The 113619-nt window shown below is 38.7% G+C and overlaps 9 protein-coding genes across 34 annotated transcripts in view; 5 read left to right on the top strand and 4 right to left on the bottom strand.

The window, feature by feature from the left end:
* Positions 1–5773, bottom strand: part of LOC116842448 (putative fatty acyl-CoA reductase CG5065) — a 13986-nt gene extending 8213 nt beyond the window's left edge. Inside the window, exons 1-2 of the mRNA XM_032811695.1 lie at positions 5602–5773; positions 694–944 (exon numbers count right to left, since the gene is read on the bottom strand). Of these exons, the coding sequence (XP_032667586.1) occupies positions 694–912 (219 nt within the window). The 5' untranslated portion in view covers positions 913–944; positions 5602–5773. The remainder of the gene's footprint in view (positions 1–693; positions 945–5601) is intronic.
* A 2508-nt stretch (positions 5774–8281) lies between these two features.
* Positions 8282–14159, bottom strand: LOC116842429 (putative fatty acyl-CoA reductase CG5065). Its single transcript, XM_032811644.1, has 6 exons — positions 13471–14159; positions 11703–11942; positions 10501–10765; positions 10111–10413; positions 9556–9763; positions 8282–9480 (listed from the first exon to the last, which is right to left on the bottom strand). The coding sequence occupies exons 1-6, from the start codon at positions 13663–13665 to the stop codon at positions 9189–9191; spliced, it is 1503 nt and encodes a 500-aa protein (XP_032667535.1). The 5' UTR covers positions 13666–14159; the 3' UTR covers positions 8282–9188.
* A 196-nt stretch (positions 14160–14355) lies between these two features.
* On the bottom strand, positions 14356–26598 carry LOC116842428 (putative fatty acyl-CoA reductase CG8306). Of its 5 annotated transcripts, none has more exons than XM_032811641.1 (10): positions 26330–26593; positions 26081–26253; positions 25671–25981; positions 25208–25452; positions 24846–25097; positions 24175–24424; positions 23894–24086; positions 23000–23239; positions 22670–22927; positions 18403–22576 (listed from the first exon to the last, which is right to left on the bottom strand). In XM_032811641.1, the coding sequence occupies exons 4-10, from the start codon at positions 25397–25399 to the stop codon at positions 22438–22440; spliced, it is 1524 nt and encodes a 507-aa protein (XP_032667532.1). In that variant the 5' UTR covers positions 25400–25452; positions 25671–25981; positions 26081–26253; positions 26330–26593; the 3' UTR covers positions 18403–22437. The 5 variants fall into 5 exon arrangements, with proteins under 5 accessions (XP_032667534.1, XP_032667532.1, XP_032667531.1 ...); XM_032811640.1 differs by having other exon boundaries at positions 25208–25493; positions 26330–26591; XM_032811643.1 differs by lacking the exons at positions 25671–25981; positions 26081–26253 and adding an exon at positions 14356–14544 and having other exon boundaries at positions 22436–22576; positions 26330–26598.
* An 8174-nt stretch (positions 26599–34772) lies between these two features.
* Positions 34773–61067, top strand: LOC116842563 (putative fatty acyl-CoA reductase CG5065). Of its 16 annotated transcripts, none has more exons than XM_032811963.1 (10): positions 34773–34945; positions 35822–35947; positions 42029–42228; positions 54762–54991; positions 55090–55171; positions 55242–55463; positions 55538–55786; positions 56572–56921; positions 57028–57624; positions 58577–61067. In XM_032811963.1, the coding sequence occupies exons 6-10, from the start codon at positions 55251–55253 to the stop codon at positions 58716–58718; spliced, it is 1551 nt and encodes a 516-aa protein (XP_032667854.1). In that variant the 5' UTR covers positions 34773–34945; positions 35822–35947; positions 42029–42228; positions 54762–54991; positions 55090–55171; positions 55242–55250; the 3' UTR covers positions 58719–61067. The 16 variants fall into 16 exon arrangements, with proteins under 16 accessions (XP_032667854.1, XP_032667839.1, XP_032667840.1 ...); XM_032811948.1 differs by having other exon boundaries at positions 34774–34945; positions 55090–55158; XM_032811949.1 differs by having other exon boundaries at positions 34774–34945; positions 42023–42228; positions 55090–55158.
* A 2404-nt stretch (positions 61068–63471) lies between these two features.
* LOC116842560 (mediator of RNA polymerase II transcription subunit 15-like) lies at positions 63472–70496 on the top strand. Of its 5 annotated transcripts, none has more exons than XM_032811943.1 (5): positions 63472–63878; positions 65459–65937; positions 67038–67345; positions 67444–67791; positions 68320–70496. In XM_032811943.1, exons 2-5 carry the CDS (start codon positions 65550–65552, stop codon positions 68974–68976), a joined length of 1701 nt encoding a protein of 566 aa, XP_032667834.1. In that variant the 5' UTR covers positions 63472–63878; positions 65459–65549; the 3' UTR covers positions 68977–70496. The 5 variants fall into 5 exon arrangements, with proteins under 5 accessions (XP_032667834.1, XP_032667835.1, XP_032667832.1 ...); XM_032811944.1 differs by lacking the exon at positions 63472–63878 and adding an exon at positions 63906–64028; XM_032811941.1 differs by lacking the exon at positions 63472–63878 and adding an exon at positions 64076–64678.
* Positions 70497–71229: 733 nt separating this feature from the next.
* LOC116842565 (CUE domain-containing protein 2) lies at positions 71230–75130 on the top strand. 2 transcript variants are annotated; one of them, XM_032811966.1, is made up of 5 exons: positions 71230–71376; positions 72059–72148; positions 72310–72646; positions 72718–72891; positions 73379–75130. In XM_032811966.1, the coding sequence occupies exons 2-5, from the start codon at positions 72060–72062 to the stop codon at positions 73637–73639; spliced, it is 861 nt and encodes a 286-aa protein (XP_032667857.1). In that variant the 5' UTR covers positions 71230–71376; position 72059; the 3' UTR covers positions 73640–75130. The 2 variants fall into 2 exon arrangements, with proteins under 2 accessions (XP_032667857.1, XP_032667858.1); XM_032811967.1 differs by lacking the exon at positions 71230–71376 and adding an exon at positions 71383–71544.
* An 827-nt stretch (positions 75131–75957) lies between these two features.
* Positions 75958–95181, top strand: LOC116842562 (probable cytochrome P450 301a1, mitochondrial). 2 transcript variants are annotated; one of them, XM_032811947.1, is made up of 11 exons: positions 75958–77035; positions 77124–77406; positions 89047–89481; positions 90487–90603; positions 91931–92007; positions 92157–92358; positions 92848–93010; positions 93554–93723; positions 93988–94066; positions 94433–94636; positions 94774–95181. In XM_032811947.1, the coding sequence occupies exons 2-11, from the start codon at positions 77363–77365 to the stop codon at positions 94879–94881; spliced, it is 1599 nt and encodes a 532-aa protein (XP_032667838.1). In that variant the 5' UTR covers positions 75958–77035; positions 77124–77362; the 3' UTR covers positions 94882–95181. The 2 variants fall into 2 exon arrangements, with proteins under 2 accessions (XP_032667838.1, XP_032667837.1); XM_032811946.1 differs by lacking the exons at positions 75958–77035; positions 77124–77406 and adding an exon at positions 86983–87363.
* On the bottom strand, positions 78073–83123 carry LOC116842559 (chromatin-remodeling complex ATPase chain Iswi). The gene is given in 1 exon segment (XM_032811940.1): positions 78073–83123. A coding segment is annotated over 1 exon segment (3078 nt). The 5' UTR covers positions 82942–83123; the 3' UTR covers positions 78073–79863.
* A 372-nt stretch (positions 95182–95553) lies between the features above and the next one.
* Positions 95554–98392, top strand: LOC116842498 (nuclear RNA export factor 1-like). The gene has a single exon (XM_032811802.1). It carries the CDS (start codon positions 95956–95958, stop codon positions 97540–97542), a length of 1587 nt encoding a protein of 528 aa, XP_032667693.1. The 5' UTR covers positions 95554–95955; the 3' UTR covers positions 97543–98392.
* Positions 98393–113619: the final 15227 nt, after the last annotated feature.

Genomic DNA, 113619 nt, shown 5'->3' with positions numbered 1-113619 from the left:
ATATATATATATATATATATATATATATATATATATATATATATATACACATACATATATATACGTGATTCCACGAATTTTATGCAATGTAATTGCATAAAAATATATATATATATATATATATATATATATATATATATGTGTGTGTGTGTGTGTAATTTTATGCAATTACATTGTAAAATCATTTCTTCCCTGGTGATTTACCCGGAAAATTCAGACTGAATATAAAGTAATCTTATCGTTTTATACTTATAATTTTAAGCATTGTTACTACCCAGACAGTATCCAAAATCGGGTCATAAAACGTCTTTAAAACATCTTTAAGACATCTTTAAGACAAGTTTATAAGGTATTGTCTTAAAGATATTTTAAAGACGTCCTAAAGACGTTTTATGACTCGATTTTGGACATTTGTGCTGTCTAGGTAACCTGATAGAGACTTTACCGTTCCGTTATAAAAGAAACATTAACCAATCGCGTATCTCAGTAGACCAAGTCTTTTTTAGTTGTTTAGTTAGTAACACAAGAACTTTGTTCCTTTTTCTTTCAATGCTCGGCCACATACATATTTATACTTAAAGACAAAAAGTGCAACCTAGTTCAGCTTAAAAAAGCGGAACTATTAATACGTGTACGTAAACGCATGCTTACATTCTCGGTATTTTTTCGATAAACATTACCATGAAGTCTTACCGGAGAGTTGAATATTTCATCCAATCGCTGTTTAACGTCCTTGCCCTTCTTCGGTCTCATAAGGATGTAAATATGCGCAATATCGGGCAAACACCGCAGCAGTTTCTCGACCAGGACTTTCCCTAAAAATCCTGTGCCCCCCGTTAGCATAATCTTGCGTCCGGCGAAAGTCTCCATTATTCTATCCGTCACCTCGTTGGTTTTGCTCGTCTGTTCCATCGTGGCCGAGGTATTATTTCTCAAGACTCTACCTGTAACACGCAATTAAATGCAAATGTAAGTGATTGCCGACATGATGTGATCGTTGGTGACAGGAAATATACTACGGACGCAGAAATTCACTATCGAGATCATTGTTGGGCGAAGAAAATTATCATTGTTGTATTGCAATCGGCGATTCACGATCGCAACGCGTAATTACGCATACAATATGCTTGCACAAAAGCGTCGAAAACAATAGTATATCCATAACAATCTAGTTTTAATTCAACATTATGCGTCTAGAGCTACGTAAACGGAAATCATAAGGTAAGTTAAACGGGGTCATAAGGTAGGTTAAAACTATTATAAGGTATAAGAATTGATATTAAATTGTTGTTTGCACCCTATCAAGTTACGATTATAAGGTATAAAAATTGATATTAAATTGTTATTTGCACCCTATCAAGTTACTCTATCTCTTTTTAAATGTTGCGGATAGGTGTACATACGCGTTTGACGAATTTCTTCGACTTATATTCTCTGTACAGAGTTATCAAGTTTTGTGATAAGCATTTATATTCTCTCACGTACTTTGGCGTTACTAATCAACTAGATCTCATTTGTACCGGTCTATTATTTTCAAATTTTCAAGAATTACTTTTTAAGATGTTAATTTTTTCTACCGATTGACTCATCCAAAATATTCCATTCTCGGTGTTTAACAATAGTATATCCATAACAATAGTCTAGTTTTAATTCAACATTATGCGTCTAGAGCTACGTAAACTTTCAAGCGCTCTCCGCGATTAAAAAATTAAATAATTATTGTAATTCTCCCTTTATAAAAAATTAGTACACCTCCTTGTCTTAACTAATATTACATTATCCAGATATTTCTATATCGGTATTGAGAACAGGATACTTTGAATCATCAATATACAGCACAAAGGTCCAAAATACATTCTAGAGACGTCCCAGAGATATCACACATCTCTGGGACGTCTCTGGAATGTATTTCGGAGATTTATATGGGATCACAAGTTAACCGTCAAAGAAATTTATTTTATAAAAAAACGAAAGAAAAACCCCAGAAAAATGAAATCTTATTTATTATTGCCGCTAAGATACGCAAAAGAAATTTGAATGTAATTCAAGAAATTTGAATGTAAGTACTCATTATCATAATTAGCATTGATTGTTTGTGTAGATAGTATAATCACCTAGATAGAAATGCGTGATGATCACGTTTCATCATAATGTGATGTCATACTGTGATTTCACCTTAATACCTTTTTAAAGATCATTATGTGGTTAACATGAGATGAGCACAAGATGTACACAAATTACGAATATGTCTAGTTCATCAAGTTTTGTTATCATAATATTATTAGATGAGATATTTTTCTGATCATCATTACATGAACGACATATGAGCAGCATATGCGCACGCATTTGTATGCATTTTTGCAATCATCCACGTCAATATATGAGCGCGTGCTGAGCGCAACATGACATTATTTTTCTATTTGGACAGTTGTTTTCCTTTTTGATGGACTTATCGAACGCATATTTGTATCTATAGCGTACAATAGGAAATAAATAGAAAAAAATTAATGTTGATCAATAAAACATAAAAGGTAGGTAGAAAAAATGGAATTTTTTATCTTACATAATGTCTAATTACACATCACTTATATAAGTAGGCAATACTTTTGCAGAAACATTAGCATCATCGTGATAAAATTCCGCCAAGCAATATCCATTTTACAAATATTCCAGAAAAGATAGAATATAACTATTATATAATAGAGAAGTGACATGTAATATAACGACTGTTATACGTTATTAATGTTAAAATTACATAATTTTTTTTATAGCTGCAATATAACTTTGTTCTAAAATTGTTATATTGCATTGTTATTTATTGGTTATAACGGTATAATAGCAACATAACTTAAATATAACACGTTATATAGCAGATATATTGTTTATATTATATCTATATTATATAATATTTTTTTATTCTGATGTTGGATCACACTCGTTATGTAGTTTTCTGTTGCGTTTTTCATACATATGTACATGATACATTAGCATATATTTAAAACAATGACCACAAGACCGCAAAATTTATGTCGTGGAGTCCACTCTTATAGTGAAGTGACACGTTTTTATTAATGTGGTAATAATATTGTCATAATAATAATCCCTTAAAATGTTTATAGAAATGGGAATAAATAAATGATAATACGTTTAGACAGTATAAAATGTCCTAAGAGGCATCTTGGATGTGCTCAAGACATCTTAGAACACTTTCTAGGCAAGAATGACTCTAGAATATAATTCTGGGATTATATCTTGTATTATTTGGGAGCTAATCAATTTAGAATGGCAAGGTATTTTTATATTATTATCTTCATTAAAAGTATTACTTTTGATATAAAATAATTATATCACCTTTGTAGACATTACAAATTAAAAAAATAAACAACAAATTAATATTACAAAATACAAAAGTTAATTAATTTCTACGAATTAACTCATATTTTAGTGACAGTTTATATAAGTACTGTATATAGTTAAATACTTGTAATTACTGGGAAATAGATAATTTATATTTAACTACATAACATGTCAGCAATATATATATATATATATATATATATATATATATATATATATATAACATGTTATATAATATTTTGAATAAGAAATTATAACTAATATATATGTTATATATAACGTAATATAACGTAATGTTATATTATATTGCATGTGACATTTTGCTGCATTATGATAATGTAACATTATGGTAATGTAACAATCGTATAATCGTATGTTTACTGAACACATGCCAAGTTCAGTCAATTATATAAGTAGTCAGACTAAAGATTATTAATTCTTAGCTGTTAGATACATTTCACGAGTTGGTTGCGAGGAAAGCAACAGATCACTAAAAAATTATCGCATTAGATGTCGCGGCATTAATATTAAGCCGAAATTCTTTGTGATATTTGTAAATGTCGGGACATCCGAAAAAATCCCAGCAAATATGAATATATAACTGTCCTATTGACATATTGTAATATAACGAAATATAACACGAGTGCACTAAGTTATATACGCGTTAATGGTAATTTCCTACTCATATGAATTACAAAAAGTGTGCTGTATTATTATAAGAATCATAGTACAAGTTCTGCTTAATCACCATTCATATATGCGTTATATTTCTGACATCCGCGTTGAAAAATATGACACTGTAACATAACTGTATAACATAAACGTAAAAATATAACAATATATATAACATAAACGTAACGTGCCACACAGGAAAAAAGATTTGGTTGAATTAATCAAATATCTGGTCGAATATGAACGATCCAGAAATTCCGATTGAAGTAACCCGAATTCTGCTTAAGTCAACTAAAAATCTTGTTAACAGAATTCGGGTTACTTCAATCGGAATTTCTGGATCGTTCATATTCGACCAGATATTTGATTAATTCAACCAAATCTTTTTTTACGTGTGTAATTAATCAAACTTTTTTTTCCGTGCAGATAGCGCAGCGAATTCAAAAGGAATTTAGTTGTATGTCACCAACTCTGAGTTTATTTTTAGATATAAAAAGAATTCTTTCACCGAACTGAACTCTAAAGAATTCTTTTTGCATCTAAAAATGAATTTAGAATTGGTGATATACGACTGAATTCTTTGTTAATTCTTTTTGAATTCTCTGTGCTATCTGGGGTGAACATTATATTTATTATATTTAAGTTTTATTATATTTAAGTTATGCTATTGTTATAAAAGTAAAGTAACTTCAATATTAATAACGTATTATTAATAACGTATAACAGCAATTATATATATTACGTGTTATTTTTGTTATATACTTAGTTATATACTTTATGTGTTTCCTGGAATTGAACGTTCCATGTATCGGTTGTTGTTTGCATATCTCATATTTTTGCTTCTTATCCTTCACGAGTTTTTATGACATATCTGGTTAATTATTAGAAGACATTGCAACATGTGATGTACTATACTTAGATTATACTTAGATATCTATCACAAATAGCAGAAACTTGTAAAAGATTTTTAAGATATCTGATATACTAGACTTCTAAAAGACAACAATTATAATACTAATTATAATATACCTCGTTCGCGCGCCCGCCCGTACTTCTAATAACGTCTTGAAGAGATCTTGAAGACATCTAAAAGGTCTTTTAGGCGTTTTCAGACGTTTCTAAGATATCTTTTAGCAGTGTCCCCTCAGTTGGAAAAGATAACAAAAGGTACGACTAACAAAAGATACAAAAGGTACGAATTTTTCATAAGAAAAAGATACCCACGATTCATTGCACGACATCGTTATTATTAATATTCAACTAGCCGCGCGCAGCGTACGTCAAAGCGCGAACTCATCCTGAGCGCGAACCATCGCAGATTCCCCATCGAACGTGCTCATCACTCGCAAATATGACAGTCGCACATTTACGCGTGTCATCACATTTCGCGCCGTTCTACACACGTCGATAGTTCTGCACATATGCGCACGCCAGTTTCGCGCGAATTTGACATTCGCGTCGCTCGTAACTCGCGATCGGATCAGCAAACACTAGACAAAATGCGGCCAAACGGAGCGCATGGCGCAAGGAGTCCGCAGTATATGCCTGTCGCTCTATAGTGCAAACACTTACCGCGGTGTAAAATGAAACGGTCGCCGGACAGGAGCGTGGCACGAATGCGGCGTAGGTTCGCGCGTGAAACCGCTCGGGCCGTGCGCTGGACGGTCGTCCTCTCTCGGAAGGCGATCCGGTTGTAGTAGACCGAGAAAGTCCGCTAATACAACCTGATGCTTCTGCGTCCATTGGTTGATTCTCATAGCGAATCGCGTTTTAGCTGCGGGTCTAATCTTGCGTAATCGTGCGCGCGCGCCACATGCCCGCGACTCGTATTACTTACTGTTGCGCGCTAAACGGATTCCCGTTTGTATCGCAGCGGATTTCGCATCGTACGCCTCGTCGGACGAAATCGCGCTTGGCCGCGTTACTCGCAGGTAAAACCGCACTTGCCGACCACCGAGGATTCTCGAGTCGCCGCGGACAGCTGACGCGATTTCACGATTTCTTGCGGACCTGGCGTAAATGCCTGAAGCGCGTCTTCGTTAGGCCCGCATTAACAGTTGTCTCTGGAAACTCGTCTCGAGTGATATACTTTATTCAGAGTTAGATCCAAATTTTCCAAAAGTTCAATTATGATAAATGTGTCATTTGTATTTGTAGTTGCGATTCAATCAAAGAACTCTCGTCTAACTCTGATTTGAAATTCGTTTATCTCACTTAAGGCGAGTTTCAAGTAAGAACGGGTCTATAATAGGTGCAGTAAGCATTTGGTCTCATGCTCTCCCTTAGGAAAAATTACTTTAAGTTGTTCAAATTAACTTTAAGCAACTTTAAGTTAATTTGAACATTTTAAAGTAATTTTTCCTAAGGGCTGAGCTCAAAACTAGCATAATTTCCAGCTATAAATATTTTCTACTACTGGAAATCTCCAAACTTTGAGTCAGCCAGATTTCTATTTTAACATAGCGCGAAAAACGCTTTTTAGCAGAAATTATAAACCTTAAAGCATGAGACTAAAGACTACACCTACTCTGGACCTGAACTATTAATGTGGACTTCAGAGATGTACACCTGAGAGATATCTTACTCATTTGAGACGTCTCTTAGATGTTTCTGAGACGTACTTTAGACATTTGTGCTATCTAAAGAATCCAACGGCACGTTTTGTCTGGCTGAAGTTTTCGTCGAAATTTGCTTTTTCGGCGATATGGCGTCAGTTCGTCTGGCTAGGCAACCATATACGGGTTTTTATTCTTTCCTGAAAAGAAAAAAATGCATTGATATATGCGTATGCAAATGCAAATGCGACAAAAACTATTTCAGCCTCCGCGAACACCGGATACGATAATGCCATTTTATACGCATCATATGCGTGCATTTACGAATACCTCTTATCTAAATGTCGAGATCTCTCTTTTATATTCCAGCTTTGTCGTGCGCGATTCCTCCAGCAGAAAGTAAATCGTCGCTTTCGCATGCTTCTGGTATAATTATCTGTCACTGCTATCTTATCCACAGCAGACAATGCTTTCTAATAAATATGAATGATCCTGTCGAGATTTATCGGTTGACGTTTCCAAGGACATCTTAAAATGTATTACATCTTTCTGAATCACTCGCCGTCTCGCTCTCCGTGTATCTCTTATTAGTCTAAAAAGACTCAATGGAACAAATCCACATCCGAACGACGAGAATGTAAAACAGTATTTGTTTTCTTAATTTTACGTTTCTGCAAAGCAAAGAGAAACATTTGCCGCGAAATAAAGACTTCTTCGGATTGTGCGTCAGTAAAATTTTAGTGATTCCCCTTTTAGCTTTCTCCCTCTTTTTCTCTCTTTTTTCTTCTTTCCATTAATATAGTTAATTTTTTATATTTAGTGCAAACAACATTAATGGGGTTGTTTTAATGATGTCCAAACATATGACGCAGTTCCTTTCATAACTACATTTTTCTGTCTCCCCGTTAGCCCCCCTCTCTTTCTCCCCTCTGTCTCACTCTCACTAAACAACACTTTAATAACAGTGTATGAAAATCGTGACGAAAGTTCTTTTACGAGCGACAACGTCATATAAATACTATTTATTTATGTTACGACTCGCGTGTCTTTTTCTTCCAAGCAAACATGCGTGAAGAGAAACATACTCTTTGCAACCTGAGTATGCAAACTCGTTGAAAGATATTGCAAGCCATATGTTCGACAAATTATTATCACGTTATCAGTGATATCCATATTATATCCCGTAAAAAAAACTCGTCGTCCATAAATGCAATTGCAGGAAAATCCGTGGACGATTTTGGCCCGCGCGCGTACTTTAAACTTTCTTTTCGATAGATTTCACATCGATAGATTGCCTTAAATGACATGATAAATATACTTATATCGAAACTTTAAGTTAAAAATTATCAGTCTTTCCTTAAAGGGCATACTTTAAATAAAAATGCGTTTTCAAAGCCATATTTGTGCTACACTTAAGCATTATTTTTATTATTTTTTTATTTTTTATTTACTTGTTAACAGTTTTATCGATAAAAAAAAGTTCAGAATACAGTTCTATATTTCTTATTCGATTACAGGCAATCGTGTTTCTCGGTTTTATAGCGCTTTATAGGAAAAGAGGAAGATAAAGAGAGCTGAAGGGAACGCCAAGGAAAGAGACTACGAGAAAATATAGGAAGAGGGTTCCATCAACTATTTTACTTTTTAGAATTCTAATCTGTCTCTCTAAGACTCTTACTAGTAAAATGTACGCTTAGTTAACGAAGCATACAGCGTTCTTAATGCCATCATCAAGAATCCATTTTATTATACGAAAGATATAGCAAAAGTATAAAACCTGAAACGAAAGTTTTACAGCTAAAAGTTACAAAAGTGCGCATTACTGAAATAAGTTGCTCAACTCAAATCGAGCAATTTCGTACTTAGATCGGAGTTACTTAAAAAAAAAAAGAAAATCGCTATTCGCTCTAACGAAGCGCGTGTGTTCCTTTAATACTTGTCTCGACGCGGCGAAAGTACCTCGCTGAACCTTGCTGAACCGTGAGACTCGTTAAGTCTTCGTTGCATCCATTACATTCCTAATCGGCTTACATAATCTCACATGACTGAGTAACCTTAATCGCGATTTTTCATAAGAAAGTTAATATTCCCGAAAGTTCTAAAGGTTTCTATCGTGTTTATACGCAGACAGATCGAGAGAAGAGCGGACAGAAATTGGTGTAACACATTCTCTGTTCGAAGGAAACGCGAAAGTCGAACGAAATATCGAATACCAGGCACTTTACTGATCTTTACTGATCATTATATCACGAGACTGGTGCGGCGTATAGCTCTAGGATATTAAAAACAGAACGTATACTATAGTATGATTATAGTATAGTACAATATAATGCGTAACAAAGTATTGAAACATTGGCACATTTCTCCATTGGCAAATTGCGTCAGTGCGCGACCCTCATTATCCCGCTGTATAAATAAGCGTGGAATTAGCACAGGGTCACCGAGAGCGGGTACGAGAAAGTCAGAAAGGTTCAGGTTCGGCAAAAACACGTTTTCGGGCTCGATAATACGTACCGCCCCTCCTCCACTCTCTCCCTCTTTACCTTTGGACCTGATAATTGGTGAGGTAACGTAAGATACTCTCACTTTACGTTTTGTACTCTTTCATTCGATTATCTTCACCATGGTAGATTTAGCGGAGACCATCCAGATATACATCATCCAAACGATGAAACATCCAAATAGTATTTTGAGCAAACAGTCAGCGAAGTACATGTACATGAGGACCTGTCTCGCGCGTGGTAGCGTCGAAGGATCGTCCTTCAGACAGTACTGTCTCGTACCTAAGATGTACGTCAAGAAATACTCGTCCCAATGGATAATATTCGTGTCCATATAGAACGTTTCTTTATCCGCAGGACATAGTTGGTGTTGCAGCTCACGCAGATTGTCGTTACTACGAATACAATAGCCTCAGCAGAATTTAAAGAAGCGTACGCTTTTTCAAACTACTCATAAATTGATCACTTACCGGAATATCCACTGTTTTGTAGTGTAATATTGAAGCAACTTTAAACCGGACTTAACTCTGTTTTGTACTCGTACGAGAAATGGTTTGTTACCAGTGATGATGAGCAAAGTGTCCAACAGATAGGCGGGTATAAGATGCAACAGCAAAACGGTGAACCAATGCAAAATTTTCGAAGAGGTAAATCCTCCACCAGGATACCAAAGCAGTTCTAAAAAGAGGAACATTACGTGACATTAGATATCTCACGGATTTGCGTAATGTTAGGCACAAAAGATTTGTCATTGTTCTATTAAATTCTTGTAGGAAATTTTGGCATCAAAGGGAGAATAGAAAATCCTCGTTGGGAGTCTAAAAAATAGTCAATGCTGTTTATTTTATTCACAGAAATTATTAGTCCTTTGAAATTAGGTAATTTTATTTGACAAATCTTTCGTCCCAATCTGGTGTTTTTAGCAATTTTACACTAATTTTACATTAATTTTCGCATCAATATAACATTCATTATGAGCATCAATATAATTTTGATGATTAAAAGATTATAGGGATTATCCTTACGCGAGAACGGATTGGCGAGGGTATGCTTCTTGCCGGTTTCCAAGGCGTGGCCCCAAGAAATCTGATTCTCCTCGTTCACCGTGACATTAAGAAACAATGGTTCGGCGGGCTTTTTCAAGCCGACCTGCCAGGCCAATGCGATCGTCGCATTGATGGCTAAGTCGCAGGGAATAAGATTGACCGTGTAATCCGCATTGCAGAGCATAGACCGTATGACTCCTTTACCCGCGCCGATCATCAGCCCGGTCGGCCCGTGTAGATTGTCTACCCAGCCAGGCACCGGTTCCTTCAAAGACGCCACCACTGGCAACATTTCAGAGCAGTCGTATTGTTTCACCAAAGACGTTACGAGAATCGACAGCATCATTTCGCAAAGAGAAGTCTCCTTACCTATCGATGGCCGTACGACGCCTGCGGGTAGTCCACATCCCGACACAACGTCCTCACAGAGCGCCTTGCTGTAGGCGTACGTGTTTGGTTGAACACCCAACAACTTCGGCGTCATTAACTCCAGCACTTCATCCGTCATTGTATTGACCACCTGAATGATGCCCTCTGGGGCGACAGGTGTTCGATAAGCGCGTTCCTCCAACACCGATTCTCCACATTGGCAGTAAGATGTCGAAACATGTATGAATGATTCGAGAAGGGGCATCTGGAAAGGCACAGAGACTGCTATATTATGTTCCGTCTCGTTCTCCGATCATCGGTCCTCCGATGATCGAATGAAGTGAACACTTGCACTCTTGACATTTTGACTCCCAGTTGTTATTGTCACGAATTTGGTGCTCTTTCCCTCAAGGTAACATTGCAGCAAATTGACGACGATCATTCTTCGCCAATCGAGATCAACGATTTCCATATGCGTATTAACAAGTGCATGTTCATCGGATTTGTCAAATCAAACGGGAAACGAAATTGTTTAATTTCGAAGAATTATAATGATGTTTACGAATGAAATAAATAACATCGACTTTTCGAAAGTCTTCTTCAAATCTTTTTCAAACATCTAACAAAGAATCACGTATGAATGTTGTTCCTATATGGCCATGCATAATCCTATATGGCCATGCACATTGGCGGACGGCGCGTTTGCAAATAGTTCGCTTGAAATATGTAATGATATGTGCAACAACGCGCGGACATTGTCTATCTGATCACGAGTCGCGTTCGTCGAGCTCTTGAAATTTAGAGACCTTTTGAAATTTAGAGGGTGTAACGTAAATAAATATATATATATATATATATATATATTTTTTTTTTTTTTTTTTTGGGCAAAATAAATTTTTGGAAAAAATTTTAGGCAAAGGGTAAAAAATCGGAACTGTCCCGAAAAAATTGGGACGTTTGGTCAGCTTATTTTAATACCTAAACTTCTAAACTCTCAAGTTCTCCCAAACGAGAACTTGCAGAAAATGATTCATATTTTGTGCCAATCTAATATATCAATACTATATAGACAAATTTTCCGTTGGTTAATAACATGCGTAGCAACTCGGCCGAACGAGATTCAAAACTTTAATTTGCTTTCACGCCCATGAATGACTAAAGGATTGCGTTTACTTTCTTTTTTCTTTAGAGTGACTATTTACCTGTTTCGCTAATGCCACAACATTTACGGTGCCTACGAGGTTTGCCTTGATAGCAGTTTTCAATGATAGATCAAATCTGATGTCAGCGGCCATGTGAAAGACGACGGAGACCTGGCTCGTGAGGAGTTCCTTGTCGGTGTCAGACAGAGAGAGTCCCTGCACGGTCGTCTCGCCGGATATCACGGTGAGTTTTTTCAGCCGTTCTGGATATTCTTCCCTAAGCGTCCTGAACGGCTCTTGCTGCAAATAACACAGAAACACCGTAACCTTTCTCACGCGCGATAATTCGCGAAGTTGACTCGAAAGTGCGGATTGGCGCGATCAGGTCTGACGAGCAAACGATGCAGCATTCACGCAACGTTTGCGGGTTGCGCTTTCACTTCAGTTTCATTTAGAACCGTTTAGTATGTTTTTGTCTTATTAGCTCGATTAGCGGAACTGATCAATCATGTCGGCAAATACTGTCATTTTCTCTAATTTCGCCGCACGCGACGTGCGACCGATTTTCGAGTCGGCGAATACTCGAAATCTCGCGGAGTTCAAACGAATTGACAAAAATAGCCGTCGCAATCCCGTATGCATATATGAATCGAGAATGAGTGAGCTTCTTTCGAAATTTCCTCGGCAGAACGGAGAGTTCATGAACGAAATAATGATGTAATAAATCGAAAATTTCTGACGGCATAATCGGTGCCAAGGTGATTCGCTTGGCCGTCGTGGAGGAAAGTGTAATTTACATATATATAGCATATGTGTAATACGTCCCGTTCGCGCGATCGTAACTTCCATCAGAATCCGGTTCGCACAACGACGCTCTGTGCGCCCACATTCTACGCAAGCTCAACAATAAAGAAAACAGGAAAGAAAAGGTACGTGTGTAACTTGAGAAAGATTTATATGCGCTCCTCTTCTCCCGCGATGGTAAGGCTGGTGCACAAGATAATGTCCGTCGATTGCCACACGTACGGATTCGTCGTTTGCTAGAAGTCAGGAATCGCTAGTCCAATCGTCCTTTTTAAGAAATCTTCGACGAGCGGTTTCACCGAAGGTATCGTGTGTCGCAACAGCCCATATGGTGCGTTGCTTGAATGCAGTTTCTATAAACTTTAATGAACCGAACGATACCACACGAGAGGTACTAACGTTACTCGCGCGTGTCGCAATCAATGAATATTAACGTACGTACCAATTCTTTTTTTCCGCGTGTTACGAAAGTTACAATGCACGGAGAGAAAGACAAACAGAGAGAGAGAGAGAGAGAGAGAGAGAGAGAGAGAGAGAGAGAGAAAAGGGGGTTGGGAGGAGAAGAGGGAGAGCGAGAGAGATCAAATTATTAAAATAATGATAAATTTCAACTTTCGAGAAAATAATCACCATACGATGCAAGATGTCAAGGAAGGCATGTTGCATGCCACACGTTGCTTCATCGTCGGCTCAAGTTATTTTAACGATAGCGCATTCAAAGGAGATCGTAATGCCGTTCTATTATTTTTATTACTCGACGCATACCGATATAGGCGAATTGCGCGTTTGCGATTTTTTTACATTCCACAGCGATATATTGATATCCACAGCGGTATATTGATATCCACTTACATAAGCTAATTCGTGTGTTCATCAAACAAAAATTCCTTTCTGTCGGAACTCGTCATATCTGACAGAGCGATCGTTAGTTCGTGTGTTAATGCACGAAAAAAAAAAAAACAAGCAACTCTCGACACTCTCTTCTCCCCGGTGATATAATAAGGGAACTTAACTGAAACAGTACCTGCAGCATTAGATGCAGTCTCATTTGCGAATCAACGCCCTTCTTCTTCCGTATTATCAGAAATATATTGCCTATGTCGGGGCAGCTCAGTAGCAATTTCGAGATTAGAACTTTCCCCATGAATCCGGTGCCTCCGGTGACGAGGACGTTTTTCTTGGAGAACCAAGCGACTATCGATGGCAATTCGGAGGCCATTTTCGAGAAGATCGAAAAACCGTCGAGCGAAGCGCTTGGTTTTGTGGTTTCGGCGAGGAGCAGGCGCGCGCGCGCGAAAGTAGAGCTCTACACTTGTTCTCGCCCGCGGAGTCAATTATCGCGACGTGAGATTGTTGTCACACGAAGTGTCGAGTCACCAGATAGCGCGCACTGAACGTTGCTTTTTGTCTATACTGCTCGAAATGAAATTGTTACTTATGAGTGACGGCTTAATATCTGAAAACCCAGCGGAATCGCACAGCGGAAAATGCAGCGAAACAAATACGCGGACTACAATCCAAACGTTCCAATAGCGCGCTCGCACAACCACTATCCCGCCAGACTATCGGAGTTAGTGCTCTACTCGCGCCCGAATGATTGAAATTACTGGAGCAGCTCGACGTTACGTGTGGAGAAGTGACAATTTTCTTCTATGGTTCCATATCGTTTCAATCGATAGCACGGACTGAACGCAAATACGCCGACGACTCCGACTTTATCCCTTTTACACGGCTGACCGCCACACGGTCATTCCTCGTTGACTTCGTCTTTGTCCCACGCGGCGCAGTCTGCGGAGGCTTGTGTGCGATGGAGATTGCAGATTCTCAGGGTCTCACATTCCCTCTCTTTCCCCTGTTATACTTCTCCATCATGCTAGCGAGATCAAGTCGCAAAATCACTGGCGCAAAATTTCATCTCTGTGACGACAAAAATTTATTATTGTGTAAGAATAAATACAGTTGTATAAGTTTACATCGTTAGTTCGTTTCACGTTTGGCGAGTTTGGAGATATCAGATTAGGATTTTTTTGGTGGCCTGAAGACCGGTTCCATCGACGTCCTTAAAAATCGACTAAATCTCAACTCGAGTTTGAGTCTTCTGAAAATATTTTAAACTCAGGTTAAGGTTAAATCGACGTTAGTAAAGCTGCAAAAGTGAAAGACATAAGTTGATAAGAGCGTTAATTTAATTAATTCAGCTCGTTAGCTAAACTTAACTTGTTAGCTTCAATATTTCAAGTGTCGACGTAAATATTACATCTAAGATCTGTAACAGGCCGAGTGCTTCAATTCAATTGTCCAAAAATTGTTACATGTACGGAAAGGTTTTCGAGATTAGGTTTCCATAGATCAGATGTCAAAATATTAGCAGTTAAATATTCAAACGGTCTTTTCTTGACAATAATCAACTTAATAGATAGCAAGTTTAAAATACAATCACTTCATTACGTATGTCTTTTCTCCCTCTCACTTTAGCATTGTGTTTAAATATATATGTATGTATATATACAAGGTGTCTCACACTCTTCTCCGGCAATTTTGTGGGAACGTAGAATGGGTTGATGTGAACATAAAAGTCCTATACCGCTATATCGTTTTGCGAAATTCGTAATAATTATCGAGATATTAATTGTAGAAAACTTGTAAATAATCATACAGAATATGGTAAGTGAGTTATAATAGCGACGATTGCCGTCATGTACTTATACTTTAGATCAAATTGAACAAAAAAGTCCTCTACCATTTTGCAAATAACAATAAATTTTTAGATATTATAATTAAAGAATTATAATTAATTATAATTATAATTAAAGAATTATAATTAAAGAAAATTTGTGCATTATGGTACATAATCATGTAACAATTTTCTTTGATTAATATCTAAAAATGTTATTATTTGCAAAATGGTAGAGGTAGCGGCAGCGGAAAGATGTCTTCGGCCTTGCATTTAATGATCTTGCACGATAGAAAAACATCCATTCTTAACGTCCACTTGACGACAAATTATGATGCACGCCTTCTATTATACATAATTATATGTATATTATTTACCATAGAAGATCATGCATCATAATCTATTGTCAAGTAATTACGTCAAGAATGGATATTTTACATAATATGTGTTTTACGTAATACGTTGCTCTTAAAGAGCACTATAGAAAAACGATTTCATTTCTTGCGGATACATGCAAAGGATACGATAGAGAAACAATTTCGATAGAAAACAGATTCTCTGCAAATCCTTTCAGTTTCTATTGCTTTCTTTCTATTTTTTTTAAATCACAGGAACACATTACGGTTTTAATGTGAGCTGTCTTATAAAATAATCTTCTAAATGTAATCGCGCGCTGTCACTTTTCTACCACGAGAGTGGAGACTACGTCGAGAAAACGAAAGATAATTATCTTTAGGCACACGATTTTGTGTTACATGCCGCTCACCTTTACATGCATGTATGCAGCCGAAGCGGCGACACGCTTCGATTCGGCGTCGATTCGACACACGGATATGTTATGCATATGTGTCAGTGTATCACGTCTCGCTATGCTCGTAGCTACGAGGGGAGGGACGCGGCGAGATGCGATTCGCAAGTGTCACGGTCGCACGTTGGCCAAAGATATCTTTCTTTCCGCTGCCGCTTTCTGTACGCTGATTTGTTGAGACAAAATAATTAATTTCTCAAAAACTATTGCGAATATCGCAAAATGCACAGGACTTTCTTGCTCACCTCAATCCGTTCTATGTTCTCACCAAGGGTCATCATGGAGGTTCGAGACACCCTGTATATATAATATATATACACATACAAGATTGAATCCCTTTAAAAAACAAACGATATTACGTACATATAAAACGAACGTGAGCTGGATTTGAGTCGGAATCCGGATTCAGGACGTCGCTACTTGGTGTCTACGTAAAAAGAACAAAGTTTCACCAACTCGGGACTTCCCGGCGATTTTACGACCTTGCAGCTCCCACGTCATATTATAAAGTTAGATCCTGCAAGGTTCTTCCTGCAGGTTTATTCGAGAGGAATGTTTCAGTTCAGACGCAAATAACTTACAGAACTTGACTGAGATCCAAAGCTTTATTTACTATCGGAAGTCTTAATTGGACGAAGAAAACAATTATCGTTCTGTTTGGTACACATACAACACGGTTACCATCAAAAGCGCAAGCTTCAGGAAAAATTAATATTATGCAATGATACATCTAACTCGGAACAATAGCTGACAAGAATCTGCAATTGATGTTGGATCGCGTTGTTCTCGAAGTCGCATCAAGTTGTATTAATTCTTTGAATGCGCAGTATTTTAGAATTAAGTATTTGGCTGAGAATCATCGACGTATGAGTAGATGGAAGAGCATTCTACGAGAGGAAGGTCTAATTAGCGGTAAGGTAAATGTTTCCAAGTAGTTTCGACGAGTCCTCTACGAATACTTTCGACGAGTCCTCTACGAATACATTCGACGAGTACATTCGACTTTATATTAGTTCGTGTTGGGACTACGACGTTTACAACAAACTAGCACTTCTGATAAGATTTACTTCGTTAACATATTGTAAAGTATTCATGTATTATAAGATGTACACAAACGAAGGGAATACGTGTGAAGCTGAATTGAGCCCAAATACCGTAATTTTTCCCTTACGATTGATACACTCCTTTTGCCTTATATAATTAACATTACAGAACATTGCATTATATGTTTTGTCATTTTAGACATTCACATGTCGACACTGAGAATGTAATACTTTGCATCGTTGTAAGTTAGTCACTGAAAGAAATAACTTCTTGAAAAATTGAAAGCAACAAACCGAGATAAATAAAGCCTTGTTTATTATCGCCATTAGGATACGTAAAATATAAGTTTCTGTCGCAACTGTTGCTTGTATCGAGAGTATAAGATGAAGACATTTATCAGACGCATACATAGGTCTGTAGGCCACACCGATCACATTTGTCGAACATATATAGGGTGTCCCAGACTCTCTCCTCCACAATTTTTGTAGGAACGTAGAACAAATTGAGGTGAACATAAAAGTATTATACGTCTAAAATATAAAGTACAATACTTTATATATATCTGAAAAAACATATAATGAGAAGTTATCTATGTGGATGAACAAAACTATTTGCCAAAGATATACAAGAAAGTAGGAAAAAATAATTTGTTGTAAAACATAATGTTAAAATCTACAAAATGTTGTATTAAAAAGTTTGGACATTCATGCTAACTGTATTAAATATTATAAAACAAAATATGTAAGTAGCGCTTTTTATTATCTATTAAAATAATGGATAATAAATTTGAATTAAATTATCCAAATCAATAAATATAAATATAAAATATAATATAAAATATATAAAGTACTATATGTTTTTTTTAAGATATCGATAATAATAATCAAGATATTAATTAAAGAATATTAGTGAGTGATTACGCGCGATACGGTAGATGAGCTGCAGTGGCGCCGTTTGCTGTTGTATGTTTATAGTTAGGTCAAACTGAAGAAAGTCTACCATTTTGCAAATGATCACATAGATTTTTAGATATTTATTAAAGAAGATTTATATATTATTGCGTAACAATCATGTAACAATTTTCTTTCATTAATAACTAAAAATCTACGTGGTTAATTGATCAAATAAATGAAAAGGGCTTTTTTGTTCAATTTGACCTAACGAACAAGCACACAACAGCACACATCCCCAAACTTCTTCAATTAATGTCGCTCAAGATTTAATGTGAATATCGTAAAATGGTGTGGTATTTTTATGTTCACCTCAATCTGTTCTATGTTCCCATAAAAATTACGGAGGAAAGTTTAGGATACCCTGTATATATACACGTCCATAGCATTCGAAAGGATAAATGTTAATGGTTCATCAGTAGCACGATAAAAAATTTGTGAGATAAAAATTAGGTAAAAAAAAAATGTGACTCAATATTATAGCTTATTAAATTGTTGGATTTATGCAGACAGATAATTTCCTGTTTTTGCAGAAAAGTTGCGTTATTGTAATAAATGTTGCCAGTCTATACCAATCGTACATAAAAAACTACATCGTCATGTGTTCGCAAACTTTTGCTTAAACGATTCATTACAGCGCGGTTAATTACAGGTACAATTCGAGAGTAGATAGATTCAGCGAAAAATTACTCATCGATCGATATCGAAACGATGTCGATTTTACGAAGTTTCGGCATCGAATTGCGTGTGAACCGTCAAATCGATATCGATTCGACATCGTTTGACGTCGATCAACGAGTAATTTTTCGCTGGAAAATAAATCTTAAAAAGAAAAAAATGTTTTGAAACTTGGGAAAAAAATAAAAATTGTAACAATCCATTATTTTATGAGTAACGATAATGGTAACGAGTAATGATAATGCGTTACTTTTCAAAAGTAACTTTTTCAACTCCGCTAAATCATTATAAAAGAAAAAAAGAAGAAATGTTAAATGATCTTTAAAATAAAAGGAAAATTCCATGAAATATTATATTAAAATTCACTACTCAGTTTACGTAAGTGTGAGAGATATTCGTTTACTTTAATATACTACTTATTAAATTAGATATAAAATCTGTAATGAACGTAGATTGAAAAAAATTGACACTGTCAAAACTACAAGCGATTTTCAGTTTTGGGAATGTAATAGGTTCGCTTCTTTCTGTTTGTCGCACACGCTATGAAATTAAAAAGATTGCATTACCATATTTTTACCTCCATATGTAAAGGAGTCCATATGTTTTTCTTTCATTTACATATATATTTTATAATGCAGAATTTTCTTATTATCATTACTTCGTAGGCAAACATAAGTTACTTGTGTTTTAGTGGTTGTCATTTGAATAATACATAATGCTCCATTAATAATGTCAGTTTGCTATTGTAAACAGGAAATAGAATTTATGTATGGCTTTATTACACAATTGAAATGCTGTTAGTCACACAGCGAGTCTATATAGAAAAACATGCAAATAGATACTTGAAGATTGTAAATTTCTTGTAGAGCTCTAATCATTCTTTATATAAGCTCCGTTTTATATACTACATAAAACGAAGAAAAAGACTAGTGAACATATCCTGCAGAGAAGTGCTAGACGAAACAAAAAATACTTCATCAAAAAAAGAAAAGGAGAGGCAAATAAAATGTTTCTCAATGAATGAGCTGTTACTGAATAAAGAGAAAAAAAATAGAGAAAGAAGGAGAGAAGTAACTATCGTAACCAACGAGGAAATAAAAAAAGGACTAAGAGCAATGAAGTATACTTCAACACCAAGTGCAAATCAATGTGATTATCAAATGACTATTAAGTGATTTTATCAAATGACTATTAAGTGATTATCAAATGACTATTAAGTGATAGAAGCAGGAACGGGAAAAACTGAAGTATTGTGACTTGGTAAAAAAAAATTTATGGAAGATGCCAAAAAAATGAATAATCAATATTGTCTACTCAATCTATAAAAAGAAAAAAGGAATAAGACTAGATGTATGAATTACCGCACATTTAATATAGTTTGTAAAGTTTTAGAAAAAACCTTGGCGCGCGCTAATAAACTTACTTTTTTGGCGGAAAATATTATAGGAAAATAGTGGTTTCAGACGAAATAGATCAATTAATAATACAGAAGTATTATATCAGAAGATCCGAAATATTTGTTTAGTGATTTATGTAGAAACAGATATTTTGTAGTGTTTGCAATTGTCTGAGACAAGAATACGTATAGAAGCAAGAAAAATACATATAAATGCCCCCTGATAAATATCAAAATAAAAATATAGCAATATAATGTTTTATTTCTATGCTTGTAGAACAGAAACAATCATTAGTGTTACCAAATCGCTTGTAATTTTGATTATGTTAATCTTCCTACCTATATATATTTGATAAGCACGTTTTATCTGCTTTAGCAAATACCATTCAACCCTGTAAGTCCTCAACACTTCTTTTCAACATCAGATATATTTTATCAATCAATCGCTTATATATTATATTTAATAAACACGTGTAAATATATATATATATATATATATATATATATATATATAATTGTAAATTATCAGCACACAACTAAGAGCAAACTAAGACATTTAAGGAAAGATTTATGTGATGCTTACACATTTAATGTACGATTAGTACCAGGAATGTGCTTTAACACATTTATTATGTTTAATTTTAAAAAGATCTCTCCACAGAGCATATTTCTGTAAGTAGTTTTATGTAACATATTTCGTATCCTTGTTTTACAAATAATATACCAAACTCAAAGAAATATTTAAAAAAATATTTCAATAACAATATTTCAAAGAATAATTGATCAAAGAATAATTGATATATCACGTATAAGTGACGTTATTCTATCAAGAGAATTTAATGCGTCACATATGTATGTAGCACCAATAGCACAACTGTGTTTTATATATATATATATATGTATGTGTATATATATATATATATATATTTATATATTTATATATTTATATATTTATATATTTATATTTATCAGAAGTATGCGAATCATTAGAATTTGAATCGAATCTTTGCGGATCCGATTCGAATTTTTTTCTAATCAAAGATGTTTAAATTTGAATAATTCGACAATTTCGAATCACAGTAGGTTCGATTTCAAATTAATCATTTCTTTGAGTTACCTCATTGATTTCTTGTCCGGCAAATTTGTTCTCGGCGTATTCGTATTCTCGTACATGCGTCTGTGTGTTGCATAGAGATAGATTACATTCAGCAGGAAAAGCGTTTTGCGCTCTGCACTTCTAGCAGCTTTGCAATTGTTCATAAAATTTGTTGCTAAACAAAATTTAGCGGTTTATACTTTTCCAACATGTTTACTTATATTACAATTATATTACTTATTAAATCGCAGATTTTTACTAATGTCTTTAAACGTCGATTAAATCTTAATCTTAATTGATGTCTTTGTCTAAAGACATTTTAAACTCATATTAAAACTTAATCGACGTTGTGTATAAATAATCGAAATTGGGTATAAATAAGTTACTTATTATAAGAATTATTATTATTAATTATTGTTATTACTTATTTTATAAGATTTAATTTTTTTCATTGAAAGTCTTTTTAATATACGTTTATCATATAGCTCAACATTTTCTAGTGACACATGCACCAAATAGAGATATTAATTTACTATCACAAGTCTTTTCGGAAAACTACTACATATACATATATATACATATATATATATATATATATATATATATATATATATATATATATATATATACACACACATACACACAAACACAAACACACACACATATATATATATATATATGTATGTATGTATGTATGTATGTATGTATGTATGCATGTATGTATGTATCAATTATAAATCTTGAATATTCAAAATTTAACATCACTTATAAATTTTCTATCATTTATGCTGCAATTGTAAGCAGAATCATAAGTCTCGTAACTTGTTCTGGCAAAATAAGTAAGAACTTATGAGTAGATTTACAATTCTATACAATATTATGTTATACAATTACTCATAAATATCTACGATTTCATGTAATTTACGATATTTACAAATGATTGTACGATATATGATATTGCATACAATATCTACTCATAAATTCTTATGAATTTTACGAGAACAAGTTACGAGACTTACGATTCTGCTTAGAATTGCAGATTAGTTCATTGTCCTTGTTATTGGTGAGACATTTTCTCGGATAAAGTTATGCAATGATTTATCTTCTCGACTTAATTTTAAAAATAGACTTCTAATGTTATTGAGAAAAAATATATACAATTTGTTACGTTCAAGTCAGCATGTAATAAACCCGGAAATGTTTAATTCAAATTCAATTCGTTTCTGAACTAAGAAAATTTAATTTTAAAATATATTTTCATAGATTTGATTCACAGTTGCACAAAACCATGATTCGCACACCTCTAATATTTATATTTAATGTATATTTAAATATCGCCTTACTCTTATAATTGATCAAAAATCAGATAAGTTAGCGGTACAACTAAACCAGTTTTGGTCCATGTTGTATCGAAGAAGATTTTAAACAGCCACCAAATCAAGGCCAGCAACATAGTTTGTAAGCCTAGATGAGTAAACATCAACCTGCAAATACAAACACAATTACTCTAACGTTATATCAATAATATTTAATATTTACGAATCGATTAAGAAGTATATACAGAAAAATATACTTACCTTTTGTCTTTGGAACGTGCTTTCGGCAAAGACTTCAGGGATTCCTTATTGAGATACATTCTTACTCCTTGTGTTAAATTGCAGAAATAATCTACCCAAACCAATGTCCTGATGTCCAAGGTAAACAAATCCTTGTCATGCGGTGATAACGATTCGTTCAATTGTAGCATACGTGGATTATTAAATTTCCATTCATTGAAAATAAATGTTTCAAGGCGCACTAACGAGTTATTAACATTATTATGCAAGCGGACTAAACTGAAAAAATAGAGAGGATATTAAAATTTATCAACAAAAATTTGTTTTAATATTTTAACTATCAAAACTTACATTGGACGGCCTCCGCAAAATAGTGTGACAGCATCCAAGATATACGCCGGTATAAAATGAAAGAAAATAGCCGAGATTCTAAATAATAAAAGTGACGGTAAAAATTTTAAATGCGGATACCACACGGCACTCTTTAGCGGATATTTGTGCAAAAACATGTTGACCTCGTCCTGCACCTGGTTCCATCGGAAAGGGTTACATGTACTTGATGTGCAGTGATATATCTTTAATTCTTTATCGCTGAAATTATAAATTATTTTAGTAAATCTTGGATATTGAATTAAAAGTAAGCGTATATCTTTCCTACAATTTACAAAAAAAAAGTACTCCTTTAACACTAAAAGGACCAAGTTAGCTAATTTGGCTCCTCACAAAATTCAAATAGCTATAACTTTCTTCAATTTCTCTGTCATGTGATAATCTCTTGTGACTTTTCATCATATTTTTAATTTTGGTAATAAAAGAATTTAATTACATAAGATGATGTGTTGAATTTTTATTTAATTGTCTACCTAGAAGGAGCCAATTTGGCTCTCTTATTTCTGATATTGTATTTACATATGTTTCTTGATTTTATTAACAAGTTTTGACTTTAAATAAATAAATATTTTTATACATATGTATCTATTTGTTTACTTAAAAAAAATTATATATTACATGTGAATGCAATATCAAAAATAAGGGAACCAAATTGGTTCTAACGGTCCTTCTAGATAAACAAATAAAAATTCCACCATCATCTTACATAATTCAATTTTTTTTTACCAAAATTAAGAATATAATGAAAAGTCACAAGAGGTTATCACATGAAAGAGAAATTGAAAAAAGTTATAGGTGTTTGAATTTTGTAAGGAGCCAAATTGGCTATCTTGGTTCTTCTAATGTTAAAATTACCTATCATGATCGACAGAATAAGCTGCAACGATAAGACTGTTTATCACTATATCTACTGGAATGTAATCATAAATAAGATGTTCTGCAACTGGCAATCTTCTTATAACACCCTTGCTGGCACCCATTAAGAAACCTTGTGGTCCATTTTTCGATATTGTCCATCCTGGAACAGGCTCGTTCCATGCTGCTGTTACTAGATATACAAAATTAAATGTAGTAATAGTAAATGTAGCTATAGTACAGTAATACCATATGCATTTATTGGATAAATGTTCACTCACTCATTGAAGGACGTACAATAGCTGCTGGTAACCCTCCATTTGCTATTTCATGTTCAGCCAAATGTTTGGTGAATGTATAAGAATTTGCATGACCTTTCAGTATCTCCGACGTTCTTGCTTTTAAGACAGCAATATCTAATTCATTGGTCAATTTCACAATTTCATTTGCATCAGCTGGTGAGGGATATAGTATTTCATCAACATTTTGTAGCTGAGAATTAACGTATGCACTAGAAATGTGCACCAATGCCTAAATAATATATAAAAAATGCAAATGTTAGAAATAGAATTACCTACAAAGCATATGTTGCATAAATAAATCTTGTTTAGATATTGTCATATAAATTTCTGAAAATATCTATATAAAATATTAATATATAAGTGCAACATTTACATTAATGTTTAAACCAAGAAAAAATAAGCTAATAAGATCCTGAGAAAGAAATAAACCAACAATAAGATTTTTTTGCTAATACGCAAAAAAAATCCATATATATCATAAATATGATCATTAAATCGATAATATAAAGTTTTTCTGTCATCAATAAATGCTTCTTTACATGCATTAGAATATTCTTTATATTTTTGTATATCAAGAATCTTGTTGCTTTGCATAATCTACTTTTCTTAATTAAAGAATAAAATAATAAAGAATAATATAGTTTATATACCTTAAGATCTTGAATTTCTTTGCAGAGTTGGATGATTCTCCGAGTTCCCAATAAGTTAATATTTGTTGCAGTCTTCAAATCAATATCAAAATCAAGTGTAGCTGCTGAATGAAAAACAACTTGCACTGTGTTAATTAAAATTACTCTGTCTTCTGGAGCTAAACCCAAATTTTCTTCACCGACATCTCCAGGAATTGCGATTAATTTCTTGAATAGGTCAGTTTGCTGGTGCTCTCGTAGCTTATCGAAAACCTATGTAGGAAAAATTATAACATGTATGTTGTACTGACAACATAAACAAATTACAATATGTATCCATATAGTTTACATATAATATAGCACGGTCTTAATTGACCACTCACCGAGTTCTGTGTTAACTCTGTCAACCTTTCTGCAATACGTTTCTCTTTTTTTGGGCGTATTAGCAGATAAATGTTTTTTATATCTGGACAACATCTTAGAAGTTTCTCTATCAAGCAGACACCGACAAAACCGGTGCCACCAGTAATGAATATATTTTTTGCATTGTAGAAATCCGTTACGTGTGATACCATCGTTGTAGTTTCGTTTGCTTAGTGTTAACAGATTCTAAATGCTGTTGTATCGTCTTGTCACAGAAAATTAAAATACGCAATTCAGCCACAAACACTAGAGTACAACGATTATCTTATACAAACGAAATATTACAAAAATAACGCACAGTCACAATTCCCTTAACTTATATATTTTATGAGTATTCAACGCGCAGAAATGGAATTTGTTCAAAGAACACGTTAAAATTAGGTTTGTTCACGTTGCTCTCACTTTTGACACTTTTATACTTACGCAGCCCTGTTGCATACAGGGTCGCATTCCGAAATCCTACTTGGCGGATAGAATATATTCAATTAACCAATCATGATAAAGAAATCTTAGTTGTCTTTGTTCTGATTGGTCAATTAAATGCTTTACTCGACGAGTTTTGGAACGCATTCCTGGAACGTTCGCATTTTTAGGAACTGGTTGTTCTAACTTGATAAGTTAACTTATCAGATAGTTGAATCATACGTCTGTATTTGTTTTTCTTTCAATTTAGACAAAAACAGATATATGATTTAATTATCGGTTAATTTACGAAAAAGTTGGAACAACTGACCCTAGAAAGAAAAGCTTTTATTGAATTTCTTTCATTCGCATTCGGTGTGTAACGGGCATTAAGTGCAAAAGTGTTAAAAGTGTAAGTAACGCAAACAAACCTATTAAAAGCAGTGACTTTGCAGTTGAATTGTGAATTTTACTAGCTTGAGACTTCCCGAAAATATAAATCAATCGACTAATCACAGTCAAGAACCAAGGCACAGTATATTCTCAAACTCGATTGGCCGATTCGCTTCACTGCTTTCACACTTGTCCACTGACCCCGGCGAAACTTTCAACGGAGATTGTACAAAACCGTTATATAAACATATTGACAATATATAGCCTTTAGTCATTTTCTTACTTACCGATTTTTCCGGGTACAACAGTCACCTGTATATCTCTGCGTTCGATGACGACAATTCTTTGAAAATGGACAAATTTGATTTCTCTGTTCCTCACATGTGTGGGATATGCAAACTTCGAGGATACAAAGTATTAACCTGGGAACTGGAGGAAAGTGCTTAGGACACCTGGCACGCGAAGGCAAGCGACGCGGAAGTCGGTTGTCATGCGACTGTGAGCGCTGCGATGCTCCTCTCTACGCTCAGGCGAATAAACACAACCGCCCTCCCTTGTGTCCTCTTTCGCGCCACTACGTACAATCTCTTCAAGCGAAAGTCAAACGTCAATCTTAGCGACACAAAAAAATAACGACGTACTGGAGTTTAGAAATCCGGAATATATTTTCTATGACATTTTCGTAACGCGAGTTATATTGTTTGCAATTCATATGAGAAAAAATAATTTGTATTCCGTTCGTTTATAAAATGCGTGTGAAATCGGACGTGCACAGCATATGTTAACGCGCTTACTCTATAAGGTGAGACTAGAGTTCGTCTTGCACTCTTTGCTCAAAGCATCATTCTATCTTCCTTTGGTGTGTGATGAGCGATAAAGATGGAATGATGTTTTCAACGCGAAAGTCTACAAGGCAAACTAAACCTACAGGTTCTGAAGATATTTTCTCACCTTGAAACATGTGAAAACAGAAATTTTCATTACGTCAGAAGATTTCTTACTAAGTTACAGTACTTTTTCAATACTTTTTTATTTGTCTGTTAGCATTACGTAAACACGGAGTAGTGAAAAATCATGTAATGTATTAAGAAATGTGGAAAAATTGTGGAATTGAGGAAAAAACGTATTCATATATCCATAATCCGCGCGCATTTTTATTTTTCACCTTTATAGATTGCGTTCCTTTTTGAGGAAATTTTATTCGATACTCTATAGTATATGTAACGTGAATTATAGTTATTGAGTAAAATTTTCCTCAAAAAGAACGTTTTGAAATGCAACCATAATATTCTTGTACAGTATGAAATGTCATTGTTAAACACGTTTTCGTAATAAACGGAAATGAAAAAAACGTCGCTAAAAGTTGATAAAACAATCGAATGATTACGTATATAGTAGCATATTTTTTTTATCAATGTGCTGAGTAACGACAAAATTTACGCATCGATCATGTTGCGCAAGTTATTATTCTCCTGCAACCATGTTCCGAGCCATGTTATTTTGCCTTACATAGCACCAAAATCAATGTTATTATTAAAACATTGTTATAATATCTCAGTAAATTAAATTTTGTTTGCACACACGCATGGAAATATAATATTGTAGTTATATACGTTTAGAAGACGTAAGATAAACATAATACAGATTTAGTAAATAATACAGATTTAATGAATAATCATTAAATAATATTATACATTCGAAGAAATAACATTATAAATGGTCGTTTTACTGGCCTTCTATCAGCAATTTATTTGATTTAATACAGTTGCTTTTATACGTAAATTAATGAGACACTGACCTTCGGTACGGGGAAGGGGGGGTACGTTAATGTCTGCCAAAAATATATATAATGTCGATTGCCACGTAAACGATGCTATATTCCATGTCTCGTTAATTCACGTATAAAACATAAGCAACTGTGTATATCAAATCAAATAAACGGCCGGTAGAAGGCCAATAAGATGACCAAATATACGGCCGGTAGAAGGCCAATAAACTGACCAAATATACATCTCTCGAAATGTATTTTATTAGCAACGTAAATAATTAGCAACGTAAATAACAAACTATAAAAAATGGTTGTTTTTATAATTGCAGTTTTTAAAATTAAATTATTTTTATAATTAAAAAAGAAAAACATTGAAAAGAAAAATATTTGAAACCAACTAACCTCTTTTGCAACTTCTTACTTGATTGATTTACATAATCTTGTATGATTGTCTTTTAAGAAAATGTCGGCATATTATTGTTCACGTATATGCAACGACGTTTCATTAAACGTTACCACATCGTTAGAAGATATAGAAAATGATGGCCTCGCTGTAAAAATTTTCAACATGAACTTTGATGCCTGTAGATATTTATATGTCTTTGCTTGTCGCTCGTTTGACACGATCACGGAGTCGTCTCAGCGAGAAAGCGAAGAAGTGATTAGAGTGCGTTAAAGTAGAATTACACGATATACAATTTTATGCCTTATGCATGTATCACACTAGCGACTGTAGTTTAGCGACTGTGTCTGCGTTCACATTTGCGCTTACAATTGTCTCTTGACCAATTCACTTAATAGCTTCTTTCTGATTGATTAAGAGACAATCATAGACTGAGATATATAGGATGCATTTCGACATTCACTGTCAATACTGAAAATTTATAGTTCACGTTACGTATTTTATAGATTTTTAATACTGACAGTGAATATCGGAAAGTAGCCATACTAACTGGAATGTACGCGGCCAATGGCTGTGTCCTAATATTCATTGCTAATAAATCTATAAGCCCATATTCTGAATCCTCTTTTACCTATAAAAATGCCTCTAAAAGAGGCTTAGAAATCTAATTGGCTGAGAAGCTACATTTAAGGCACTTTTATCGATAAAAGAGGATTCAGAATATGGGCCATAGTATATGTAACATGAACTATAGATTTTCAGCAGTGAATATAGAAACGCAATCAATATCTACGGTAAGCAAACCGAATGAGAGAGGGAGAGAGAGATCCCTGGTTCCTCTCTCATCCTTGTTTAGGTCGCGACATGGTCGAGAGTGGGAAGGATGAGATATGTATAGAATCAACAAAAGGACAAAGAGTGCTATTCAGTATGCTTCCTTTCATTCCGCACAGGCAAACGTATCAGACTACGGGTTGGTAATTGAGAATTGCGGATTGAAGATTGGAACTTGACCAATTAGAACGAAGACAAGATCGAAGTTTATTAATTCGTCGACATCTAATCTCCAATCTCGTAATCCTCAAAACCTCCGCACAAGAACATCTGTATTAAGTTTATGGATTTCTTTGTGCGTTGACTTAAGTTTAAGTTTACGTACAGATATGGCCATTGCATTGTCAGTACTTAACGTAACGTAACATGTTACGGATGTGCTTGTGCGTTGGCTCTCAGTCTTCAATCCTTAATTTGATATGGACTTTAGCACTCATTTCAATTTATGTATGGTTGCGTTCCGTTTCATGCATACGCGCGCATTTTTTACAGTATACGTAACATAAACTGTAGATAAATAGAACGCGTATACGTGAACGGAAAGCGGGGCCTAGATGTGTGCCGTAGACGCAACATGATGCAGACGCAGTCGCCAATCGTGATACATGCATTATATGCTTGCAAATTTAAATTCACTGTGTAAATCACTATCGCGCATTAAAGGATCTATACAGTACATCGAGTTGCTAAATGTCAGCTTGCTAATCGGAACCCAACAGCACAAATATTCAATAGATGTTCTAAGAACGTTTGAATATTCTTATAACGTTCTTAGAATATCTAGTGAACATTTGTGCTATATAGGAAGGTATGAAATCATACATCGTATGTTTTTAGCTTTACATAAGTTTATTTGTACGCTTGTACATTTTGTGCACACCACACACTACACACATACACACACACAGCATGTGTGTGATCATGCAAATTCTTACGAAACTTATATTTCTATCACGCATCTCATGTCGTTATTCACTCCAAATATTCAGATAATCGATATAGACTTCAGTCGCATTCGGGGAAACACTTTCCATTTAATAGTGAAGAATTAAAGCGCTTTCGCTGTGAAATGCAGTGAGTGAGTGGCGTAAAATGACCGCCGTCGTACCATGCTGTTTTGTACGCGGAAGAGAATAAAATCCTGCGATTTGAATAACCAGTTATTGCGTGTTGTTAGAGCCACATGACTAGACATTTAATTACTGGATTTCTCGAGGAAGGCACGAAATGATACTATACGAAACTTACCGCGAAGTAACAGTAAAAATCGTATATAATTTTGAGTGTGGTTGTAATTTAATATATTGAAAAGTAGCATGACAAAGTGCTACCCACACAGCAAAACAGTCCAAATATATCATAGGGATATCCTATGGATGTTGAAATATCCCTATGATTGTTTTAGGATATCTTTATGATGTATTTTGAACATTTTTGCTGTGTGGGTATTGAATCCCAAGCAGTCTTATTTCCTCGTATTTTTGTCGAAACAATGTCTACAAAAATTCTTTTACATGGAAGTTCAAGTGTGGGTTAATCTTGCAGGCAGCATTTTTTACTTTTGACAGATAAAATGAACACAAACAAAATAAATTGCTCATTCTTAAACTCTGGTAGTCTGTTCTTTTCAGCTGCACTGCTGAACTGATGCAATAAGTTAAAATGAGAAAACATATACTTGTCTCACTTTAACTTATTGCACCAATTCAGCAGTGCAACTGAAAAGAACAGACCATAGGTCGTAAGGTGTAAATCGTAAGAATCGACCAATCACAGTCGATTATTGCAAGAAAAATTAACTATGATTGGTCAATTCTTACGGTATCTATTGTAAACCAGAACTAAAGTGACAATTTCCGGTTTCATTCGCTGTTGCGCATGTTGCAGTCAAGGTGTACGCTGTCGATTTTATGTACCCGTGTCAAATGTATGTTCTATCTATAGAGGTTACTGACGAAATCCAACAGCCAAGCAAATCTGTCGTCAGTGCACTGGCGACTCTTTCGATGATGACCGCATACGATGTCGTGTGCAGTGGAGGAAAGAGACAATACCCGTTGTGTCTTCCTCTCTTACGGTGCGAATTACATGAAAAAAGAAAAGTTACGTTTTGTTGCAATTCAGTGATATTTAATAATCGTAACTAGTCGATAATATACTTCCGATTATCTTCGGGCATTTTTACTAAATAACCAGTCGGTAAAGTCAGTGCCCGCCGATTATCCACTTCAAGGAAATTGCATAACTGACATTACCGACCTTCGTTTGGTTGCTGTCTGACAGATACTTATAATTTATTTTTGAAATGCAGCATTCGTAGACGAATTTTATATTAAAAATCTTCTTAAGACTCGGAACAATACCTATAAAAATTTTTTTTACAAGAAAACTTAAATAGTGTAGGTTAACCTTGCAAACCATAGGCAACATTTTTGGCTTTTGATAAATAAAATAACATAAAACAACTCGCTTTTAACATCAATTTCCGGTTTTGTTCGCTGTTGCGATCAAAGTATACGCCGTGAATGAACATCGATTTTATAGGTATTCATAGTTGGATCTTATATTTAAGGTCTTCTTAAATTTACGTTCATGTGCTGTACCGATCGTTTCATTGGCTACGAAGTATCCGAAGATAAACTTAAGACGATCTTAAATATAAGATAATCCAACTATTAATATCGGCGTTAAATCCTATATCCGCCTATATCTGTGTTAAATTTGTTTTTAAGATTTGCTGCTTTTTAAGATTAAAAACTGTTAATTGATGATAAAGTTAATTGATGATAACTGTTAATTGAGAAGCGAGGAAATGTACGCCCAAAATGTCTACAATGTCGAAATAAAAAAATATATAAAAAATTATAGTCGATTAGGTACACCTCTAAAGTACTCCGAATACTTTTCTTTTGCTCTAATAATCAATAGGTAACCGTAAAATTAATATTACATGTAATCTTTCTTTTTAACCTGCATTTCCTTATAATTTTGTGACGTTAATTTTAAGTTGTTTATTAATTGTTAAAGGAAAAAGTGTTGGGAGTATTTTAGAGGTGTGCTCAATTGATTGCAAGTGTCACTTCTTGTATTCTTTTATTTCGAAATACTTCGTAGGAATCTTTTGGGCGTACATTTCTTCACTTCTGACGTTATCAATCAAGATGGTCGGCGAGTAGTCAGGAGCCTTAAGTTCACTTTCAGATGGTCCATAGCCAATAAAGCAATCGGTACAGCATCTGAAAATGAACTTAAGATGACCTTAAATATAAGACAACATGAGAGACGATTTAAACAAAAATAATTAAATAACGTTTATATATTGTGTATGTTATCCAGATATCTCAGCATTATATAAGCACATCATAAGACGTCATAATAATATATCATCTGACGAACACGCCGCCGACATGCACATCTAGATGTCTCCAAAGGCAGACTCGGACGTGTCCACAGTGACTCCGTTACAGGAGACAATTGAGCGCATCACATCTCGATTAATCGAGTGAGAAATCAACCTAAGAAATCGACGACGAGTTCGATGGAAAAATCGAAAGAGATGTTTCAGGTAACGTATTTGTATTGTCGAACGCGTAAGCGTTAATATTTGATGATTTAGAGATATATTCTATAATTTTTAACAACATTGTTCTGTATTATTGCGCAGATTTTTTATATTATGGAATAATTGCGCAGCGATATATAACGACATCATTAAACATTATAGAATAGACCCTTTAATATCGGAATATGTTTGCCGAATTAATTCAGTCCCGATAACGACGTGAAAAATATAATAGTGGACATAAACCTATTTCCTCTCTGGAAATGTGAAACAGCACGGATGGAGTTTGTTCAATCGTTTTCAAGAGTTTGCAAAATCATTTCTCCGAATGGGAACGGGTTGAAACTCGAAAATGTTTGATGTCTTTGTAGAAAGAATAAAAAGTACATAAATATTTCAACAAATCATGCACGCAAAGATACTTGAAGCATGCGCAAGTAAAACCTTTATCCCAGTGCGACAAGTAAAACTTTTCTCAATATGTCGCCGCAAACTAAATAGTTCACGAAATTTGTGCGCGACATTCTCTTTACAAAGACGCGAATTGCACGCAAAAGATCAAAACGTGTAAGAAAATTGTATGTATATCAAACAATTTTCGAGTAAATTTGTCACTTATAAAGCACGTAATATTACCTTGAAGTCACGAGCAAATGCTGATATCTCAAATAGCACAGAGAATTCAAAAAGAATTTTAAAAAAATTCAGTCGTATGTCACCAGTTCTGAATATATTTTCATATGCAAAAAGAATTCTTCAGAGTTCACTGCAGCGAAAAAAATTCTTTTTGCATCTAAAGATGAACTCAGAATTGGCGACATACGACTGAATTGTTTTTTAATTCTTTGTGCTATCTGAGACTGCCGACAGTGTCCTAAGCATATATGCGAAAAATTTAATGGTGTATAACATTGAAAAAATAATGAAAACTCGGCAAGTGCGACGGCGTTCCCTTCGGAAACGTCTCCGCAAGCAGCGTATCCCGCGTTAATATAGAGATTTCACACTATTTGACCACTATTATATGCGTGTAGCTTATCCGTATAGTTAGTTGAAGCTCGCCGAAATTAGGCTTGCCGAAATTAAATTCGTGCAGCTTCGGTAAGCGTGGCAAGCCGAGCCGGGCCGATACGAAAAGCGTGAAGGAGTCTGTTCGCAACACATTTCCTATCTTCGAAAAAAGCATTTATTCGGCGACAAACTATCATAAAAGATAATAATTAAAATAATTATCTATATTTGTAAAGAAATATTTATGAAAATTACCGAACAAATATTTATATTTACGATTAAAAAATAGGAAAAGAAATGAGAGTTTGTCGCCCAAAAATAAGATTTATTCAGAGATGGAAAACGTGTTAGAACAAACATAACTTTCGCGCTTGGTTGGTTCGACTCACTTCATTTTCCAAAATTCTACAAAGCTAATTTCGACAAGCTTCAATTTTTCAGTGAGCTTCAATAAGCTACTCGTAAAAATTACGCATTTAATAGTGGTCAAATAGGAGGTCCTATTTTGTATGTCCTTTTTTACTTCTCTGACGATTTAACCTCTCTGACGGAAGGCGTCTATGAAAGTGCGACAATTATTCCAAGGTCTCTTGCTTCTTTTTATTAAGATGTCCAATTCGAGAAAATCTTTGATCAAGAAGTCAAAAGTGCGTATAATGGCAAAGACGATTTTTGCTTTGTGAATATACTTCAGACACGCAACATACTTCCGACACGCAACGTGTCTAGTTGCGTCTGTCGCGTTGCGATCCACTAGCGCGTTGCGATTGTTGATTGAAAGATACAGCATATGCACATAATCTTATTGATTATTCTCAATTATAATACACGAGTGCCCGAGCGGGACACATTCGTTCCGAAAATGCCTGACCACGAGCCGAAAGTGAGCAACGACGCTTGTTCTCTCTTTCCGGTACGCGAGTAACTAGAATTCAAACTGTGACGGCGGCAGAGGAAGAAAAGAATATCGCAATAATGTGAGAGACACGCAATTGCAGAAAGGGCGAAACGACACGCGACGCGCAGGGCGAATGGTTAGAGCGGCAGAAAGACGTGGAGGAAGGGAGGGTGAGAGGGAGAGAGAGGGAGGGGAAGAAAAAGAGAGAGAGATAGAAAGCAGTGATTTCCCGCGCGCAGTGGTTGGCCGGCCTGCGGGTATTTGGCAGTTCAGCGAAGATGGCGGACTCGGTTGGCATGCGACGGGTATTGGCTGCTAGGCGGCGAGGACGCGAGAATTCGGCGATTCTGTGTTGAAGCAGATACTGCCAGCGTTGGCGGTGATCAGCGTGGACATCGCCTGAGGAAGGAGGAGGCAGCGCGATCGCGTAAGTGAGTGCGACATTGATTCTTCGCGATATACGAGGCTGCCGATGCGGATAGGAGTTGCCGCCGCCGCTAGCCGCCGCCGCCGCCGCCGCCGCTAGCCGCGCCTATTACCGTATGCGACCACTTCGCACCCTCTGCGCCTTCCTCCGTCGTTTTATTTCCGTTTCGCGATCCCGACGTTCTCTCGCGAGCTCGGCCGAAAGTGTATCGCCGCGCTCGGTTGATCTGTCCTCCTCGCGCCGACACGCAACCCTTCCCACCGGGAGCTTTCGGCGGCGACGGCAGCGGCGGCGGCAGCAGCAGCGGCGGCGGCGGCGGCGGCGGAGGTACAGCAGACGGTACAGCGCACGGCGGGGTGGTGCTTCGTTTTAAAAATCGACCAAGGCTGTGCGCGCGATGTCGCGTCCCAGCCGACAGCCACGGCTCGCGGCAGCCAGTACGTGGTGCTCCACCCGGCGCAAGCTTCTGGCCGCGGTTGTGCGATTTTCCACTCGTTACGACGGCTACGGTGGTGCCGACCGTGCCGCTCCGGCTGGTCGCTGACCGCCGAGCGCGCCTCCTCACTGCCGCGCGCCTGAGCCGGGTGGAACAGCCGCCTCCTCGTGAGCCGGGACCGGAGAGGCGCCTCGCCCTTGCTTTGACTCGCGCTCGCCCTCGCTCCTTTCCACGAAGTCCTGCGGTAGCCTCGTGCGTTACTTCCCCGTCGTTTCTCGCCCCGGTGCCGAAGGTAAAGTCGGTCTGTTGTTTTCAGCCGCGCCTCTCCCTCGCGCGCGCGCCTCTTTCTCTCGCCGTGCTCTTTTGCTCCACCACCTATCGTTTCTCCAGGACACGTCGTGTGTGCATGTATTGACGTATCCAATATGTTTTGTTTCAAGTACACACGGCAAGTGTATATTCAGCGCGGTTGAAGGGAACAGATCTCCTGGCGACCGCGCCGACCAGATACATCGGGCTCACCTGTGTACACCGTGTGTTAAAGTACCGGTGCTAGGAAACGTCAGGTACGTTCCGCGACGTACATAGGCGTACATAGGCGCATAAACTCCCTGTGTCCCGCGTTGCATCGTCCTGCGAAGTGCGAAGAGCTCCGAGAAGGTGGAGGAGAAGGAGGAGGAGGAGAGGAGCTGCAGGAGAGATTGCCTGTCCCCGCGATTTTGTTCTCTCCGCGACGACGTAATGCGGCGCGGAAAACGGAGAAGGCGGTACGACTTTCAGCGCGATATACCGAGTGCTCCGTTCTTGCGGGTTGTAACCCTCCTCCTCCCTCTCTGCCTTTCCCGGGTCGTTCGCGATTTTACGGTTTAGTGGGTTTTCCTTCTTTTTTTTCTTTTTTACTTTTCTAATCTCGCATCGGTAAGTACGCGGAGAAACCTGATCGATACATGACGCGTCACTTCCGCGTATGCCTCCATTACCCCAGTCGAAAGAGACGAAAACGCGACTCGACTCGACTTGCATGCGTTCTCTCTTCTGTTTCTTTTTTTTCTTTTCTTCATCTCTCCCTGGTAAACCTCGATTGTCGTCTCTTTAACGTGCGCTCGAATCGCACCCGATCGATCTGATATTTGCAATATTTACGAACCGATTCGCAGTAGTTTCGAGCGCACTGCGTTGGTTGCATCGTTGCAGTGGTTGCCGCACCGCCTCGCCTCACCTCGCCTCACCTCACCTCACCTCGCCCTGCCCCGCCCCGCCTCGCCTCGCCTCGCCTCGCCTCGCCTCGCCTCGCCTCTCTTCGTCGCAATCCTCCTTTTTCCTCGTGTATAGCGTCGATTTTAACGTTAGAATGTACAAGGTAGTCTACGTAAAGAGTTACGGTCTTCGCCCATCCGCATCCCGTCCGATTAATAACTCGCTATTGAATCGATTGGTGCCCCGCTTGCACAATGTGTTACAATCGTCTGGAAATCTAAATGTGTAACGTGACTAGAAATCACACGACTCGAAAAACGCTCTGCTTTACGTGGACTACTCTGTATTTGTGAATGAGATATTTTTCTTAATGTTTTTCACGTTTACCAAGAACGAGGAGGGTGTCCTCGTGTTATTTGTATTGTGTTTTCTTTGTTTTCATTTTCTGTTTTTTTATTACAACATGTATGACTTACGATAAAGTGAACTCGACAATTCGAACGTCTAGACGTTTGCAAATTGCGCATGTTGTTGGAAGAAAAAGAATATCTCTTCATGACGTTGCCAATCTTCCTCGCGCTCTCTGCTATTGGATTTTCCCGAATTTGAGGTGTCGTGAAATGTAACGTAGCATCGTCGGTCTTGTTGCTCCGTCATGTATAAGTGTTGCACGAAAATGTACGGTTTATTCTAGAGTTGGCGAAGCGCGAAATGATTCGCAATTTTACCAAGTCGCTCTTCTCGTCGCGTGAGCGTGAGTCTTCCGACTTCATCATCGTTTTAAAATCATTACCATGCACCGAATAATTTGCAACTGGACAATTCGACGAATATGCAAGCACGTGTCAGTCGCAATTAACAACGCGCAGCTACTTACCAAGTTTGAACCGAGTTTACATTCAATACGCGGTGGCGAGAGAAGATTAATATTTCTTTCCTGTATTGCCGCATTATTTAATATTTAAAATTAACGCGTCGGTTAAGACCTTCGGATTCCGGGTTATCGAATGTATTAACATTCGATACAAAAGATAACAATAATTATTAATTTATTTACCCTCTTTTTACGTCGCGAACATCATTGCAGCCGTCCAACTGTTGAGGGAGAAAAAATGCCGGTGATAAAATTATTCGAAAAATATTGCAATTGCCAGCTTATACTAACGATCAGTTGTATTTTTTACGACGTAGTTATTACGCTGTAAATTGCGCAATTACACTAAAAGAGAAAATATCTAAGAAGTAAAATATATTTATTCAGTGGATACTAATAATATTTATACTAATGACATATGATATTTATACTAATGACATGATATTTATACTAATGACATATGATATTTATACTAATGACATATGATATTTATACTAATGACATATGATATTTATACTAATGACATATTTATTTATGCTGACATAAAATATTTGTTAAATAAGAAAATATATATTTCCTTAAAATTCCCTTAAAAATTTGATCTTTCAAATGAAAATATAATTGATTATTACATTTAAATAAAAAAATTCAGACTAAAGTAAATATTATTAATAAGCACTGAATAAAAATATTCCTTTTTTAATATTTTTTCTCTCAGTGTACAGAGAGAATTTCATAGCAGAAGTTACTATAGACTTTTGTAACTGAGAGATAGACAGACATTCTGCAGTAATTGACTATCTTTTTCGTCTCATATGAAATATAATTCATATATTTTAATAACTGAAATGTGCTATAGAATAAAAACTTAGTCATGTTCTAGCGAAATTTACTATATTCTTTAGCAAGACAGACTTTATTGACGGTTTATTTTGGCCTCACTAGAGTAAAGTTGAAAAAAAATTTATATAAAAAATAATCATAGTATCCCGTCCGTAAATTAAACTTTACTGTGTACCAAGATTGCTGTATAAGCAGTTGTATCGTTCTCACGACTTTCGTCTTTTTACACAAAACTCAAGGACGTCATATTTCATAATTGATTTTAATGAAATTGGTCATGTTAATAGATAAATTCTGAGCAAGATTTCGTTTGGCGCACAGTGGATGTACACTCAGTTCTTCTTATAAGTCGTATTTCATCCCGGGGGACATTTGCTTATAATATAATTTAGCAATTCAGCAATAGTCATAGCTTAGTAATTATTTAAAATATATAATTTAGCAATTGCGATACGTTGCGTACTCTTTTTTTTTCTCTTGAATAATATTCATCACTGGCTTGGCAACAGTGCAGAGATTGCAATGTCGTTCACGAATGGAACGTGAAAAAAGGATAGAGTAAATAAGTCGTCTTCTACAATTACCGTTGCATGCCGGCGTTGATAATAAGACTGCGACGATCATATTAACATCGTTAGTATCCTGGTATCGGTTTACCCCGTTAAGCTGAGCGCAAAATTAAAGATACAACATATACGCGAGAGACGAACAACACACATATAAAAAGTAAAGAGTACACAAAAACACAACAAAATCTAAGTTGCAAACAAATTCATAGAGTCGATTGTTTTCCTTACGGTTAAAGAATAATTGACTATGGTTGGTCAATTTCCTTACAGTTTGAAAAGCCTATCCAAACGAATTTATATAGCCGCACATACATATGCATAGCACAAGATCGTTTCGACCAGTGAACATGTTATGCGAATCAATATGGTTACTCTATGTTAAATCCTCATTGGTCTAAACGGTCTTATGCATATGCGGTTTTTGTTATTTGTCTGGCTAGGTTATAAGTTTTATTGTTTGCATTTCCTCGTGTGTGCAAGGTTCAAGATCTTCAACACGTTCGCCAACGTCACACGTGTTTTCACGCGATTTTTCACTTCAAGCTCATTTTTACACAAAATTTTCAATTTTATTTGACGATGTTCGCTCCAAATTTCCTTTAAACCTCTTGAAGTGAACTCTCTGAATTTCTTGAAGTGTAATCTCATTAAAAACGTGTGGAAAGTGACAGTATTTTCACTCGAAGCGATAACGAATATTGCCACTCAAAATCGCATGTGTGAATGCCTCACTCGAGTTTAGAGTGGATTCTGACTTCATATGAGCAAATGTTTCAATTGATTAGAGTGGATATGTTTCTAGAACAGTAAAGTTCGAGAGAGTTGCCGAAATCGTACCGGTCTTCTAAATGGTATCAATATTTTTATTATTAGTCATATTGATTATTACTTGTAATATTGGTTATTAATTTCTTTATTATATATGGAATATAATCGATATGGTCTAAATAGTAAAAATGAGAAATTTAAACAAAAAATTTTCAGATTATACTATACTTACATTCTATGTGTGATGTTTAAAAAATCAAGTATGATTGATAAAGCGCAATTTAACAAGACAAAGTAGATTTCAATGGCTGAAAATTCGGCAATATCGAACGACGGTTGAGAACAAGTGAATTAACATACATAAAGTTAGTTTCTTGCAATTTAATGCATTTTTAGAAATAAAATAAGCATTAGTAATAAAAAAATATTAATAATTGAATGAAATATTATTAATTTAAAGAAACCTCAATTTTGCAATTTTGCCGCGATTTCGGGAGAACGTTGCATTTTTAGAAATAAAATAAGCATTAGTAATAAAAAAATATTAATAATTGAATGAAATATTATTAATTTAAAGAAACCTCAATTTTGCAATTTTGCCGCGATTTCGGGAGAACGTTGCATTTTTAGAAATAAAATAAGCATTAGTAATAAAAAAATATTAATAATTGAATGAAATATTATTAATTTAAAGAAACCTCAATTTTGCAATTTTGCCGCGATTTCGGGAGAACGTTGGAATTTTTTAATTATTTTCTGAAGGCGTTATTTTGTAGAATTTTGTGGAATCTCCTTCTATAGACTAAACCTAAATTTAAAAAAAAAACGTTAAAATTAAAGCAATGGTAGACAAAAAACTAAAGAAGTCGAAAAATTTAAGATATTTGTTATTAAAACGATATTAGAAAATTAATTTTTATATGCAAAAATCAGCTCAGCTTATGTAATATGCCTTTATCTTTAATTAAAAAAAAGAGCAACTTGATATCTTTAGTCGTTCATGAGTTATCGCGACAAAACTATCGTGAAATGCTATTTTGAGAAAAATAAAGATTGAGAACAGGATTAAAGCTAAGCAATGATAGGAAATCGGATACCGGCTATATTCATTCATATCAAATAAAATAGCGATCTTTCTCCTTCTCTGAAAGATCGATAAATAAATTCTACTCGTCTTATATAACAACGGCAGCACGAAAGTGCGCCGCTATCTGATAACAAACGCTCTGCCGGCCGCGTACGGCCTAATATATTTTTGACTCTTTTGAACTCAATTTTGCGAATACCGAAATCCGTCTTGCGCCAAAATGTTCTTAAAAGATTGTACTAACCGATTATAAAAAAACTAAAATCGATTTTTTTGACATTTCATTCATACCTACCTGGTCCGCTTAAGAGACCTGTACGATTTCGACAACTCTCCTCTATATTAGATTCACACTGATCAGTTTAAAATGAAAATATTCATTCGATTATTCGAAAATCTACTCTGTATAAGTGAAAAATCACTCGAATTTGAGTCATTCAGTGGTCACTTCTACTTTTCGAGTGAAATTTCACAAGAAATTTAGAGAAAACGTCGCGTATGTGCGACAGAGCGATTATGTTTCTTCCTCATTCACGTAAACGAACAAAGTCACTGTTTTACACAATTACATGTAGAATATAGTCTGTGAGAAGAATCTTCTAAATAAATCGTAATAGCGAACATGTTCAAATTCCCCGTCTTTCGTGCTCTCGGGTTTCATTCTCTCTTTCTCTCTCTTTTTATCGTCAATACATACGCGACAACAAGACGAGACTTGGACTTAGTAAAACAATGAATCACTTAAAATTCAGAGACATGTTAGACATGTGTTTTCTTCTTGCATGTCTCTTCTCAAAAGCAATAACGCTCACGGACACAATTGCATACGAAACGACGCTTTCATCGACGCCGTTTTGCTAAACATCCCCGCTCCCGAGTTACAAATAAAAATTCGGATGAAATTCGTGACGTGTATGGCGAAAGAAGGAGGATTAATGATTAGTCAGCGGAATTAATGAAATGCGTGTGTGCCACTTGGCGGGTCCCCGCGCAGTGGAGGATTTCGCGCGGACCCTTTGACGCATTGGCCACCAACCTCGTGACGTGCGGGCGGGCAAAAACTAGCCCGCGAGATAGATCACTTGACGTTTGATCCGCGACCGGTGAGGCAATTTTGACGACGGCGATTTTTTTTGATCGTCGCTTTTGTAAAATCAGAGAGGCCCTCGCGCGCACGCACGCATGATAGGATCGGGTCATGTAACGCGGGCGTCGGTGAGGTGTACAGTTCGCGATGCGGAGCTCGTAGTGGGAGAGAACGTTCCGTTCTATCAGACCGGCGGGTATAAGGAACTTGCGTTAGTTGCAGATGGGCTCAGTGCACGTTTCGTTTCACGAAGGAAGTCAATTCATCGCGCCTTATCATCGCCGACAGACACTGTAACAGAGCATTCCTGCGAGAGTTCTAATAGGTGCGCGCTCTCTCCACGCCGTTCCGATCGACAACCGCTTTTCTTAACTTGTTTGTTCGGCAAACTGAAGATATAAACGCGTGATGTGGTCGCCGAGGTAAGCGAAAATTCTGCTCTCGAGATAGATCGCTGGTATTTGCGCTTCTTCAATCGCAGGCAACGGCGACTGGCACACTTCCACGCGGTATCCGGAGCGAACGCGTCTTGAAAAGCGCGGATTAGTTTCTCGATTGTTTCTTTCGCTCACCATGGAGCATCAGACTCTATCCGCGGGCCCGCGAGAAGTCACAGGTCTTCTTCTTGGCTGAATTACTTCAATTGGTGCACACTGGTGCCATAGGTTGGAGTAAAACAGAATATACTTGTCTCGCTCTAACTTATTGCATCGGTGTGCACCAGTTCAGACAGTTCAGTTAAAAAGAATAGACTTGTGTTTTTTCCTCGATCGCAGAGTCGGCAATTTAATCGAACATTTTTGTGCCAGCGGCCGTTCAACCGCTAATGCACGTGGCGTTCGATGGAGACACACCGTGTCTGTCGATCCCTCTTCCAACGTCTGCTATAAATGGCTGCAACATTGTACGAATGTGCGCTAGTGCAAACTTTGAGATTATCGAGAACGTATCAGATAAGGCTATAAACGAGTTTTTTGTTTGCCGAGTCTATCATATTACAGCACGGGCGGATGATTAACCTTCCTCGCGTTGCTTCACAAGACAATGTAAATTTAACGTTTCGCGGAGAAGAGAGAAAGTGGAGCTTTATTTTGGCGGTAATTTTTCTACGTGCACGCAACGCGCACTTGTGTGTGCATGTGTGTGTGTATGTATGTATGTATGTGTGTTGACTAATTATTGTTACGTTATCTGTACGAAATTACCTGACATTATAACTCCATTACTATCGATATTGCAGACGCGCGCCCTTCTAAAACGATGTTATCGCCGCGTTATCGTTTTGAAGGAAAACCGCAAGGGGAAAAGCAAGCGATATTTACAATAGCAAAACGATCTCGTCGGTTTTGTTGCGGGAAAAGGAACGCCGCGCTTTTTCGGGTCGGAAGGAAAAAACACCTTCGGCGGTGTTTCGCGGTCTGTACGGCGGAAAAAGTCGAATAAATAACAATTCGCGCAGTTGCTTCGGGCTGATGCTCGAACGCAAGGCCGTAATTGGTAGAGGCAGAGCGGAATACACAAGAATTCATTTGCACGGAAAATCTCGGTAATTTTGCGTCTCATTGTGAGATGAGGACATAACATAAACAAACGTTTGTTTGTCAGATAATACATTCTCAGACGATCAAAATCCCCTCACACCGCGGAAGCCTAAAATAGTAGATATTAGGTTGTTGCATAATTTCTGTCGTATTTTTTGGACACAATTAACATTGATACAATTCTGAAAAATAATTTATTAAATTAACGACGTATTGGCCATTATTATTTGCAACTTGTAAAGGAAGCATGCAACTGAGTCAGCAGCGTTTAACAACAGTTCAAAAATAAATTTAATAATACTTTATAGCACGTCGAAGATAAGATGTGAAATATGACAGAAGTTACGTAACTTGTAATAAACCTAATAAACCTAATGAAACATGTAACAAAAGTAGCGGGTGATATATCACGCCCGGAATTGTGCACACGTGAGCGATGCCACATACATCATGGCACTTTATACCGTTGCTTTGATCATCGATAGGCTGAACTATAACCAAAGATAAACCTGCTAACGCGTGACTTCTTATTGCAAAAGATACCTAATATATCTTCGAATGCATAGACGGTACGTAACCTGTAATAATTTCACAGCTTTCTCGCTGTCTTTTCGTCTTTGTTATGCTGATGAGTTTCGCCTCCTGTCATATATGAATTTTTTGACGCGTTAATATTGGAGAAACATCACGCAGATTGCATATATCAATAATTCGAATTTACTTCGGAGACATTAATCTTAATGTCAGTAAAGAGAGGCAAAAATCAAGTTATACACTGAAAGAAAAAAGTATCTAAGAAATAATATATACTCTTAATCGTTGTGCGAGCATTGTAATATATTTATTTATATATGAACATAAAATATTTCTCAAATAAAAGATATGCATTTTCTTCGAACTTTAAGAAAACCTCTCATTAAAGCACAATCGTTTATTTTATTAAAATAAAAGAGAAAGAAAAAAGAGAGAGAATTTAGACTTAAGTACATATGTTATTAATATTCACAAAAAAAATTTTCCATTTTTAGATATTTTTTTCTCTTAGTGTATATGTATTTATGTGTTTCTTCAATTATTATTTTTACTTGAGTATAGTACGCGCTATCGATAAAAATATTTAGTATGTAATGCCCACAGTAGAGAAAATATAAAATTAATTCAAACGTATTTGTATCTTACAATACACTTTATTGTCAGTTTATATTAACATCTGTCTTATTTACATTTGTAAGAGAAATGAATACGATTTGTAGCTATAAAATTTATGTTATCCAAACGTTCATAATCGTATACGTACTTTGTCGAGTCCCGGTGTATCTAATTAAAAGGTGAGTCACGTTTGTATCTAGAAACGTTGACACCACTTCTCATCGCTTGAAGCATTTGTATAAAATATATGTCGTGATATATATTGACACATATTTATATTTACAATATAAATTCGAAGAAGATTATCTCTCGGTTACATCACATATAAAATTTATTCTTTTGAAAGTATCTTCCTTGCACACGTGCACGTTCTCATGTATATGTAAAACATATATATATTTATTATTTTTTATAAAAAGTATATATTATATATATAATATACAGTATATTATATATATATATAATATATATTTTTTTATACATATGTATGAGAACGTGCAGTACGTGAGGATGTGCGAGGAAGATACTTTTAAAAAAATGAATATATATACACACAAATATGTATATGTATCTTAATTTCACGTCTCATTCTCGGCAGCAATCATCACATATTGTATGTTAATTTTTTTTACGTGTGATATTCAACGCGCAAATTAAATTGTAATAAATAAGGAGATCAATTATATATGCAAATATAGTATCATATATGCATAATTAATGAAAGGTTGCGGCTTCCAGCGCATTTATGCTAATATAGCTTGTAAAAAACGAGTGGCGCGTGTTCACGCGTGCGTTGTGAATATATCTTAAAACCTGCTTAAACGCAAGAAAAAAAGAAGTATTGATTTTTTTTTGCTGTTAATACGTCAGACGTGTTTCGAACAACGATAAGATGCACGAAACATTACTGCCAGGTCGAAAATGAAGCAGTCGCGTAGCATGCTGGAAGTTGATTATGGCTCACTTGGACTTCTAAACGCTCCAAATGAGCCATAATCAGCTTCTAGCAAGCTAGCGACCGTTTCATTTTCGACTGGGTGGGGCCGTATACTTGCACTCAGAAAAAATTTGACCGATTTGATATGACATTATAATAGAATTTAATAAAAAAAAAACCTACTTTTCTTCATCATAATTTATAATAATTATTCCTCTATGTGATTATAGTTATAAGTGCCAAATATTATTTTCTCAGTGTGACGCGTGTTTGCATGCTGAATACCTCTTTCTGGTTTTTACGGGAGACGCACAAGAAAAACGGAGCTTTGAATAAAAAGGACGAATACGCGTGAAAAATAGGGCTTTTGTTTTCGAAAACGCGTCTCAGTCCCGGTGATACTCGTCGCGCTAGAGTAACCGATTCGCCGCTAATCAGCGTTTGATCGCGATCACTTTTTCACCGGTATCGATGTCAATCGCATAAGTATTTCTTGTCACGCTTCTCGGCCACGCTCGTGCACGGTGACGCGCGTTTCGGAAGTCAATGTCCCGCTAACACACTTCGAACGCCAATTGCACGCTAGTGCATGCCGGATGGCGTGCTATTGGCCGCTGTGAAACGCGAGCCACGTCGTAGCCTTACTATCGCGCTGATTCCAGGCGCGTCTCGCGAAAAATATCCGGGATGAGTCGACCGCATCCAATTCGAATCCCTTTAATCCGGACGTTCTCGCGATCGCGGCTTAGGGCAAGGTCGGGCAGAACGTCGCGGCGAACCCTCCTGATCGTGCGAATAAAATTCGAGGTCTCGAGATGAACTCTCGAGATCTCGCGTTCTATCACGCGTGACTCGTGAGACGTGATGTAAAACGATTTTGCGATTGAGACGTGAAACTACGGGATACCGTAATTTATTCGGGACTACACGGGGATTGATCACGTCGACAGGCTTGATTACGAGAGCGGCAAACGAGAACACCTAAGTTAGCTCGTCTGAGGGATATGCAGATCGTACGTCAGCTCGCGTACAAACAGAATTCATCAAAATAAGCGAAAAAATCCTTCAGTCCTGGACGACAAATGCAGTGAGCTCTTAGTTTTTTGTTTTATCAACTGTAACGTAATTTCTAGCAAAAGTCGTATCATAAAACTAGCGATTGCGAGTTTGGTGACACGGGAAACGTGTCACCTTTTATCAGAAGTTACGTAATATTTTTAGATTTTTGAAGCAAAAGACTGAAGGATTTCTACGTCCATTGTGTGAACTAGGGCAGACTATTTTGTAAACAACCAACGCATGTCTATATTCATCATTATCAAGAAATCAGAGAACAAGTCCAAAGTATCTCTTTGGATTATCGTATACGGAGAAAATACTGTAGAGAGAAGAGAGTAAAAGTTACGTTAAGAATTATATTTCATTTTATAATGCTCTCTCTCTCTCTCTTTCTTCTCTGAACAGTTGGACTATGCTGACTTAATAATTTAAGTTATTTTAAAAATAATAAGTTTGATTTATATTTCTGTGAATATATATAGTAATTTTACAACAAAAAGTCAAACGTGCATAACACTTTTAAACAGATATATAGTAATTTTGATCATAATTTCTGTATAGTCTAAGATTATAAAATTCTGTTGTAATTTTTATTACAATATTTTTTTCGTGTTCAGAGCTCGTCCCACCGTCATCATGCGCGTCAATTTTCTTAAATCAATATCTCAATAATTTTCGTAGTAACGTGTTTGCAAAATAGCGAGGAACTTTTTTGTTCTATGTATACATAAGAACTAAGATAGGCTTTTATTCACGAAGTGTGATTGGTAGGTTGCGCATGCAGTCGATAGATAATGATCAGAAGGACTAAGATAGATTTTTACCCAAAGAGACAGAATAATAAATATGCATGCAGTCGGTAGGTAGTGATAAGGGCTCGAGATTCGTAATATGTATCCAGGCAGATTATCAATGAGTACCTTAGCGAGCAGGCGAGTCACGAAGATTAAGACAAGAGAATTCATATTTTTCTGAAAAACAGAAACCCAGAAGCCACTCGTGCCAATAGTCGTGACAGTTTTTGCTTTTTTACTAGCGCGAGTTTTGATTGGTCCCTGCCTTTTTACCAAGGTGCGAATTCTCCCTAAGACACAGCTTCCTCGATGTTTCCAAATAGATCTCTTTAAAATAAAATATCGCTGCACGTAACAGCTCCTCTAAAGTATATATCACCTACGATTCTTCACTCTAAATTTCTTGGAGTGAGACTTCACTCCAAAGTAGTGAAAATTGCGCCAGTCGAAGTTAGAGCGAGAATTTCACTCCAAACGAGTGAAAACTCACTTCAAACGAGTGAGAACTCATTCCAAGCGAGCCATTTTTTCACTCGTTTGGAGTGAAGTTCTCGCTCTAACTTCTGGCGCAATTTTCACTACTTTGGAGTGAAGTCTCACTCCAAGAAATTTAGAGTGTTCGGCCCTTCTTTCCCGAATCAGCGCATAGTCAACTGAGCAAAGTCTATAATTTCTCTAGCCGACGGAAGCCATAGTATCTCGTCGTGCTGTGGCCGTCGACGTTAATGGTGACTCGGTGCGACATGCAATAGGACCAGGTTGTCTCTCCACATCGCTCCCTTGTCTGTTCGGGGATATTCCAAGTCGCGTGCGAAACGACGGCCCGTGACGAGGATATTTATATTCCTCGCTGTTGTCGGGAGAGGACCGGCGGGCCCGGTGAGCAGGTGAGAGTGACGGGCGAAAAGAGAAAAAGTGTAACTGGGCGAAGCGCGTGGACACCCCCGAAGGATGGCTGATCGGTTTCACGGTTGCGCGGCCGCGCCAGTCGCGGTCACGATCGCGTTCACACCCGCACTCGTCCCTCGTAGTCGCGCCTAACGGGTCTTCATGTAACGGGCTCCCGACGCTCGCGGTTTCTCCCGACTGCTTCGAGGCCAGAACGGTGACCTAGAAGCCTCGTCGTGCTCGTATCCGTTTCTATCTAATGCAAGTGGCCGTCTATCCGAACGCGCTACCGCGATCTAACGCGAACATCAAGTAAAGATTGATCCTCACGATCCGCCCGGACGACGGCGGACAGGGCGATCCTCCGTCAAAACACTCGCGAGTTTTTCACATTGGAACGCTCGAGATGCGATTTTAAAGATTCAGAATTCTCCTCTTCCTCCCTTTCTAACCCCGTTGCGAGCCCTGCGACGCCCTGCGCGTCGTTTCGCCCATTCTGCAATTATGTTTCACATTATTGCGACGTTCTTTTCCTCCTGCCGCTCTTGCAGTTCGAATTCTGGTTTTATATATTGAAAAGAAAAGACAAGCGTTGTTGTTCACTTTCGGCTCGTAGTCAGGCATTTTCCAGACAAACATGCTCCGCGTCGACTACAAAAAATTTAAAAAATTGCTAACAGAAAGTCCAGAATTTTTAAATGTGCTACAGATTATTTTCAATTTACATTCTTGATAGATGCATTTTTAGATTAATTTGATCGCAAACACAAATTAATAGCTTTTTCATTTCATAACAATTTACTTTGTATTTTTTTCGCTTTTGTCGATTGGGATCGATTGGGATCGATTGGGATCGATTGGGATGAACCTTTATGGTTTTTAACTTTTCTAAACGAACTCATTTAAAATTCTTTTTAACACGAAGCGCACGCGTATAAAATCTAAAATGGCGGATTATATCTATTCGTTTACGCAATACTGTGAGCGGAGCATCCGAAGCAGGATCTTTGATGGGATGTATCCCTGCGTAAATGCACGACAAACTGCACCGTAGTCGTTTTTGCAGATGGAATAAACGATCATCTGCGGCAACCCTGCATAAACGAATGCATCCGATATGTGACAAACGCGGTTGGACACGCCTACAATATTCGCAAAGTGAATAGTTGTGAGTTGTTACTGTTGTCGTACATACTTTCGACTCTTTTCTCGAAGAAATTGGATGTTTTAATAGGGAGAATCAGGAGACGTTGAAATCATTCAGTCGCGCTTTCATAGACAACTTTCTGTCAAAGAGACCACATTGCGGGACACCTGCTTGACCACTATTGACCACTATTAAATGTGGGTAGCTTGTTGAAACTCGCCGTAATCAGGCTCGTTGAAGCTAGATTCGTGTAGCTTCAAGAAGAGAAGTGAATCGAACCGACCGAATCATACGAAAGTCGCGAAAATATTCTATTCGCTCTAGCACGTTTTCTCTCTCCGAATAAAACATATTTTTTTACGACGATCTCATAAAAAAATAATGATTAAAACACTTATTTTATTTATAAAAAGAAATATTTATAAGAAGTAATTGTAATTGAGCTTCTTATAGATTTACAATCATAAAATAGGAAAAATACTATAACGGTTTCTGTCTCGTACGGATAGAAAGAATATTTATCGTAAGTAGTTCTTCTAAAAAAAAAAAAAAAACAGTAACCTTCACATCTGAAATATGTTTTCAAATACTGATTTTGGCAATTTTCCAAAGGATTTAGGTGTTTAGATCAGTTATTTACTGATACAATCAGAAACATTTTTATTAGGTCACTTTAAGCGAGCAATGGTGAACCAGTGTGCCTGTTCCGCAACTTTTATCAACATTTTCGTTATCTTGAAACGTCGTCGTACGACGTTGTTCGACATGTAATGTGAAGACGTTAGAAAGTTACAGAATATGCCTACAGACGTCTAAAGTGAAGTAAAAGAAAAAAGACGTACGCGTCTATTGAAGGGTCAAGGGTTTATTCTAATAAAGGTTAATAAAGGTTAATTCCGACTGTCTGTCTAGAGAGCGGTCATGAATCTTTTGTTCTCGCGTGAACCAGAGACGTCGAAAATTAATTTCTTCCGGAAATTTCTTCCGCAACACTAAATAAGGAAGGAAGAGAGGAAATGAGATGTGCAATTTTAAAGCGTCGCTATTCTGTTAAATTTCGACTTTCCGCGTATAGAAGAGAAGTTCTCCCTCCAACAAATTTCATACAGTTTTAAAATGTTTACGTCCCATTTGTTTCACGTTTTTATTACGCGAATTGTAATGTCGCCCGCCGATTAGAGGCGTCCGGCGAACGAGACTCCGACTGAAAAGTCGGAGAACAAGCGTTAACGGCGAAATCTACGGTAAAAGAGTGCTAGGATTTACGGTCGAAAATAGCGAATCTATTTCTGACCAGCGATTTCCTCGCAGTCGATATCGTCGCTACGTGCAGATAATTACAAACGATTTGTGCCGGCGTGTTACTTAGCGAATTCACAATGCGACATTGCGCCCAGCATGAAAAATCTGGATGAAATTTCAATTTTAAAAAGATTTTTTCATGTCCAAAACAACGTGACGAATAGCACGGTCGAAGCTCTACATTTTTATTCATTTTTTCGAAAACAATTCGTAAAAATCTTCGATTTTTCGGTCCAAAAACTCGAAGTTCCCCTTAAAAAGCTCGTATCAGACCAGAGTTCGTAGATTGAGGATTGCGAATTGAAGATTGGAACTTCAATTGGAACAAGGAAAGCTCGTTGAATGGTCGAAATCTAATCTTCAACCCGCAATCCTCAATCTTCAATCCGTAGTGTGATACAGGCATAAGCGACGAGGATCCTTCTTCTCTCCCCTGGCCCGGAGCGTGCTTACAGGTCGAGGGAGCTTTCTCTCGTGTCCGTTTCGCCGGGACCGCGATACTCGCGGCGAGGCAGCCTTCGACGGGGACTACTAAATAGCGACTATTAGGATAATTTTATTGGCGAGCGTAGAATGCGTCGTGCACTTTTTCTCGCGACCCGCAATGAGCACGCCGCTTTTTCGGCTCGCTCGCGCGTCGAGCTGGGTCGCGTCGGGCTGTTGTCGGGTTCGGTTTCCCAGTTTTTCCGCGCATTCCTTGCGTAATGCGCTGTTGAAATCCGCGGCGCAAATCGGGCGCAGCGGCGCGAGCGCACGGGGAAAAAGCGCGAGCGCCGCGATTTCTTCACCGGCGCAAAACATTCAGCCGGACCGCGTGCGCGCGTCTGGTCGGTAAAAATGACCGGGTGTTGTACGGCTACCGTGCAGAATGCAGGTGTATTATCAGCCGCGCGAGGTGATACGAACGAAAGCTGTTCTGCGGCCGTGATGTAATTCGTTGATTGGAGTCGTTGAAAGCGAAAAGGAAAAAACGTGAAAAGAAACCGAATATATCACTGGGACGTTGCCAGGGCGTCATTTATATTCCACGAAACATTGAAAATTAAGCACATGCACATACACACACGCACGCACGCACGCACGCACGCACGCACGCACGCACGCACGCACGCGCGATAACAAAGAAGATCCATAACGCAGGGAAGAATTCGGGTATCATCGGGTTTGATATGATTCGGCGCGACATCGAGATTTCGTCGACAGTTTTTATTAATAGTTGCTTGTACAATTCTTTTATGTGCATGCATATGTATAGATCTGTCAGAATTGTAGAATCGGGAAATTTTGACATTTAACGTCTGAGATCATGAAATTCGGCGAGGAGAGAGAGAAAGAGAGAAAGAGATCACGTTCCGATTGGATATTTATTTATTCCATGCTTCTGATTAAGTTGATCCTAATCGGTTATCTGGTTTGTACAAAGCGATGTTATCGGGTCCTAACGATTAATAAGTTTCTACTAACTGAAAGAAAAAAATATCTAAAAAATAAAAAATATCGATTCTGTAAGTACTAATAACATACTTATGATAATACAAAAATATCTGTCAGACAACAAAATAAAAAGTTTCAGTTCGTGTAACTGAATGGAGTAACCAGACGAGAAACTCGTTAACAAGAAGTAATATTTTACTCTGACCGAAAGCACTTACTTGTACTTAAACTTGTCAGTGTACAGAAACCTTTCTGTATCTAGAACCGACTTTTTGTTTGGTTTCCAGGTAACAGAAAGTTTAACTGCACTAACGGAATCGTGTAACTCTCCGCGAAGAAAATATTTTCTCAAGGTCTTGGCTTTTCATAAGAGCAATTAGCAATTGCTATTTAGGAAAGAAGAAGCTAGATTTAAGTAAATGTGTTATATTAGCATGCAAGAAATATTTCTTTTTTAATTTTTGAATACTTTTTCTCTCAGTGAAATTATTAATAATCCTTATTGATAAGATCCTGATTGCTGTGTTACGCTACGTCGCATGACTTACCAGGAACCAATGACATCAGCTTGTACAAACCAGATAACTGATTGAGAGACTGATCAGGACTACGGGTTAAATTTCTAATCGGGGCGCCAAGTGTCGCGGTTTTTTTTTTTTTATATTCCTACAGCGTGCAGAGAACGTTCAAACTGCGGTTACGTAAATGTCGCATTGTGAATTCGCTAAGTAACACGCCGGCACAAATCGCTTGTAATTATCTGCACGTAGCGACGATATCGACTGCGCTGGTCAGAAATGGATTTGCTATTTTCGACCGTAAATCCTCGCACTCTTTTACCGTAGATTTCGCCGTTAACGCTTGTTCTGCGACTTTTCAGTCGGAGTCCCATTCGATTTCCGATAAAATGATGTAGACGGCATAACGGCTGTGCCGGAAGATAACATTACGTCGCGTTGATATTCGCGGTGAGATTACGCGAGATAACGAATATTTCTCCGCCACTTTCGTTTCTGTAGATGTGCGAATGTGTACACACACGCACACACACACACACACGAATATATGTATGCTTCGCCGCTCCTCTTTGAAGGCCAATGATCCGATTTTGTCCACGAGCTCGTTCTTTTTGAAGCTAAACACCCTCGTAACCCCCTTACGGTACGTTAGACTGCACTGCTCGCTCGCAAATCGGTTGGCAAGGCGCGCTTACGCCCTTTCGTGACAGACGATTATCGATCTCCCATCTGTTCTCTCTTATTACAACCGCTTGGGAAGCAGCGACCGTATCCGGCAAGTACACGTTCGATATATTTATAATTATGTTGCGTTGCGTAATCCGTCTCTTTGTTTGTGAAAAACGGTCGCGTTCTTGCGAAAAATAAAAGAGCGTCGAAAAACTCGTTCCCTCTTTTTTTCGAGTGCAACGATTGGGCTGACTTGCGCTTAAAGAAAGAAAGAAAAAGCATATCAGAATTACATGTACATTGATTCCTGAATACTTGATCGTGTCGAAAAACTTGTCTCTCTTTTTTGTAAGTGCAATAGGTGGGCTTATTTATGCTTAAAAAAAAGCGGAAGCATATCTTAACAGTTATATGTGAATTAATGTTCTGAATGCTCGATCGAAAAACTTGTCTTTTCTTTATGTAAACGCAACAATTGGATTTATTTATGCTTAAAAGAAAAATGTTTCAAAGAAAAAAGGAAATGTTTATTTATACTTAAAAGTAAAAAGCAAAAGTATACCTCCAAAAAAGCATATTTTAATTACATGTGAATTAATGTTCTGAATACTTAATCATCAGGGTCTCGACTTGTCTTTCCTTTACGTGTGCGGAACAATTGAATATATTTATACTTAAAAGAAAAATGCTTAAAAGAAAAAATGTATTTATGCTTAAAGGAAAAAAGCGGAAATATATTTCCATATTCATACGTAAATTAATATCACGAATCTCGATCGACAAGACGAATGTTCTGAATACTTGGTCGTCGAAGAACTTGCTCCTCCTTTGTGTAAGAGCAATAATTGGACTTATTTACGATGAAAGAGAAAATACGAAAGCATATCTTTACAATTACATGTAGTGTGCTGGATAATTGATGGCCAGAGGGTTGAAAAACCCGTTCTCCTTTTTTGCAAATATATAATAATTGGACTAAATTACGTTTAAAGAAAAAAAGAAAGAAAGTGAAAATATATCTTTATAATAGAGTTTTTATTTCGATTCATTTTTCAAAATTTTTGGTAGAAAAATTCTACGATTCTACAGTTGCTAGAAAGCAAGTCTAGTGACTCTTGTTTGAAGACACGGATTATAAGCAGATTATACATGAACGAATAAATGAACGGATTCAAAGTTAATAAGCAGATTCATATTCTCAAGAGCACGTATAAGAGCGCGATATTACTTTGTTATACAAAATTTTAAACGCATACATACTAAATACGTTTAAACGTGTAATATGGAGCTCCAGTTTATAGTTACGTGTAAATGATGCCTTGAATATCAGGGACCAGATTTTCGAAAATATCTCGCATGTATATCTCTTTAGTGAAAAGCTATAGTATACGTAACGTAAACTATAGTTTTTCATGAAACATCGTATGCGATATATTTTTGAGAATCAGGGCCCTGGTCGTCAGACACGGTACGTAGCAACGAACTTACAAGGCACATTACCATTTTGTTCTCCACAGATCTGTAACTGCAAGGGACACGAAATGAATCCGACGGGCACTGGATTCGATTGTAGCAAGCCGCACGAAAGAACACAGTACGACGTACACGAGTGCAAGAAAGGGACGTCACATCGCTCATTGGAGACGTTGCATCATCGTCTCTGAGAACCGTTCAGTCTCTGCGTCATATTTCAGATAATAAAACAGAAATAATCAATTCGGAGAGTATCTAGAGGCAAATAAAGCAGGTAGTACATCAGCCGGTATAACGACATTTTTTGAATAGTGAAGATGTTTTTTGCACTTGGTCACATGTAATAAATATTTATTATTTTCATCCCACCAGGAACAACGAAAAGAGTTGGTTTGAGAAAATAAGCTCCACCCAACGACGATCTTGCAATACGTACAATAGGTGAAAAATACGAGTAATTTATTCCACTGTAATTTCACCCCACCAGTCGTGGAGTTTCTTAAATAACGCTCGTGCGTTCGCAGATCTCTAAAATGGCCACGATGTCTAGTACCGAGTGCATGTCCATAAGGGAGTTCTACCGGGACCGGTCGATTTTTATAACTGGCGGCACCGGCTTCATGGGCAAGGTTTTGGTTGAGAAGCTGCTGCGATCGTGTCCGGACATCAAGAACATCTACCTGCTGATGAGACCTAAGAGAGGCCAGGGCGTGCAGCAGAGGCTGCAAGAACTGTTAGACGGGCCGGTGATGATCTTTCTCCGTTACATCGACAGTTTGTGTCTTCAAAGTGGAACTAAGGTTCACGTTTCTTTCGACAGCTGTTTGAGAAGTTACGGCGGGATTCCCCGGGCGAGCTCTCGAAGATCATTCCCGTGGCCGGCGACGTCACGGAGCCGGAGTTGGGCATCTCGGAGACCGATCAAAATATGTTGATACGATCCGTGTCGGTGGTCTTCCACTCGGCGGCCACCGTGAAATTCGACGAGGCTTTAAAACTCTCAGTCACCATAAACATGCTGGGCACCAAAAGATTGGTCCAGTTGTGCCGCCGGATGCACAACGTCGAGGTAAGGGAACGTATCTCCGCCGCAGACGTGCCTCCCGACGGCGGCCCGAACGAAGAAGTAGAGCCGCGTAGAGATACTTGCTTTGCAGTCGCAGATTCTAGATCGAACCCGACTAATCGGAGAAAGGGAGATGCATTATGTGTCGGAATCCCGTTTTGACGACTCTTCACGATAAGTTACAGCGAATGTTTCCTACGAATGGTCGTTACGCCTCCACCGCATCGAGAAACGCTCTCGAGAGTGCGCTTTCGAAATGCTTCGTTTGCTCGTTTGTTCGTGGCGTACATCATCGATTTTTAATTAGCCGACAGCTAGTCCCACAGTTTCCGCTTAATAGCGAAATGCGTTCGATTGGTCAAATTACTGCAAATGCCGAAGGTAAATAGAGCCGGCTTATATGCGAGTGTGTTTTGTCCTGTGCACCTTTACTATGTCGCGCGATTTATCGTCAAACGGCACTCACCGGTCGTTCGTTCGTTCGTTCGTTCGTTCGTTCGTTCGTTCGCTCGCTCGCTCGCTCGCTCGCTCGTCCGACCGACCGACCAATCCTTCTTCACGTTTTTATACGATCAAATATAGAGATATCAGCGCGCGAGTGCAGCGTAATATACATGTGTACACCTATGCAACTTTACACGTAGCTGTTACTAGGAGCGCACGACACGCTGATCGGCACACCGAGGCGAGAGACTCGAGTGTGTGTGTTCGCGAGCAATCGCAGTGTATTATCTTTCCTTCCGCGATGATGATAAAACCCATAGCGAAGGTAGCACTTTCGATTGCAGGCGTTCGTTCATGTGTCGACGGCGTATTGCAATTGCGACCGAGACGACGTCGCTGAGGAGATTTATCCTTTGGGCAAGGAACCCGAACAGGTGATCGCACTGACAAAGTGGATGGACGATAAAATGGTCGAGGATCTGACGCCAAGTCTAATTGCCGGCCGGCCAAACACGTACACGTTTACCAAAGCATTGACCGAACGAATGCTCCAGAGGGAGAAAGGCTCCTTACCGATGGCGATTGTCAGGCCGTCGATCGTGTTGTCGTCGTACAGAGAACCGGTCGCCGGCTGGGTGGACAATTGCAACGGACCTACGGGAATCATCGCTGCCGCCGGCAAGGGCTTCTTCAGGTATGATGCGCTGCCGATCGTTTCCGCTGCGTTTGGCTCTCGCAAACCCGCGAGTCGATTCTGAATATCGCCCAAGTCACTAAGCTCTCTCTCTCTCTCTTTGTAGGAACATGCTGTGCCATGAAAACATGGTGGCCGACTTGGTGCCGGTCGACATGGTAATCAATCTGATGATCTGCGCGGCATGGAAAACCGCGACTCATCGTTCCGACACGATCACCATCTACAACTGTTGCACCGGTCAGCAGAATCCAATCACGTGGAAGCAGTTCATCGACTTATCGTTCAAATACAGTCGGCTGCACCCGATGAACGATCTGATCTGGTATCCGGGCGGCCGTTGTCACTATTCCGTCATTCTGCATAAACTGTGCGTGACGCTCCAGCACACGCTACCAGCGCACATTTTAGATATCCTCGCCCGGCTCAAAGGCACGCGGCCCGTGATGGTCCGCCTGCAAACGAAACTCTACAAGGCCACCAAGTGCTTGCAATATTTCAGCACGCATCAGTGGAACTTCAGGGACGACAACGTGCGACAATTGGGTGAGCAACTCAGTCCAGAGGATCGAGAGATATTCATGTTCGACGTCAAGGAAATCGACTGGACGTCGTACTTGGAGCATTACATCCTGGGGATACGACAGTTCATCCTGAAAGAGAGTCCGGACACACTGCCAGCCGCCCGTTCACACATTACGAAGTAAGACGTCGCTTCTGTTTACCTTCTTCTTTTTTTCGATCAATGTAAGGCTAATAAGAGCCGACGCAAAGTGGTTAATGCACGTATAATATGTATATAATTAAAAAAAGTTTAATTTCACATGCATACAAAATCGTATTCAGTCGATCTGTGTTAACAAATCATAATTGTGTTGACATATCATAGCTATTTTCACATTTTTATAAATTCTATAAATATTATAAATACTATAAATTCGGAGTAGCTCTTGCTTTCTCGTTGTTGACTTATTTGGACTTTCTCTCACGTTTCTGGTGATTTGCGGACGAGTGACGTATTTCTGGCGAATTTTTTTATGTATATTTTATATTATTGGCATGATTACCACAGACGGACTACAAGACAACACCTCACAATTTATTATTGTGTCACATTTGTTATCACGATATGATTTTGCATGTTGTCTCTTAGAGGTATATTCTATTTTAATGACATTCTAATTTTTAATGACGTCGTTATGTATCATAGCGCAAGTTTTTTTGTATTATGAAATAACTGCGCAGCGATACATAACGACATCATTAAACGTTATAGAATAGGCCTCTTAGTACAGAATCTCGAACTTTAATAAAATTTTGTTTTTATGTTTGCGTTTATACATTTTATGTTGCGAACTTGCGCTAAAAATACACCGAAGAGGATGGAATAAACGGAACGTTTTCTTATCTTTTTTATGCATGTAAAATTAAAATTCTCTTAATTATATCTACATTATCGCATCGACAACTTCGCATCAGTTCTTATCGGTCTTGCAATTACATTGACTGAGTATCATTTCGCATAAATATATTTGTTCTTTTTTTCTTTCATTTTTCTTTCTTTTCGCTCTCTTTTTGTCTTTTGTGTCCTCTTTTCCCCCTCACTTTCATCATCATTCCGCCAAACTCATCGTTTCGATTATTGTCCGTTGCAGACTGTACTGGATTCACAGAGCTGTGCAATTCGGGATGCTGTTAATAATGCTGCGCGTCTTGTTGTTACGCAGTCCGGCGACGCGAGGGGCTTTCTTCTCGCTGCTGTCCATCGTACTTCGCATGTGCCGCATGATTGTTTGACGGCTCAGAACCATCCCGGTCGACGATCGCGATCAGTGTAACACGAAGCGGCCGCTACCTACGGAGCGTTATTTAAAGGTGCGATTTGTTCTTCGACCTCGTTGCTCAGTCACCCCGGTAAAGCGCTACCTTCACATCCATCGATTGGCCTTCTCGATGTTGCTATCCGTTAATGAGTAAGAGGTAAATGAGCGCCGGCTAACAGGTGTGGTACTCTCTCGAATAGGAGAGCGTAAGTTACCGATTCGGTTTAAACAGAATTCCGCAAGCGCATACTCTCTGAATTCCTCGGGGTGAAATTCTACTCGAGCAGTGAAATGATCGTCGAATCGCTCCAAGTTGAACGTCTTTTCATTTGTATAGAGTGGAGTTTCCATTCTGGATTATCGAGCGAATATTCTCGTTCGAAACTGAGGAGTAAATCTGACCCGTATTCCATCATTGTTAACGGGGACAAATCCACTTTAGTCGGCTGCAATATTCGCTCTATAGTTCGATCGAAATCCTCGCGATTTAAAGTGGCAGTATTTTTACTATCATACGAGCGAGAATACCGCCATCGAGTACGATTTCGCTCTGAGAAATTTAGAGAGCAAATAAAACGCCCCGACATACATTAACACACATACATATATATTACAATAATTGTCATTATTGTATTACCGAATGTTATATTTCTTGTTGTCCCGTGATGAAAAACGACCGTCTTGCGGAATCGATCGAGAGTTGTCGCAGCATCAAGTTCTATATATATTATATAGATATATATAGAAGCGCGATCTGATCGTCATTGCGTGTTTCACTACGCTAGAGAGTAAAGGTAAAGGCGCATCGCGCGTCGCCACAATTGTTCCGTTTAGCGTCATCGTATGTACATCGATACTTTGCACAACGTCAATTTCTAACAGATAGAAGCAGCCAGGTTGTCACAGTACGCGCGATCGACGTTGCTGATGCGAGCACCGATACGTTAGTCTAGCTAGTCGGTTTTCGGCATGTAACAACGCTCGCTAGTAACCACCATCCTCGCAGCACGACGCATCAAGAAGAATCCGTCGTGCCTTTATATTGTCGGTATCTGACATCCTTTTCTTTTTACTCTGTGACGTAAGATACCTAGATAGATATTTTGCTACGACCGCACGACGACTCGTAGTTATACGCGTACAGAGACGACAATTGCTAAGATTTAGAGATAAACACGTAGAGAGAAAGAGGAAGAAAGAGAGCAAAGAGAGAGAGAGAGAGAGAGAAGAAGAAGAGAAGGAAGAGGGAGAGAAGCCGCCGCGATCACGTAGAACGGTAACCATAATAGACACGTTAGCTTAGGACAAGTACGATAACCAAGTATATAGCGTTTTTTGACAACTGCCACTGCTACGCGAAAATTTTAGCCGTAAACGTGTCTTGTCCAGAACAACGAGAGCGGAACGGCGCGAAAAATCCCTTACAGACTTGTCTCGAAGAGCTGCGCTACGTTACAGACTACTTTAATGAAATATCTCTATGTATCTTACACGCGTAATCGTTGTCACAGGATCAGTGTTCGACGAATTTTGAAGGCATTGGCAAGCGGCTGTGACGAGTAGGGCGATCGATCGATCCATCGACCCGCTCCGCGGAGAGCGACGAGGATCGCGGAAACCAAAGTCGAAGAATTTCGAGTCGCCGAGAGATTCATGTACATATGAAAAAAGGAACTTCGCGTGCATATGCAAAAACAACTCATCGTGATCAATCGAGGCACGTGTTCGCGCGTGCACGACAATACAAGCGTGATTTCACGTTCCATTCTATGACATATCGTTAAAAGACACTGCAGGGGGACGCGCTGCGCTCTTGAATTTGCGAGTGAACGCGAGTCGTTGCCGATGCCTTTGAGATGACGATCATATTTATGCTTCGTATTATTTATTCAGCTGTTTTTGAGTAACGAATACTTCTTACGCGGCGGAATGATTTTATTATTTAACCAAAAAAAAAAAAGAAAAGAAAAAAAAGAACAACTCGGAGCGGGCTTCCCCTTATTATCGTTGTTTCACGGTCGTTAGAGCGCTGTCGGACTTCGGGAACGAGAGGGTAGACTCGAGAATAGACAAACGTGAGAGAGCGTGTCGCAGGAATATCCACGTTAAATTGACAACGCGAAGAAACGACAAATAATTCTAACTTTGCGCCATTAATGAAAGAGGGGTAGCGCTACGAAGGTCACCATCTGCTAGTCTCGTCTGTATTGTTACTCGGTCACACGCAGTGCATACAAAAACAATATTTAATATATAATTAATTTAATTAATATTATACTATGTGCTACTACAAATTACATTAAAAATGATGAACCATTATGAACGAGTGTTTTCAGTATCTTCCTCTTTGGTGTCCTTATGTCCAATCTCTTCACCTCCGGTTAACTTTATCTATCGGTTAAATGTCAACCGTGATTGATTAATTCTTGCCAAACAAATATGACTGGTCAATTCCAACAGAATAACTGGTAGATCAAGTTAACGGGAGGTGAAAAAATTAGGTATTAGATGATTTTATGACCGATTCTCTGACTTCATATTTATGACGGCGATGTCGCCAGTATGGCGTGTCGTTGAGCAGCTTTTCTACTATGTATTATAATACCTACGTGACGATAACATAATGATAATCATTGTCGTTGAAAATTAAGTTCCGACCTAACTGCCGTGGCGTAAGGACGTATTCAAATCTGTTCAAACGTAATCTGTAATTTTTGGGGAAAATATCTTGGAATTATTTCCAAAGAATATCAAAAATTGTTTACTAATCGAAAAATGGAATTGCTAAATTAATATAATATACATCTTTCAACGTTTAATGGCGTTTGGGTAGAGATCTTATTAAAGCGCCTGGAGTTATATATTGAAAGAGAAAGAGAGAGAGAGAGAGAGAGAGAGGGAAAGAGAGAAAAAATATAGATAGATAGATAGAGGGAGAGAGAGAATTGTTGAAAGTTACAGAATTGATTTATTGTAGGCCTGTTCTGTAACTTTTTAACGACAATGTCACTAACATAGTTGCATAGCTTTTCTAGCATGTATTATATCTATGCAACGATAACATAGCGAGAACGATTCTGTCGTTGAAAGTTAGTATCGACCTACTGGAGTGTAAGCGCGATATCAACGCTATTCTACTAGCATATACTAGTCTCACATGTTTTCGAAACATATGTGGGTCGTTAAAAAAATACGCGACAGAGATAGTGCGAATTTGGTCAAATCTTGACTACTAGAGCTATCCTTTATTAGATTAAGTATGACAGTATCGAATAATCTGTCGATTTTATCGCGCGCATTCCTGGAACTTGTGGAATATAACGTCGCGATTATGTAAACAATTTTTGCGACACTTTGCGTGTCAAAAGTGATTTACGAAGAGATACTTATTTGAATGGTTATATGAGTGTCGACCCAAGTAGAACAGAAAATTACGATGATGTCAAAATGTCGAAAAAATTATCGAGTTGTCATTAAAAAATAAGTTATTTAGTCGTTTTCTCGCGTCATTTTAATATCAATTTGATATCATCGTGAGTTTTTGTCTTGCCTGCGGTTTTAAAATATTCCAGTATTTTAAATATTCTTTCGCATAATGTTATCCTAAACGCGCGCGCGCGCGAATGATCGAAATTCTGCAGATATGTGTGATATGTTACACACACATATTGAAGCATTATTCATACTCATTTACTTCATATCTGTCAGGGAATCTGCGTAGTGTTTTATTTATTACTTGCCAGTTGTGTATCGAGCAAGAAACAAAATGTTACAACAATTTAGTGCCAATAAAACGTGTATGATGACACGTTTATATATACAAATATGCATACAAATGAGTGATCATAGTCCAATGAACTATTAATTAAGGAGAATTCATCTCTACAAATCAAGATCTGTTCCAATATGGTTGAAGTAATAAAAAGAATTATATCATCCAAGAATTACATCATGCAAAATAACCATTGACTAATAAGCACATAATGTGCAATGTTATTTCTGGATGAATAACGTTTATAGAAATAACACTGCACGTTATCTGAGTAGCGTTATGATGAATGATGCGAATGCGCAGTTTTATCTTCAGATCCGATCACGCGGCTTTAATATTTACCGTATCCGAAAGACGATATCGCAAGAACTATCATCTATCATCGCACAGGATGTGTTTTCTTGCGGATCAGATAATGTGCTCAGCTGTATCGTGCAACGTTCTCCACGTTCAAAATGAAGCAGCATATGTTAGGAGATCTCACGAAAGAGTCAAGATGCTAAGTACACAAGGAAGCTGAATAGAAATAAAAAAGCTACAAAAGAAATAAATTGAAGAATTCGTTCATTTCGTTCATCGCGACATATCGCGCCGTCGACAGTCAGCCTAACCCTAACCTAACCTAACCCTAAGCCGAGCTAACTGACCTAACCACACAAACGAACCGACGATTGCCGCCGCGCACTGTCGACCCTGTTCGATCGATCGGAATTGCGCGCGCGTCGCCGGCGCGATTCGAGTCGATAACTTCAGGTCGGTTAGTAGTGTGCCTGCATGAAAGAGAAAGAGTGCACGCGAGAGCGCGGAGGAGAGCGAGATGGCGACGCCGACGCAGCGCGCGCACGCGATAGCGCGACGCGACGGTCGACACACGGTACGGATAATATGCGTCGACGACCGGCGACGCCGTCGCACATGCGCGCCCCGACGCGCCCCTGTTCGTTCACCGATTTCGATTTTAGTCACTCCCGGGTTCGGCTTCGGAGAAAATCGCGCCCGCAAAACCGCGTGCCGCCGCGTAGTAGCCACGAGTGGGCCGCCACCCGAAATTCGTGCGAGCGCGATCTTCGCGATCTCACGAGCCTCTCGCGATCGGACACGCACCGGGCAGGGCGCCGAGGGTGGCGCGCCGACGATGATCCTCGTCTTGTGATTTTCAGCAAGTTATATCGTAACGGCACCGTAAGAAGAGGGAGACGCGAACAAAGAGGGAGAGAGAGGGAAAGAATAGCAATACAAGCGCGTTCTTCTCGTCGATTTCCACACACCGCGATCGCTATCGTTGCCATCGAATCACGGGAGATCGATCCGATCGCTGGTCCCTCGATTATCTCGACGATTAAAACGAGAGATACTCGAGAGGTAAGAATTCGCGCGACGATCGTGCCGCGACGCGACATGACGCTAAGTTGAGCCGAGCCGAGCTGCGTTGTCGCGAGACGGGCCGAGGATCGATCGGGAAGTAGTGCGTCGCGAATAACATAATCGTTCAGGAATCGCCGATGCCGCGAGGTAAAGAACATCGGCAACGCGTCGTCCACTCGCGAGAGCGAGTCTCGCCGTTCAGTAACGTCCACAACACACGTCATGTTGAATCGACGAGACCCGCTTCGACGACTAGCGTGGCTCGATATGTCGCGTGCTCTCGTCGTTGCTGTTTTATAGCCGGTCGCGGCAGCGGAGCTCCGCGAGGAACGGTCAACGCCGTGGCGTACGCGCGGACGGAGTGGGTTACGAGAAACGCGCGCAGAGAGAAAGAGAGAGAGAGAGTGTATGTCTCGTCTGTATGCGTGTGCACGAGTATGCGTGAGAGAGAAAGAGCGGGAACAAGCAAACGAGCGAGGCAGGCCGACGACACAGTCGGCATGCGAGGAGATCGTCTCCTCGAAGTCCACGGAAAACGATCACGCGCATTTCGCGTTGACACGCCGAGGAAATCGTGCGTCGTGCGTCTCCGCTGCCAAACCGCGCGGTCCCACGCACACGCGCGATGAAACGCGAGAGAGAGAGAGAGAGAGGAAAATAGACAAACAAAGAGAAGATCTGTTCTTTGTAGCTAGACTAGTCTGCACTTTCCTCGTTCAAAGCGAAAGGAAGTGCATAACCGAACGTTGGATGAAAAAGGAGCGGCGTTGCAGTGCAGCACTAGTGCACCTACAAAGGCAGGTTCTAGAATGAAAGGACAGAGAGAAAGAGAGAGAGAGAGAGAAAGAAAAAATGGCGCGTGTATGTACGCGCGTGCAGCGAAGCGAACCAGTGACGTAGCGAGTCGTGCGTATTCGTATTCTGTACTTGATACATTTAGAATATTACAGTATTCGCTTTGCTGCGCGTTAAGCGTGTGCTTCCTTTGGTGACGTCCGAGTAAAGAACGTAAACGAACGACACGAAATTCGTTGAATCTGGCCTACGTTACCTTGGGTACTTCTCTAACCTCGCTACGTTTTTGGAAAAGTGGTATCAGCTTTGAATGTAAACAAGATACACCTGAGACGACTGTAAATTTTCTCGTGAAATCATGGCGAACATGGATCATCCACCGGCAAAAATCAAACTCTTCGTCAATTCGCCGTCATCTCGGTACGAAATTTCATCGGGTATCATAATGGCTCTCTCTCCCCCTCTGTCTCGATGTCGTTTCAGCGGAGACGCGCGTTTCTATAAAAAGCGCCGACGATTATCGTCGTTTGGGCGATAAAGTATGTGCGCAGTGTCGTAGCCACGTGACGCCGGGCCCGCCGACGAAGCTCGCCCCTTTTTCCCACGTGGTGACGCGACGCGGTGGAAGGTGTTTTATTCTCGTGGCCGAAATTGCGTTACCGAAACGGTGGAATCGATAGCGGAGAGAGCGGGCGGCACTATTTATTTACTTTTTTACTTGCGCGCGCGCGCGGCATCATTTCATCGACATTCCTCTTAAAGTAGTATTTTGTGCCCCACAGACGATACCCAAGCTCGTGTCGAGATCCAATAGGAAACAAGCGCAGGATCGTCGTGACGGCGTCCACGGACGATATCAGGGAAGACATCGTGATGAAGCAGGAACCGGAAGATGAGGAAGATTGTTACTTCGACGAGGATTCGATGCCCGCGTCGTCGCCGCTGCCGCCGTCTGCACGCACACCGTCATCATCGTTACTACCGACGCAGTCGTCGTCCTCGTCATCATCGTCGCCGGGCAGACACGGCGTTACACACCGCGTGCGTTCCCACACAGGCAGCTTGCGCGCCATGGCAAATCCGAGCGCTGTCTGGGCGCATTTCGATCTGTGTACTAACGATCCACTGCGCGCACAGTGCCGTATTTGTGGGGCGGTTGTTGTCAGAGGAGGCGCGAATCCGCGTCAGTGCGGCACGACGAATCTGCATCGACATCTGCGAGTACATCACGGCGGCAGGTTGATTGGCAGACGATACCATGGTAATAATCGAGAGAAAGAGAGATTCGCGCATTTTACATAAAACTTTTGAATTTGGTAATTGAGATTGAGATGAAGTTTTGTTTTTGTCTTTTGTCTTTGAAGTTTTGTTTTACCATCTTTCATCGGTAAAGACGCCTGTAAATATGATTTATAAGTCTCCTGATTGACTTATAAGCGTATTTAGAGACACTTTTAATGATCGATGAGAGTTCAGTAAAAGGGTCTTCATATACACTCTGCTTGAGATGATATTTAGGGCCAATTCTTCAATAGTAATTCAAATTTAGATATAAATTTAAAGTCTGTTCTAATACATCACACACATCATTAGAGAACAGAATTTAAAATAAAATCTAAGTTTAACCTTTTATTTGGCAGACCCAAACAAACTTAAGGAGAAAAATGTTTGTTAAAATGAAGTAAAAATAATGTTTCCAGAATGCAATTATACTCAAAATTGTTTTGAAAATGTTTGTTTTTAAAATATCGATTTGAAAACTTATTTTTAACAATTTTTGTCATCTAGTATATCAAATCAAGCAGTAAAAATTAAATGTTCCAGAGCAACAGTACTAAATAAATGTATTCTGCATTTATCGTTCTTGCAAATAGCTCATGAGAAATTGATGTTGCTTGACAGCAATATTACCAAGTAAATAATTAAGCTATTCTTGAAAAATCAGAGGAATTGCTTCTTTGAATGCTTGGATAATTTTATTCACAGATATATATTTCCTTTAGTATTTGATCTCAAACAAACGCTTTCTGTAAATATACTTTGTAGATGTTATTGTAGCTATTTACTATTATTCTCTATCAGTGCAAAAGTTGGATTTGACTTTTTAGTTAAATTTAACTTTATTATAACCAATGGAAACATATTGTCCATCAAGCTGTCGTCATTGTCGTCGTTTATGAAACTAATCTATATTATTTTATATGATCCAACTTTTGATTTGAGCTGTAGAGTTATTCGATTTATTCATAATACCATTGTCTAGTGAGTACCTTGCACTCACGAACCTTGTTGGTCCTATTTTGCAGGTACCTACAGCATCAGGAATTGAAATTAACGAGATCGCACCTTTGTCTGTTCTAGTGATGCAGTCAACATCTCAAGGAAACTCGACTGCTAAAACCATAAGGATATCATCACAGTCCTTGGTGAGACCTCATTTTCGTAATATCGCGCCAGCATCATTGTCCCAGCAGCAGCAACCGCAACAACAGCAACAACAACAGCAACAACGACAAGAACAAAGACAATCAACGCGGCCAACAAAGACTCTTGTGTTGAAGACTATTCCGTTGAAAGTGAAGCAAGTCGCGCCTACGACCATCAAGATGCCACCGCGACAGAGCAATCCAGGATTACCTCACAACATTATACATCAACAACCCACGGAGGTATCTAGATTTCTTGTAAACGTTATATCTCTTCGTTACAAATGTACGAGTTGCGTAACAGTGCTTTACTAAGCTCACATTCTTCCACATTGTTTTAGGTTTGCTTGAGGTGGAATAGTTATCACAGTAACATGCAGAATAGCTTCCCTTCGCTGCTGGACGCAGAACAATTCGTCGATGTAACTTTAGCTTGCGAAGGACGGTCTCTAAAGTGCCACAAGATGATCTTGTCTTCTTGTAGCGATTATCTGGCGGACCTGCTACGGGAAAATCCGTGCCAGCATCCTATTATTCTAATGAAGGATCTGAAATTCTGGGAAGTGGAAGCACTGGTTAAATTCATGTATCGCGGAGAGGTCAATGTTGCTCATGATAAACTGCCACAGTTGTTGAATGCTGCTGAGGCATTGCAAGTGAAAGGATTAGCTGGTCCGACTTCATCCCAAGTAATTAATATAACTATATACTTGTAATTTACTGTTTAAGCATATAAGGGTCTGAACTGCAATTAATATGCGTTAATATTATTGCATATAAACTAATAATAGCATTTCAATATTGAAAAACATACTTTCAAACATATGTCAAATCTTTTAATCCATTTTGGACCTGTTTTAATAACACAACTAAACTAATCAGATTGCTGCAAAAGATTTTGGTCAGTTTTCTATTACATTTTCATAGGAAGGTTGAATATTAAAAGGAAAAGTCTTTATTAAGTGCCTAAAAAAATATCAAGTCAATATTGTCCATTTTATTCCTAAAACTTATTAGATCTTCAAAATTAAACAATTTCGTCTTCTATTTTGCTTAACAAGCACGACAAATCTTTTGCATCGATCTATATTTTATTAGTCTCTTTAGAGTTTGAAATGTTAATTTTGTATTTGTACTTGTATTTGCACTTACATCGTGTATCTTAGAATTGTTAATATTCATGATATCAAAATTTATTTGTATTTTTTTATCGACAGAGCACAAAGCCACCACTACTTATACCTCAGTCAAAGCCATTGTCGTCGCAATCTGTAGTTCCTAAAGTCATTACGGAATCCAAAGAGAATAAGGCATCACCTTCGGGAATATCTACGCCTTCTAGTCCTAAGCGCGCGCAGAAGCGACCACAGTCCGAAGCTCTAGAACCAAGGCCTTTTACCAAAATACGTTTACAACGGCCCGTCACGCCGACGTCGCCATGTCCAGTTGTGAAATTGGAGCCCCTGGATATACCTCTCAGTCCAGCTGAGTTATTCTCCGAAAACAACGAGGATGATGTCACACCGCCCTCGGACTTGGACAAACTTATGAATTTGCACGAAGAAGACGATCCAGGTGGCGAAGAGATCACCGACGAAGTCGGAAGATTACACTTTTGTGAACTGCCAGCTCCGCCGGATTTAAACGACAACGAGGACCAAATGGAGTTTGTACCTACCGATTTCCTGGAACAACAGCAAGAGGAAATTGTCGAAGAATCAGAAACGAGTTGTAATAAGGATGACAGTAGTAAAAAAGATTCTCTCGACTACACGTCTGCCGACAACGCTGAAGAAGACGACGTCGACGAAATCGACGGAGCTGATAGAACCGAGCACAGCGAAACACAGCCGTCGAAGAAGAAAGTGACATAGTAAGATATAGGATATTTTTAGATGTAACGATCGTGGATCTCGTATCGCGAATTTTAAGTGAAAACTGAAGTATAAGAGGTAATTGTGACTCGACTTCTCGACATTTTTACGCGAAGGTACGTATTCTTTATGGTGATGAGTGGCCGTACAAACACCATGAAACGTATGTGTGCGATTCTATTATTGTTAAAGTGCGTCTGCGTTATTTTCGTGAAAATAACGCAGATATTTTTCTTGTTTTGTTTTTTTTTTTATCTTTTAATGTATACGATATAAGAAAATTAGATATTATTGTAAAGATATGTGCAAATCGTTCTTGTCCATCAGGCATCATATATACCTTAACATTATAATTAAAATTACTTCATAGATATACAAATAGATTGAGCACTTTCACAAGAAATCGTGAAGTCTTGATTGAAATAATGATCTGTGCCACAGAGGATTAATCTTTAAAACTTTTATAATAAGACACAATTCTTTTTCTCTCCTCTCTTCTCTCCCTCTCTCTCTTTCTCTCTTTTTATATAATGTAAATATATATATACATATATATGTTTAAGTCTATACACGTAAGATTGAAAATCGTAGGAAATCTTAATAAATTGTACTTACATTGGTCTGCGCTTGAAAGAAAAATCTAATTCTGTGAGCGCAGTGGATAAATTACACTTGAATATTTATAATAACTGTTAAGGCATATATAATACCTGGTGACTCTGCCGTATGTTTATTTCGCGTAAACATGAAAGTTTCAGTTCCGTGAAAATGATAAAATCTAATCGAGAAGAATGATATATTAGTAACAGTAGCGATAGTTAAACTATATTGTTTCTATCACAATGTGAGGAGGAACTGAATTCTATTCATGCAGTTGTAAATATTGCGGATGAAGCACGAAGAGATTGTTATTTTTGGAATGTAAGTATACTCGAGAACACGTTTGTGCCGTTTTATTCAGTCTCGTCATCAATCAGATTTATAATGAAGGACTTTCTATTTTAGTGTACAGCATTTGACAAACCTTGAAAAAAGGTAAAATATGTTAGGAAATATCTCCGCTAGTCCAGCGCATCTTTTTTCAATGCGTATATATTTATTTCAATATCTTCTACGTGTGCTAACTTCCTATATACATATATATATATATGTATATGTACGATACGAGCATCCGATATAGAGACAAGGCATTTATAAGAATTAATAGTACTGTTCGATATTTTATCGAAGTACATGTTCGTTCAGTCGTAAGTGGATGCGATGAAGATTTTACTTTGTACAAGAAAAAAAAATTCGAATTTTAGACTCTAGAGTTGTCTTGTAACTTATTTCGTCTATAAAAGTTGTCGAGTGTATCGCACATTGATTAATTGCGGATTGTAATTATTTGTTGCATCAAACACGTAAACGAACGAGCGATATGTTCGTGTAAAGCTGTGCGTGATTGGGACATAAGTGTAAATTGTAATGTGTGAAGATACATCTCGAAATAAACAGATATTACAACATCTCGCTGCAAATATGTCGAGTGTTCAATGTATTCAATAATGTTATGCGTAAAGACTGGTTTACACCGAAAAAGTAGCAGCAACATTATTAACAGCAAAAAGTTAATAATAAGGTTGTTTTTTTTAGCAAAACCATGTTTTCTAAGATACGACTTACCGAATATTTTTTAAGTATACAAAGTATGTTTTTAACAACGTGGAAAGTACAAATGTCACCAACAAAGTTGGAAAGATTATTTACCATGATTAGACTGCTAATAGCAATGTTATTAACGAAAAAAAAAAACAGTGGAGTGTCCTACGCTCTCTGTGAAAATCGAATTAGAGAAAGTAATAGAAACGCGGTGATGAATTGCTTCCTTCAACACGAACTCGTGGAAGATGAAAATTTCTGATTAAAAAGCATTTGAAAGTGTTCATTTTTCACGAATTCACACTAAGAGATTCATGATCGTCTGCCTGAGGATCAATGATAAGACAAGAATAGAGCGATTGGACATCTGTCTTTTTCTAACTTACTGTTATTATAATTATCATTGGTACTATCATTGGAAGTACAATGGGCACGAACCAGGCGCATTTTATCGTTACCACCGCGAAAATGCGCCTAACGAACGTAGTAAAGGCGCACTTTGTTAGATGGCGCCTCGAAAATGCGCCTAGCTCTGGCCGTTAAAATCAAGCTGATGGCCGCTCTCAGGTTTTTCTCTGTAAATAGCAACGCCAGCTTTACATGTGACACACCAGGTGGCGCCAGGCAGCTCGCGTGCGTCCGCCCCTCCCGTCGCCGAGCTGTCAAATCGACGAGCGTTGTTTGTATACGAGATCGATCTCGGGGTTCGGCGTCGATCGCAACCCGAGGATCTCGATCGTGGATAGCCAGATTAGCCAGGTCAGGATACGATAGCGGTGCCGTGTTCCAGCTCGTCGTGGCGCGATGTTTCCCTCGCACTCAAAGTGGTTCTCTCGCTCGGGACGACCGGCGTCGCCCGCACTGTCTGCGTCACCGTGATCCCGGCGATCCTGTTTAGTCCACGGACCTCTCTGTCACATCCCTCAGGTGATCCGCACCTGCTCACCTGTCCTACTCGGTTCAGCCGAGCGAATGATTGTTCGGCTGTCGCGATCGACTGACGGCCGGGAGTCGAAAATTCTGCCCAGATAATCGCTCGCGCCTTCCTCCCTCTCCCTTTCGAAAGAGGAGGACCGCGTCGTCGTTGCGTCGCGAGTACTTCGTTCGCGTAAGGGCGCGCAAGGGCCGCGAGCGAGAGACCTGCTGCCCTCTTGTTTCCCTTAACCTATATTAAAGGATCAATGACTGAACGCTACCGTCGTACGCGCGAACGCACGTCTGGTACTTGGCGAGTCGCGACGGTGAGACGCGCGTCGGGCGAGTGAAGCCCTCCCCCCATCAACGCGTTCCGTTCGCGCGAACGATCGCGTCCGCGGGCGCGATTTTGCGTTTGCATGGGAAGAGCGAGCGCGGCGTCGGCGGGCCAGAACGCCGAGATTCGTTGAACTTTTCCCAGTGTCCGCGGTAGATAGGTGACGGACTAACGATTTTGCGATTGCAGGATGAGTCGTACTATGGATGAAAAAGAGGAATTGGTGAAGAAGGCCTTATTTAGTTTCGTTAGGAAGCATGTACCCACTGCTCAATTGAGGTACAGACTTCTTCCATCCTTGTTTCTTGAAAAGTGCTGTATTCTCTAAGATCTCTCAGTCAGTTCTCCTGGAACAGACATCTTGGGAAAACAGCTGGGATGACAGCAGCCAAATACACCATTGGATACTCCTTGATCATTCATCAATGATCTTGTTTCAGCTTAATAGATGACATTGTGCTCAGTTATGTAGTGAGTATGGTAGAAGAAAGCGCATTGGAGGAGAACCTGGATGTGGACGGTTTGTGCGAAATGGTATCAGCCTGCCTGCCAGAGTTCTCCACTATTGAGAAAGAGGCTGTGTCAAAGTGGCTGTTGGATGTGGAAAGTAAATTGAGGCAAGGGAGCAAGGAGAATGAGAACTGTCAACCACATGATCCCCTGAGCCACATCAGCTTGACCGCTCTCCTGCCAGCTGGTGCGCAAAGAATGCGAGTTCATCATCTTTCAGAAACCAGCGATGCAGGCAGTGACTCTAGTGGGGAATATTTTTCAGAGGTGAAGAGAATGTTAGATGGAGCATCAGTTTAGCAACTTCTGCTAACGACAATTCCCTCATACTGTTCTAGGAGTCCTCTTGGCATCAGGTAGCTCTGCTGCAAGAAATGTTCCCAGGTGCGAGTCCAGCCGAGGCCAGGCATTGTTTAGCAGTGGCTGGTGGTGATATAGCAAAAGCCGCGCAGCTCGCGCTGCATCGCCAAGAAGCGGGCCAGAGTATCGTGAGCAACCTCACTTTTTTAACGGTAGGTTGGTTGCGAACTCTTAGATCCGATTTCACCAACGTTGATCAAGCCTTAAACCGCGTTTAAACTACTTGAAAACTTAAACTCAGATCAAGACCCAATCGACGTTGGTGAAATCGGATCTTAAGGGCCGTCTGCAATGCAGTCGCGCGGTTACGTTTTAAAGTCGTAACATCTATCTGTGAATTGATCATGTATCTGTTTCCTTTTATAGATGAAATAAAATTTCATCAGAAAATGAAATGAAATTTAGTCACTGACGAGTTCAGTCAAACTTTTCACTTTTCACTAATTCACGCGAAGGAAATAGATGCACGATCGATTCACAGACTAGTATTGCGCCTTTAAAACGCAACCGCATTGTAGACGACCATTTAACATGTCCCTGATATTTTTCCCACATTCCACGTTCACGCATGTGTGTGTGTGTGTGTGTGTGTGTGTGTGTGTCGAGTCATCGTCGAGCCACGGTCTTGGTTGCTTCCAGCCCAACGGGCGCAACAAGGCGAGGGTAAACGACGAGGAGCTCAAGTCTCGCATCATAGCGCGGTACAGTTACGTCGACAGGGACGACGACTGCCGCGAACATCGCCCGGTCGCGCCCAAGACGGAGCCCAAGAAGCTAGTACGCTATCTTGACAATAAGATTGTAAGTGTGAAGGGCGAACGTTACACGGAAGTGCGAAGGGGCGGTGAGGACGAGGATGGTAACGAAGGTGGTAGGAAGAGAGGTCATTGCCGTCCGTAACCAGTCCCCTTGCCTCCACCCCCCGATCCACCCCCCTGGAGGCACTTGATTTTCAATTAAACCTAGATCTTTTCCATCTTACTTGTATAAGGGATATATAGGTGAAATATCGCGAATTTCAACAGGCATTACACTCTCCCCCTTACTTGACGTTTAATTTATATGTAATGCAGCTCGCGCGCGTTCCCTGGAATCTCTTTCACGTAGCGTTAATTTGCCATTCTTATTACAATGTGGCATTAGTAATAGTTTTGTACGTTTTATCCGTTGAGACGTGCGGTTTAAAGCTCCTGGCTCCTGGCTGGGAAACTCTTGATTGATCAAAAGTATACTAAGAATCCTTGTAAAATATATTAGGATAGAAAGATGTATTTATCAAATGATACTTGTAATCGATCAAACAGGTTCGTAAGAAGTCCGAACACTCACCCTTTGTTCGAACAATCGACAAATAGCCGTAAAATTAATGCGATATGCAACTTTGCTCTTTAACCTACCTTCTCTCATAATTTTGTCACGTTGATCTTACAGTTATTTATTTATTGTTAAAGTAAAAGGAAAGTGTTCGGACTACTTGCTCGATCGATCGCAAGTATTATTTTGTAAACATTTCGTTTTATTTCAACATATTTTATAAAAATTTTTGGCGTGTATTCTCTCGTTCCTCGCTGACGTCATAAATCAAGATAGCCACGGCAGGAAAGGGCCAGGAGCCTTAATGGATACCTGATATTTCAGTTCTGGATATAGATTATCCGATCGAGCATACAATGGCCGTCAAGTAGATGTCCAAGTCAGTATCCTGTTAGCTAGGACAGGCAGAATTACGCGAACGAAATAGCTAATATTATGTTTATATCAATCATTTATTAGTATTCATTAAGGACATACACTCTTATACAAAAAAAGGAGACTTGAGAGAAGCAACCTTTTTTCTCTTTTAGCGTTTTTAATATGAGAAATCGATAATTTTTTTTTACGATATTAAGGCATTTTGCCGGAGGAATATGTTTTCGTAAAATATTTATCAGAATCATCGTTATTTTACGTTATATCAAGATTCGACAAGAGCGTCGCGCATATGTACGTGATTTAGAGAACGTTTGTTTTGATTTGTTATGTAAAGATGTTTTACATAAATGTTTTATTATTTAAACAAGCTGGCTATTGTAAACTCGGCATTTGACTTAATATCCATTCCTCTTACTCTCTCTCTATCCTGATAATAGTCATATATTATTAAATCTCTTTCAGGTTTATTTATTTTATATACAGATATAAGAATACTCTATCTCACCATCTTTTCATTATGTATAGTGCTGAGTAGAGTTACATTTAGTAGCGTCATTATACTTTGTAAATGAAGATCGCTTTTAATCACAATCTTGTATACTTTTTAGAGAGTCCAATTGCTTAACCTGTGTAACATGTGAATCTTGCGGAGGATATTTTTTATTTTGCGCCTGCATTAAATAGTGGTGTGACTAGCGAGTGAGAAATGATTTATGAAAATATACCTGAGATGTATTTAGTTATATAGAGAGCAGCATTTGTCATCTAGCAGACTACACCTTTTTCAACCGCACCATATAGTGAACTGTACTATATATTTAGACGATAAAACGAAAATTTTTATCCGCACATTTATTCAGAAATTCAGAAATAATTGTTCCGTGGATTTAGTAAGTCGATATTATCTTTATAGCGTAAGATGTCAGAAGATATTGCCGCGAACAGACAGATAAACATGAGAAATAAAAAAAAAAAAAAACGAGTGATTACCGTTTGTCAAATAATCAAAAAAAAAAAAAAGAAAACACAAAAAAAGGAAAAATCGGACAGTTATATAGATTGTAAAAATACGATGCGACAAGTGCAGCCGTAGCACCGTACATTTGTGTGTCGAACGAATGCATACAAATGCATCGGCATCGCTGGCGACGATTACGAAAAATTGTAGATTTCAAATAATATATTGTAGTATACGTACTTATATATAGACGGCGAACGTGGAAATACCCATTAGATCCTTAGGCGGGACAAAGTCTGCTTGAAAGATACGCGCCATATGATTCACCAGTATTACTATTCTTATTGCTGCCGTCGCAGATTTCAAAGTGTAGTGCAAAAGTTAATCATTAAAGCGTTTAGAGAGACCATGTATAGAACGATATAAGCTCGATACTTATTTCAGAAACCATATCTCAACGACGCTTACGTTCAACTGTGGAATTGTGATTACTCCGTACGTTATCTATTACGTCCAGTCCAACACGATTCAGATTAAAGTGTCCGTTGACTCTTCCGTACACACACACACACACACACGTGTGTGTGTGTGTGTGTGTGTCGAGAGAACTACTTCTCCTCTCTTTGCTTTATAATATTATGAATACAGTTCTACAATAATCGCACTTTATCGTCCAAGGGGCGACTCCCTTCTTCGGAAAGAGGAACGTATGTAAAGTAGTTTATAAAATAATTTACTCAACAGCTGTGTCGGTCCAAACACTTGCGACTTCTCCGTCTCTTACGTTCCCTTGATTGTCTCTTCGGGTTCCTTTTGTCATTTCGGAATCTTGCATTGTTACTACAATCGTACGCAACCGTCGGTTTTTCCGCGACAATTGAACTCACTTCACGTGTAATGGGTGTAACACGATATGAATACAATGTATGTCTGAGCCTCGCCACAGACAATTGTAGATTACAGATCATGCCGTTACTGATAATCGTACTCGTTGTGAACACGCATTTGCTGAAAACTAAACGTTCTCCACTGCCGGGGGAGAGAAAGTCGGGGAGGAGATGAAATGAGCGGGAACGGAATTCGAAATGTGACCAAAGCAACGGTAAAAGTATCAATACCTGAGCATACACTCGATCCCGCACATTCATATTTTGGTCTTTAAATACGAACATTTGCACTTCCAACATAAAATATACAGGATGAGTCAAGAACTATTGCCACTTGGAATATCTTCGAAGCAAAAAGCAAAGGTGATCTTCAGATTTTCGGAAATTAGAGAACTTGGAAGAAAAGCACCATTCTGTTTTTCTTCCGAGTGGAATAACTTCACGATCTGAAAGTCAACCTTGCTTCTTACTTCAATGATATTCCAGATGGCAGATATAATTACCGACTCACCCTGTGTATACATATATTGCGTATATACATGTATTATATAATGACAGATGAAGTATTTGTATTCAAAGATCAAAACAACAAGAATATATTCAGGATCAGGCACTTGTCCGGGCAGTGATACGTTTACCTTAGCGGACAGTGGATTACTTTAGCTTTGCGCGAATCTTCCCTTCAGTGTTAGCTTTCGAGCGCACTCGGGCCATCAGTTTTCAACTTGTTAACCTGTGTGATGTGAAAGTTGTGTGAAAGTAAGCCGTAACGATTGTAATTATATATAATTGTATACTTGCCTTTTAATATATATATATATATATATACTCTAATTATTATGTTTAGATGACAATTAAAAGTACTGACAACATGGATTCTTTTTTTGTCAATCGGTTTATCAGCGATTAGCGACACGCGGCGTGTAAAATCGCGCAATGAGACTTCGGTTTCATGTTGCTTCCCATGATCGAAAGGCAAACAGTGAGAGAAAATCGCGACAAAGTGTATAATTATGATGTTCATCACGTGGCGATGCGGAGCTATTCGGGGCCTTAGAAGGACGATTCGAAGGAAAAATCGATATCATGATGCCTGATTTTTCAACTTGTACAACTTGTACAACTTGTTCGTAAGTGCTTGTATTTTCCGACCTTGTATTTGCACCGTATGCAAGAGAACGAAGTTTTATATCCGGCTCGTTAGTCCCGACATACCTCATCATTTTCCCCGCATAAACTTGTTAACGAAAATAATATAAATATTTTAGTCTAGCGCTTTCTTCATTTTCTAAGACCCGTCTATACGTCGACGCTCATCAAATGTTGGGCATTGATTAAGATTTTCTTTGACTGAATTAATCAGATCAGTCGTTAGAATTTTGCCGATTGATTTCCCGCTTATTTTAGTCAGAGAAAGTTTCATTAATTAATTTCGTTAATCAATCGATTAATACCCAACACTATATTCATTCCGTTATTTTCTGCTTTGCTTATCAATAATTGTGCAACAAACGTCAGGTATTGGTTGCCCTTGGTAGCCGCATGTTCCTCGCGATACACCTTTGCACGTAGCTATTGAAATATCATGTTTATTGACAAATTTTATATATCGATCATATATCGTATATTCTCGGCAATTTCGGCTAGTACTTTTAATATTTATAAAAGAAAAAAAAAGATTGAAAACTCACACACTAGAGACATCGTGTCTCGCTTTCAGTAATGGCGCGAATAAGATTAAATTCGATTAATCGAAGTATATGGGTGACACGGCGAACGAAATAAAATATCCCGCATTCGTGATAAGATTTATTTATTATCGAAAATTTCGAACTGTATCTTTTGCAGAACGAATTCTTTCGTGTGTATGTGTGTGTGTGCGCTTGTGTGCATACGTGTGTAAACTTAAATATCAAAATGATCTAAGTAATACATCTTTAGGAGAAGCGTTTGGATTTGATACTCGATTAAGGCGCTAGCCGAATTCTGAGATAAGATTTCCAAAAAGTAGAAATATATTTACCGTTATCTCAATATTCCCGCGCAATTCTCGCGAGTAATTTCTCAAATAAAATATTCGTTTAGATATAATATCTATGCTCGCTTGATAGCGAGCATATACTTGCCAATTATATGCCGTAGCAACAAAACATCTCCCGACATTTTTTCCGCCAATAAATCGAATGTTATAACACACGACATAATTATATGAGCCGCATTATTATAAACTAGCGTAAGTTTCGAACAGGAATCATTCTTCTCACCCTATCTGGGACGCTAAGAATAAGTAACGCACGAAATATATTCGGTAATACGTAATCCTAAGGTTCGTCCAATCGAATAAGAAGTAAAAGAAGATTTTCGATCGATGATGAAACAACTTACACGGCTCGTTAGATCCGAAGAAATAAATAGCATCCTCTCTGTCTCTCTATTACGTCTCATATCCTGGCATCCATCAACACTGAGCATACGGGGAAAAAAGCACTCGCAATGACTGTAATTCTATCCACGCCCGTTGGGAAATGCTAAAAGTCTAGTCGACGTTCCTGCGGCACTAAGCGAGATCTAGCTTGAATCTACTCACGCCCGACACATTACACAGATACGTATTTCTACGAGCTGATAAATTACCTATAACAATTCGTCATTACAAACATGTGAAATCGTTCGTTGGACCTTAACGAATTCGGCGACAATTGTCCAAAAAACGTGGTGAGACGTGCTATGCTCCGTAAAATAAGAGGCCCTTAGTCTCGACTCCTTTACCTAATAAGTGTCCCTAAAGACCGGTTGTTTTAACTTCTTAGTAAATTAACTGTTGGTTAAATCATGTCTTGTCTAAATTGAAGGGAAAATAAAGATAGACATGATTTAACTATCATTTAACTTACTAAGAAGTTGGAATCGGCCCTAAATGTGTGACTCATAAACCTTTTGGTTGACTAATGAGCACATCTAGAGGGACACTTTTATCGGTGAAAGAAAGCTCAGAATAAGGGCCGATGTCAAAATTCGGGTGCAGCGACACAATCCCCGAAAAGTCATAATATCGAAATCTGTGCATACATATCGAGGCAATATCCTAAAATATAATTTTCCTAAGAAAGAACAATCACCACGAAAACAATGCGTACAACAGGTGCTACAATATCTACTTATTTTGATACATTCTTGCTGTATCCAAATAAGCAGACATCGATACACTCGGTAGTATAATGACACAATTATAATATTTTGACAATTTTAATTTTGATAAAATGACGGAAAAATTTCAAGACATTATCGATATTCGGGTTTCGATATTGTGTATTTATAATGCAATTGCACTTTTTACATTTTGATAGCTTCTTTTCCAAAGCAATACACGTTCACCAAAAATATGTGTATGTGTGCCTCATTACGATGAAATATGAAATAGGTGGGAGTCATGGAGTCGGTGTTTACAAAATCGATGCGCTCGAGAGGAGTAAATTGTAAATATAGAAAAAAGCGTTCTCTTTCTCGCTCTCTCTCTCGTGATGGATACCTATGATCCATATTTCAGTCGTAAAGGAGTCGCGTCTGCGGAGTGATCAAAGAGAGTCTTAAAAAAGAAGAGTAGAAGAGTCCGGCGAGGAGGTCGCGCTAACGACGATTTACTTCTTCTTTTTCCGTGGTTTGTCCTGAGGCGCCGGCAGATTCTCCTGCTTCCGCTTCGACGTCGGCTTCGTACCTATGCTGCCGCCCTTCTTTCTCCTCTCTTGCCTCTCACGCTCCTCCAGCTCCTGGTTCTCGCGCTCGATCAGGGTGATCAAGGTGTTGCAGCGGCGCTGCAACTCGAGTGCGGTGCGGGATTTGACGAACCAGTCGAATCGAAACTGCGGCGCCGACCTCACCGTGGCGCGCAGCTCCTCGTACACGTTCTCCTTGTCGAAGCCGAGCTTGTGCAGCATGCAGACGAGGAACCGATCCTCCTCCTCGGTGTAGTTCTTGCCCTTGTTCGTGCCGTACGCTATCCTGAGTTGGTGGAAAGGCGCGCGGTATCGGGCCATTTTGGCGTCCAACGCCTTCTTGATACCGGCGCGCCTCTGTATCTTCGCCTCTCCGCGCTCGATCTGCGCCATCACGCGATCTATATCCTGTAGCTCATGACAACGTTCCCAGAAGACGGCCGAGTATTCCATCACCTCCTCCGGGGTTTTTCCCTCGACTTCCTTGGCGATATTCTCGATATCGTCGCGACCGTATTTTTCGTTCGCCTTGATGAACTGATTGAAGTCCCGCTTGGTCCAGTTGGTAAAGCCCTGAAGAAGCAGCTTCTCCTTCTCGGCGACCTCCTCGTCGGTGAGCGGCTGGGCGTCGTCGATCTTGCGCTGCTCGTCCTTCTGGATCCGGGCAGCGTCTGAACCTAATTCAGGGTTCTTGGGGACCTTGTAGCCGACCGTTTGCCTGAAATAATAAATTTCCTGGTCCAAGAGTTCGAACAAGCGCGGCGGGAAGAATTGGAAGTCCTGAACTATTGGCTGCTTCGGAGGCCTTGGAGCTTTCGGTGCCTTTGGCTCTGACACGCGCAGCGCTTCGCGGAAGTAAGCGTCGACCGCGTAATTGGCTTTGCGCTCGCGCTTAGGCGGCTCGATCCAGTTGCCCAGGCCAAGTATCTTCTGCTTCTCGCGGTAATCCTCGCCCTCGAATTGATACACCGAGTCCGTGGGCGCGTCGACCGTGAAGTTGCGCAACGAAGACTCGCCTAAGCTCTCGAGTTTCTGCTTCATCTCCTCAGTCTTAGCCTCGCCTTTCTGCAATATCGTGTCAATGTCTTCGTCCGTGATGGCGCTGTCCTTGGAGGCGAACACCTCGTTCGCGCCGTGCCTAATCATATTCAACATCTCGTCCTTGTTCAAGGCCGTCTGCTTCGCGTCCACCAGCCGGCCCTGCTGGATAACCAGCTTGTCCAGCCGCAGCTTCACCTCAGCCCGCTCGACGATCTTTTCCTCTACCGTGTTCTCCGTAATGAACCTGAAGACCCGCACTTGCTTTTGCTGGCCGATACGGTGCGCGCGGTCCATTGCCTGCAGGTCCATCTGCGGATTCCAGTCGGAATCGTAGATGATGACAACATCTGCGGTCGCCAGATTGATGCCCAGGCCGCCCGCGCGAGTCGACAGCATGAAGATGAACTTCTCGCTGCCGGGTGCGTTGTACTCGTTGATCTGCCGTTGTCGATCCTCGTGAGCGGTGTTGCCGTCCAGCCGACAATACTGGAACGTTCGCCAGTGGCAGTAGTCCTCCAGGATGTCGAGCATTCTCGTCATTTGGCTGAATATTAGAACTCGAGACTCCTGCTGCTGCAGCTTTGGCAACAGCTTGTCGAGTATCACCATCTTGCCGCAGTTGTACACGAGGTGCTCGTCGGTGGTGTACGGCGGCCCCGGCTCGGCGCCGTCGAACAGGTACGGGTGATTGCAGCACTTACGTAGCTGCATCAAAATGTTCTGCAGCCTCATCTTCTCTATCTTACCCGCGCCGTTCACGATATCAATGTCTTTCATCAGCACCTTGGTATACCACTCCCTCTGCATCTTGCTCAGGCCGATGTATACTTTGATCTCCTTCTTGGGTTTGAGCCCCTTTTCCACCTCAGATTTCAGCCGTCTCAGCAGGAATGGTCTCAGCACAGCGTGCAGTCTCTCCACCAGAGAATTGTCGCCCAGGAAGCTGTTTGTGTTGAACCACGAGTCAAAGTCATCTGAACTGTTGAAAACATCTGGAAGAAGGAAATTCAGGAGGGACCACAGTTCGTGGAGATTGTTCTGTAAGGGAGTACCGGTCAGCAAAAGTCGATTGGCAGTTTTGAACTCTCTCAAGATCTCTGATAACTTTGACTTCTCGTTCTTGATTCTGTGTGCCTCATCTATCACCATGTAACGCCAGTTAAACTTCTTGAACACCGATTTCTCTTTGATCACCATCTCATAGGACGTCACACACACATCCCATTCGCCAGGCATCATAACGTCTCTGATAAAAGTGTTTCTGGTTTCTGCGTCACCAATCAGGCAGACTGCCCTCAGGGTGGGACACCACTTCTTGAATTCGTTCATCCAGTTGGCTAACGTAGACTTTGGCACGATAACAATATGAGGGCCAGGAATGCTTCGAAAGTGTTTCATATAGCCTAACAGGGAGATGGTTTGCAGAGTTTTGCCGAGGCCCATCTCGTCCGCTAGGATGCCGTTTATGCCGTTCTCGTAGAGCGATATCATCCAATTTAGGCCGCGTATCTGGTAGTCCCGCAGCTCACCCGACTTGATGTAGTGCGGCGACGACTCGAAACGCGTGGTGGGCGCCACGCTAGCGTTGCTCTCCGCCAACAGTTCCTCATCCTCCTCTTGCTCGGTCTTACGGTGCCTATGATCGCCGGAATCCGACTTGGGATTCTCCGGTTGTTTCCGCGGCCTGCCGGCTTTAACCTTCAGGGGACTGCCGGCCTTGTCCTTCTGGTTGTTTGTCATAAAGTGCGAGAATATCTCAGTCTGTTTCAACAGATAGTCGAATCGCTTGCTGCGATCCGTCTCCAGCTTCGTCTCGAAATCGCCGCCTCTCGACGACGTGGTCTCCGCCGAGGAGCCGTTAGAGTTGTCCCCCGTGTCACCGGTGTCTGCATTCTCGTCCGGCTTGGACATTTTGATGATTTTCGCGCACCTTTGTCTAAGCCGAACCTTCACTGATCGATTGCGTCCACCTTACGGTAATTTAGCGTCGATTATTGTCCCGCTGCCAGGCACGCTAGGAACGCACCTCACGCGCCGCATCAAACACCGCTCCGTACCGCCATATTGTGCTAATGGCGCTATATGTTGCGATGCCGCGCGGTGGCGCCAAAGTTTTCGCGTTCACCGCTACGCGCGGTATGGTAATGCAGGATTCACATACACTACGGCCGGTATTTATAGGCCTGGTTTACATCGTGCAACAATGGTAAACAACAGTACTTTAAGCCGATATAATACTGATCAAGAAGACGTACTGTATCGATTGAATGCGTCGTTGATGATATGCATTGTCAATATTAAAATTATTTAATAGAAAGTTACTATTTAGTACGCGTATTAAGTGCACGATGTAAACCAAGCCAAAGTGCATCCAGTACTATAAGCATTCAGTGAGTATTTGATTGGTATATATTTTTAGATCTAAAGGAATGTGCCAATCGGATACAAGAGCTCACTGAGCGGTGTAGATTGGGGTACGTTCAGCGAACTCAACAATTGCACACAGTTGAGCAATTCGTCAATGTAATTGATCTAGATTTAGGGATCTAATGGCTCTTGCACACAGGACGCGATAATGCTTGCCGCGCGGCGGAAGTCCACGCGACAACCAATCAATATGTTATTTTTGCGTAAGAGCTAGAAAGTTATTACGGAAAGCAGCATATTGATTGGCTGTCGCGCGACGGAAACGTATGATGACACGTATCCAATCATAGAGTTTCTCTGCTAAAGTTTCTAGCTAGCACATTTTTATCTCCAGAAAATCAATTTTCCATTGGATATCGAATGTCATATGTCGGATATCGATTGTGAATCCTCCATAAGTCCCGATCTACAAGGTGTAGTAAGCTTTAAGTCTTAAGAAATTGACTAATCAAATGATCTGTTCTTTTCGGCTGCACTGCTGAACTGATGCAATAAGTTATAGCATATTCGAATAGCTCTGGGTTAATCCATTCTGAGTTATTCAGCTTACGTTTATAACGTAGGTTATTAGGGAGGGTCCCGATTGCCGACAGTACGATTGACCACAAATTGTAATGATTGGTTCGATCTGGTAATTCACTAGATAATTCTTATCATCGATTGGTTTGTGTGCAATCGTACTGTAGGCAATCGAGACGCTCCCGGTTATTACGATTGAACAAGTACTTAAGCTTTATGATTGGCTAGTAGAGACTTATGACGTCATTAATCACTCTCGGAACGATTAACTCAGGACCAGTCGAACACGCTATTAGAGTGAGAAAAAATTTACTTGTCTCACTCTAACTTATTGCACCAGTTCAGCAGTGCCGAAAAGAACAGACCAATAGTCAAATTATAGGCCGATATTCATAGTGGAATCTTATTTCAAGACCGTCTTAAGTAATGTCTTAAGATGCGAATACGGTTCTGTGATTGGTTCATGACATCTTAAAACAATACCTAAGATGATCTTAAATATAAGTTTGGACTATGAATACCGACAAAGATTACAATTTTGAAATTCTCATTTATGATTAGTTAAATTAGATTGCATTGTCACTAGGATTATTTAATCACTCGCATCGCATCTATATATTTGTGCATTATGGCCGTTCTTTATCCGAAGGAAAAGCAATGATATTACAAATATCTTTCGAACGAAATCAAATTTAGAATGTAAAACATAAAATTGTATACGAAATAATTAATATTTAGAGTATCGTTGCTATTTTATTCAATATTCGATGATGTACAAGGGTACAGGAAAGAGTAGTTTATGGCCGGTATTCATAGTCCGATCTTATATTTAAGATCATCTTAAGTACTGTCATGAACCAATCACAGAGCCGTATTCGCATCTTAAGACATTACTTAAGATCTTAAAATAAGATTCGGCTATGAATACCGGCAGAGAGAAACCTGAGAGCGGCCATGCCATACGTTTTGGTCGACACCGATTTTCACGCTGTTCGATGCGCCATCTGCACCCATTTTTGAGGTGGGAACTACGTTCCCTATCACCCATTTTTAGACGTTGCCGGTAATGTGGCGATTTGTTGCGTATCCATTCTACGTCCATTTTCTAGCGATTCGTGTCCATGCTAAGCGCATAATTACGTGATTGAAAACATGGACTACCCATGTTCTTAACCACGCAATTATGCGCTTAGTACGGACACGAATCGCCAAAAAATGGGCGTAAAACGGATACATAACAAATCGACACTTTACCGGCAGCGTCTGAAAATGGACGTAGAGAATGTAGTTCCACTTAAAAAATGGATGCAGATGGCGCATCGAACAGCGTGAAAATCGGTGTCGACCAAACGTATGGCGTGGCCGCTCTCAGGTTTTTCTCTGATATCGGCCTATGAGTGTAGAAGGATGTAGCAACGCTATCTCCAGGTGCATCTATACCTTCATGGTCAGCGTTCAAAAATGAATTCGTTCCAACCATCGTTACCGGATGCGATGAATGCACGTCAATCGTAAAAACTCTAACAGCACAGATGTCCAGAAGATGTCCAGAATATGTTCTAAGAACGTCCTGGGAATGTTTCTACGTCCTTAGGACATCTCTGAGGATGCAAACCCATGCAGCGGAATAGCGGAACGCGGAACGAGAGTGGAAACAATCACGAGCGAAAACTGTGGAACGCTCATGATTGATTCCGCTCTCGTTCCGCGCTCCGCTATTCCGCTACATGAGTTTTTACCCTGAGACGTCGCCAGGAGATCTTGTGCTGTATGAGAAAGTGGTTTCACCATCCCCGACATTGTTAACAGATAATATTACCTACTTCTACATTTATGATCATACAGTATATTTTTTGTTATGATTTCATGTACGGTTTTTTGTGCACTTGATTATCATAATGGTGTATTGCTGTGCAGTTACAAAGCGCGCGACGCAATGAATTATTAATTAAGTGCTCAAGCCGACCTTCTTCTTTGTAATGATCATTATACAATGGCATTCTAAACATTTCGATTCACCTTTCAATTTTCCTTTCAAATCCATCTTTCAATTCTCGTTTCAAATCGATCTTTCAGTTGTATGATAATGAATACATATAAGTATATCTCATACAGTCCAAAATATACATCTCAGAGATGTATGATATCTCTAGAACGTCTTTAGGATATATTTTGGATATTTGTGCTGTGAGTATGAAATTTATTTATACCTATTCATCTATTCCTTATAGCATAAATGTATTAAGGTTGTATTAATAGTCGTCACTTGAAAGTTCTCGGGGAAAAATAATTATATTTAATTATATAAAATTATATATGATTATATATATAAAATTATATATAATTATATATAAATTATATAAGTATGAATTCTGTACCTATATATACACGTCACGTATACAATCATACGGTCACATGGAAAAAATTATATTAAATAAGAAATAGTTTCATTCAAATAAATATCAAAATTATATATTCAAATAAATATCAAAATTATATTAAATAAGAAATAGTTAATAAAAGTTAATATTAAATAAGAGTTAATATTAAATAAGAAATAATTTATAAATATTAAAATTATATTCAAATAAATATCAAAATTATATTAAATAAGAAATAGTTTCATTCAAATAAATTTTTTAGCTGTGAAACGCAATTATAAATCTAATGTCACACATATTAGTTCAAATAAAAATTCAAACCTAACTCTAAATTCAGATTTGAGTATCTCACGTAAGACAAGTTTCTAATAGCGACTATAATTAATACGAGACATAGAAATGTCTAAAAGATATTTTGTTTGTATTACATGTCATTTAAATGTTTCTAAGCGACGTGTTTTAGACGTCTCTCTAAGATACGTATATATATATATATATATATATATATATATATATATATATATATTTGCATTGTTTGGATAGACTATATATTTATTTATTTATTTATAATATTGGCTGATTTATTCATTTCATCTTCTTTCAGATTTGTGCAAATATTATCGGTTACTTACCGCGTTTACTTCGGATTCCCCACTGTTCGTGTTCCACATATAGAAGTAATCGGGTAGAGTTTGGTAGCGCAGCCAAGTGGGGAACACCCGCTCTCGTCGCGCGACTTTCTTGCTCGCTCGCGATGCACGTCATTTTCAGTAACGGTTCATCCACAAGGATGAAATGACAACGGGTTTGCCTTTTGTTCTCCACCACATCGGAAATGCGTGTTCGTCGTTGACGTAACCGACAGTACTCGCCAAGTCTAGAAAGTCATCAGTAGGAAAAGTGAATTTCGCCTTTCGACAATGTTGCCTCTCGGAATAAGATACGCTCATGTCCCAATCATGAAGCGAGGGTTGCTCACTGGGATTTTCTGCGAATTTAGTCACAGGTAATTCAAGGGGTGGCGGTTCCACTGATTTCTATGCGAATGAGAGCATTTCTCCATTCGCGTGGAAAAGTGAAGTAGAATACGCATCGCGTGAGAAAACGTTTCACATAGAAGACCTCGTTCGACTTTCCGCGATCTGACTCGAATTATGTCTTAGGTTGAAAAACACTTGTTACCGCGATACGATCAACTAATAATTCCAGTTGTCTTCTTTCTGCGCGTTTCATTTCTTTCAATCTATATTCTGTTCTACGAATCAATCTGATTAACATCTTCAAATCTTTCAAATAGAACGAACCTTTCCGACTCAAATTTTATCTGAATAAGGACAAAGATAATGAATTTTTGAATTTTTGAATATTTTTGAATTTTTCTTTAATTTTTATATTCTATTATAATTTAATTTTAATTTTCAACTTGTCTCTTCTTTGTATTTACGGTGCGACAAAATGCAAATCACAATGCAAGAGCGTATCATCCATCTTAAAGGTGTTAATGCACGCTAATTAAAGTATTGCGCAATTAATCAGCTTGAAAATGTATCTAATATATTCGTCACTGTCATTGATCGGAACAATTGCTAGAATCTTTACGCTTTCTCTTTGCAGTACAAGTCATGCTCAATACTTTCGTGCACTCTCACTGTTCCACTTTACAATTTTTCTAATCGTTCTAATAGAATAGATTTGGTTATCAACAAAGTAACAAAATGAGTTAAGTTAAGGTGACTCACAATTGCATCAATAATATATAATCTTTTATGACGTTGAAGTGAAAGGATTGGAAGGTCTAAATTTAAAAATTGAGACAGTAAAATAATTTCGAAACGGTAGAATTATATAATCTACGCGCTATATATAGAATAAATTCGGGAATGAGAGATTAAAGATTCTGTTTGTCAAGTTCATTCAAGTCTCCTTGCAGATACGCGATCGAAAATTAAAACTCAAAAAAGAGTAAGCTGCTCGCTCGCTCACCTACTAATTATCTCTTCTCACACATTTCGCATCTATCACGAGTTAGTATACTAAAAAGAGTATAAATGTTCTCATTTTATAATCACATTGAAATTTATTCATTTCTCCGCAGAAAACCCATTTGAATTATTGTGACACGATACGGTGAAAGTAGAAATCTAAGTATAAGCTAGAGTTATAGCAACAATGTTGTCATATTTAATTTAGAAACTGTCCTACACGTCACGACACGCGGTGTACATGATTAACGCTTGATCCTAAATTCCAAAATTTTTGCGATTAATATTTATCTTTTACTCCGATACACAAGCTTATCTTACAAACACATTATATACAATACACAATATTCATTTAAAGTAAAATAATACAGCAGTGAATAAAACCAACAATATAAAATAATTAAAAATAAAAAATTTTTCGTATTGTGATGAATCAGAAAACTTTTATTACATCTCGCTTTATATCTTAAATTTTATATGAGTACTTGTTCTTCTACCGAATATTCGTTCGTTACTATACGATATATAAAATTCATCTGAGGCAAAATAATGAAATAGCAAGATGAAACCGCGACAATATAAAATAATTAAAAATTAAATATTCCTCGGATCGGAGCGAACTAGAAAAATGTAACATTTCATTTTATACCCAAAATTTCGTTGCATTAAATGCTTGTTTTCCGTCGTTATTGTATTATCGCTTGCAGGACGAAGTTGCAGTTGCGTGCTGCCGGGACGGGAATCGTTCGTCGGCTATTCTGCAATGGCACCGTCGTGTCCGAGTGCCCTCACGCACAGAACATTGCATCTTCGCGCATCAAATCATACGACGAGGTGCCGGGTCCGCGGCCGATACCGCTTCTTGGCAACGCTTGGCGACTGTTGCCGCTGATCGGCCAGTATCAGATCTCGGATACTGCGCGTATCTCGCAGATGTTCTACGACGAATACGGCAAGATCGTGCGGTTAGGCGGATTGATGGGTCGGCCCGACCTACTTTTTGTGTATGACGCCGACGAAATCGAGAAAGTGTATCGGCAAGAAGGACCCACACCTTTTAGACCTTCCATGCCTTGTCTAGTGCATTACAAGAGTATCGTACGCAAGGACTTCTTCGGCGAGTTACCCGGAGTTGTCGGTGTGTAAGTACTCTTCCTGTGATGTTGGCAGATGATCGACTTGAGCAGGCACGGATTTCCCTGGAACTGAAAATGGAGCAAAGAAGTTTTTACATTGATAAATGTCCCAATAAATACCAAATAATAGTAATATCCCGGGAAAAGAAAAGTTCAGATAAAAACCAGATATGGATTTTGTCAAGATTTGATCAGACATAATCAGATATAACGTTATATACGATTCAGATTTGTTCATATATAATCATATATAATTGTATATTATTATACGTGGACAGATCTGAATCATATATTATATTTAATTATATCTGATCAGATCTTGACAAAATCTATATCTGGTTTTTGTCTGAATTTTTTTTTCCCAGAATTACATCAACGTTATCCCAAACAGCAATTTACCAAAAAGTTTTTTAAAGACGTTTAAAAAAACACGTCTTATTTCTTCTAAACGTCTTCTGGGGATGTCTTTAAGACATCCTTTAGTAACTTGTCTAAGATAATTTCTCATTCAGCAATGTAACTGTTATATATAACGCATGTTATATTGCATTTACATTATTGATTGGAAAATTATAACATATAATATTACCGTTCATTGGTGTTTACTAGTTAATAGAAACAAATCCCTGTTATTACATCGTTTACCATAAGGAGAATAAAAATGATTATTTACTCCTTCAATCGGTTTTATAAATTAAGATACGCGAAAATGACGAAAGTAGTGAAGGAAAAAGGTAAAACAGAGTGAGAAGAAAGAATAACGAAGGCAAACAGCAAATTTGTTGAAAGTTGCGAGTATCGCTGCTGCATTACAAAAATATCTTTTACATTTAGCTTTGAAAAGATCTCGGCATTAATTTTGCAATAAAGGTGTCTGAAAGAAAAATGATTAGCTAATCCTAACTTAAACTATTCTTAGGTTTTAATAATGTACAGTAATCACCGACACATTCTTTGATTCTTTATTTGTTTGCTGACCTGTATAATACGCAATCGTTTCTTTCACGCTAGGCACGGCGAACCTTGGAAGGAGTTTCGTACGCGCGTTCAGAAGCCCGTCCTTCAGCCGCAAACTGTAAGGAAATACATAACGCCTATTGAAGTGGTCACAGGGGATTTCATCACGAGGTAAGCCAGTGCGACACGACAAAACTCGCATAGGATATTCCGCAATCATCATACGATTAGCGTGTTCTAAAAGATAATTGAAGAGAAAGTTCTAATATGGGAAAGTCAAGAGATGTAAGAGTCTTCAGGTCATAAACTGACCTTTGTTACGTCGTGCAAAGTGCACGCTACGGATATACGCGTCTAAAAAATGTAATGCAAAATCCGAAAGATAGCGAGAGAGAACTTTCACCCGGATAAATGTCAACAGAAACATATCTTCGTTATTACGTTAGCCTCTGTAAAGAGAATTGATCGGGTACGGGAAAATCAACGCACGATAAAGCGAGGAATTCGGATAGGCTAACAGAAGAAAGATTCGTAATAACAAATTCACTGTTGCCGATCAAATATTCTCAAGTACGTGTCTGTCATCCAGTAAACGTCAGTTAACAGAAATATTATACTAATATGATAATTTCCCTCAAACTGTATTGTATTATAATTATAACTATATTATATATAATTTCACTCAATTATGGAAAAGATTAAGATATATCACATGCTGTACGTATAACAGTCACATATGTTTAGTGAGAAAATATAATATTAATGTAATGTTATTATTTGCTGGGTGTATTAAACGCGTCAATAGAAGCGAAACTAGATCGTCTATTGTTTACTGTTATCACTGTTATAATTAGCTCGCCTATTCCATTGTGACAACACTTGTGTGTGTGCAAAATTCGCCGCGTATGTATAATAGAAACAAGATAGAAATCTATGACAAGGGAAAATTGGAGAACTTCTTCGGTTCCAATGATTATATCCAAGTAAAACAGAAAAATAATAATATTAATAATAATAATAAGAAAATGTCAAAATAATGAAAAAATGAGTGTATTTATTTCTTGATTATTTTATGCAACTTTTTTGTAATTTTTCTTGACATTTTGATTTTCTGTTCTATCTGTGTAAAACTTAAAATAAAAATTATTCACGAATATAAGATTAAAAATTGTTATTTGTTTCTTCAGTAAATTTTAGAATTCGAAATATAATAAATTACCACGTGATAATCGATAATAAAGCGTTTCTACATAATATCAATAAACAATTCAAATCGTTTATGGCTCGATTGTAAAACTATTACGATATTGACGTGATTATTAGCGTTTTCTTGATTTATTAGTATTAGTACTTATGATGTATTAGTACTTTCGCAACTGCAATTAACCTTCGGAATATGTTGTTCAAATATTTGACGATGGTTGTTTGAGAAAGACACCCAGTACCGACGATGGTATGCGACGTGAGAAATTTTCACTGATTTGCTAATGTGTTGCAGAATTGAAGAAATCAAAGCGGATGACGGTGAATTGCCGGCCGATTTCGACAACGAGATACATAAGTGGGCTCTCGAATGTTAGTACTTATTTCATGTGAAATAACACGTAATTATTTAAATGCGCAACACATGCGTATACATAAAAATGTCTCAGAGGAGTTCTTTGTGACAACAGAAATATTTAAAATTATTTATTATTAATGTGTTATACGTTTCACTTATCCAGGTATAGGCCGGGTCGCATTGGATGTCCGGCTCGGCTGTTTAGGAGGTACCTTGCCGCCGGATTCCGAGCCACAAAAGATAATTGACGCTGCTAAGTTCGCGCTGAGGAATGTAGCCGCGCTCGAGCTCAAAGCTCCTTACTGGAGATACATCCCGACGCCCCTATGGAGCCGTTATGTGCGCAACATGAATTATTTCGTCGAGTAGGTTTATCAAAAAGGGGCGAATGAGTTAAGCGTGATTTATCACGCAGAAAAGGATAAATTAAGTGAAAAAGTATCAACACGTGCTTTAATAGGGATTAATTTTCAAGGTATATTTGAAGCATACGATTGAATTTATATATGCTGAACTTTCTCTTTTTTTTTTGTTGAATTCTCGCGAGACGCGATCGGGAAGTAAAGCAAGTGAATATCTTAGAGTTTAAACATGTGAAAGTGAATTCTTTTGCTTTGCCATATTCGGCATTTGGGTTACTAAACGCGTAGCTGTCTCGAGATTAGAAAATGAAGAGAAATCAATAGAATGCTTCAAAGTCCAAGTTTTTATTTCGCAAATTAGACTTAAAATTTCATAAAAATAACTCACTCTTTCTCAATTTGTCTCGTATACATTATTTTCCAGATTTCATTGTCGAAACACAATATAACAATAATAAATCCTAATTTCTAGATTCAAATATCTAATTTTAGGATATGCATGAAGTATATCGACGCCGCGATATTCAGACTTAAGAAGAAGAAAGCTGTTGACGAGAGCGACTTATCGTTGGTGGAGAGAATCTTAGCCAAAGAAGCGGATCCCAAAATAGCTTACATTTTCGCTCTCGACCTGATATTAGTCGGCATTGATACGGCAAGTTAAACAATGTTTTATAAATTATATCTTCCAAAGTCTAATTACACAGCTATGTTCATGATAATCAGTTAAAGAGTTAACTGTTAAAGATTAATCTTAGCTATCGCGTAGAATTTTCACGTTAAGGCACACTTGTAATCCGTTATCGATTTGCATAAATCAGCTAATATTAATTGGCACTGTTCTGTTAATTGCATTTTTAACTTTTAGTTGCGAGTGCATAATGACCGCAAATTAGTGAAAGTACGAGTGTGCCACGAGCCTCGCGAGTGAACGCTTTCAGTTGGATGATCGTGAAATGTGTAAATGTATGTGCGCATGCCGTGAAAATATTTGAACAGTACTACAATTATAAAGTTGAGTTGGCACGATGCGTGCACTTATGGTTGTAGCTGTGAAAATCATCGTAGTCAAACAAATCGAAGCGCATGCGATGTGCATCGAACCATACGCGATTCTTCTCATCCTCCTAACTAAAGTGACGTATCGCGTTTCCTAGGAAGTGAAACGTATTATAACGTAACGTACGATGTATTGCAGATATCGATGGCGGTGTGTTCGATATTGTATCAATTAGCCATCAGACCGGAAGAACAGGAGAAGATATACCAGGAGCTGCTGCAAATATTACCGGATCCTTCCGTTCCCCTTACAACGAAGCATTTAGAACAAGCCATCTACATGAAGGCTTTCATCCGTGAAGTATTTAGGTAATACTATTAAGTACTAATACTAAATACTAATAAGTATTTAGGTAGTATCGATAGACCACAAACGTACGTCTTGTGTTGGAAAAGTAATAAATGTATCCTTATACATGCATTCGTGTAGAGTAATAGCAATGCATCACTTAATAAATTTTGATATTTATAACATTTTATTAGAGAACTTTTTATAAATTTTAATAAATTGATGAATTTTAATATACACATATAAATACAATAATAAAAATATATTATACTCTATATTTACAGAGTTTATTCCACTCTTATTGGAAACGGCAGGACATTACAGAGTGACACCGTCATTTGTGGCTATAAAATTCCAAAAGGAGTACGTTGTTGTTTTAGCATGATCCTTCACCATTCACTCTACATACTCATTTATATAATAAAGACCTTATCATGCTCCGCACGTAATCTTCGGCGGACGAGACTACTTACATCGAAATGAGATGTTGCCTTTAACAAATGCCTTAACGTTTTCATTTCATACCGTTTGTAGCTAAAATTTCTCGGTAAACGTTTAATTCTCGCATTTTATTTACAGATTTAACAAACTTAATTTCTAAATATGTATTTGACAACAGTACGCAACTTGATAGCAATACAATAATAACGATGTATGATGACTCGACTCAAAGTAATTCATTTTCATACGCATCTGTTGAGTGACTGATAATAATGTGCATAATTTTAGGTTCAAGTCGTGTTTCCTACGCTCGTCACCGGTAACATGGAAGAATACGTAGCAGACGCGAAGACGTTCAAGCCTACGAGGTGGCTTAAAGAAGCCAGTGACGAGAGGTTGCATCCGTTTGCATCCTTGCCGTACGGTTACGGGGCGCGAATGTGCTTGGGCAGGCGATTCGCGGATCTCGAAATGCAAGTACTACTCACAAAGGTGCGTTTTACTTTGAGATCTACTTTAGAAACTTATGGAATTATATGAAAAAAGGCCAAAAGTGTATAAATAGGTAATAGGTAAGGTGAACAGTGGATATCGCAATTGTTATAAGGATACTGATGTTATCGTTGCAGCTCCTGAGATTGTATAAGCTAGAATACCACCACAAGCCGCTGAAGTATAAGGTCACGTTCATGTACGCGCCTGACGGAGAGCTCAAATTTAAATTAATAAAAAGATAACCCTTGAATGAATCATAGGGAATACAATAGAGTTAAGTGGATCTTAGCGGTTCACTGGAATTAAGATATATCGGGAAAGGTAGCAGGTGAATATTTTGCCAATGAGTAATTAAAGTCACGCACGATAGTTATTTCTTTCTCTTTTCAAATTAATCTATATTTATCTTCCACTTCCTTTGTTTTTTACAACGGACATACTTTGCACGCATTGGGCTATAATTAAGGTATATATTTTTATATTTCTTATTATTATATATAAAAATTGACTGTCAAACGTAAAATATATCGCATTTATATATATCAAGTATTATTATTATTATTGTAAGTATTAATATAAGTATTAATAACAAAAGTATTGATATATAATATTAATATTAATATTAATATTATTATTAAGCCGAACAGGTTGAATTGTTCTAGAATATTAGAATTTTTATTCTAAGAAGATTGAGACGAACTTGCTCTCTCCGGCCACACTTTAATGATAGATAGATGAGACGAATCTTTTTTCTTCAATGGAGTAACTAAATAGCAAGTGGAATAAGCTTTGCTTTTTATTTATTAATAAATAGTAAAAGTCTTAATTTGAAATGAAATGAATTGAAAACTCTATCGAGACAGGAATGAATCGAATTCGGAAATATCGAAAAGATAGTCGATAATCTACGAGAAGAACAAAGTCGAACATTGATACATCGCTGTGCGTCACCAGCGAGTTAACCTCAAAACGAGCCGCCGTTACGACTAGATGTATTCGAACAAGTTCGGACCTTGAGATTTTGAACGTGCCTTGGAATCTTCCTTGGCTTTATTTTTGCTTAAGATTCTTTCAAACAGCCTTATTGATTCTATATTAATCTTTATTCTCATATTGACTTGGAGTGGTGTTAGGGGAATATGTCTCTTTTGAGAATCCCTGTAACCAGATACTGAAGGAACCTCAAAACGGAATATGTAAACAAACAACGAAGAAGCTTCCCGCGAGATCGAAGGTAGATGTGAAGCAAGGGACAAAAGGTTTGAGACAATTATAAGAAAATTTTGATAGTTTAGAAGCATAGATAAGATTGCACAATGAATCAGATAAAGCAGGAAAGCCTGTCGAATATGCCACCTATTGCCACTCAGCTGGATTCTTCAGCAGCTATAAAATTAAGCATAGGCGCAAAGATGACTCTTGAAAGGTCACTGATGGCTCGTACCGATATATGGCATCAGATAAAAATCATGAGAGGCAGACATTACGACAAGGAGACCGTCTTGAAGGCTATTCTGAAGGCAGTGGAGCCGGCAGATTTGATACCGATAAGTTACCAGGTTTGCGGTGAGGACACATACTTCATAGCGAGAAACTGTGGTCCTGCCCTTGACAAGCTGTGCAAAACAAGCCTGATCATCAAGAATGCCAGCGGTGATGCTCTGATTCTTGTGATCATCCTGGGCTTTGCTTCCATAAACAACTTGCAGGTAAACTTACAACCACTTCTATTGACTGCTCTTACCAAGAGGTACGATCCAAATGAGAGGGCACTGAATCTGGAGAACTTCCATACAGATCCAGATGTAGCCAAAACAGTATACTGTCCCTTATCTCAACTGAGAACTTCCAATCACGTTCTGAAGCTTGCCAAGACAACCATAACTACTTTGGAATACCTGAATCTACAGCATAATGAGCTATTCAACATATCAGCTATAGAGAATTCGAATTTAACAGGTATCAAGTATTTGGATCTGAGGCACAACAATCTGCTGAACATGTGTGCGTTGGCCCCTCTGAAGAATCTGCCCATCACCAAACTTTGGCTGGATGGCAATCCCCTCTGCGAAAATTACTGGACAGAGAAGCAATACGTAGAGTCTGCCAAAAAGTATTGCCCACACTTACAGGAGCTTGACGGGGTGTGCGTCGCGCCGAAGATGCCTTTCATGTACAAGGACTATTTTGGGAACGATAAGACGCAGCGGCTCGTGCAGAAATTCGCAATGCACTTCTTCAATCTGTATGATCAACCCGAGAGGTCGGTCCTGAGGGGCCTCTACCACAAAAATGCAATTTACTCCATGAGTTTCGCCATTCCCAACACCGTCGCCGCCAAGAAGAACCTCCAGCAGTACATGACATACAGTAGAAATCTAATGAGGAGGACCCAGAAGAAGATTACTACCTGCTATCAAGATCAGGATGAGATCCTGACGGGACACAGCAAATTGCCCAAGAGCTATCACGACAGGAACTCTTTCAAGTACGACGTCATGTACGATGATGGGAAATGTCTGGTGATATGCGTCTCGGGCATATTCAAGAAGCTGAGTTCAGGCATCAACGTGCTCTCGTTCAGCCGCACCTTTGTGTTGTTGGCCAGCGAAGACAACGAATATCACATCATGAACGATCAGTACCATATTGATGTGGCGCCCGAGAAGATTACGCCTGACAAAATAACGCCCAGGATTGCATACGACGAGATCACGCCGATCTGCTTCAGCCCGAGCGAGAAGAACGTACTGATAGTCCGAATGGGGCAGATCACCACGCTGAACCAGGAGTGGTGCGAGACTTACTTGTCGGAGGCCAAATGGGACATGAGATTGGCATTGACCAGCTTCATGAAAGACTATAAATCCTTGTCGGTACCGGAGCACGCGTTCTACAAATAGGACGTGTACAATTATTGCAGAATGTTGATCTGTTCATCAATTACAAAGGTTTACACCAATTTTTACTATAAAATTATGTGTCATGCATTCGGTTTACGCTAACCGAGGTTTCTTTTTTCGTATAAATTCGTCTCGCGCTAGCGATTTCCGTTCAGATACTTTGCGACTTCAACACGAATGCCGCAATGATCACCAATCACCGATGCTATTATATTAACGCGTCCCATTAAGTTGCATATAAACTGTAATCAAATGCTTAAGAAATTCCACAGTCAATAAAGAACCGATGAAGCGAGGCGAAAGCACATAGTACGAACTATCTGCCGTGTCCTCGATGATTCAATCGTCACTTATCTCTCGTGCAAGCAACGAACATCAACGCGACAGTCAATGTGATCATGAAATTCGGAAATGAGGTGAGTGTCAGACGAAAGAAAATTTCAGGGACATTTTTCTCAGCATAGAAACAGAAAGATTCCTGTAGGAAGTGCCTACACGGAAAAAAACAATTTCATTAACTGAATTTTCCGTAATTGAATTTTCCATAACTGAATATTAAGGATAGAGATCAAAAGAAAAACTCGAAACAAGGATTCCTGCAGGAGGCTTCTGTTGTCGCAACTAGTATCTTATACAGCTGAATGTTCAGCTATATTTTTCCGATTGCGGTATCATTTCACTTTGAATTTTCATCTGATCCCCATTCAATTAACTGAATATTTCTTTCCTTCGCGACGCGAATCGCTTAAACTGGCGCACGGAGAAAACTACTATGGTTGTTACATTCATATATTGTATGGTTAGAAACAAAATGTATGTGATTGCAAAGTAAAGAGATATAGCATTAAAAGTTGCTGTTATTACATGTCCATCTGTATAGTTCTCACAGCCATAGTTCCTATGATATGTAAGGTTCAGTTAGTACATCCTCATATACATACACTGAGAGAAAAATAGAGTTGCTTTTGGCAAACTATATTTTTTTATGATTTTAACCAGAAAAATAATTAGAAGAACCATCTTTCTAATAACACTTACTAAAACAATGATTTTTCTAACTATTTTTATAGTTAAAATCACAAAAGGGTATAGTTGACGCCGAAAGCAACTATATTTTTCTCTTAGTGTAGTTATCACAGCTAAAGGAATATTGCTGTCTCTCTGTTGTGATCTGCAGAACAAATATTATAGTTGAGGGATCCATAGAGTTTGGTTGCACTTTACAACACCAAGAGTATTGCCCAAACTTATATGGATAGGCAGTAAAGAAAGCTAGTGTGTTACTTCCAGAGTAATATAGTTATTACAATCATCTTGTATATATAAATAAAAAATGACCCTAACATTTTGTTATGACAACTATATATAGGCAAGTAATATTCTTCGTGTTTTCTTCGTGCGGTAATCGCGATGCTGTTAATTGCGCATTTCCCATAACGCGATACTCGCGTCGCGAGACGCGATAGCGTCGTACGTCAATGAGCGAATATAAGGCGGCATTACTCGCATGGCATTTAAGTGGTCGCCGGGATGGGGAACGACGCTCGGTGACTTCATCCAAAGGTTATGCACTCAAGGACCATAATTGCCATCGCGCGTACGATGTGAATGAAATGAATTCGCGAAGGCAGGCGGCTTTTTTTATTCTTGCCCTTTCCAGGCGTACATACGCGTCGCGGCGCGTACGCGCGAGAACGATGGTAGAAGACCTTCGGGACTTCGTGTACGCTCGATTAAGCAAATCACGATGTTCGAACGCGGATCTGTCACAACTCCTTGACCCTTCGCAGTCCATAATTATCCTCGCCGTTTTGCTTTTTGCCGGTCGATTGCGAAAAAGTTCGCTCATCTTTCTCGAGCTCATCTTTCTCGAGCTCGCGTTCAAAAATTTTACCGCCAATTATAGCCATTTTGGGGCGCCAATTATATCTCTTCTCCCTCTAACAACTTGCTATATAAATAGCAACACGTACATAGGATTATTATTAATAATATTATAGTAATGCACTGAGAAAGAAATAGTTGAAAATTGTGGGATAAAAGTTTGTTTCAAAAAGAAATAAACTTTATATCCCACAAATAAATTTCCAAGTATTTTTTTTCTCTCTGTACCTACTATAAAAATGAGCTTGTTGACTATAATTATTTCACTATGCAATTATAGTCGCAACTATTAAATACTTTTTTACAAATGTATTATTAATGTGTATGTAAACCGAGAAAAAAATGCTTGAAAATTTCCTAGTGGGATATAAAGTTTATTTCTGTGAAATAAACTTTATAATAATTTACACTTGATAGTATTCAACGAAATAAACTTTATATTCTACGAAAAATTTTTCAAGTATTTTCTTCTCAGTGAAAATAATCGTTTTCAAGATCGATTAGAATGAAATGTGCGATGTCAAGATAAATTCGCAGACCCCGAAGGATCGCTAATTTACCCGTGATGATCTGGACTACATTGTAACGATGATAATATTCGAAACATAAGTCAAAATTCGATCGCGATTTTTAACGACACACAATTCAGAGCAAGCTATATCTTAAACGCAACACCCGTGAGTGCTCGCGAATTGCATCTTCGTCACAGGGAAAAATGCAATAATAAAGCGGCTAAGTAAACAATCATGACATAGTTCACGATGCGTCCGATCGTATCTGCTCCGGCTCTTCCCATTACGCAACACTCGTCACACTTCCGGATCGTCAAGGCCCAAGAACATCCATTCGCGTGCGAATGAAAGGAAAGAAAATGCTTATAAGGGGATACTGGAGTCGGAATCTTTACCGGCAGAACACTGACTTTTTCCTGCAAAATTTACATTCACTGAGAGAAATTGTCTGATACAAAATTTACGAATGAATATTTCCGATTAAAATACTGCTGAACTTTTATATCGTTTAACATCTACATCGATGACAATAAATAGCTTTCTACGAGCCGGAATTTAACTCTAGAACTTTAAAGACCGAAAAGTTATGTAAATCTTAAGCATGAGTAAATTTTACCCAGCATACTTTCATTCGCTCATAATTTCCGGAGAAATGATCGAAATTCAATCTTTTTGTATAGAAAACATCGAGGAATATGGATCTGTTAATGTTTTTGCGAAAAAAGTTACAGTGAAAGACAAAACACATTGTTTTCGCGAACAATAACGTTTGAAAAGTTGGATAAATTTTACCTGTAGTTAGGGCTCTAGAGGGTTAATGCCAAAACCTCTGCACTAGTCCAATATTTTTAAGAGAAAACTATCCTCTTTTAAATAACGACGAACTCAGGCGAAGGATCAACGAGCTCGGAAAGGGCTCACCGGCGAGAGAAGATTGAGCAACGTTGGACTAAGGCGGTTACTAACAATTACGGGAGCCGAGGATACATACGTATAGGTAGCGACATAATAAAATGATTGTTGCCTACTGTGAGAGAGACTCTCGGCGGCCTCTCACGCGTCGGAACACGAGAGCTCGCCGCCTTCGTAAAAATAGGAAACCGCGCGCTTCTTCCAGAACCAATTATCCCTTGCACCAATTACGAACTTCCTTCGATAGTCCGACGCTTCCTGCATCTCGGGACCCGAGGATATCGACACGAGGCGCCATCCGGCGCGATTTTCAGTCGCATTTGCGATAAACGGCGACTTGGATAGTCGCATCATTTGCCATCTGAACAGAAACCGGAGGCCGCATTTTTCATCTACTTCAGTACCTCGATTTTTCAATGTGTGACATTTCGCGTTTTCTTCGATACTTCCCGTATAGCACAAATATTCAAGAGATATCCTAAGAACAATCAAAGAATGTTCGAATATTCTTAGAACATTCTTAGGATATCGAACATTTGTGCTGTATGGATTGTTTGACTCTGAGGTGTAAAGTATGCTGAGAGAACAATACGACTGGAGCAATCATCAATTATCGTCGATTTTGGTTCCAAACGTATTTTTACAATTGTTCTATGCATGCAAATTATTCTCATTCTTTGCATTTGTTTTGATACTTGTTTTAAATTCGCTTTTAATTTAAGGTGCACTAACAAGTAAATCTACCCAAAGAATACACTCCGATTTCTTTCTAATTTGGCACAAATGTAGAAGTACACAAAATATTTAGGTCATATTTTTTCATTTTGGTCCACTTTGAGTTTCACATATAATTTATAGCTTTTTAATGTTCTCACTCCTATCATAAACAAGTACGTCAAAAATGCATAAAAAATAAAATTGAATACAAGAGATAGTTAAACAATTTTAACAAAATTGGCATAACTTAGTGAGACACGAAACATTTTAAATTTCTTTAATCGAGATTCCAACCGAAATATTTCAAATCTGTGTTAAATTAATCAAAAATGGTTCGAATCTCGGTCAAATCGAGAAATCCGGCAATTTTAATTAAAATTTAAACAAAATCGACATAGCTGAGACATAAACCATTCTAAATTTTTTTAGCCGAGATTCCCAGAAATATTTCAAATCTGTGTTAAATTAGTCAAAAATGGTTCAAATCTCGGCTAAATCGAGAAATTATTTGTATAAATAATTTTTTTGAACCTTTTACATGTTTTGTTGAAACATTTCATTATTTATATAAATAATTTTACACATTTGATTTTATATTCATAATCAGCAAACTAAAAACGCCTATATTTTGTGTTCAATTTTATTTCTTACGTATTGTTATTGCATTTGTTGATGATAGGAGTGAGAACATTAAAAAGCTATAAACTGCTCGTGAAACTCAAAGTGGGCCAAAATGAAAAAATATTATCTAAATATTTTTTGTACTTTTACATTTGTGCCAAATTCAGAAAGAAATCGGAGTGTAACTTTTGAGTAGGTTTATTTGTGACTACATTGAGTGACACACTGAGAACACTGAGTACGTACAGTACACTGAGAGAAAAATATGATTAGAGTAACCAGTTTTATTACAAATTACAATTGATCTTTGTCCAATATTTTTACAATTGTCTTAAGCATGCAAATTATAACAGAGTTCTAAAGAAGCTCGATTTCCATATGAATAAAAATTATAAAAATTAGAATAATTTTGTACGATCTCTAAACGTTGGCGCTTTAAGATCGAATATAGAAACAAAATCCGACTCGGGAAATGGAAAACAAAAAATACAGAGACACAGAGAGAGAGAGAGAGAGAGAGAGAGAGAGAGAGAGAGAGAGAGAGAGAGGAAGAGAGGATATAACGATATTTTTCTATTCATCTTTAACACGTCCAATTAAACAGCTCTTTCACGAGGAGCGAATGCGTCGGACGTGTCAAAATGTGGGTCAGGGTACCCGTCAGCAAAAGAGTAACAATGATGATGAAGAAGATGGCCCATTGAGACATCCCCGCGCTGGGACGCTCATAAGAGGCGTATGTACATCGGCGCGATGTAACGTATCCAAAGATGACCGTAGCCGATAACCCGTTAGAGAAAGTCATCGCGGAGGTACTATGCAAATTTCGTCGCCATTGCCCCCCTTCCCTCCCCCGCCGCCTTCCGAGGAGGACATCAGGCGAAAATGGAGAGGCAACGAGAGCCACGCTCGCGATACTCTCGCGATCCTCTCGCGCGATTGCTATGCGACTCTAATTGAGAGCGACGACGGCGGATGAATCCTACATAAAAAAAAGGGGGTTTTAATGGGAAAACCGAATTGGAGCGCGAACACGTGATACGGATTCATTACGAAGAGCGAGAAACGCGCACGGTTAAGTAACACGGTACTCAAGTGACGCTACTCGCTCCTCGATGCTAATGAGTAGAGAAAAGCATGTAAACGCGCTGTCATGCACAGCGATCCAGTGGAGGAAATCAAAGGCACTACTTCTCGATCGTGTGCGCGTGTGAGTGAGGCGCAATCGTTAATTGCTCGATTAAACAAATTGCTCTTCTTTCCCTTTCTCTTTCTCTCGAGACCGATCGTGATCAATTTTTCTATTTGATTCTCCGTCAAGACAAATCCCTGAAGTCAGTTAGATAGTTACGCAGAACGATGTGATCGCGAATAATTCCTTCTGCAAAAAGATGGTAATATCGATGAAATGTGTTTAGTTGTCATAACAATAACAACAATATTTACTTTATTTGCACTACACTGAGAAAAAAATATTTAAAAATTAAGAAATATTTATTAGGTGGGAATACCAATAACATTTACTTAAATTAAAATTTTCTTCATTTAAACCGTGTATTGTTTACAATTTTAGATATTTTTAGATATTTAGATACTTTTTAGATATTTTTTTCTTAGTGAAGATAAGGACATTTGTTACGTATAAAATATATATAGAGAAAATGACGCGACAAGAGGCAACAGCTAAGTGCTTACGTTAATTCATTATTAAGTCAAGATTTACTCCAATCATGGCGCTGTTGACTGATTCTGTTTAACAATATTTTCTCCCATGTAGCTACCTTTCTCACATACACACACACACACACACACACACACAGCATTGAACTAACTCTACATCTAATAATGAACTAACTCTACATCTGATAATATTGTCAATATTTCGGCGACATTATTATTCTCCTGCAGAGAGAATTATTCATAACTATCATTCTGCGTGACTCTCATCAGCTTGAAAAATTTGTCTCACGCGAGAGGAATGAAACGAAAGAATTGATTAATTAAGAATTGATCGATCAGCATCGAGTCAGAAAGAAAAACGAAGAAGAAGAGAGAGAAGAACAGGAAGAGAGAGAGACAGAACAATTGGTTTAATCGAGCAATTAATCGAAGTGTTACGTAAGAATTACTGCGAATAACGCGGATGCTTTATAATTATCATTTGCTATAACTTCCCATAGCTACTTCATGCATAATGTATGTTATAAAAAATCCTCATATCATAAACATATATCTTCGTATCAAGAGACGAGATATGCGACTTCTTTGTTGTCGACCTCGAGCATCTCGCGTTTTCACGACAATTGTATTATTGCATCGCTCGATGAAAAACACGACTCGACGAAAATGAAACGGCAGAACTCCGGTCCAGAATATCCTTGCGATATATTCGAGGGTAACAACATTACTTCACACTCGTTCGTGATGTGAGTTTGATCTAACGATTTCGCGATTACGACAGCGTGAAAGAAGTCTTTATAGTCGTCGTTGTATCATTATGAATTACGAAATTAAAAAAAGCAAGAGACTGATGTATGGGCCTAATCTTTAGTCTGCTCGAGACGATCCTGGAGTCAGAAGTACCCACGAGGGCTCATAGAAATACAATCTTTTTGTAAGGAATAAAATATCATAGAGAAGTCCGTTTGTGCCCAATAACGAACGAATCCGAGCCACCTTCTCCCGGCTTTAAACGAACGAAATTATCGCGAAGTGACGAAACCGCCCATAGGGTCTCCGGTAACGTTCACAGACCGGACTGATTCCCACGAATGACGTTATAATGGCTTTTACGAAAGCGGAAAAATCCGTTCTTTCGGCTTTCGGGAATGAACGTTCTGCGCCGAATGCGCCGTTTTATTGGAGAGAAGTCGGCGTGAGTTCGCGAGAGAGAAATACTCGAGACAAAATACTCGAGAAAATTTCGACGCTTACGCGGAGCATGCCTTAGCACAACGGAAAAAAAATATTATTGTATAATAGAATTGACCAACAGCGCCATGACTAAGGCAAATCTTCTTGATTCAATAGCAACATTATGGAAACTTGATACTTCAGTTAAGTACAACGTATGATATCGTACATATACTGAGAGAGAAAAAATATCTAAGAAGTAAAAAATATTTATTCGATAAATACTCTGATAACATATCACTTATATTGACATAGAATATTTTTAGAACCTTAACTTTTCATGAAAGCAATTGTTTGTTATATTTAAATAGAAGAATTTAAATTTAAGGAAATATGTTATTAATCGCAAATTGATATTTTTTATTTCCCAGACATCTTTCTTTCAACGTATAGAAAAAAGATCGGTTCAATTGACGTGACAATGACACGACCAAATGCACTGTGCTTCTTCTATGAATCAGAAGAGAGACGTTCTGTTTATTTATAATTAAATTTCAAACTTGAACTCGATCGCCAGATGGATCTGCGCAGAATCACGTCGCGTTGCTGCTCTCTCGCGAAAGGAAACCGAAGATGAACGTCGGTGATCTTCTTGAGCGGACAAACGGAACAGTCCGATCGAGAGCAATTGCGCAAGACGGATTTTCGCAAGAGACTCGTCCGCATTCATGCGAACGTTCGTGCCGGAGGTGAAGCGATACGATTTGCCGGGAGATGCATTTGCACGATCGCGTTCGCCGCGCACCTGTGTGATGCACGCGCGCATGGGATTTCGCGCGACGTGAATGATTAATTAAAAAGGGCAAGCTTACGTTATTATATTTTCCCGTTAATGAGCATACCCGCATTTCCTCGCAATTAAGCGCTAAAGGAGGAAGAAGTAGAGAGAGAGAAGGTTTCATCTTGCGAGGATGTCTCTTCCTGTCTTCAAATTACCTAATCATTGAAACTTGTAATCATACACTGAGGAAGCAAATATCTACAAAAAATAATACTCATTCGATGGGTAATAATAACATGTTTATCCAATATTTTTTTTTGGATTGTGTAATAAGTGAAATTAGTTAAATTTATACAATAAATACGGGTTATGTAATAAATAATTTTGATTTTTTTAGCTAAAACATGATGACTACATTTTTTATATGCAATTTTAATTTTATGAAACATTGCGTATGCGAATGATAGCAGCAGATCATTGATCAAAACGACGCATATCTTGTTTTATAAAATTATAAAAATTGTTTAATTTTATCTGAAAAATCTGAATTGCAACCCAGTACGTATTTTTATTCTAAGAAAACATTTTTATTTTTTTTCAGATGAGAAAATATACATTCTTTTTTTGAATCATACTTTTATATAAAAGTAATCAATTTTTTCATTTAAATAAAAGAATTTAAACTTAAACGAATGTTATTAATATTCTCCAAGTAAATATTTTTTAGATCTTTCTCAACATACGTGCATGGGAAGTATCACGATTGATGTGATGTTTAAAATTACAATACAAGATTGTGTAGCCGCGTGTATGGGAAAGTCGGCGTTTTCAGATGAGCTCAACGAGATTTTGAAGGTACCAGATTTCGAGGCCGAATAACCGTTTTTCTGAAACATTTCCTCGTCAGAGCTCTCCTTGTCCCGAATTTATCCCGCAGAGATCTGCCTTTTAATCCTTGATTCCCGACGCTGCTTCGCGCATATTCGTTTCTCTCTTAAAGACTGCTTCGTCTGAACGCTTCGCGATCGTGTAAGGATTTACTTTCGTGGCATTGTTTTCCACGGGGACTAATTAGCCCGTGCCTCTCTCCCGCCCTCGGTCGTCCGTGCCTCAACCTGCCTGTGGATCTCGGCGAAAATCTCTCACGGGAGGTTGCGCATGTACGTTACCTTCTCTGTTTCTCTTTTCCTCCTCCTTTTCTCTCTCGCTCTTTCGCTTTGATCATCTTCGTAGAAATTGAATATGAGCCACGTGAACACGAAGAAGGCGTATACAAATATGACGAAATCGTCATAAAGTGTTTATGACAGACACCAACATACCCACCTGTCTTTCTCTCTCTCGTCGCAGATTCAGAAATTCGTGCGTCGCGCCAAGTGTCGAAAGTCGCAAATGATCATAAATTAAACCGGTTTTTAGTTAACGACCATACAAACAGAATGAAAATATTCTCATAATCGCAGGGAGGATTTATGGAAAAATGAGAATACCATCGACAAAGCGACACGATCGGCCGCGAGACGTTCGCGAGTTTAGGTCCTCTCAGGTGAGAGAGAAAAAGTGGCTCGCTTCGATCTCGCGAAAAGGCAGCACGCCGCAAATTTTCGGGAAGATGGCTCACGCGAATATATGTGGGAACCGGCTTGTATAATCGCCCGGCACTTCCACGTTTCACGAGCGGAGCGCGCGTATCACGTACACGTAAGAGCCGCAGCTTCGCACGTGCGTTTATGCAACATTGCGAACGACAGTGGTGTTCGCGTGTAACCACACGGCTGATCCCACGTGTGTGCGTTCGACTGATGTGCCCGGGGCATGAGGCCCGCGACACTGCCGCGAGTGAAAGTTATGCCGTCTCCAGGACCCACATGCAGCATCGGCATGACCTGCGATTATAAATCGCGGTCTCTCTCGCCGGTAGCTACGGCGGCCAGCAAAAACCTCTAATTGTTTCCCGCGTTAAGGAGGAAGCGCGAAATTTTTGCCGCGACCAAGGAAAGCCAGCTCGCGCGAGGTCGTCGGTAATTTGTCGAAATACTGGGAAAACAGGCTACGGAGGTTACGTCCTTCTGTTGATCGGGAGATCTGGAAGAGAAACGTCATTTCGTCGATTAGGGTCACATTCCAAAACATCTTTCTTGAAGAGAATTTTACTGAGAATCCATGGTATATGTAACACGAATCATAGATTTTCAGTGAAATTTTCCTGGAAAAGAACATTTTGGAATGCAACTTAGGTTAATCACTTTGACGGCCGCGCTTATATTTTGGAAACATTTACGACTGCCGTCGTCAGATCTTGAGAGCTCGCTCGCTTAGACGGTGTCTAAAAAGATAAACATTCTTCTTGTACATCAATTGCACATATATCATATATTTACAGAGCTAAGGGACATATCTTTCCATAGAAATCAAGGATCTTCCCAACATGAAGTAACAGTAACATTATATTAACATTATAATCTTCCACTTAATAATGTAAGTGCTGTATAACACATGTCGTACATAATAGTTACACTTTTGAGAGGGAAATTGTAATATTAATGTCATGTTATTGTCACTCAATGTTTACTAGGTTTATAGATCTGAAAAGACAAATATTCTCCTCGCACATAAATTTGTACATTCAGTTTTGTGGAGTTTCTATAATATTACAAACTATTACTGTTATCATCGAGGAATACTTCTTTATAAGGCGATAATTGCTGGAAAAATAAAGTTACTTATATGTGACAACGGTCAAAATGTTGAGCAACCCTTCGTGATCGCCGTAACTCAACGATTTTCATCTAGACGGGTCTCGACCTCAAAGAGTTCAATGCAAGAGAGCGAGAGGTCTATAAATCTATCTTGTCGAGCCGATCCTACTTAACCCAAGCCAGTTTCCCCGGTACGCCACTCACGTCCACCGAAACTGCACCCCCGGGAGCCGCACCCTCTGAGGGTGAATTCATGAATATACGACCGTAAGACTTGCCAGATTCCAAACAAAAAAGCAAGTTCACCGATTAATTATATGAATAAATGTTAGCGTACCAAGTATACGGAGATCGAGACTTCATATTTCTCTTTTAAACCGACAAGAATGAGAAGAGTATAAATAATAGTCGCCTCTAAGCTTGCAGGATGCGTTGCAAAGAAAAGAGGCGACGATGAATTTACATGCCTTGTTTGATATAGAAAAGAGGGACTCGTTAGCGAGGAATAAGTGATGACGCACAACGCGACGTTCCAGGAGGATTTCCTCGCCGGGTAAGATTTATCGCGCGTTATGATACGTAGAATTGATTAGTTTCATCGCGGGAGATGGATTACTGCTCCTGCCGTACATCTTGCGCGGACTCGTCCTTTTTTATTGTAAAAAAATTTTTTATTTTTTTATTTATGTTTATGTCAATTTACAGCACTTAACTTACCATTAAACTTTTATTCGAAAAATTTTTTTCTATCCTTCAATTTAAGATTAATACGCGAAAAAGTGAAATCGTCCTTTTTACTTTGGGAGTGTAAATCATACTTTTAAATAGCGATAAGACACAAATATACCGTTATTCATGTACTGATTTACTTTACATACTCACAAAAGTGTATCAACATCAAACAGTTCGGGTTCGCGGTGTTGCCTTGTTAGGCAAAACGGTGCAAAACGCCCGCACGACTAGCGACGATAGCTCGCGGCGCGGAAAATGCGCACACGGGAATTCGTACGGGACGAGTTGGAAAGGAGCGCGAGCAGGAAATGAGGTGTACGGTCGTCACCTCGGACTATCAAACGGGATTCTAAGTTATATAAGTGAGAGGCGCGCGCGTATCGCGGTGATGAGTGGATAATTTTCTTTTTCGCACGGAGTTGCGCCGGAGCGTATGCACAGTGTGTCACAATAACGCCGGCCAGCCCCTTCGCCGTCGTAATTAAGAGCCCGAGCAGCCGCTCACGAATATTCACCGCGAGGGAAGAAGTTTTGCTAATTTAACCAAATACCAGTCGCCGCAACAAACGGTTGACAGCGAATGAGGACTGGTGGAGGCCAGCACGGTGTTGCGTAGCGCTCGTTCTTATCTATTCAAGATGTCTATTCAAGATGTCAATCTAAAATTTTATATACATCAATTATATACGGAAAATAGAGTTTCCCTTGTAGTCACTGGCCAAATTTAGAACAATTAAGACAGTGAAGGGGAAGGGGATTTCGACTATACTCTCTTAAAGTGAATCAGTGAAACATCATTGAAAGCAGTAAATATACACTGATTTGCAGCTATAAGTACAGCACTGAAACTGCTTACACACAAAAAAAATTTCAGTTGGTGCAAGCGAATAGGAACCAACTGAAAATTAGGTGATTAGAAGTGATATCTCTGTTTTGAAAACTAATGTTTCTGTTGTCGCAAATATTCGTCTGAATATTCAGCGATATTAGAACTCGGTTCAAGCTACTGAGAACAATTGACTATATAGAAGTCTCATGAAGGAATTTTTCTGTTCCTACAGCCGAGTTTTCCTCTGATCCCTGGCCGAAAATTCGGTTGCATCAACAGAATTGTTTTTTTTTGTGCAGTGCTATACTTATAATTGATATCAGTGACTATTCACTTTAAGGGAATACATGGTTGAATGTGTATTGTGTATTGTGTATGTTGTTTCATTGCACCAGAGACAATTTCTGAAGATTTCTCAATTCACCCTTTAGACTCGATTGCATCGTGAAACTCTTTCGAAGAGAATTAAAACAAAGTCAGTTCCGTAATGATATTTAAAGTTCCCAGACCGGAACCGGGATCTCATGATTTACAGCCGAGGGAGCCATTACGGTCGACTTAACTATCAATTGCCGACCGATCGCCTTAATTAACCGTTGCCGCTTTTCCGCTCGAGTCGCCGAGCGCTCTTCTTGGCGCGTACAATTAGGGGAGGAGAAGGAGAGAAGAAGCGGAAGTATATACACAACTACTTCGTTATTCAGATGAAAAAGCGGGGAGCATTTTGAAGTTCGAGCTCGTTATTGATGATAATGTCAAGTGCGATATACCGCGCTGGCGATGTGTGAGATCGAGAGAGCTACAATTCCAACCGCGATGATCGAGAAATCGCGTTAATCAGCGGAAGCGCGTAGCTTTAATGGATTTTCTGGAACATCTGTCGCGAATAAAATTACTCGATGCACTTCTAGACGCGCGAAACAATACGTCTTATTAATTGCCGTCGAATTAAGACTCTTGACTACTCGCTGCGGCCATCTTGATTTACAACGTCAAAAAATGCTAAAATGCCTAAAATTCCTACAAAGTACGTCGAAATAAAAAAGTATATTAAAAAATGACAAAACTTATCAAACAATCAATAAATAACCATAAAATTGACGCGACAAAATCACGAAGATGTAAATTAAAAAGAAAGATCGCATGTCACGTTAATATTCATGCTTATTTATTGATTTGAGCAAGAGAGAAATGTATTTTAGAGGTATGTTTAATGAATTGCAAATGTCATTTTTCGCATATATTTCTTTATTTCGCTGTGCATTGTAGGAATTTTGGACATTTATTTTCTCGCTTCTGACGTCATTGATCAACAGTTTCGCGGCGAGTAGTCAAGAGCCTTAGAGCCGACTTCTCCAGTCTCTTAGTAAGCTAACTGATAGTTAAATCACGTCTGTCTTTGTCCAATTTGAAGGAAAGGCAAAGACAGACAGATATGATTCCACTAGCTTATCAAGAGAGGCTGGAAAAATTAGCCTTTAATCATGCAAAATCCAAACGTTATCTTGCTAGAGGGAGAAGGAACGCGAAGAGCGAAACAGATAGAGGGACGTGAAGAGCCCTAAAATGTGTCGTGGGATAATTGATATAAAAAAGAATGAAAAAAGGAAAATCAAGAAACTGCACGGCACGGTCGGCTTCGTGAAGAGGAACGATTCGCCATAACGAGGTCGACGCGACCGCGCGAGTCACCGTTGAGGAGAGTGATTTTCAGGACGATCGAATGCCGGGACGATCGTGTTCGACTCGGAGACGGAGCCGCGTCTCGTCTCGCCGAGGCATACGGCCTTTGCTTTCACTTTCTCACGTGGTAAAGATGAGCAGAGGCACCCTCTCCTCCCCGTACCATCGTCGCCGCGGGGCTGAATTATTTACGAGCCGCCGTTTAATCCGGCGGTTGCGCCGAGGGCGTTAAGAGCGGTCGAGGAATGGCACTGTGACCTTATTTGTTTTCCACGTGTGGCTTTTCACATTTGTTCGTTATTCTTTTCTATTAGTTTTGGTCTTATTATATTATTATCTTGTTTTGTTGTCCGAGGAGACAGTTTGCGCAACAGATTATGCGATATTAATAAGAAAAAAAATATTTATTATAAATAAATATTTAACACACGGCATATATTCACTTTAATATGAAATATTGTTCAAATAAGAAAATATACATTTTCTTAAGACTTTAAGGAATCTTGGAAGGAAGGAGGATTTCATGACAGCAATTATTTATGTTATTTAAATAAATGAAATAGTTGCTTTCATGAAAAGCTGAGGTTTTAAGAGAACGTATATTTTCATACTTGAAAAATATTTTTTCTATTCTCTAATAGTCGAAATAAATATGTTATTAATATCCACCGAATAAATATTTTTCTTAAGTATTTTTCCTCTGTATTTTGTCAGTGCATAAGAGTACGTATTGAAGAAGATTTTTAGCGGTTTAATGTGTAACTAAAGAATACGTAGAATATTTATATGTTGTCATTGATAATTATAAAATGAGTCCGTTCACTTTCGCCGCTATTAAAATGTCCCGTTGTATATACACTTGCGCATTTTATTGCGTAACGAATGTCACGGGTGTCGGAACGTGAAGAATTGATTCGCTCGACCGTAATATCGCAGTTTGTTATTACCGTGTGTCGCGCGTAATTTATTCAACGCGCTCGTCTCCGGCGAGAGAGCAAAATTTCCGCGCCACATGGTCTCTCTTGCAGTTCCCTTCTCTCCTCCCTTTTCTCCCCTCGAAGAAAAACGACGTTTCAGACAATTATCCCGCAGGATTACCGGAGTTCTCGTATCCCTAACGAGGTTTACGACGAGAAAATTGGCAGCGCTCGTAAAGCCATTTCCTATTTCTTCTGCTCGTCGTCTTAATGGCGAGGCACATAACGATGGTGCACTTTGAATACGTTCGCGTTAACATTTACCAACCTTTCTTGCCTTCAACACATCGCGATCAAGAACGCCCGGTCGACGTCCAAGGAAGTTATCGCTAAATTACGAGACACGCGTCCGCGCTATCAATCGAAGCACCCTGCCTATTCAATGTCATAAGTACGAATTCCCGCTGATTCTTTTACAATTTTGAATTTTTTTCCAGACAATCTGCAATCTGTTTAAACATTAGTGTACTTATGGCGAACTTATCACAGATATACAGATGTACAACTTTCATAACTTAGGAAATACTTGTGAAATACACAAAACAAGTAACATTTACTTGAATGCAGTATATAATTTTCCGCGTATTTATAGCTGATTTAACCCTTTGAGTGCCGAGGAGCGCGATAAGGCTTCTTCAGACTTTTTTTGTATATTTTTCAAAAACTACATATATATACATAAAATTTAAAAGTATCTTATGTGGTTTTTGAAAAATATACAAAAGAAATCTGAAGAAGCCTTATTCCGCATTCCTCGGCACTCAAAGAGTTAAATCAGCCATAAATACGCGGAAAATTATATACTATGTATGTATATTATATGTATGAATATATATATATATATATATATATATATATATATATATATATATATATA

Source organism: Odontomachus brunneus, unplaced genomic scaffold, assembly GCF_010583005.1.
Source record: "Odontomachus brunneus isolate Ranch 3 - 2012 unplaced genomic scaffold, Obru_v1 Obru_scaffold_025, whole genome shotgun sequence".
NCBI classification, from domain to species: Eukaryota; Metazoa; Arthropoda; class Insecta; order Hymenoptera; family Formicidae; genus Odontomachus; species Odontomachus brunneus.
Note: the sequence above shows the minus strand (reverse complement) of the source record. Positions and strands in the feature narration are given on the sequence as shown.

Bases quoted from the DNA above. Each gene is read 5' to 3' on its own strand.
- LOC116842428 (XM_032811643.1), bottom strand. From the start codon at position 25,399: ATGGTATCACACGTAACGGATTTCTACAATGCAAAAAATATATTCATT. The intron at 24,425-24,845 runs GTATATAAACTA...TATATTATTTAG, and splicing joins AAGAAATTCAAGATCTTAAG to GCATTGGTGCACATTTCTAG. The intron at 23,240-23,893 runs GTAATTTTAACA...TTATAATTTCAG, and splicing joins TATTCTGTCGATCATGATAG to CGATAAAGAATTAAAGATAT.
- LOC116842560 (XM_032811941.1), top strand. From the start codon at position 64,290: ATGTCTCGTCTGTATGCGTGTGCACGAGTATGCGTGAGAGAGAAAGAG. The intron at 65,938-67,037 runs GTAATAATCGAG...TGTCTGTTCTAG, and splicing joins GATTGGCAGACGATACCATG to TGATGCAGTCAACATCTCAA. The intron at 67,792-68,319 runs GTAATTAATATA...TTTTATCGACAG, and splicing joins CTGGTCCGACTTCATCCCAA to AGCACAAAGCCACCACTACT.
- LOC116842429 (XM_032811644.1), bottom strand. From the start codon at position 13,665: ATGGCCTCCGAATTGCCATCGATAGTCGCTTGGTTCTCCAAGAAAAAC. The intron at 10,414-10,500 runs GTAAGGAGACTT...AAATGTTGCCAG, and splicing joins CGTCGTACGGCCATCGATAG to TGGTGGCGTCTTTGAAGGAA. The intron at 9,764-10,110 runs GTAAGGATAATC...TCCTCTTTTTAG, and splicing joins CCTCGCCAATCCGTTCTCGC to AACTGCTTTGGTATCCTGGT.
- LOC116842562 (XM_032811946.1), top strand. From the start codon at position 87,278: ATGTTGCCTCTCGGAATAAGATACGCTCATGTCCCAATCATGAAGCGA. The intron at 87,364-89,046 runs GTAATTCAAGGG...TATCGCTTGCAG, and splicing joins TTCTGCGAATTTAGTCACAG to GACGAAGTTGCAGTTGCGTG. The intron at 94,067-94,432 runs GTACGTTGTTGT...GCATAATTTTAG, and splicing joins GCTATAAAATTCCAAAAGGA to GTTCAAGTCGTGTTTCCTAC.
- LOC116842498 (XM_032811802.1), top strand. From the start codon at position 95,956: ATGAATCAGATAAAGCAGGAAAGCCTGTCGAATATGCCACCTATTGCC.
- LOC116842563 (XM_032811963.1), top strand. From the start codon at position 55,251: ATGGCCACGATGTCTAGTACCGAGTGCATGTCCATAAGGGAGTTCTAC. The intron at 55,464-55,537 runs GTGATGATCTTT...TTCTTTCGACAG, and splicing joins AAGAACTGTTAGACGGGCCG to CTGTTTGAGAAGTTACGGCG. The intron at 55,787-56,571 runs GTAAGGGAACGT...TTTCGATTGCAG, and splicing joins GCCGGATGCACAACGTCGAG to GCGTTCGTTCATGTGTCGAC.
- LOC116842565 (XM_032811966.1), top strand. From the start codon at position 72,060: ATGAGTCGTACTATGGATGAAAAAGAGGAATTGGTGAAGAAGGCCTTA. The intron at 72,149-72,309 runs GTACAGACTTCT...ATCTTGTTTCAG, and splicing joins GTACCCACTGCTCAATTGAG to CTTAATAGATGACATTGTGC. The intron at 72,647-72,717 runs GTGAAGAGAATG...ATACTGTTCTAG, and splicing joins GTGGGGAATATTTTTCAGAG to GAGTCCTCTTGGCATCAGGT.